This window comes from Phyllostomus hastatus, unplaced genomic scaffold, assembly GCF_019186645.2.
Source record: "Phyllostomus hastatus isolate PE091 unplaced genomic scaffold, TTU_PhHast_1.1 phas_contig_150, whole genome shotgun sequence".
In the NCBI taxonomy this organism is placed as follows: Eukaryota; Metazoa; Chordata; class Mammalia; order Chiroptera; family Phyllostomidae; genus Phyllostomus; species Phyllostomus hastatus.
The window spans coordinates 13026133-13161615 of NW_025333611.1; the positions used below are offsets into that span (position 1 = coordinate 13026133).

The 135483-nt window shown below is 50.0% G+C and overlaps 2 protein-coding genes across 3 annotated transcripts; one reads left to right on the forward strand and one right to left on the reverse strand.

The window, feature by feature from the left end:
* The first annotated feature begins 17653 nt into the window (after positions 1 to 17653).
* On the forward strand, positions 17654 to 66422 carry CCNJL (cyclin J like). Of its 2 annotated transcripts, none has more exons than XM_045830254.1 (6): positions 17654 to 17900; positions 18281 to 18395; positions 43401 to 43614; positions 60931 to 61233; positions 62782 to 62941; positions 64362 to 66422. In XM_045830254.1, the coding sequence occupies exons 2-6, from the start codon at positions 18333 to 18335 to the stop codon at positions 64783 to 64785; spliced, it is 1164 nt and encodes a 387-aa protein (XP_045686210.1). In that variant the 5' UTR covers positions 17654 to 17900; positions 18281 to 18332; the 3' UTR covers positions 64786 to 66422. The 2 variants fall into 2 exon arrangements, with proteins under 2 accessions (XP_045686210.1, XP_045686209.1); XM_045830253.1 differs by lacking the exon at positions 17654 to 17900 and adding an exon at positions 18096 to 18176.
* A 6637-nt stretch (positions 66423 to 73059) lies between these two features.
* On the reverse strand, positions 73060 to 104161 carry FABP6 (fatty acid binding protein 6). The gene is made up of 5 exons (XM_045828694.1): positions 104043 to 104161; positions 76591 to 76678; positions 75059 to 75234; positions 74472 to 74561; positions 73060 to 73191 (listed from the first exon to the last, which is right to left on the reverse strand). The coding sequence occupies exons 1-5, from the start codon at positions 104079 to 104081 to the stop codon at positions 73138 to 73140; spliced, it is 447 nt and encodes a 148-aa protein (XP_045684650.1). The 5' UTR covers positions 104082 to 104161; the 3' UTR covers positions 73060 to 73137.
* Positions 104162 to 135483: the final 31322 nt, after the last annotated feature.

A 135483-nucleotide genomic window follows, 5' to 3' on the forward strand; every position in this document is an offset into this window, starting at 1 on the left:
GGAAGAGCCACCTTCTACGAGTCACGGAGAGAAAGGGAAATGGGAGTCCCGAGGGTGCCTGTCCCCCCCTGCAGGGTGGTCCTGGGGCCAGAGACGCCGACGGCTTTGAGATGCTGTAGAGGAAAGAACTTGAATAAGGCTGGACTTCATCAAGTGGCCCATTTAGGCCAGTTTATTTGCTCAGTAAATATGTGTTACACCTCCGCTATGTGCCAAGCACTGAGTCAGGCCTTGGGGATCCTGGCATGAGCAAAACCCAGGTCTGGTTTCCGTCCTCCTGGAGCTTAGAGTACAGCACAGGCGGCAGACGGACACTGGAAAAATGACCACATGAATGTCTGTGAAATGTCAGCTGTGAAATGGTGCCATGAGAATGGCAAGGTGAGAATTTGTCCTAGTACGAGCGTCACAGAGAACTCTACGGGTGGAGTGACAGCAAAGCTGAGAAATGCAGAGTGTGAGCCCAGGAAGCAGGTCCAGGGGTGGGACAAAGCATGGCGGGGGGGGTGATCAAAGTAGTCCCATCCCACAGGTCATGGGTGGGGGGAGGTGCAGGAGAAGATCAGGGGGCCGAGCCCAGACCTAGGAGGCTGCTAGGTCAAACTAAAGACTTCTGTCTTGACCCTGAGAATAACAGAAAACCACAGAGTCATTTTAATCGGGCAGGTGACATAAGCAGCTGGGAATCGAGGAAATCCCTACAGCTGTAAGGACATCTCAACAGCGTCACTGAAAGAATAGCTTCCTAACATGATACTTGACATTGAGAAAGTAATGGCAATGAACATTTACTGGCCTCTTGCTAGGTATGAAGCTTTGTGCCATTGACTTTTCATGGCTTAATACCCTTGGGCATGAGAACACCATCTCAGGGAGGTGCAGGGCAATGATGTCCTTCTCACAGGTGAGGGAATAGGGTGCAGAGAGCCCTGTGAGGTCAGCTGGCGGAGCTGCAGAGCAGGAGCCCAGACCCTGGTCTGTCTGGCTCCGGAGACTCCATCAGGACCACAGCACCAGAAGCTGCAAGGGACCACAGCCCTTGTCCTCCACCCTCCTGGTGCTGTGCGGGCCAAAAAGGTCGGCACCCTTCCTTCCACCTCCTGAGTTCTCCTAGCTAGGCTAGTAACCAAATTAACAGAGACAGAATATCAGGAGAAAATCAGATGTTTACAAACGTGCACATGGGCAATCGCATAAGCATAAAAATCCCAAAGGCGATGAGGCAGCATTGGGTGTAGAGAACATTAAGGACAGGTGAAAAGCAGAGGAATGGGGGAGGTCTTAGATTTCAGAAGTAGGGACGGGAGACTTACAGGTAGTAAAGGAAGAACGGAATGTACATCGTAACAGAGAAACAATAGGACACAGCAGGTATCTCGCCAGCAATCTTGGAGTCTTCCTGATTAACGCTAGGGTAAAGATTCCTAGAGTGATTAAGCAGGTTTTTCTGTCTGAATCTCTTGGGCAGGAAAGTGGGGAGGATCAAAGTTTCTTTCTGACTCTGGTTCCTTAATAAACAGCTTAAAATCAACATCCTAAAAAGGCAGCTTCAGGGTGGCAAAGCTTTGGTTCCCTTCAGCGCCTTGGAATCACCTGGGTGGGGGTTTAAATTATAATCCCCCCACTACCCCCCAAAAAAATTCTGGCCTGCAGCCTGGGAAACCACCAGGAAGGGCTGCTGTAGCAGAGAGCCATCTTGCTGGCTGGACTCGGTGACCCAGAGTTCCCTTCCTGCTTGCACAGCCTGTGATTGCATGATTCGCCAGTTCTGCTTCCAGAAGCCTTTCCCCCAAGGCCACTGGGTTTCTGGAACTGACAGATGGAGGCTGAAGGACCTGGGAAGCACTGCACTGCTCCGATGGCTGGGCAGGGAGAGCCAGGGCTGCATTTCGAAGCCCTCCAGCCACCTTTTTGTCGGCTCAGAGCCAGCCTGCAGACAAGTTCAGAGGAGGAAGAGAACAGTCCACCGATCCTGGTGGGCACTGCGAGAGCCGGGTGCTGCTGGCTGCTGGCACCGTTACCAGGGACTGATCCTCTCCTTTGAGAGCATCTGGAGCCTCAAAACCCTCCAACTGGCCCCACCTGTGACTCCCTCAAGTCACAACTGCTGATCTGACCCTCTCTAAGCCCAGTGTCCCACAATCACAGGAAACTGGAAAGAGATGGGGCAGCGAGAGTGGAGAACAATACCTCATGTCTGCAGGCTGCTTTCTGCCTGTTCCAGAATCCCTGGAGCTATTATCTCACTTACAGACTCTGAATCTGATAGCTTCACGATGACCTCATGTGCCCTTCTCATGATATAAAATAAGAGACTTGGGGGTGGGGGGTTGTCAGAGATTGTACAGTCTCTGAGATGAGATTGTATGATACCCAGTCCTGCAGCTTGTGGGTGACAAGGCCTAGACTCCGACTCCAGCCGGTTTCAAGGCCCCTTTGTTCTCAGGATAACTCTGCAAGACACGGGGGAGCAGCACCGTCAGTCCGCTTTACAGGTGAGGAAACAGAGGTGCAGAGATGAACCAATCTGCCCAAGGTCGACTGGGCCGCACGGGCTAGCAGAAACCAGACACCCGCACCATTGGCCGTTCCTCCCATTACTTCTGAGAGGGCCAGGGAGAAAGCAGCTGGGGAGCAAACAATGCCAGTTAACATGAGTTTTAAGTGGAAAAGCTGCATTTAGGACTGTGAGTTCTCGATTCCTCAGAACTAGAGTTCGCCGGACAAGCCCAATCCCAGCCCATTGCAACCCAACTTTTTTCCTTGACCTTACGTCTCAGCCTCCTCATTCATTAAACGAGGACAGGAATACTCCTCACTTACAGTCTAACAGAGAGAGAAGCAACAACCCAGATAAGTTGGTAAAATAGTATGTTGGACAGTCCTAACTACTATGGAGAGGAAACAAATTAGGGGAGAGAATAGGGCACAACTTCAGCGAGATGTTACTACAAAGGTGACATTTGAGTGAAGACCTTTTAGAAGGTGAGATGAGACTACCTCGGAGTGTTGTGTGGGTGGGAGGGGGAGCATTTCGGGGGGGGGGGGGAAACAGCAAATGCAAAGGCCCGAGACAGCAGTTTACATGGTGTAGGGCCGGGAAGCCACAGTAGCTAAAATCAGAGAAGTAACTGGGCATTATGGACCGTGTATGGCAGCTCGGACCATTGGCCTGACCTTGGCTTTTACCTAGAGATGGGGAGTCCCCCACCCCGGATTATGAACGGAAGTTTTACATGAATGGGCATCATGTAAACAAGAAATAAGCGAAGACTCCAGGACCCCCTGCAGAGGTGCTGGTGGGTGGCCAAAGCTGCCCCAGTTCTAAGAATGTGTCCTAGCGATTAACACAATAAAGGGAGTGGGGTAGAAAACAGCCCCAGAGAAATGCACCACCTTGAACCTGGGTATAACAAATCATAGGTGAGAAATAACCCCACAGAGCAGGCTAAGGATGTTTCCCCTCTTTATTTTTTTATTTTTGATTTTCTTCTACTGTGCTCTGCTGGGCTTTAGCTCTGATGAGCTGACACGAATATCTTCGCAGCACACGAGACCAGGAGATACAGCCCCCCCCTCCCCCATCCCCCCTCAGCCCAGGCCCAGACATTCTCCTAAGTGCTTTGTACACATCACCTCATTTCCACTCATTTAATCCTCACACAACCTTAGGAGCTGGGTCCTGTCTGCTTCATGAAATTTTAAATTTTACAAAGAAACCCCTCCCATTTTAAACTTTTTCTAAAGACAAGCACTACCTCTTCGAACGGGTTCATCGTAAGACGCTTCCTCAACACCATAAATGTTCCAAAGCTCGTGATAGAGTGAAAGAAATTCGGGGTTACCACTCCCACTGTACAGTAAGGAAACCGAGGCTGCTGCAGTTAGAATAAAATCAGAGACTGGCACCCCCAGCCACGTATTGCAGCCATGGCTCCCAGCAGTAACTGACAGCCCCATCGAGGTAGGTGCTTCTCTCAGAAATGTCGCCTCATTTCCCGGACCACGGTGTTGACACAGAAGGTTTGTCTTAATCTGAAATTAGCAGGACCTTGGCACCCGGAGCCTCCCCGCCAACACCACCCATCTGTTGACTTTCTCCTCCGTGGCCCAGCTTCTGAATGCTGCTGATCCCTTTTATTCTTTAAAATATATGTGAGTTTGGCAATCTACTCATGAACATTTCTATTTTCTGAACGTGGAAATAAAATATTTTTCTTAGCCAAATCTTGCATCATATTGATGCCTAAAGGAAAGTGGCCATGGCCTTGGGTACCCAGAACACATTAATACAGTTGGACCACTTGGATATGTGTTTCCAATTAGTCAACCACAGCCTGCCATTTGGCAGATATGGGTAACAGATGAAAAGGCCCTTTCTGTGTCAGCGTTAATGTGTCACAGAAAGCAAGCCAGTGACAATTTGTCGCATGAGAGAAAACCACCATATCGCTGGGCTGAAATATTTGGAGAGGTAAGAAAATCTTTGTGTATTCAAATCAGAGGATTTTTAAAATAATGCTGTTCATTATAAATCCTTACTGTTGAGAGGCAGTTAAGATTTCACTCTGGGGGATGGTGAACTTGGAAATATACTTTTTTATTTATTCACACAGATTCCTATGTATCTGTTAGTACTATCTTTGTCTTGGATTTTATTGCTATCTCTTCAAAGCCGTCTTTCTCACCCAGCTTAGATTTCATGGTCCAATATTATGATCGCAGCCTAATAAAAACAACCTTCGGGCCCTGGCTGGCATAGCTCAGTGGATTGAGCGCGGGCTGCGAACCAAAGTGTTGCAGGTTCGATTCCCAGGCAGGGTACATGCCTGGGTTGCAGGCCATGACCCCCAGCAACCACACATTGATGTTTCTCTCTCTCTCTCTGTCTCCCTCCCTTCCCTCTCTAAAAATAAATAAATAAAAACTTTTAAAAATTCAAGAACAGAAGAAAATTTAATTTAAAAAAGAAAAGAAAAGAAAAGAAAAGAAAACAGCCTTCATTATGTCCTTACTCTTCTCTTTCCATCACCCTTCCCCAGCAAAACCGTACTCTGGCCAAAGCCAACCCTCTCCCTTCTGCACTCACTCACTCCCCACTGAAGGTTAAGAGAACGCACAGGTGTGCCGATCAGTCTCGTCCATGTCTACAGATGTCAAATGGCACAAACTGCAGTCTGGGAACCCCACCAGTTCCCTTCCCGAACTCCCAGCATTCTCAGTGAGAAGTCCCTGAGGTGCTGCACGGAGGGGCAGAGTAGCAGGAGATGACATCAGAGAGGCTGAGATGCTCCTATCCCTTGAAGGGCCTTATAAGGACTTGGCCTTTACGTTTGGTGAGATGGGGCACCATTGGAGGGTTTTGAGCAGAGCAAGGACAAAGTTTGACTTAGATTTTAACAGCATCACTCCAGCTACTGTATTTTATCCCTACGGACATCTCTCTGTTTTTAAAGATTTTATTTATTTATTTTTAAGGAGGGAAGGGAGGGAGAAAGAGAGAGAGAAACATCAATGTGCGGTTGCTGGGGGTCATGGCCTGCAACCCAGGCATGTACCCTGACTGGGAATCAAACCTGTGACACTTTGGTTTGCAGCCTGCACTCAATCCACTGCGCTACACCAGCCAGGGCTGCAACTGTTTTTTTTTAATAGTTTTATTTTATTTTATTTTATTTTATTTCTTTTTAGAGAGAGGGGAAGGGAGGGAGAAAGAGAGAGAGAGAATCATCATTATGCAGTAGCCTCTCGTGCACCTGCTACTGGGGACCTGACCCACAACCCAGGCATATGCCCTGACTGGGAATCGAACCACCGACCCTTTTGTTTGCAGGCCAGCACTCAATCCACTGAGCCACACCAGCCAGGGCTCCAGCTACTGTTTTGACAATAGACAGTAAGGAGCAAGGACAAAATCATGAAGACAGGAGATGATTACAATAATCCAAGCAAGAGATGCTGCTGGCTTGGACCCAGGTGGTTGCAGGGAAGGAGGTTACAAGTGATCTGATTTTGACTGACTTTGAAGGTAGAGTCCACAGGGTTTGCTGATGATTTGGATGTGGGGTGTGCTCAAACGTGAAGTGTCAATAAGGACACCAGGCTTTTGGCCTGAGCAACTGTGTGGCTCGAACTGCCCTTTACTGAGATGGGAAAGACTCTGGTGGGTGGGAGTGGGAGGTGAGTCAATGAAGAGTTTGTTGTCGGACACGTTGAGTTGGAGATGTCCATCAGATATCTCTGCAAGTTTCCCAGGGTTGCTGTAACAAATTATCACAAGCTTGGTGGCTTAAAACAACAGGAACGGATTTTCTCACAGTTCTGAAGCCAGAAATCTGAACTCTGCATGTCAGCAGGGCCATGCCCCTTCTGAAGGCTCAAGGGAAGAATCTGTTCTTTGCTTCTTTCAGCTTTTGCTGGGTGACAGCATCCTTGACTTGTGGCCACGGGGCTCCATTTTCTGCATTCTTGTTCACATTGCCTGTCTTTCACAGAGAGGGAGGAGAGAATCAAGGGACAGGTGCCGGAAGCCTAGCGTCTCAGTCCATCTGGGCTTCTGTAACAAAGTACCATATACCGGATGTCTCGTAAACAACAGAAATGTATTGCTGAAGTTCTGAAGTTCTGGAGCTGGGAACTCCAAGGTCAAGGTGCCAGCTGATTCAGTGTCTGGTGACAACCCACTTCCTCATTCTTACACAGCCATCTTCTTGCTGTGTCCTCACATGGCGAAAGGGACAAGTGGGCTCTCTGCGGGGGGGCCTCTTTTACAAGGGCAGTGACCCCGAATGCATGCGGGCTTCACCTTCATGACCTAATCACCTCCCAAAGGCCCCACCTCCTAATACCATCACCCTGGAGATTAAATTTCAATGTATGGATTTGGGAGGGGGCTCAACATTCAGGCTATGGTACATGGAGAAGGATGAGGATATTGGGGCCTTTATTTTTGATTGGCCTGGGGTCCAGAGGGGAAAATGGCAAAGTTCAGGAGATGGGGTCAGACAGGGGAGGATGGTGGGCGCAAAGGTTCAAGTCTTGGGAGCGAGGGGAGGCCGGGGAGACCTGAGCTGCAGGGTGCAGGTACCTGACTGTGGTCTCAAGGCGGATCACGACGGTGAGGCTGTGAGTGTTGGGGAAACTGAGGGAAGAGGTCTTGCCCACAGCATTTTCTTCCTGCATCTGATCCCTCAGCAGGTCAATGGTTTCTAGGATATGCGTTATCTAGTGGCTAGAGCCTAGACTGTGGAGTCAGATGATCTTGGTTCAAATCTCCACTCTTGGTCACCTTAGGCAAATTACTCAATCTTTCTCTGTCTCCACTTCCCCATCGGTGAAATGGGGCCAAGACTAGTACCCACCTTCAAGGGATTTTGTGACCCCTAGGTGAGTTAGTTTATGGAGGATGCTAGAAGCGTGCCTGGCATGTAGTAGGCCCTCTGTGTGTTTCCCAGTCTTTATAAAAACATACCCCAAATCTTCTACTCCTCTCTACCTCCATGATTCCCACACTAGTCCAAGCCAGCGTTGTCACCCACCATCACTGCTGGGTGCTTTGTTTCCACGCCCGACTTTAGCCCACTCTCACACTGCAGCCAGAGTGATTTTGAAACTGCATATCAATGAACGTTACTGCTTTGCTTAAAATCTTCCTGTGAGCTCTTATCCGTGGCATTTAGAATAAAATACCAAGTCATTATTCCTGGATTACGGCGTCTCTCACCATCTGGCCTTCCTCTCCACCTCATTTCCTCATCCACTAAATTCCCAGTTCACTCACCTTTCGCTTCTTTAACATGCCAGGCACACCCTGCTTTGGGCCTTTGCACCAGCTGTCCCCTCTATCTCAGATTATTCTTTCCCCTGATCTGTGTGTGGCCAGATTCTTCTTGTCCCGGAGGTCTCGGCTGAGGCCTTCCACGGTCCCCTTGTCACGCGACCTCCGCTTACTCACTCTGATCGTGCCGATTTTAATTCTCTGCCTGGTACTCACTACCCTTTTGCATTTTCTTGGTTTTGGTTGTTTACGTCTATTCCACTTTGGATTTCCCCAAAAAGAGAGGCTAAGACAAGGATGTGGATGCTGATGGCCTGTTTGGAAGACGTTGCCAGAGGTGGGGGTGAGGATGCAGAGCAGGTGAGACAAGGGTGGGTTCAAAGTCAATGAAAGGGTGTGAGTGTGGGAGAGAAACAAACCTTCCTCTACGCTTGAGGTTCTTTTGGCTGGTCTAATAATCAGATAGACAGGAGACAGATTAGCAAGAGAAAATAACCAAATTTAATATAGACATACGTTTGAGGACCCTGCATACATGAGGGAGTCAGAGACCCCCCCATGCACAAGAGATTCAGAGACAGAAAGAGAACAAGGGTGCATAAGACATTCTGAGCCAGGGAGCAGGTAAGGTGCCTGGGGGGCCTTTGCAGAATGATAAGGGCAGATACTTAGTAAACAAAATTTCCCTGCCATACAGTTGGGTCAAAGAGAGATTATGGTAGGTGATGTCTTATTATGGGCAAGGGCCCTTTTTCAAGCTCTCCTAGGGGGCTAAAGGGAAGTTTCCCCTGAGCTCAGGCTAAAATCCCCTTCAGCTCAAAACAATCAGCATGTCACAGAGGCACATCTTGAAGTGACTTGTTCTGAACCCCCACACAATCAGCCTCTGGAGGGGAGGGTCTTCATCCCACGGGGACCTCTGGGAAGCACACTGAATGCCTCCCAGAGTTTTCCTGCTGAAAGACAGGGCGGCTGAAGCCTTCATCCCACCGCCCACCGCATGAGCAGAGGGCTGCTCCTGGGGCATTCATTCCCTGACTTCCGGATTGTGCTTGTCCGAGGGCCACGCTGGTTCCAGCTGCAAGGCTGCCCTGCAGGAGGCTCTGGCAGCCAGAGGCAGTCAGCACTGCCCAGCACAGCCCTGGCTGAACACAGAGGTGGGCTGCACCCAGGGCCACCCTGGTGGCGTCTGCTGACCCATTTCCCCCTCTAGAGTGTAAGCTCTTGGTGTGTGGAGACTGCCACTTCTGTTCACTCTGTCCCGAGAGCCCAGAGCAGAGCCTGGCAGAATATCGGTAACCCTTTCATCAGTCTGGGGTAGGTGCTGAAGTTATCTTCATTTTTTAGATGAGAAAGTTAAGACTCAGTCTCCCTTACCTGACACCCAGCTCACTGGTGATACAGCCAGAATGTCAGCCCAGGCGATTAGACTCTAGACCCAAGTTTTGAACTCAAAGAACTCACTCTACCAGTAGCTGTAGTTCCTGGGGAGTATTATTAGACTTGATCACTTAATTTAGTATGGGCTGTATAATGTTTTTAGGTACTTTTTTGAGACTGCCTTATTTACCTGGCAAAATGGCTATTACGTTGTATTGGAGTGTCATGCAGAGGATTCATAGGAACAAAAAATGCAAATGGATCAAAGGCCTTGGAGGGTAAGATAAACACTTGCATCTGGCCAGGCTCGGTCTAAGATTCCTGGAGGAAAATGGAGAGCACGTGCTCCACCAAAAGAGCGTTCCTATGAGACAGTGTGCTATAGAACCTTAACCTGCATACTTCATTAACCAATGTCACCCCAGTGGATTCAATAAATAAAAAATAAAATAAAGAGGACCTCTGTGGTGGCCCACTGTGTGGTGGACCCCTTACCGCAGGAGTCAGAAAACCTTTTTGTGTAGAGGGCCCAATTGTGCCTGGGCTTTGCGAGCCATCTAATCTCTGTGGCAGCTGCTGTGGCATGAAAGTAGTCACAGAGAACAGGTAGATACATGGGCATGGCTGTGTTCCAATAAAACTTTATTTATAGAAACAGGTGACAGGCCAGATTTGGCCCAAGGGCTATAGTCTGCCTTATAGGAAGGCACTATTCCAGATCTTCTGATGCTTCAAGAGAGGATGGAAATCAGGATTTTCTATGAAAATTCCCAATTCTGAAAATATACAGGCTGCCAGTTTGCACTCAGTAATTTAGCAACTTGCCTTACTGCCTCGGAGGTTCGTGTACTGCGGCTCAGGAAATAAGACATCGGCAACCAGAATGCACGTGGCATGTGGCAAGTACTGTAGCTCAAGGGATAAAATTTTCTCTGGACTGGGCAGTAGTTGCTGAAAGCTTTATGGCGATGGTGAGATCAGCTGGGGTTTAAAGTTAGGTAATATTTTTCCATGTAAAATGCACAGTGTGGGAGCATTCCCAGCAAAGGCAACGCTATGAGCACGAATATTTGGGGAACCACAAATACTCATTTTGAAAGGGGGCAGAAGGTAATGGGCTAGAAAGCAGGGAGGGGGGTGAAGGGTGGCTGAGAGGGAGTGGGGTCTGGTGTGCAGACCTGGGGCAGTGCTCCCCCTGCCCCTTGGGAAGGCTGGTGTTAGTGATGCCTACTACAGCTGGAGCCTGGAGGGACAAAAACGGGAGACCAGCATAGACACCAGGAGCCTCAGCTGTCCATCCTCCCTGGATCCCAACTGTATGCCCAGCCAAGGATACCACCACGCTAATAACACATGGGTGCCTGGTGGAGTAGGGGGGGTGGGTTTGTTCAGGCTCTTAACATTTTAATCCTGCTTTAATAGCATTACAAGGAAAGTGATACTTTTGCAATAAGAACATATTATAATAGTCGGTTGCCCAGCACTCTCCCCCACAGCCCAGCCTCAGTCTCCCTGGGTGAATGGCTGCTGCCTTCATCCTCTGCTGTTCAACCTTGGGTCTTTGCACACCTGGAAGCTTTGGAAGCCCTTCAGAGAAGGTGGTCTGAGAGAAACAGTGCCCTGTGGCTGACGGCCAGGACCTCCTCAGCTGGTGGGCAAGGGTCCGACAGGCGGTCCCTGGCAGGTTTATCTGGTGGCTCTTTACTGTCCAATCTCAGTTTCCTTCCTGTTCATTGTCAGAGGAGGGGAGCAGGCGCAGGGGCTTTGAAGTTAATGGCTGCTTTTATTTCCTCCTCCTGGAGTCTGGGCAGCTCTTAGGGTCCTGCTCCATTGTTCCTCACAGAGTCCTGGTCAGGCTGGGAGGCTCCTTATCGCACACCTACTCCAGAGTTCCTGAGCTAGGGCCGATGCTGGCGTGGCCGGAGGCATTCAAAGAAACACAAAGAGGGCAACACACTGTTTTAAAAATCGGGAGATAGCTCGATTTCTTTCTCTTTTTTTTTAAAGATTTTATTTATTTATTTTCAGAGAGGGAAGGGAGGGGGAGAGAGAGAGAGAGAGAGAAACATCAATGTGCGGTTGCTGGGGGTTATGGCCTGCAACCCAGGAATGTACCCTGGCTGGGAATCGAACCTGGGACACTTTGGTTCCCAGCCCATGCTCAATCCACTGAGCTACGCCAGCCAGGGCGAAAGATTTTCTTATTTGTTTAAAAATTCTAGCAATGTGGCAATAATGGGCCCAACTTCTGAACCATCAGAGGGCCGCGGAAGTGGCTCCTCACTTTAGATGCACCCTGAGCCCTCTGCCTGACCACAGTCCCCACCCCTCCCTGCTGTCCCTGGCGCCGTGGCTGGCGTGCCCATTGACCAGCAAATGCGTGCTTGTGTGTGCGTATGCATTCAGTTCACACCATAACCCTGGGAATGCTGCATACAACTTACATCACATCTGTAACAACCCTGTTTCCAAACAAGGTCCCATTCTGACACACTAGGTGTTAGGCTCTTGGTGTATTTTGTTGGAGGGACACAATTCAACACATGACAGGATTCTAAGAAATATTCAGTGGAGAGCATTTCTGAGCACAGGCCTCACACACCACGAACTAGCCCCTCGTGGAGGGAGACTTACTTTTTACTTATTCCTTTTGTACCATTTTTATCTTATGCCTTTCTTTTGTGGCTTTTTAATTTTATGCCTTTCTTTTTTTTAATACACACGCACACAAAGCAATATGGGCCAACTTTATAAATGTCCTAGGTTTTGAGTTCTATTTGTAAAGTGCTGCCTTTTTATTCTTCCTGGCTGGTCCTCAGACCTAATCAGTGGAGTTCTATCTCAAGAATTTCTGGTCCAGGATCATAAAGGATTAGGCTAATGTTCTCTTGGCTATCTAGAAACAGTTTAAAGGGACTGGCTCAATTTTTGGTTAAAGACCAGAGTGGTAAACAAGGCTTATTTCTCAAAGTTTATGGCCCAGATGTCTTCCTTCTGTCCCTATAAACAGAGCCAGCCTTCGTGTTTTTGGGTCCTAATGGAGCAATGCAAACCATTAAGATACCGAGAGAGGACTACTCAAAGCCCATACCTCGACTTCCCCTGAAAAGCCAAGTGCTTGAAGAATTTACACCATTGACCTCCCTGTCCCCCAGGATATTTACAGCAGTGCGGCTATGGCAGCAAACGCCCAGCAGAGGAAAACTGGTGACACCCACCATCACCGAGCTGTACCGTGTGACTGTGGCTAACTGTGCAGCTCTGTGGGCACTGCTGTGAAACAACCCCGGGGAAAACCAAGGGCCGGAAGGATACGTGATGTATGCTATCATTCGCGCAAAAGGAGAAAAGGCACGGATATCTTTGTTGGTAGATGCATAGGTCACTTCTGGAAAGAAACACAAGGTGCTGTTTGTCCTTGGAGAGGAGAACGAGGCCTGGGACCCGGGGCGAGGACACGTATGTCTCTGTCGTGTGAGAGCTTGTACTGTAGGAACACAGAAAGAACAGGGAAAGTTGCCGTGAGCAGTTGGTAAAGTAGAGGGATTTGTCCCCCGGGGACAATTGGAAGGGTCATTTTGTGCCTGGGGAAGCTGTAGATGGGGAGGCTGGTCTTGCTCTAAATATCTTTTGGTTCCCAACATGTGAGAGTCAAAGGATTGGGAGATGACTGGCTCAGAGTAAGCACTAGATAAAGGTTTGTTTTGGGAAGACGGAAGGAAGGAAGGGAGGAAGGAAGGAAGGAAGGAAGGAAGGGAGGGAGGGAGGGAGGGAGGGAGGAAGGAAGGAAGGAAGGAAGGAGAAAAGGAAGGAGAGAAGGAACAAAGGAAGGGAGGGAGACTTCTGGGCCTGGCCGGGGATGGTGTGAATGGGAGAAGTCAAGTCCAGTCTCACTGTCCCCTGCTGTCCACCTGAGGAAGCCTCTTCTGCTAAGGGCACCGCCGCCATTTCTACCTGCGCACGGTGACTCACCACCCAAAACATCAGTGCGATGGTTTGAGGTTCACAGAGGCTATTTTTTCATTAAAATGATTGAGGCAACGTCGGTCAATGATATTATATACATTTCAGGTGTAAAACTCCCTAATACAATATCTGTACACACTATTGTGTGCTTACTACGGAAAGTCTAGTCTCCTTCTGCCACCCTTGACTCTGTGCTCCCCCGCCCTCTCTGTGCAATGTATTTTTATGCCTCAGAGATACTGAGAAAATCAGAGGTTCCTGAAAGTGATACACAGAGGCCTGCAGAGTACGAATGATGTTTAGAATCCTTTTAAAACAGTCCCTGGGAGAAAAGTCCCGTTTCTGCCTCCCTCTCTCCCTACCAGACTCCGGATAACCGAGAACTGAAGTTTAGGAAGAGAGGACTCCAAATTCGGGAATAATAAAGGCCTTCCTTTCAGCGTGCCCAGCGTAGAAAGGCTATTGAAAAAGAAGTAAGGCAGCTATGGAAAAAACAAAACAAAACAACACTGCGCGTTACGCGATTCCGTGGGAGGCCACACTAGCTAAGTATTTCATGTGATTATTTAAAAATCACATTCATCCTTTTTTTTACATTCATCCTTTTTTCTGATTATGAAAGTAATACACGTTTCTTGTAGAAAAATTAAAAAAATACTGGGACATGCCAGAATAAAAAGTAAAATAAAATTTCCCACAACCCTGCTACTCTGATCACACAGTTAATGATTGCATGGATATTCTTCAGTTTCTCTTGCATGTGTCTGAGCACGGTATGGTGGGGTCATACTCAAACCTTTTCACCTGATATATTGTGAACGTTTCCTGAGTCTTTATTCATTCTCTTAAAAGATGTTTTAAGAGCTAAATCATTATTTACCTAATTCCTGTTCTAATAATTTATTATAATAAAAAAGTACTGTGACAGACCCCCTGTAAATACATCTCTGTACTCATCTTCTTATTTTTTTTAAACTTCCAGACATGAACAGTTGAAGCAAATGGCACATTTTTTAAACTTTTTGAGTTATATTGTTTTTCAGAAGGATGCTATTAATTTATATTCCAAGCAACACTGGCTACTAGTCAACCCTGCATATTATGATTTTAGAAATTCTTCATAGAGATATACCCCAGTCTTTCTGAACAAAATTTATCCATTTCGGCATTTGGGGTGTTAGTGTTTTAAGCATTGATTTATAAGATTTCTATAGTGAGATCAACCTTTGTCACATTTATTAAAAACATCTTTCCCTGGTTGGCGTAGCTCAGTGGATTGAGCGCGGGCTGCGAACCAAAGTGTCACAGGTTCGATTCCTAGTCAGGGTACATGCCTGGGTTGCAGGCCATGACCTCCAGCAACCACACATTGATGTTTCTCTCTCTCTCTCTCTTTCTCCCTCCCTTCCCTCTCTAAAAATAAATAAATAAAATCTTTAAAAAATCTTCAAGTTGTTTGCCCATTTGATGATACTTGATAAGCCTTGCATATGATATATATCCTGTCTGTGATTTCTTTCTGTGCCTTAATATCTGGGCCTTCTCCTCTGAAATAACTCACCCATATTTTCCTTTAATTGTCTTGTGATGTTTTCATTGTGCAGTTCTTTGGGTTTGATAAAGTTAATTCATATACAGTAGTGAGCCCTTACCCACAGGAGATACACTCCAGGACCCCCACCGGATGCCAGAAACTGCAGATATTAAGTCCTGAACCCTATACAGACTACATTTTTTTCTTATCCATACATACCTATGACAAAGTTCGATTTATAAATTGGGCACAGGAAAAGATGAACAATACTAACTAATAATAGAGTAATATTAATAATATACTGTAATAGCAGTGATGTGAATGTGGCCTCTCTCTCAAAGCATCGTAGTGTACCGGACATACAGGGTGGCTTCCCTGGACAAAGGGATGAGTCCTGGGCAGGACAGAGTGGGATGGCGTGAAGTTCCATCCCGTTGCTCGGAACAGTGAGCAATTTAAAACTTATGAATCGCTTATTTCTGGAATTTTCCTGTAGAATTTGGCTTGTGGGAAACGGCAATGGTGGGAAAAGGGGGGACTACTGTACTGGGACCCACAAAATGAAGGCAGCCCCAGGGGCCCCAACCCCAGGGGCCACAAGTCAAAGCCTAAGTCAGCCTGAACTTCCTGGAAACACCTGTCAAGGAAATCGAACAGACACCAATCACAGTCTTCCAACTCAGCCTTCACTAGCTTACCTTACCCGAGAAAACAGCCTTGTAAGGAAACCCCACCCTCCTAGACAACCATGCCCCTGTTTCCGTGTTGTCTCCATAAAAGTGGCTCTCGCCCCAGATCTCGCGGGGAACACACTCTACTTATTGTTTGTGAGGTGCGGCACTCCCCCAACCCGTGGATGGCTTTCTCTGGAATAAAGGACATTAAAATCGGTACTAATTTCTTTCAGTTTCATCATTTGACAACTTCATATATTGATTTTGGTGGTGGTTTAAATAAATTCTTAGTTGTATGTTTCCCCCCAACTTAATTTCCCCAGCCTAACTTATTCAGGAATTTATCCTTTTCCCCACCAGAGTGAAATGTCCCATTTATTCTATGTTTAATTTTTTGAAGATTTTATTTATTTATTTTTATAGACAGAAGGGAGTAAGAAAGACAGGAAGAGAAATATCAATGTGTCGTTGCCTCTCACGTGTCCCCCTGCCTCCCCCAGGGACCTGGCTCACAACCCAGGCATGTGCCCTGACTGGGGATGGAACCGGCAACCTTTTGGTTCACAGCCTACATTCAGTCCTCTGAGCTATACCAGCCAGGGTCTATGTTTAATTGTAAAGTATGTTGCCTATGTTTCTAAGCTTTCAATTATTCCATTGGTGCTTATTCATCTATTCTTGTATCAACACCACACTGTTTCAATAATAGCTTTGGAATATGTTTTAGGATTTGGTAATATAGATCTATCCCCCCATTTTAAAATATATTAGTTTTGAGCCCTGGCTGGTGTAGAGCAGTGGATTGAGTGCAGGCTGCGAACCAAAGTGTCGTAGGTTCCATTCCCAGTCAGGGCACATGCCTGGGTTGCAGGCCATGACCCCTAGCAACCGCACATTGATGTTTCTCTCTCTTTTTCCCTCCCTTCCCTCCCTAAAAATAAATAAATAAAATCTTTTAAAAAAAAGAAAGCTAAATGAACCATGGTTCATCAATGCAACAAATGCCATGTATTCATTTAAAGCAATGAATTTTAAAAAATACATTAGTTTTTTTCCATAGGTGTTCTTCTCTTTGAGTGTTAGAAAGTTATGTCATTCCTTCCCCATCCACCCATGGCCATTAGAATTTTACTAAAAGAGTTAATGTGGGTGAAGTTGATATTTTCACCTCCTATTTCTTCAAGCCTTTCTCGTTTCAACCATTAAGAGTTTGCACTTTAGAGTAGGTTTATTCCTAGGTATTTGACACTTTTACAAGAGTTTGTAATTTTTCTTTCTTTACATTCAAACGGCTCTGTAAGCTCCAATTGAAGCTTATCAAAGCTGACTTTAAAATTTTTTCCAGGTGAGCATTTGCGTGCAGGAAACCAGTCAGAAACTAAAGGCTCTTTAGTAACAGCTATTTATTGCGTTCGTTTTACACTCAGCATGGCCATTATCCCTTGATACGAATTGTTTTATTTAGTGATTGTATCTCCAACAGGTTGGTGCAATTTTTATTCCCATTTTACCCATGAGGGTTCCCAGGCTTCGAGAGCATGAGGAACTAGGCAAAAATCACCCAGTTGGTAGGTGGATTTGAACAGGTCTGTTGGTCTGGAAGTCTGAATCTCCAAACAATCAGCCAAGAGGACAGCCAGTGCTGTGCTATCAGATATGGGGATTCAAAGGAGCGCCTTTTCGAAATCAGCTAAATTAAAAAGACAATGCCTTCCGCCCACCAGACCCTCCAAAATGCTTGTTTTTCCTTCAATGTACGGGAAGACCTGCACTTTGCAGTAGCACAATAAATACCACTTGATTTACTGAGCCTCTTTTAGAACTAGAGCCTCGTGGATAATCGAGAACGATCTTTCTGTAGCTTTCGTGGGAAATGTCCATTTGGAAATATACTTCCCCATCGCAGGACAGGTTCCAAAAAGAAAGAAAGAAGGTAGGGAAGGAAAGAGAAAGAAAGCAAGGAAGGGAGGAAGGAAAAAGGAAAGAAATGTAAAAAAAGGAAAGAAAAGAACAGGTGGAACCGGCGTTAAGGTTTGCTAGGGCAGCGCACGCAGGAGACAGAACTTTGGGGGGCACCCTGCCTGCGCCTTTCACGCGTGGTGCGCGCAGGTGGCGGCTCGGTCTCAGAGCTCCCCTGCTCCCCGTGTAGGCCCGCGGGGTGCCCAGAAGGCCACCAGGAGTCTCCACCAAGGTGAGAGGAAGCTTTCCACCCAGGCGGGGGAGGAGGGCGGGCAGGAAACGGAGCCAGAGCTGGCGAAAGAAAGACTCCAATTCCCAGCCCCCCGCCCCGCGGGGTGCGGGGGCTGGCAGCGCATGCGCGAGGCCCGGCCCCCAATTCCCCTAGCGAGAGGGGGAGGCCCCCGGCGGCCCGGAGGCAGCGAGCCGTGGCGGCACCCGAGCGCATTCTGGGGCGCGGCGGCGCGGGGGCGAGCCCGGCTGCGGAGGCTGCCGTCGAGAGCGTGGAGCGCGGGGCGCGAGGGCTCGGCAGCGTGCGTGCACCCGAGGGTCCGCCGCTTCGGGCCTGGGAGAGGCTAGGTGCCCGCAGCCCCCCACGCCCGGAGAGGAATGAGTGAGTTTCGCCCCGGCTCGAGGGCAGGATGTGGGAGCAGGACAAAGGCTGGGCGGCGGGGGAGGAGTTGGGACGGCGAGCTGGTGGCCTTTGCCGGAGCCCCAGCCTCGGGCGAGCTAAAGAAGTCGGCAACTTTCTCTGCAACTTTTGCAAAAGGGAAGATAAAAATTCTGCAAGTTGTTGCACAGCTCCAGGTCTTCCCCCAGGTCTCACGAACACAGGGGAGGGGACACCGCCACCTTCTTGGGACGGGAGGCGACCGCCAGCTCTGCTGAGGTGGGCAGGAGGGTCTCCCTGCCCGGGACGAGCGAGGATAGAGATGCTGGGGGGTCGGAGCGGGGAGCGCGCTGCGGCCGCTGAGGTAGCCCGTGTCCACGCAGGGTGCGCCCTGAGAGCCCGGTAGCCTCGGATCGCGGCGCTGCAGACGCGGTGATGGATGAGCCGTGGTGGGAAGGGCGCGTCGCCTCGGACGTCCACTGCACCCTGCGCGAGAAGGTCAGTTCCTCCCCTCCCTTGTCGCTGTCTGGACTGGGTATTTAAAGTCCCTTTCGCTCTCACTCTCTTTGCTTGGGTCGCCCCGCGGGAGACCTGGGAACTGCCGGTGCCTTTCTTTGCTCCAGTCCTGAGCCTTCTCCCGGAGGATCCGGAGGAGAAATGAGATTGGAGAGTGTAAGTTGGTTTTTCTGATTAGGCGCCCGGAGCACCCGGCCAGCCAAACCGAGACAGCCACTGTGCTCTTGAAGGTGGTATTTTCCATAGTATTGCCACCCGAGATTACTTAAAAAGGTGAATGAATGGGCTTAAAAATAATGTGCAATTTAAGAACATATGTATCTAACATAAGTTTTGCACGGGATAAAGGATGCTGATTTTCCATTTACTGTCACGACGTAGCAGTTCCTTTTAAAAGAAAGTTAAGTAAAAGTAGTGATTCAAAATAAACACTATTAGGTGAAGGATAGTGTAATGTATCATAGTTATACTCCCTCCCTCTCCCCCCAATATCTCCAGGATGGGACCGAATACAATGTAAGAGATGCTAATCTCAGTGAGAGGCTGTAAGTCTAGGAGGATGTGAGGAGAAAAACAAACACTCCCCTGCCAGTCCGCCTCTGGTGGCAGAAGGTGGGGGCAGCTGAAATGTGATGCCTGTGCTCCCCTCACCTCCAAGGCAGGAGTGTTCCTGGGCACTGGCAAGGTGGGAAAGTGCAGGTGGGCTGGAGGCACGGCCTGTGGGTGTTGTGTGTCTTGAGTCCTGCCCCTAGGATGAGACTGGGACGGTGGGGTGGTTTGGGGAACAGGTGTGAAATAGAGTGAATTGGTTTCCTGGGGCTGCCCTGACAAAGTACCACAGATGAGAGAGCCGAACACGACAGAGGCTGGAAGTCCAAGGGCCAGGACGTTCTAACCCTCAGCATTTCTTGGCTTCATAGACGCCAAGTGTCTACGTTCCTTCGTTCCGCTGCAGTGTCTGACTCTGTTGCCACGTGACATTCTGTCTGTATCTCTTTTTTCTCTCCTGTAAAAGTGCCAGTCATTGGAACAGGGTCTACTTCAATCCAGCATGACCTGGTCTTAATTTAACTATTATCGTACTTCTGAGAAGACTATTAGCAAATAAGGCCACATTCTGAGGTTCCAGGTAGACATGAATTTGGGGGACACTGTTCAGCCCTGTACAGGAAGGGAGAAGTCTCTTCAGTGGGTTCCCTGGGTCCCCATACAGACACGGACACCCGGTGTCCATGGAATTCTGCTTCAAAAGTCACCAGCTATTCAGGGTTTCTTCCTCACCTGGGAGAAGCTGTCTTTCTGCCAACTTATTTTTTCCTTTTTTCTGTACCTACTGGTCCATTTCTGTCCTGTGTTGCTTGCCGGGGCTGGGACTTCCTCTGCTTCCCTTGGTCTTGTCCCTGGAGCAGAATGGTCAAGGTGCAGTATATTCTGGGCATCTGGAGAAGAAATCCTGTCTTGGTGGTTTAATTAAAAAGCAGCCCTGGCTGGCGTGGCTCAGTGGATTGAGTACTGGCCTGCGAACTGAAAGGTCGCTGGTTTGATTCCCAGTCAGGGCACATGCCTGGGATGGAGGCCAGGTTCCCAGGTGGAGGTGTGCCAGAGGCAACTGATTGATGTATCTCTCCCACGTCTATGTTTCTCTCCTCTCTTTCTCCCTCCCTTCTCCTCTCTCAATAAATAAGTAAAATCTTAAAGAGAAAAAAAAGCAGGGGCCATGGGATAGTGGACCAGGCAGGCTTGATTCTCTGCTGGAGGTGGTGGCTAACTGAGTCAGCGAGCGCCGTCACGGAAGTTGGGCTGCCTTGCTTATCATGGGCTCAGGTGGTTGGCAGTTCTGCTGGTAGCTTGAGAGGAATGACTTTGACCTCATTTGCCCCTTTCCAGCAGGAAAGATTTCTAAGAACCATTTAAACTCAACCAGCTCAGTTACCTGAGAATCCCGCCTTTCGTAATGTGTGTTCTAATCTCTCTCTTACCCACTCAAAGGAACAGGGCCGGCAGGTCCCATTAATTGTGCCTCACCCATGCCATAGTGCCAGATTAGTTCACTACATTGAGGAAGGACAGGTTTGTCCAGGCTTTACAGATTAGAAATAGAAAACTCACTCAGGGGGTGATGGTCAAGGTCACCCGTGATTTGAAGCTGGTCTGATTGGGTAAATCCTGGGTTCCTTTGGTTAGAATGTCTTGCCTTCCCAGCATATTGACTTTTTCCTCATTTGCTTCTGCTCCCTGTTCAAAGAAGATGCTTCTCGAGAAAATTTGGCTTAGTGGAGAGAAAAGTGAAGATGAAGAGGAACCCTGTATCCACACTAGCCTCACCTTCCTCAAGGAATGAGGGCTGGCCCTTTATTTTTCCCAGAGTGGTTTTTTGCATTAAACATCTAAGAATTTTTTGGACTGTAAGACGCACCTAGGTTTTAGAGGAGGAAAATAGGTAAAAAAAATTTTTGAAGCAAAAAATGTGGTAAAATATTTAATAACATAGATAACATAGGCCACTCCCCCCCAACAGTGAGCTAGGTAAGCCACATTCGGTCTGTAAGACGCAACCCCCTTTCCTCCCAAATTTGGGGGGTGTGTCTTAGAGTCCTGTTGGAACTATTGTAACCTATTGGAACATGCGGTACTCCAGTAGGGCATTTCTAACAACTGTGCAAGCGTCTGCCACACAGTAGACACTCCCTGTTTGTTGAATGCTGCCAGTGGAGTACAACACATGTTACTTTATTTGCTGCTGAATTGTCGCCACACAACCACACGCAGCTGTCCTCACTTGACTGATATAGGACGCAAGGCTGGGACCACAGAGCTCGTGGGGACCCCGCTTTGTCGGATGTGCCATTCCTGTGGAACATTATACCGCAGTGTGTAAAACGTGACACCGTGGAAAGGAGCCTTGGGGTTGGATGTGCACTAGTAAAACTCTGGGCTGCTCGTTTCACTTCTCCAAACCTCTTCAAGCCTGGCCGCCATCATCCATTCGTCCACAATAGCCAGCACTTAGATTGTGTCACTTCCCTGCTTTTAGGGCCTTCCAGCGGGACCTGGCTGTGCTTGCAATAAAATTCCCCGTCCTCACCACCACCTGTAGTACCTGACGCAGCTGGGCCCTGGTCTGCTCTCCCACCTTGTCTCCTAGCCCCTGGCACACTGACCCCCTTTCTCTTCCTTGAGTAAGTCGAGCTCCTTCGTGTCTCAGGGCCTTTGCATTGGCTGTTCCCTATATTTGGAGTCTGCTTTTCTCTGCTACTGTTCCCTTGCGTCAGTCTACCACGTCATCCTGTTTAGCTTTCTTTATAACCTTTACCAGCATCTGGAATTATTTTCTTTTTTAAAAGATTTTATTTATTTATTTTTAGAGAGGGAAGGGAGGGAGAAAGAGAGAGAGAAACATCAATGTGCGGTTGCTGGGGGCTGTGGCCTGCAACCCAGGCATGTGCCCTGACTGGGAATCGAACCTGCGATGCTTTGGTTTGAAGCCCGAGCTCAATCCACTGAGCTACGCCAGCCAGGGCTGGAATTATTTTCTGTTTTACTGTCTTTCCCCCCTGAATACAGGCTCCCCAGGAATAGGCCTGTGTGTGCCTTGTTCGGTGCCAGGCCTCGGTGCCTAGAACAGGGCCCCCCGATCTGTGTGGCACAATGAGAAGAATGACCCTTTTCCAGTTGCCTCGTCGGTGAGTTGGAGAAAATGTTTTGTAGGCTGTGAGGAGTGGGTGGAAGAACCTGACAGCCGTGTGAGGGAGACACATGGCAGGGACAGGGCAGGCGTCGTGCCTTCCCACGGACGATGGGCGTCTGAGGCCCACAGCCCTTTCGCGCTGTGTGGTCAGGGTAAGGCTTGGCGGTTGTGACCACCCTCCGGGGACGTCCACCGTCCTGCCAGGCAGTCCTCAGGAGAAAGACATTGTGATTCCATTGGACCAACAACAGGAGGAGGGCCACCTTCCATTGTCCCTCAAGCCTCTCTCCCCTCCACCGTGGTTCCTAGTCCCAACCTCAGGTTTATTTCTCTCACGGCCCTTGTCACCCCGTGTAGTAATTTGTCCTCCTCACTTGACTGTGAGTTCCTTGCAAGCATGAGGAATGTCTGGTGCCACAGCATTCCCAGACCAGTGTCTGGTGCGGAGGGGGCCGAGGGGTGTCCACCGCCTCAGCTGCCCGGGCACAGCATTGGGAGAGCACAGAAGGGAAGGGCGGACTCAGGGGGACTCTCCTGGGGCACGTTGAATGGATTTGCAGGAGCGCTTCCCGGGGATCCTGATCGGGGCTTTGGCACGTGCCAGGAGATGCTCCTGGCCTGGCTGTGCGGTCTGTGCGAATGGCCCTGCTGCCAGGTCCAGGACCACGTAGAGGCTGCCTCCCAGCTTCCTATAGACTTGCATCTTCTCCTCTCAGATAATTCCGGGGTGACAGGGAGGAGAGGAATGGGGGAGGGGTTAGAAGTAGAATTCCCCACAAGAGCAGTTTATTGGCATGGACCAAAGTGCAGCGTGAGGATCTTAGAACAAGCACTACTGGTTGAACCTAGGTCAGCACCCCCATACTTTTGCCAAGAGGTTCCATCCTCCCCAAATTGTTATCCCCTAACGAACAACAGAATGGGTAGAACTTGGTTTGGTCTCCTTTTGATTTGCATCTATCTGACACACAATTTTCACTCTGAGTAGTAAGAAGCAGTCATGTTAGTAAGCAAAGGAAAGGTTCAAGGACCCTTATGCCATGATTTAAGGCTTCTTGGGCATACGGAGGACTTTCTGAATATGGGGATTTGGGAATACTTGGGGGGGAATCCCACCCTCCCAAAGCCGTGTGACAGGCCCTACTGGGCACAACCTGGTAGGTTTATCTTCTAGGGCCACAGGCTCCTCCTACTCCTTGCGGTGTTTGCCGTTTCCTGGGACTGGAGTCACGGGAGACCTTGGGGGTCTTCTCACCCTTTCCCAGACTTGAGACCTACAGAGCCAAACACGGTTTTCCCACTCCCGAAGTGTGCTTCATTGCACGCTTAGAGGACTTGGGCGTGTGAGACCATGCTTCTTGAACCAGCGGATACGGGACATGTTTTCCTGATTTGTGACTGCATTTATACAAAGATTTTCCAAAATGACACTTTCTGATGATGATGCGAGTGGCTACTGTTGATGGAGCGTTTACTGTGTTCCAGGCAGTGTGCCGAGCACGGGGATGTCGGCCCCACTGCTGGAACGGACTCCGTTTTCTCGGCAGGAAACTTCAAGACTCAGAGGGTGTGAGTTCGAGCGAAAGTTTATTTAAAGGAACATCCATTTTCACAGAGAGTAGAAGGACGAGGCAGGAAACAGCTGAGGCTCTGCCACTGGTTGCACTGGGGGGTCCGGATTGTAGTTTGTGTTTCACACAACAGCTCCGCTAGAGCCGGTTCTTCCGAAACCACGCTGGGAAGCCGCCAGCCACCAGCTCTGGCCTTGGTCTGGACGTTGGGAAGGTCTGATCGCAGGGCGTCCCTGGCCCGCATGGGTCCTGGCGCCTCACCTGTCTGCGCTGCATCTCACCTTGCCGTGATTGGGCCTGTGCTGTTGCCTGTCCCTGTGGTGGCTGGGGGTGGGAGGGGCTGGTCTAACTTGCCAGAGTAAGAGGGACATCCATGCGCCCCTCTCTCCTGCCTGAGTGCCTGGCTGCTGGAATCTCATTCCAGCTCCATCCCTTGCCCCTGAGTTCAAACCACGTCATATTCCAGTGACTTCTACAGCTTGCACATCCTTTCACTTCTCCCAGTGTTAACATTTCTTCTTCTCACTCCTCCCCTGAAATTCCCTGAATTTCCTCATGGCAAAGGCTGAATATCTGTCTCTTTATAGAAAGTGGTGACCCAGGTCTATGTCCAATGATTTAGCTAGGTCACCCGTCACTGATTTTCTCTTTCTTCCCCTTTTTGGATTTTTAAAAAAGATTTTATTTATTAATTTTTAGAGAGGGAAAGGAGGAAGAGAGAGAGGGAGAAACATCAATGTGTGGTTGCTGAGGGTCATTGCCTGCAACCCAGGCATGTGCCCTGACTGGGAATCGAACCTGCGATGCTTTGGTTTGAAGCCCGAGCTCAATCCACTGAGCTACGCCAGCCAGGGCTCTCTTTTTGGATTTCTACACCCCCCCCCCACCCCGCCCTGGGGCCAGTTCTTCCCAAACCATGAGACTCACCCAGCTCTTCCCATAAGAAAGTATTCTAGACACTGGCAGTGGCACGGGCCTGCCCAGCTTAGTTCCAGGAATGTACTCACATGCTGGCTTTCACAAGCCCTTACCTACTGGCAAGGCTGCCTTATGTTTGGGACCCTAAGGAAGTGGCCCTCGGGGTCCCTTCCTGGAGGTGAGGGTGAGGCTGTCAGTATAAGTAGGAGTTTCTTGCTGCCCAGCCTGCAGCGATGATCGGGGCTGCCTGCCGAGGTGGACACGAACGGAGGACGGAAGGAAGGTTGGTGAAAATGGGGTCAGGGGACTGGAGAGATGCCATTCAAGGTGATGTCCGGCTTGGAGACTCCCCAACTCCAGGGCCTTACCTGTATTCTACAGGAAGCCGAGGACAAAACTTGGTGTCAGATCTTGGCGTCTCTCTTGAGTCCTTCATGTCTTAGGTACCAAAACGCTCAGTGTGTCTGCAACACTCAGCCGAGACTTTGTCTCAGTGCATCTTCTCTATAGCAGCAGCAAAGTATATCGGAGCCTTCCTCTCGTCTGTAAGCCTGGACAGACAGTGACGCCTGCCCCACCTGCCTCCCAGGTGTCCCAGGAGACAGTGAGTGTGGGAGCACTCGCCAGCTTCTGGGGCCTGTGGGTTGTGAGTGGGGGAGGGGCTCAGTGGGCCCCTCTGGTTGGCCCGGGAAGCCTGTGCTCTTTGAGTGAGGGCACGACATTACAGTCTGTGAGCTGGCCCTGTGCCCTTGCCCTTGACTTGCTCTTTGTCTTCCTAAACCACACAGCCCCTTGCGTAAGGGAACCGCAGCCAACCATTCTCTAGTGTGTCTGAGCACCTGGCAGAAGGGGGTGACACTGTGATTCTGCACTTTTCTCTTTGTTTCCCGTTTTGAGTTATTACACATACACGAAGTATATTTTCTTGCTTGCTTGTTTAAGAAACTGCAGCCGTGAATATCAGCACAGAGAGGAGAGTTAAATCCTCCCCTCCCCCCACCCCAGGCCCACCACTTGGAAGTTGGCATCTTGGTTGGCATTTTGGCATGTGTGTGATTACAACACATTTTTATTTGGACTCTTTAAAGTAAAACCTGAAAGTATCTTGCTAGGAACACTTTGTTTATTTAACAGTATACCACGCACACATTCTCGTATCTTTCTTCTCCACCCAGTTCCTGATGATCAGACAGGAGCACAAAATTAGAAACTATTGATTGTGTTTATTTAGAACACGTAGTTCAAGAACGTGGTAAAAGAAACATAACCAAGTTCTGTGAAGGGTCTTCCTTGCCCCCCTCCCAGTCCCACTGCCCTGGTTTCCCTCCCTGAAAGGTCCCCCCGGTCCCAGTTTCCTGTGAGTCCTTCAGAGATATTCTGTGTACAAACACGCACAGGTGTGTGTGTTCTGCCACCGGTGGTGATGTAATTTACGCTCTTAAAAGTCCCTTTTACCGTTGGACTTTTTAAATGTTTACATTATAATAATTTAAGTATGTTCTATGAAACCACCAAATAGCAGCTCCATGACCAGAGGGATTAAAAAAAAAAAACCTTTTCTGCTCATTGTAACAAGAAAGGCATACAGTAGATACTCAATACATTTGTATTTAAGGAATGACCGGAATATTTCTTCTTCCTCATTTCCTATCCAAACACATATATTTTATTTCACAAAAGTGCCATCTCAGTATATTATAGTTCTCTAACTTAATTTTTTCCTTCACTGTATGTACTAAGTAACTTCCTATGTCATTAACTATTTTGCTGCGTTATCATGCATAGTGTTTAAGTGTGTGGATATGCTGTGATCGGATTAACTCGTCTCCTAGTTGGATGTTATTACAAATCGGAGTATAATTTAGACACTACAATGTACAGATCGTCAGTGTGCATCAGTTCAGAGTTTATAGTGAGTTTTGACAAATGTGCACGCTCACGCAACTGCTCTCATAACCAAGATAGAGTCTTGCCCCCAGCCTGCGGGATTCCCAGGTGCTCCTTCTCCATCTGCCACTCACCCCGCCCTGCGCCCGGCCCCAGGCCATCACGATCTTCTTTGTGTCTCTGTAGACCAGGTTCGCCTTTATTCTAGAGTTTCATATAAATGGAGTTACACGTGTGTACTCTTTTCTGTCTGCTTTTTTTTTTTTTTACTTAATGTGATGTGTTTGAGATTCATCCACGTTGTTGTATATGTTAGGAGTTTATTCCCTTTTATTGCTGAGTAGTATTCCATAGTGTGATCAGAATGCGGTGTGTCCCTTCATTCCCCTCTCTGCGGTGTGTGGGGTCGTCTGTAGCGTGCCCCTGGGTTCTGCATGGCGCTGTGGAGGTGATCCTGGGCTTCTGTCTGTGCGTGTGGCTCAGTCCCTAAACTGAAGCCGCCAGTCACAGGGCATGGTTTTCAGGACTTTGTGTGTCGCCAGTTAATACAGTCTCAGAAGGCTGCACCCGTTTGCACATCTGCCAGGGCTGTGGGAGAACGCCTGCTTCCCAGCAGAGTTGCTGACCCTGGATACTACCCTTTAATAAAAAGTCAGTGCCCTTTGGGTAGGTCAAAATGAAGTCTCCCGGCTCCAGAAGGAGCAGAACCCAGAGTGAGACAAGCACGGGAGGCTGGAGGGAAGGGGTAGGGAACTCGGAACACTTCCCAGGACCCAGAGAGTCCCATCTGTAGCAGGAACCAGCCTGAGACCCGTATTGGCCAGGTGAGGGCTGTTGAGGTGACCTTCCTCACCCCCGGCCAGAAAACCCCCTCTCAGCCCCGTCATGCAGTATGTGCTGCCCTCTACACCCATGTGGCAGTTGGGTCCCTTGCAGGTCCCTGGAGCAGATGGTGTCAGAGCCTAAGCCTTCTTTGCGACGTGGACACCCACACTGGGACCACCAGCGACTTAGTCTGGAAACGGTCATGCAGTGATTTGGGTGGGTGGATTGGGAGAGACAGGAGAGGGTGGGCTTATCAGCACAGGAGCATCAGAAATTGGAGAGACTCAGTGAGTGGAAGGAAAACTTGGAAAGAACTGAAATGCCATCGGAAGGATATTGATTCCGCTGTGGTGCATCCATTCACTGGCATATGGCGGATAGTTTTGGACTGAATGACAAATAATTTTTCTGATCATTGCAAAAAATCCAAGCAATTCAGAGCACTTCTGACTCTTCGGCGTGAGCCACGGTTTTTTCTTAACCTTTTCCTTTAGCAAATGTAAAAGGTACACAAAAATGGAGAGAATAGTAGAATGGATCCCTGTGTCCCCCCGTGTCTCCCCTCCCCTCAGCCCCTGCTGCTGTTGTCCCCAGAGAGCAAAACACTTCACCAGGAACATCTGACAGATAAAGGCTCTTGTAACAACTCTGCCATTATTACACCTACCTAGTTTATTAGCAAAACTAACGGCCATTCGTTAACGCCTCATACCGCCCAGTTCACATTTAGTTCTCCCCAGCTGTCTCAAAAATGGCTTTGTAGCTGGCTTGTTCAAGTCATGGTCCAGATGAGGTCCATGAATTCCATTTTTTAAAACATATTCTTAAGTCTTTTATATTCTAATGGTCTCCCTGCCTCCCATCTCTGTGAGAAACAAAAACAAAAACTTTTTCATGCCATCGATTTTTGGAAAAACCAGGTCATTTGTCCTGATGAAGGTCCCCTATCCTTGATTTGGCCTATTAATCTCCTCACGGCATTGTTTAAGGGGAGCTCACTAGTTACGAATGGTTCATACACTTCCGTGCTCTTGCGGGATTTGATTCTGCTTGTTCTCTCGCCGTCAGCCTGAACCTCACTTCCTCAGGTGCCTTCCCGGAGTCCCAGACAAGGTCAGGGCTGGGTCCCTTGTTATATCTTCTCAGACCACCCTGGGTTATTCCTTTGCAGCCAGCACAGCTTGAAATTATGCGCTTATAAATGCGATTATTTCGTTTGGATCCAGCTTCCCAGGCCCGTGAAGGGCAAGCAGGCGCTGTGTCTCCCCAGGTCTAAGCAGCTGCTGCAGACGACCCCCCCCCTCCCCCCGCCATCACTCTGAGAACATCACGGACACCTTATCTGAGGTCTGTGCCCTACAGCCCACACATCCCCTTCCTGGGCTTCACTGTTGAAATAGTCTTGCGTGCAGGGTGGGTGGCTTGGCTGCCAATAACACCATCCTTCTGCTAGAGAAATGGCCTCCAAGGGCTCAAGGACTTGGCCAGGGTCCCCCTCTTGGGTGGGAGAGCTGGAGCCTTAAAACTTGGCAAGGCGCTGTCTAGAGTCTGACTTTCGACAAGCAAGGGAGTTGCAACTGGCCGGCCTTCCCATCAGTGATGGCGTAACACGAACTTCTGCTTCAGAGGGGTTGACACAGAGCAGCTCCTCGGGAGGTGGGGAGGCCTGCGGGGGCGGGGGCGGGGGCGGGAGCGGGGGAGTACTGTCAAGCTGTGGACTCTGAGTTGCAGTCTCTCGCTGGCCTCTCCTTTTGTGTTCACTTTCTGTTTTGAAGTAGTTTCACTAGACTTACGGAAGAGTTGCCAGCACAGTTCCCAGCTGTGAACATTTGAACACATCGGCCTTACCCTTCTCTTTCTCTGTCTTTACGTGGGTTTCCCTTGGAACCGAGTTGCAGATGCAGCCCCTCGTCCCTTAGTACTTCAGGGTTCCTTTTGCATGGCCACTCTCATGGTGGGCCATGAAGTGGTTTCTGGGGGAATTTGGGGCAAACCCCTACTGACATGTCCCCAGGTGTCAGGAGGCCTTTCTGGGGCAGGAAGGAGGAAGCCCAGCGGGTGTGAGGAGCCTCTGCTGGCCGCGAGTCTGGGGAAGGCAGAGTTCTGGCTCACGTCCTTGGCCCTTCTCTGCAGCTTCGTTGGCAGGAAGCCTCGCTATCCAGCAGTTATTCACCGAGCCCCAAGCACGTGGGAGGCTCTGCCAGCCAGGCCCCGGGGGCCTCGGTGTTAGAAAGGACTGTCCACATTAATGGGTGCTTGCTTGGCATACATTCCCTTCCATTAATGAAGTCCTCAGACAGTCCACCCTAGTGGGCACTGTAACTATCGCCATGTTACAGGTGGGACACACTCAGGTTGGGAGAGTTAAATGATGTACTAGCCTCATAGGCTAGTAAATGATCATAACTGATCATAAGTGACTGGGCAGGTCACGGGGGGTCATCACACCCCATTGTTTCCATGTGTCTAGGTTAGCACACCTCAAGAGAGCATATAATCTTAACTGTCTTGTAACCCAATCCCCACTTTGCTTTCTCCCACCTCTGTGTAATCTTCTTTAGACACCCTCCTCAATTTCAAATGCGTGAAAGAAGTTGAAAAACTGTTCATCTCTGGGGCATTTGAGATCTTGCTCCCCATATATGTCATCAATTCGGCACAAACGAACGCTTCTTAAAATTCAAATAAATAAACAATGCACACGAAACCATACAGCTAACCGACGGCAAGGTCAGGATTCGAACTCTGCTCTTAACCAGCCTACCAACAGTGACATCTGGTTCCCCGGGGAAGTATGAAAAGCTTCAAAGAGGAGGTGCTGTGTGAGCTGGGTTCGAAGGATAAGCAAAAGTGTGCTGGGCAGAGAGAGGTGTGGAGGAAGTTCATCTACCAGGGCTCAGGGCAGCTTCTGAAGGTCACACATCAGTGACCTTCAGGTGGTACTCTGGTGAGTAGCCAAGAGATGGAGATGGACCAGGAGCGTTGGCTCTGGGGATACTGATCTCCCTAGGTGTCTGCTCTTGTCCTCAGAGCACAGGGAAGGGTGTGAGTAGGAATGCTGGATCACTGGAAGGTGACCTTGGCCTTGGAGACTGGGTGCTGGCAGTGACTCCAAGAGATGACATCTGAACCAGGGCAGGAAGTAGGGACACTTAAGAGTTTTAGGAACTAGGGTGAAAAGGCCCAGCTAACAAAAGGAGTGAAAGATTTCGGGTCTCTTACTTGCTGGAATAAAGTAAATTTCTGTTGCTAGGCGTGATGGGCCTTTGTCACACTGCACGTTGTCCTTAGAAAGCTTTTTCTGGCCATTGCTGGTTTCTGTGTAACCTTTAAAGATTCCCACTAAACTAGGGGAGTTGATGTTTACTGGGCATCTACAATATGCCAGACACCATAATGCTTGATGTACATAGTCAAAGCAACTTTTGATTATTAAAGTTGCTTTAAAAAAAGGAAGTGTCCCGACCAAAGCACCAGTGGTCCTTGAACACCAGCGCACATTCACTCTTGCATTCGATATCTGATTTTTAGCAGCCGACCACCTGCCAAGCACTGCCAGCACCGGGGATGTGGTGTGCTGTGCTGCATAATGACAATTTGGTCAACGATGGACCATATAAATAACCATGCACCCGTAAAACTATACAGGAGCTGAATTTCCTGTAAGAAATGGAAGGATATGTTGTCGAGGAAGATTTTTTCCTTCTCTGATGGAAGCAGTATCTTGGGGTTTGGCAGGAGACCCCCTCCCACTCACAGCACCTCAGTTTTGAGTGTGCCGACTCCGTCCAAACCAGCCGGCCACTGGCCTTTCTAACGTGGAGGAGCCATCCCCCCAGCGCTGTGTATTCAGAGGGCGCTGCAGCCCTCCCAGACCTAGGCTGGTGATCTTCAGAGCACGCTGCTGTAAATTCTTTGCGGAGGTCCTGAGGTCCTGTACGAGGACACAGGTCCACAGGAGCCTCCTTAGCAAGGGTTCAGGGCCGCAGCCACTCTGGCCAAAGCTTTCTGCGGCAGTGTGGAGCCAGCCGGTTCCTGGACTTCGGGAATGTTGTCGGTTGTAATGGTGTAAAGCATAGATGAGTTTTGTTTCTTCTATCAGTTCAATGCCAGAGAGAACCCTTTGTGCCAGACAGGGTCAGTGGAACCAAAAACAGATTTCCGAAGACAAAATATTGAGTTCTCCGTTCTCCTCCCTCCACGTTAAACACCCTCTCTTTCATGAATACACCACCGGGTTCCTTTACCTGACCACAGCGCCAGCCTGCGGCAGCCAGACTCTGCGTCGCCGTGACAGCTCCCGGTGCTCCTTTAGCTCTCCATCTTGATTCTTCCTCCCAGTGGTCCTCCGACCCCCTTTCGCTCCCTCCTGACGGGGAACCGGTGTGATCTGTGCCTTGTCCAGCCAGCTTCTCCTCAAGTTCCCATGAATTTCCGATTGGTCCAGCCCATATCACACTGTTCGTGGGGCAGCATGGACAGCTTCCCTGTTCTGCTTCTGACCCTGTGGGAAGCAGCAGGGGAGGGCCTGTGGGGCAGGTTCACAAAGTCTGCAGTGGTGTCCGGCAGTGCCCTAGGCCACACACTCACCACACACTCACCCGCCACACCCGGAGCAACCTCCAGTCCTGCAGGCGCCGTTCATGGCAAGCGCCAGTTTTTAGGGTTCATGCTGCCTTTTTTCCAGACCTTTTCTCTGCTTAGGTATCTTTAGGTCCACAAATACGTAGCATTGTGTTACAGGTGCCTGCAGTATTCAGTGCAGTAATGTGCTGCACAGACTCGTAGCCTAGGACCGATGGGCTGTACCTGTGGTCCAGGTACACACCTGTAGTGGGCTCTGCTGTCCAGGTTTGTGCAGGTGCGCCCCGCGGTGTGCACACAATGACAGAATAGCCCAACGACGCGTTTCCAGAACGTATTTTCTCATCGTTAAGCGATGCGTAACTGGAAGTGATGACAAAACAGCTCTCGGCCTTCATGGAGCTCACAGGCAAGCCTCAGGCTTGTGAGGCACCGACAGGGGCCCAGCTCCCTGCCCAGAGGTCTGATGCCGTAAAGCAGGAAATAGGGAGTGTCGTAGATTCCTCAGGTTGCCTCACTTTGGGTTGCTTAAAATAACCAAAGTTGATTCTTTCCCAGTTCTGGAGGCTAGAAGTTCAAAGTCAGGGCCATGCTCCCTTCAGAAGAGGCTCTGGGGAGGGTCCTTCTTTGCCTCTTGTAGCATCCAGTGGTTGCTGGCAACCTTGGCGTTCCTCGGCTTGTAGCTGCACCACTCCATCCCCTGCCTCCTTTTCCATGTGGCCTTGTCCCTGTGTCCGTCTTTGCCTTGTCTTTCCTCTCTATGTCTGTGTCTCTGTTTTCTCTTTTTACAGGGACACCAGTCATTGGGCGAGGGCCCATTCTGATCCATCAGGTTCTTATTTAAACCTGATTGTATATGTAAAGTTTCTATTTCCAAATGAGGCGACATTCTGAGATTCTGGTAGACATAAGGATTTTTTGTTTTGGGGTTTTTTTTTTTAAGGGGGGGATTGTCCAATTCAGTACAGGAGGAAGCTTCCATTTTTCAATAAATGCCCTGCAAATTCCAGTGCCAGTGGTCAGCCAACCACGGACGCAGGAACAACCCTGGACCACGCAGATCAGCAGGGGAACGGAGTCCCAGCTGAAGTGATGAGTGGGTAGGGGTGGAGGTTACTGTACTGACCTGTTCGGGGCTGCATGTTAGCAGCAAGGTGAATCCATCCGAAGGAATCTGGAAATTGGAGGTGGGAGTCGGAAGTGTGGAATAAAAAGAGCTCCTGAGGCCACAGGAGGACCCGGGAGGAAAGGCCTAGGGAAAAGGTAACAACCCCTGCCCTCAGTAACAGAGGGAAACTGAGGGGCACACCCACCCAAGAAGGCGTGTGGGGGCGGGGGGGGGCGGTCTCATTAGGAAGTTGGTGAAAGTGAAGGACTTGGGTGGGTGGGGTTATAAAAGGGCTACGAGTGTTGTCCCTGGGGGCGTCCCTGGGGGCGTTGGGGGGCTCAGTGGTGTGGGTGGGAGGGGGACCACCCAGAAGGAGGCAGACATGCCTTTGGCCACAGTTGGATGCCTGGCAGTGGCTCTGGAACTGGAAAGGAGGAGGTGTGTCTGGAGCCCCTCTGCCATTGGTCGAGTTTGGGGGAGCTGGGAAGAGTTGTGGTTGGTGGATGAGGGTGGCCTTTCTCTCCACTAAAAGGAAGCTGCAGGCTGGACAGCAGCAGGAGGGGTGTCACTGGCATTTCAGGTTCCTGCGCCACAGGCCCTCCTTTGGAGAGTGTTGAAATAGGGTTCCACAGACATGTTGGTTCTTCACTGAAAATGCCTCCTTGGGTTTATGAAGCAGTGGGACACAGAGGGGAAGCAGGGTGATCCTCCGGCCTCGCAGGGCCTCCCAGGGCCTCCCAGGGCGGTGATATGGTGATGTGTACTCTCTGTACTTCCGTAGCCTCTGAAGAACCTACTTCCCCTCCCCTTTCTTTTTCCCTTTCAATTTGCAAGTCTTTGCTTCCTGTTACCAGTTACCTAGTTGGCTTGGGGTTTCTTCACCTCTTGCTACTACTCTTTGTTCTCAGGCAGACTCAACCCCTGGAGCTGTTTCCCAAGCAGCTGGCCCAGTGCCTGGAGACCCAGGCTCCCTCCAGAGGTGGTAGCAGTGGGCAGCAGTGAGGATGAACGTGGCGCTGGCCCTGGTGGACGAACACAGGAGACAAGGGTGATTTTCTTCTAGTGGCCACTGTGCGAGAGCAGCTCAGCTCTGTGTTGTGCCCTGGGCTGTTTAGGAAGCAGTTGTCATGCTCCGAGCAGTGTCACAGCCCAGACCTGGCTAGCTCCTCCAATGTCTAAGTCCAGGATTCACCACCACCTGCAACATGACCTTGGTCATTGTGTTTCTTTGCCTTGGGTGCTAATGCTGCTGCTGCCTGGGCCCACCTCTGGAGGGTGGGTGTCGGGATGGAGATCCTCTATCAAGTCACAACTGTCAGGGATGATGGTCCCGTGAGAGGGAGGAGTAGGTGGGGGTGTGTGTGCAGAGAACCAAGACTGGAAGGGCATAGCCTGACACATGTTCATACTCGAAGTTAACTCCTGCTAATGGGATGGCTGGAGATTTTTATGTTCTTTGTACTCATCTGTGTTTTCTGAAATTTCTATAGTGATCAGATATTTTATAATGGGTTCAACATAATGTTGTTTGGGAAGGAAAACACAAACCTAGACTGTCATGCGGAGGCCCCAAAATACAGTGTTAAGAGCACGGAGTCAAACCCAGATTCAGACCCGTCATCTATTAACTGGGTGCCCTTGAGCCGGTTCCTTAGTTACCCTCGCTGAGCCGGCCCTGTCTGGGATACCAGGGTGCTGATCATCCCCATCCTGTGGGTCTGGTGGGGGGTGAGAAGAGAAAATACATGGAGCACAGTGTCTGGCAAATTATTGTATATTTATATACACACACACATTTATGTGCACAAATTATACATATGTAGTACATATGCATAAAATAGAAGGTTGTGCAAACCTTTTCATCATAATGAGCATTCCAGATACTCACAAAGACCAGAGTGGAGGTACAGGAAGCTTAGGGAGCTGAATTCGAGGGGAAAGAAAAAGCTCTGTATTTGCCTTGGGGCGGCACGTGCCTCAGTCTACCCAGCAGCAACAGAGGGTGACCCAGGAGGAAGCAGGCCAGTGTGTGCAGAGGACTGGGCGCTTCAGGAACTACCAGTTGCCCTGGCTGGTGTGGCTCGGTGGATTGAGCACAGGCTGCAAACCAAAAGGTTCTTGTGGACATCCCAACATTCTTTCCAGCGCAGTTCTGCAGGTGCAAGCTGTGGTTTTTAATCTCAGCGAGCTTTTCAGTAAATCTCTGTTTTAGGATAATCAAGCTATTAGGCATCGAGCCAGGGATTTTTGCCAGGGTTTCGCCGCACAGATGCGCCGGGGCCCCGTTCTCTCCAGCACGCCAGTGCGCAGCCGCCAGCACCCTGAAGCGCCATTTCCCAGAACAGGCTCTCTGGGGTGCCGTTACTCTGTCCTCCCCAAAGCAGGCGGGTGGGGTGGTGGTCATCCTCTGTGGATGAATAAACTTAACCTAGAGTTTCCCAAAACAATGTAAGTGGTTCCCAGACAAATGTTTCAGGGCCTCTTAATGGACTAATACAGGATTTCATTTAGTCAGGAGCCACATAGTATGCAGTGTTTCCCAAACTGGTGGCCCACGGAACCCTCTTGTTTAGGAAGTGTATCTTGGGACTGGGGTATCATAAAACACACATTGGGAAACATTGCTTTTTTAAATGACTGAGTGTAAGATACATAATTGATCATTCTTTTTTTTAAGATTTTATTTATTTCTAGAGAGAGGGGAAGGGAAGGAGAAAGAGAGGGAGAGAAACATCAATGTGTGGTTGCTTCTCACATTCCCTCTTCTGGGGACCTGGCCAGCAACCCAGGCATGTGTCCTGACTGGGAATCGAACGGGCAACCCTCTGGTTTGCAGCCTGTGCTCAATCCACCGAGCCACACCAGCCAGGGCAATTGATAATTCTTGAAGCGCCCAGTCCTCTGCACACACTGGCCTGCTTCCTCCGGGGTCACCCTCTGTTGCTGTTGGGTAGACTGAGGCACATGCCGCCCCAAGGGCAAGGGCAGAGCTTTCGCTTTCCCCTGGAATTCAACATCCCAGGCTTCCTGTACCTCCCCTCTGGTCTTCGTGAGAATGCAGAATTGCTCCTTATGATTCATAGTTTCATTCTACCCAAGATTTAGGAACAAATCATTTTTTTCTTAATTTTTGAAGTATTCACCATTCCCCACATTGGGAGGTTCTGGTAATTACTGAGCATGGTTTGTGCCAGGTGTTGGGGTCACAGAGCTGGACGAGATGAGCCCCGTCTCTCCCCTTGTGATGGTTATGGTCCAGGGGTGAAGAACAGTAAAGTGGACGGGTGGGTGGATGGAAGTCCCAGATGCCCGGCGGGTATCTGACAGGGGCATGAGCAGGAGACTTTTCAGACGTGACTTTTAAGCTGAGATCTGAAGGAAGAGAGGGTTCATCGTGAGGCAGTTAGAAAGTAACAGTGCAGGACACCAATGGTTAAAATGAAGCCTTCCCTTCCTCCCCTCTTCTGAGAAACCGGAGGTGACTGACTGGCTGAACTTGTACAGTGCACATGACCTTCAGACTCCTCTGAGGTTAGCCTCAAAAAGCCGGCATAGCCTGTGTGTGAACAGCACACGCTGAATTTTCCCCTCTAGGTCCTTCAACAGCGACAGCGGGGGTCCCTGCCCAGCAGTGCTGGCTGTGCCCCTGGGGTCTTTTGAACTGCTCTTGGGCTGGGCTGGCCCAGACTTCCACGCACATCTGAGCCCGGCACAGGTGTGGAGTGTTTGCCTCTTCTGCCAAGGTCAGTGGGGTGGGGGGTGGGGGGCATTGATCTCTGGAAGCCTGTCCGGGCAGCCCCACCTGCTCTGTCTGCAGCTTGGTTTGGGGTTTCACGTGCGTGGTGATTCACTTGTCCTTGGCCTGTCAGGGAATGCTGTTCCTCTCAATCATCCCCTTTCTACCCCGGGACTCCCAAGAAGAGATCTTGGGCAGCAAGAAGGGTGGTTGGTTTCTAAAGGACTGTAGCCTGTCGTGTCTCCCACCACCTTCCTTGCCCCCCCGCCCCAATGGCTCCTCTGGTCTCAGGGGTGCCAGGGTTTCCCTTTCAGGGGCGCAGCTTCCCCCCACCCTGTTGGTTACCCCAGGGAAGGATGCAGGGCCAGTGAGGGGTGCCTGGGGGGAGAGGGCAGATCAGGCCACAGGCAGAGGGAGCATCCCCCGGCTGGTGCTGACTTGGGCCACACCCACAACTATCACGCAAAAAGCACTCCATTCAGCAGATACTCAGTAGCCCCAACTGTGAGCCCAGTGCTGGGGTACAGCCAGAACTGGGAGAGTTGAGAAGTGGCCCCCTTTCTCACGGAGGTCCCATTCTGGGGGAGCTGTGGGAGGACTCAGTTTTCCCCAACACACCAGTTTAATAAATAAGCAGACACTTCCATCAACAGTAACTCTGGCTGTGGGACCACGTGGGGTGCTGATGAGCGGTCTGAACGGAGACCCGAAAGCAGAGAGAGGGCCCAGGTGTCCAAATTGGGTTCACGGCACAGCCTGACGGCGAGACGCCAGGCAGCCGTGGACAACACCGTTCCCAGTGCGTCTGAAGGGGACGTGGGACACCCTGGGAGACTGTGATCCTGTCCTGTAAACATTTGTGTGGAGAAACACCTGAGGAATCCACGTAAAACCTAGTGGTTACATCCCTCTCTGTGAGGGATTGTAAGTGATACTTGTTACTTGTTACTACTTTTGAACATTTGCCGGCAAACACATACTTTATAATTCGTAACCAGAAAAAGACCCCTTCTGGGCCGGCCCTCGGTGGGGCCCCGCATCCCGGGTGGATGACGTCGGACAGTTAGCGCAGTGCTGGCACGGGGATGTTGTTCTGCAAGGGTTGGTTCTGTCAAGGTGATAAAGGGAGTCTCAGGGGTACATTTTGAACTGGGCCTTAATCCAGTGAGTATCTAGTCCCACTCTCTCCATTTTTTTCTTTCAAACTGGAAACAGTAGCTAAAACACCAAAGTGGCATACAGTGGATGTTTTTTTAAAATCCAGTGTGGAAAAGCATGAGAATAGAAAACCCGCATGAGGTCCCAGCCCTCAGAGATAGCCAGCGAACACTCCAGTGTGTATCTCCTAGTTCTTTCTAGCTACTGTTTTTAAAAATAAAATTAAAAACGACTGAGATAACAAAAGCAGGTTTTTATAAAATGGATTTTTTTTTTTTGCCTGGGAACTCCGTCAAGGTCACCTGTCCCCGTGCGACACCTGGTCATCTGCTCGTGTGTAGAGAGAGATACCTGTGTGACTCAGGTGATGAAAAGCCAGCTGCCTGGGAGGGAGAGTCCAGGAAGCCTCCACCCCTCTTCGTCTGTGCCCTCCCGGCAGCCTCTCTGCTGGCCACCCTGAAGCTGTCCCCGGCCCTGCGCAGAGGAAGGTCACCCTGCCTGGCCAGGTGCCTGGCCCCCTTTCCACCCCCTGGCTGCTGCCGCTGCGCCTGCCGCTGCGCCTGCCAAGTGCCTGCCTAATCCACGAGAGAGCTTTGCAGGCCAGTCTTTTGTTTCCAGAACCCAGGCTGCTTGGCAGAAGGGGCAGCTTCACGCGCCCGGCTGCCGTGGCCTTCAAGCTGACTCAGGTCAAGAGTGCTTTGGGGGCAATGCGGGTCCTCCGAGCAAAGCCCTTGTGATGAATGCCTTTCCCCCTAATTGGGTTAGGGAAGTAATCAGCTGGATTCTCAAGCTGAACAGGGCCGGCGTCCCACATTGTTGTCCATGTGCCAAAGAATCGCCCTTCTCTGCGTGCTGGCGGCGGGGGGAAGCTGAGGCTCCGGCTCCGAATTCCATTTGGCTGGAGGCTCTGTGGAGGGGACGGGCGGGGCTCCTTTCCTGCAGAGGCCCCCAGGCCCGGCCTTACACCCTCACTGAGGTGGAAAGGTTCGTTCTGCCGGACAAAGCAGGTTCCTCGGAGACCACCAGGACAGAAGCTAGAGGCTCAGGTCATCGGAGGTTTGATGGCTCCGCTTGAGGGAGAGGCCACTAATGCTTGCTGAGTGCTGCCAGGTACTTGATAGATGTATGGCAGCGTGACCCCCACTTTCCAGATGAGGGCACTGGGGTTCAGCAGTCACATGCCCAGGGTTAGTAAATAAATGGTGGACTGGAGAGTCCACCGCAGAACTGTCTGACTCGACGAACTCTGCCACACGGCTCCCCCATGTGCGGGGGGAGGAGTGTATTTGGTACAGGGAGGGATGTCCCGTATTCGTTCTTTTAGTAGACTTAGGTTTTTAAGCAGTCTTAGGTTCACAGCAGTACTGAGCAGAAGGTGCAGAGGTTTTCCATATGCCCTGCCCCACACCTGCAAAGCCTCCCCCTTACCAGCCTCCCCCACCAGAGTGGCACCTTTGTTACAGCCGGTGAGGCTACCCACACACATCACTGACCCTCAGAATCCATTGTTCACCATAGGGTGTGCGCCTGGCGGTGTACATTCCGTGGGTCTGGACAGACGTGTAATGACGTGTGTCCACTGTGACGGTGTCGTGCACAGAGGTTTCACTCCCTGAAAACCCTCCCTGCCCTGCCCATTCCTTCCTCCTGCTCCCCCAACCCTGCCAGCCACTGATCTTCTCACTGTCTCCATGGTTTTGCCTTCCCTAGAATGTCCTATAATTGGGATTGTGTAGTGTGTAAGCTCTTCTTATGCCTTTTTTTTTTTTGGCTTTTTTCCCACTTAGTCATATGCATTTAAGTTTCCTTTATGTCTTTCTATGGCTGTCATTTTCCCGTCGTGCTAGTATTGTTTGAGCACCTGCCTCTCTGTGCCAGGCACATCCTGGGCACTGGGCGATGGTGTAGGCCGCGTGGGCACAGCCCCTGCTTTCCGGAGCTAGTTTAGCAGAGAGAGATGCACACATAAGTACATATCTGACCACGGGGATCGACATGCTAAAAGAGAGAACAAGCGGCCCTGAGTTGGAATGGGGAGGGGTCAAGAAAGCCTCTCTAAGGAAAGACGTTTAAACTGGTTCCCGAGGGACGAGCCGAAACAGGGATTGACAGCGTCAGCAGCAGCTGTGTGACTCTCAGAATCTTGCTTCCCCTGGAGACGAGCCTCTTCCAGGAAGCCCTTCCTGCTAACTCCTTCTCGACATGCATTGGTGCCCGTACCAGAGGTCCATAACTTTTTCTTTTATGCCCCAGTCACTTCCTGCTCAAACCTGCTCAAACCAGTGGACCCATTCCCCAGGGACGCGAACAGAGGGAAGATCTGCAGTGTGTTGCTTTGAGCTTCGTGCTCCCTGTTGGCACAAAGGAAAGCCCAGAGGGAGTTAGGCTTGGCCGAGTTGAGCAGGGAGGGAAGTCAGGATGTTGCTTATCTGGCTTGTGTTTTGGGGCTTTGAACTGCCTTGATGAGGCCTGTGCTGCCCGAGCCAAAGTTCACTTGGCTGATTTCCAGTGGCTGCTCCTTCAGAAAACCCAGGGATCTGTGTGCTTGCTTCTTGTCCAGAGCCCAAAAGCCCTAGGGCGTAGAGGAAGTTCACAAGTAGCTTTTATGCTCATGGGGGCTGCTGGAGGGTGGGGAGGTGGACTGCTGTTGGGGGGAGCTGCAGCCTCCCATCAGCTGCTGCTACCAGCTCTCTGGCCATAACCTGGGAGGAGGCTGGCCAGGAGATCATAATGCCTGGCCACTCTGCCCCTGTGGGTGCCCTGCTCTAAAGCCTGCAGAGGCTCCCTATTGCCCTCAGGACAGGCCAGATATCTTAGCAGGGCACACCCTGCCCACCCTCCCAGCCTGCTTTGTCCAGGCCCACCCCTCCGTCTGCTCGTTCCAAGCACTTTAGATTCCCAGATGGGACACCTGTGTGGCTTGGCAGGTGTGGTTTTTCCTGCTGAACGTTCTGTCTGTCCTGCAGCTTTAAGTCCTGGACATCCTTCCAAAACTTGCCTGCATTGATCTCTTCCCCTTGAAGTCCCCACGGACCTGCCCCTCTCTGCACAATGCCATGCCTTCCCCCTCATCGGCCCCAGGACGCTGTGTTCTCACCAAGGCCCTCCAGTCCTTCTCTCCCCCCTTCCTCTCCCCCTCCCGCCTTCCATTTCTTCATGAATTAGTATTCTGGCAGCTGACCGTGTTTTAGTCACACGGGGTTGGTGGGAACACACGGATGAGACCCTGCCCCCCAAGAGTTTGGAAGTCCCATGGTTGCCGGATAAATTCATCAAATAATGAAGATAAGGATGAAAAATACACAAAGAATTCACTTCACAGAATGGGAGAAATGTTTGGAAATCATACGTCAAGAAGTCCTATCGGGGTAAAAGCTCTTCTCCACAATTGCAGAATAAATAAAAGGTTGTGGGGGGGAAGGGCACACTGAATGACTTCCAGCCTCAGATCTGTTGCAGGTGAAGTAGCTCCAGTGGGGTGGTATAGGACTGTTTCAAACGCAGGTTCTTCCTGTGCAAACAAATGTTAAGAGAGGAACTAATTCATTCAGGCTTGGAGCACTTTCCGTGGCAAAAATAGCAAAGCCCTGGGGCTCCTGAGAGCTGTGTCCTGGTGCAGGCTCTCGGGGGGGGGGAACCAGCCAGAAGAGGAGATTCCAGCATAAAATCCTTTCACGGTAAGGTCTCCCTTTCAGCTTCCGTGACTCATGCACGGTCTCATGCACATGGAATCGTGCAGTATGTGGCCTTTCATAACTGGCTTTTTTCCCCCACTTAGCATCATGTTTTCAAGGTTCACCCATATTGTAACATGTATCAGTACTGGCCTCATTTTTATGGCCTAATAACCTTCCATTGTATGGATATGCTATATTTTGTTTATATTTTGTTTTATTTATGCCTCATTGGATGGGCATTTGGGTTGCTTCCATTTTGGTGTTACTCTGGAAATGCTGCTGTGAGCATTTGTCGTTGCCATGGTTTTGTGTGGGCAAATGTTTTCCTCTCTCTTGGGTGTACACCAAGGACTGGAACTTCTGGGGCTGGGGTAAGTCTGCGTTTCACATTCTGACAAACTTTCCCACAGCGGCTGCCCCGAGTTGCTTTCCCTCCACCAGAATGAGGGGTTGTCACACCCTCACTGAGAGTTTCTGGTTTTGTTTTCCTGACAGCCATCCTAGAGGGTGTGAGGTGGTGTCTCGCTGTGGTTTTGATGTGCATTTTCCTAATGATGGAGCATCTCTTCATGTGCTTGTTGGCCATTTCTGTGTATTTGGGGGAATATGTTTTCAGTCCTTTGCCCACTTTTAAGTTAGATTGTTTATCTTTTTATTACTGAATTGTAAGAGTTCTTTATATATTCTGACTAGTCTCTTTTTACTGGTATATGACTTCCAAACATTCTCTCCCATTCTGTCTTTTCACCTTCTCGATGGTGTCTTTGAAGCATGAAAGACTTTCATTTTGAAGTCCAACTTAGCTGTTTTTTGCCTTTTGTTGCTTCTGCTTTTGATGTCATAGCGAAGAAGTCATTGTCTAACGTCATAAAGTTTTGCTTCTGTTTTCTTCTAAAGGTTTATAGTGTTAATCTTATATTCAGTTCTGCGTCTGTCTTATTCCACATTGCATTCCCAGTGCCTAGCATAGTGGCCTGTGTACAGAGGGTACTTGAAACTTACTTAGTGGAATGAATGAATTCCTACCTCTTGAATGAATGAATAAGTGAACGATGAATGAACAGTTATCTTTTAGTCCCAAAGCTGCTGCTCATGCCCCGATAAAACTGCCAGCTTCTCCTTTCCTATTTTTATTCACTTTTGCATCTCTTTGCTTTCTCTATTAGACAAAATGTTGCTAAGATATTTTCTAAATAAATTGTGCCTGGTCTACTTTGGTTAAACTGTAAATATGATAGCTATATAAGAAAATTTCCTCTACCATAAAAATCTTGGTTGGTTTGATATTTTGTTGGTGTGTCTTGTGTTAGACAAATAAATTCCAATAACCTGGCAGTGTATAAATTACAAAGTAAAAGTCCCCTCCTGGGGGAGGGGCATGTGAGTGTTTGGGAGCTCTTTGTACTAACAACTTTTTTACACTGAACTTTTTGTACGTTGTCTCTCACAGTCCCAGCCGCACAGGGAGTTAAGCCATGGACTCTGAGAGGATACTGTGTGCTAGGTGCTTTATATTCATTTTTCATTTTATCCTCAGCTGCTGAGGAGGAAATGGGTGAAGGCGGGTGACCAGGGGCACAGCTTGGTTGAGCAGCAGAACCCGAATTTGGATGTGGGTCCCCTGCGTTCTGCTGTGGCCTGCGGGTCTCCAGTGGCCAGCCTCTCCCTGGGAGTGGAGCCGATTGTCTCCTTCACCTGGCCCTGTCACTGTGAAGGTCTCTGACACTTTCCGAGCCTGTGCTGGGTGAGGGTGGATGGGACAGCGCCCGGGAGCATCCGAGGCCCTCGAGAGGCAGCCCTGACCTGTCCCGCCCCTTCTGCCCTGCCTGTTCCAGGAACTGAAGCTGCCCACCTTCCGGGCCCACTCACCGCTCCTGAAGAGCCGCCGGTTCCTTGTGGACATCTTGACCCTGCTGAGCAGCCACTGCCAGCTGTGCCCCGCGGCCCGGCACCTGGCCGTCTACCTGCTGGACCACTTCCTGGATCGCTACAACATCACCAGCTCCAAGCAGCTGTACGCCGCGGCGGTCTCCTGCCTCCTGCTCGCAAGTACGTGGACCTCGCGCCCCCCCCCACCCTGGGCTGCCTCCTCCTCAGTGAGCCTGGGTGCTCCCAGATCTTGGTGCATCTCTTCTGTGGTTGGTGCACATCTTCTGGGTTCATGCTCAGCTGAGTGGGAACTAATATTATTAATAATAACCATTAACATTTTCGTTAGCATCTGTAACATACCAGGCTAAGCGAGAAGGGTTTTAGCCTCTTGATCATAAGGAGTCCACACAGTGACCTTGGAGACAGGCACTTTTAGTATCCCATTTTACCAAAGCACAGAGAGGTTAAGAAACTTGCCTTGGGTCACCCAGCTCTATATAGCGAACAAGATTTGAGCCCAAAAACGCCATGTCAGAACCTTTGCCGTCAGCCGTGTGTCACCTGCTTCCTGGTGTGGGAGAGGGGAACCTTAGCAACCCCTGTTTCTAGAGGTATTCAGAAATGTGACCACTTGGTTGGGGCCCAAGCTGGACCTATTATGTAGTTGGCAGATAGTCGGCAGACCTGGGTGTAGCTGTCCAGGGATTTGCATCTTCAAAGAGGCATCCCTAGAAACACAGTAGAACTTTGACCATCTGTCCGCCTTGGTAGGGATTACTGTAGGACCATGCTGCTGCTTGGGTCATCTGCTTGAAACACAAGCCTGCCATGCCACTGTGCCAGTGAGAACCGCCCCCTGGTCGACCGCCATCCTTAGGATAAAGGCCTGAAGTCAAGGTCCTGCCTCCCTGACCTCAGGCCTGTCTCCTCTTCACTCCCTGGGTTCCAGTCAAGTGCAACGTCCTCCCCCGTACCCCCTCCCCCACAGAACTTTGCACATGCTGTTCCCTCTGCCTGAGGAGCTTCCTCTCCCCCCTCTGGTTAATGTCAGCTCACACTGGCACCCTTGAGAAAGCCTTTCCCCCCGCCCTGGGCAGGTGAGGTCTCATGGCACCATGTTTGTTCGTTTGCTTATTATCTTCACCCAAGGACATGCTCATTGATTTTTAGAGAGAGGAGAGGGGAGGGAGAAAGAGAGGGAGAGAAACATCAATGTGTGAGAGAGACATTGATTGGCTGCCTCTCGTATATACCCTGACCAGGGACTGAACCTGCAACCTAAGTATGTGCCCTGACTGGGAATGGAACCCGCGACCTTTCGATTTACAGGAGGACACTCAAACCAACTAAGCCACTCTGGCCAGGGTGGCATTGTGTACCTTTAATCAACACCCACTTCCCCACTAACCAGTCAAGTTTCAGGGAGGAGGAGGAGGCTGGCACACAGTAAGACCTCACGATAATAATATTTACGGGATAAATGAAATGGATGGAGCGAGGGTTTCTTCAGACCTGAATGTCCGCACTGCCCCAGGTCGCCCTGAATGCAGAGGAGCGGATGCCCCGAGCTGGCCCAGCCATCGCGACATTTCCTCGACATCTAGTATTTTCTTCTTAAAATTCAATCAGATCTTGCAGTCTCCACCACAGTGTGTGACTGTCCCGTTTCATTGTGTGGGCGTGCTCCCCCACCCTTGAGTCCCGCCGATCTCCCGAGGAGATGGTGCCCGCCCCCGCTGTGACTGTGTGCGCTGCGGGCACACGGCCCCAGGCTGCCACGGGCACGATCGCCCAGTCCCAGGAGCTTCAGGCTTTTGAAAACTCTGTGTTGTTTTCCACCCTGGCACCTTCCACCTGCTGTTATTTATAATCCCTTTGGCTGCTTGGGCTTCACGGCCTCCCGGGTTGTGATTTTCTCCACCTTGAGCCAGCTGCATCTCCCGTGTGACACAGAGGAGCCAGCCTGGCCGCGTCCACCCTGGTTGCTACTTCAAAGGCCCAAAGCAACGTGCAGCTCTCTTTGGTCTCGGGAAGAGATGAGGGGCTTGCGAGAGCCATCCCCGTCAGGGAGGGCAGAACGGGCGTCGCATTTCAGGCGGCCCAGGAGGAGCCTGCGCCGTGGCCTTTGGCCCGCTGCTGTCTGTGATCTGCGGGCTGCATCGAGGCCCGCTGGGGGCAGGGGACTTAGATTTCTCCCCCAGCGTCTGTCTGGGGAACCGGGATGTGAGGCGCACACTGGAGACTCCTTTGTGCGGCTGGGGCCAGGGCGGAGGGAGGGGGCCCTGCAGACAGAGAGGCAGACGCCCCCACCCACATGTCTGAGGGCAGCAGCCAGCCGCGGGCGGCAGGACGGGAGTTTTCAGGACACCTGCCATATGCTCGGAGGCCCGAGGAAAGAAAAGTTTCCATGACAGCCTGAAATCCTATTCATCCGTCCCTCCCCTCTCCCCAGGCAGACTGTCCGCTGCAAGGGGGGTCACCTTGCCTCAGGACTTTGAAGTTCTGCTAATTCTATACCAGATAATTCCCAGACAGATAAGAAGAGCCACAGTTCTTCTTGCCCCACCTGTCAGTGCTTAGGCTTTGAGAGCTGCTTGTAGATAAGGGCCTGGGCACAGACGGAGCCTTTCTGCCCGTATACAGGCTCTTGTGCCCCCAGGAAAACGAGTCGGCCCAGGACCCGTGTGGATGGAGGTGGGAACAGAACAGCTTGTAGGTCTTTCCGAGGTGGACCAGTGGCAAAGCCGCCCCGTTGTCTCCCTGTGACCGAGTTTGGGTTTCCTGCTTAACACAAGACGGACTAAAAATAGTCTAGCTATAAATACGCCGTAAATGGAGGAGGCCCCCTCTGTTTTCATCTTCCATGTAGCACCCCAACCCCAACTGTCCTTCTGTTATTGTTTCATTAAAAGAGTAACTGGAAAACACGGAAACCCCACAACTTTCAGGGGAGTTGGCTTTTAGGAGAGTAGACTGGGACAGTGGGACATGAATATCCGTCTTTCTGGCCACACAGCAGCTGTGCCTCTTCCTGGTCCTTTCCCGCCTGTGCAGCCCTGGGCTGGTCACTTCACACGCACATCACGTGGAATCTCCACCAGCATCCTCTGTGGCCATGCTGCTGTCTGCTCGTTCTGCAGGTTCAGAGAGGTCAAATAACTGGCCTAAGGTCACACAGCTCAGAGTTTTATTCATATTCCTTTTAATTAAGGTGAAATTCATACCACAACATGAAATTCACCATTTTAACCATTTTCCAGCGTACAGTTCGGTGGTTTCTTTAGTACAAGTGCACTGCTGGCAGCCGCCACCTCTGTCTGGCCACAGCACATGGTCATCACCCCAAGAGAAGCCCTCGTACTCATTAAGCAGTCACTTCTCACTCCTCCCCACCCCCAGCCCCTGGCAAACACTGACCCGTTTTCTGTCCATACAGATTTGCCTGTTCTGGGTATTTCCTATAAAAGGAATTATATAACATGTGGCCTTTTGTGTCTGGCTCCTTTCACGTGACGTTTTCAAGGTTGTCCTCACTGCAGCATGTACCAGTGCTTCCCTCCTTGTGATGGCCGAGCACTATTCCGTTTTATGGATGTACTGCCTCTGTTCCTTTGTCTGTTGATAGACACTGGAGTCATTTTCACCCCTGGCTGTGGACATTTAGGAGCCGGTTTTGTCTGAACACCTGTTTTCACTTTTTGGAGGTATAGACCTAATCGGAAGTGCTGGTCAAATGATCATTCTGTAGCGTAAACTTGGAGTTTTGCTTTGCCTGCTTGTTGCTGTTTGGAGATCACTGGGTGGTTGAGTCCTTAGCCCAGGGCACAGAGCAGCAAGAGAATGGAGAGAGGGTTGGAGAAAGCCAGAGGGCAAAAGTCATGACCAGTGGCCTTTTGTGCTGGGGTAGCATGGCCTTAAAAGGAAGACTGCCTTGCCTGTGGCGGCACAGCCCAGTTAGAGCATCATCTGGATACCCTAAGGCTGTGGGTTCAATCCCTGGTCAGGGCACATACAACCGTCAACCAGTGAATGCAGAAATAAGTGGGACGACAAACTGATGTTTTCCCTCTCTCTCTAAAATCAGTAAACAGATCCTCGGATGAGGGTTAACAAATTTTTTTTAAGTATGAGATACATTTTTGTTGTAAAAATTCCAGAAGATAAAGTGCAAAAAATTAGTTCTCTCCCGAAACCAGAGTCCCATCCCCACAGTTTGCAGTGTATTCTTCCACACCTAGGCTTACCTGTATGTTTTCATAATTAGGGAAAGCTCTTTTTATTTACGAGGTGGGACAGGCGGACGAATCATAGGAACTGGCCCGTGAACAGGAGTGCCAGATTCTCTTCCTTCCTCCCTTTCCCTTCTTTTTCTCTCTGTTGGCTGGCCCACCCCAGGCTGCACAGGTGCCTTCTGGGAGCAGCAGGTTCTCGTGTCTTCTCCCAAACTGATCCGGTGCATGTTCTAGAAATGTGCTGAGCATATACAAACACACAGTCGATCCTCGTGATTCGAAGATTCCCCACCTGTGAATTCGCCTGCTCACTGAAATTTATTTTTAAGCCCCACATCAGTACTCAGAGAACTTCTGCGGCCATTCACGGACTCGTGCAGAGCCCCAACAGAATGTGAGTTCTGCCTGCGTGTGCCCAGCTGAGACGGAGCGGGGCAGCGCCCCGCCTTCTCCTCTCAGCTGTCTTACTTAAAACAAGTCCTTTTCTCGGTGTTCAGTGCCACATTGTCTCACTTGTCTGCTCATGGGTGACTTTGCTGTTTAAAAGCTGTCCCGTGGTCCTAAGTGTAGGACGGCTGTGATGTGCCTTTTGGGGGGAAAGATGTATGTTAGACAAGCTTCATTCGGGCAGGAGTTACAGGGCTCTTGGTTATGAGTTCCGTGATAATGAATCAACAAAACATCACACGGAAGTACACAAAACAAGGTTATGCGCTGATCGGTTGTGATCAGAGGCTCACAGGAACCCAGCCCTGTGTCTCCCGCAGGAGTGTGGTTCAGTGTTCACGAGCTCAGTGTTGTAATGACTTTGCTGGAATTATTGCAAATAACCAGAGTTGAATATACATTCCACAACTGGGCTCCTACCTAAGGTGCTTGCTTTGTAGTATATCAGGGAAGATCTTTCCCATCAGGCTGTGTGCAGTTACCTTCCTCTCATGGACAGCAGTGTTCCGTGATATAAACACTGACCTCTCTGTCGATGGTTAGTTAGACTGACGTTGGTGGGTTGTTGGTTTTTGTTTTGTTTTTTTTTTCCACTAATATACACAATATGAAAACTGTCCTTTTCCCTGTATCTTTGTATACTGAAGTAAGTATCTGAGAGATACATTCCCAGAGGTGGAGTTGTTTGGGTCAAAGGGTGTGTGCATTTGAAGTTTGAATAGCAAGTGCTAAATTACCTTGCAGAGGTTTCAGTAAAACCAACACTGTTGAGATCCCTTTTTTTCTTAAATTGAAAGTAATTTGTGGGAGTCTTTGGAACCCTGCCTTCCACCTAAACAACAAACTATCAGGACAGGAGTGATGTCCCTTCTCCATCCTGGCCCCTCGCCAGTGTCCACTGGTGGCTTTTCTTCTGTGCTCTCTTCGGGGAGTGCATTTGCACTCTGCCTTTCTGCCGGCTCCTGTCCAGGTGTCCAGGTGAGGAATGAGTTCCCAGACCAGTTGCTTTGAAGGCTCCTAGAGCCAGAAATCATTAGCCACATCTCGTAGCACAGGTACCAGTGAAAGCCCTTGCCCACTGGGTGCTCGTGTGCTGGGCCTTGGAGATTCTAGGAGAGGCCTGTCTTTCTCCCGGTGAACCACCTGCACGTCCCAGCACTCACCCCTGCATCCTTCCTTTCTCCTCCTCCCTGGTTTGATCCTTTGGCAACTGTTGCTTCTGAGAAGCAGCTTCCCTGACAGCAGGGCAGTGGGTCAGGATGGGGCCACCCACTGGAGATTTTGGAAACCTGAAAGCGGTCTTCTTCCCTCTTGTTGGAAAGTATGGCGCTAATACCTTCCATCCCCGGGGAGGTGGAGCCCACCCGTTCTCCACGCTGGGGATGCTTGAGATGCCTCTGGATACTAAGGGTAGGCAGTACCTGCAAAGGGGGGCGATTTTTCCAGGCGGTCTTTTTCAGGGGTGTATTTCGGACAGAGCGTGAGGTTTACTTACAGGAGTAAACCCGAATCTGCAAGGAAACATCGCTGCCGCCACCGCCACACAGGCAATCATTTAACAGCTCTTTGCGTCTCATGCAGCAGTGCCCGGGAGGAATGTGGCATTTCTTCCCAGCCACGGTTTCACGTTTCCAAAGTCAGGATGGGGCTCATGGTGGAAATGTGCCGTGAAGTGACCATCGTCGATTGTGTCCTCGGAAAGCTGCTGCAACAGGATGAGGGCACCTTCTCGTTGGTGGCAGCACCCTGGGGGCCACCCCAGCACAGGGTGGACTGGAAATGGGGATCCGTCCCATTAGGGCCACACTGCAAATGCAGGCCCGGGGCTGCAGGGTCACAGCACAGGGGGGAGGACAGGGTGATGCTCCAATTCCCATCACTGGCTCTGCAGACTGGCAGGTTAGTGCTGTCTCACAGGGAGGGTTTCCAGCCCCGTCAGACAGCTGGCTGGGTAGGAACCTCAGAAATGGTACAGTTTGTCTTAGCGAGTCTGCTGCACAGGCCTGTTTGTGCAGGAACTGGGACTCTAGGCTCTGAGGGTAGGTTTTTGTTTGCTTGTTGTGGAGGGTTGAGTTCATTGAACATGCAGTGCTCAAGAGTCCTTGACTCCACACAGGTGTAAATCATTCAGAAACATCCTCTGTGCCCAAAATTTGACCTCTGCTATATGCCGGGCGCTATGTTCAGCCCTGGGGAGATGGTGGTGAGTGAGGAAGGAATGCGTACAGTCTCTGTCGTTGAAGATGATTCGTTTTGCACACATGTACCTACTGTGTGCTGAGCCTGGAGACGGGAGCACAACACAGACCAAGTCCCCGTCCTAGAGAAGCAGCCTTCAGTCCAGGCTCTGCCAGCAGGCCCTGGGTGCGTGCCAAGAATAAGCTAATTGCCCTTCTGAGAAAAACCCGAGTGCCCTTCCTGCTGGGAGAACAGCCTGGCCCACAGGGTGAGCGGGAAAACGCCCGGGACGGTGACGTCAGGCACCCCGGCTGCTCTTCGTGCTGTTTGCCGTGCGGCTGCTGGAGCCAGGCGTTTGTTTTTGCTGCTTTTTATTTGCCATAACCGTGAACCCTACCTGCAGTGTGAGTACTTGTGTCTGGTACTACCGTCTCCCCTGTTCACGGCCAGGATTGCAGTATGCCATGCCCCTCTCCTGCTATTGTTGATGTGGAGCAGGCACTGGAGTCCTTTGTTCCTTAGGTCCCTTGGCCCTGGGATTGTAGCTCGTCCTTGCCTCGCCCCGGAGGCTCCACGCGGTGGAGAGTTCACTGCCGGGATCACAACAGCCTGCCCTTCTCTGCGCTCCCACCACCCAGTCGGCACTGGTACCGGCGAGGCCGCTTCGGCGGGTTTTAAACCCAATTTCAGACCCGAAGGAAATACGCCAGCCTGTCACACCCCGGCCGGTGCGAGGAGAGGTTGTTTTTGTGGTGGTTGTGTTTGCCTGAATTTCTGAGACTGCCTTCAGGGAGCATGCCTCTCTCGCTGCTTCCGAAGTCTTCGTTTTAATTATAAGTGTTTCGGCGTCTAGACAGGAAGTCTCCTCTTTGTCACTGACAGGTTGGGTTTCTGGAACGTTTCTAGGAAAGTCTGATACCTCCTGACCTGGGGGCACCTGGAAGGCGGATTTATGGCGGGCTGGTCTTGGACTAGGGCAGACCCGTGTTCTGGAACCATTTTTGGCATTTATTCAGCCAGTTCCGGCTTCAGGGGTGCCATCCGTGGTGTCTTGTCTTCTGAGAAGTTTAAACTGTTTTTCCTCAGCAGGAGAGTAGTATTTGTTTCTTGTAGAAAGTTAGAATGTAGGAAAAAATATAAAGAATAAAAGTTAGTTGCAAACTCAGTACATTTTTGTTTTAGATATACTCAGAATTTGAGGGTGGAGGACAGATTCTGGCCTCAGTGATCATGGAATGCCTAATATTTAATCGGTGGTCTGAGTTCTTTGCATGGGTTTACTCTTGTACTCCTCAGAACAATTCTGTGGGTGGCATTGGCTTAAAAGTTAGGTTAGTTTTTTTCCGTACGATGGCTCTAATAGTGCCTGGTTGTCCTTATCTTCATTTCATTCAAAACACTTTCGTTAGATTGTCTTGCGACAGCTGTCATATAAGTGTGCATTTTAAAAAAACTTATGAAAATTGGTGAGTTTCTGTGCAGCCGTTTAATATCGAAGATGGAAGAAAATACACATTTTTGACGTATTATGCTTTACTGTTTCAAGAAAGGTAAAAACAACTGAAATGCAAAAAAAAAAAAAGCGATTTGTGCAGTGTGTGGAGAAGGTGCTGTGACTGACCAAACATGTCAAAAGTGGCTTGGGAAGTTTCTTGGTACTAGTGACATTTTGGCCAAATACTTCTTTGCTGTGGCCTGTCTTATGCACTGGAAGATGTTTAGCAGCACCCCTGGCCTCTACCCACTAGAAGCCAATAGTGGGAGATAGCCGACATACTCAAAATGTCCAAGTCAATCAAGTTATTGGTGAAAATAGAAGATGTGTCTTTTATTTTATGGGGAAAAACGTAATGGAGTTTTGGCCAACCCGATAGTAGGCAGCAGTGTTTTCCCCAGTTGACAGGGGAGGAAACTGAGGCCCAGTAAGCTAAGTAACAGGCCCCAGGGTACATGGCTAGGATGGGGACCCAGCTAGCTGTCCCTGAGTCTTTGTTCTCAGCTACTAAGAAGTCAGTGGCCTTTGTCCTGTAGATTTCACTTCCTCTTGTTGCTGCAACAGGAAGCCTTGGCCAGCGATGGAGAGTTGGCTGGGAGACCCCAGTTCTGCCTTCTGAGCCCCGTTATCTGACCTGGGTGAGAACTTCAGCCCTCAGGAGCGGGTCTGGTGTCTGGAAGCAGCTCCCCTTCTGACCTGGACAGAAGGGGCCACAATGGCCTCTCCTCGCCCTTCTTGTTGCTCTGAGCAGGGGTTGGAATAAAGGACCCAGGGCCCCCGATGCCCACGCCTTTGGCACTGCCCTCGAGTTCTGCCCTTCCTAAAACCTCGGCCTCACGAGGCCTGGTCCAGAGCAGCCACTGCCGAGCTGGGTGTGAACATTCTTCTCGGCAGTGACTTTTGTTGCAGGAGACAACTCCGCTTCTCTGCACAAATCCCTTGCTCGACCCGTGCTCCAAATGCCAGCTATTTATATGACAAGTGGCGCCTGCCCCATGGCCCCTGCTTTGAGACAGTCAGTGAGATTATGCGGGTCCCTTGAGGAGAGGAGCGCAGAGGAGGAGCCAGAGATTTGCGGAGGCCACCACGTGAAGTCACCGCACCAGTTCCTGCATCCTGAGACAGGGAAGTCCTCGCAGGCAGAAGGGAAGCCAGTGTGTGGCCCAGCTGGCTGGGTGCCACCTCTGACCTGGGAGGCGTTTTCACAGTTTCCTCTTAAAAGAAAAAAAATGGCCCAGTCTCATCTGTAGCCTCTGTTTCCAAAGTTGGACTCAGGAATTGACTCAGCCTGTCAGAAATGTGCATTCATTCATTCTTTCAGTATCTGTCCAGGGCTATTCTGTCCCCGAGACCAGAGATGCCGCCTTGCTTTAAAGAGGAAAGAGCCAGGTCCAGGAAGGGCGCTTGTTGTTTCCTGAGGAGGGCAGTGAGTGAGCTCAGCCTGGGAAGGCATCAGCCCAGCCCAGTGGGCCCCTGAAGCCAGGCATGGCTGACATTGGAGCCTGTTTTTCCAGGACATTCCATACCCTCCGGTTCCCTGAGGTAGGTGTTCAAGGGCAGAGTGGCTGGGTCTCTCCCGGCTCCCCACCCCCTCCCGCCCTCATAGCTCCCTCTCTTCCCTGAAAACGGCCATAAAAACACTGTCGTAGGGCTGGAGGTTTTGCTTCCCCTGGCTCTGGCTTTTGCTTGGTCTCTTCCCTGCATGAAATCCTATCCAGAAACGCATCTGTCCTTGAACCCGTGACGGGGATTGCTCAACTGGTCCTGAATCATGCAGAGGGGTGCAAAGTGGAGTGAGCTCCAGTGTTTGCTGAGCACCGAGCACGCTTCTCCGCACGCCGAGTCCTCTGCTGTCCTCACCGGGTTTTGTCTCCTCTGTCATTCACATTGCACAGGCCCTAGACTGGCCCCAGGCCACACGGCCGGTGAGTGGTCGAGCCTCCCAGAACCCAGGAGGGCCGCCCTCCGTGTGCTCTACCCCTTCGATGCCGCATCAGGAAGGGAAATGGCCTTTGGGGGGCGCTGGCCTCGGAGTCCTTTCCTGCCTTCTCTGTCAGATTGCTCAAAATCTGTCTCCTGGTTCCTTGGAAGGGCCGTTCTCTGCTGGACGTATGAGCAGTGCACCTTTGGGGAATAAGCAGGAAGCACCCTTCTGGCTTCTGATAACTATAAGAAGCCAAAGAGTTCTTTTGTTTTGTTTTGTTTTTTTAACGAAAAGCTGGTTGGGCAGAATTGGGCTGGTCCTTCACTGTAGAAAGCACACCCGTAGAGACTCTCTCTTCGACGTCATTTCTATCATTGGAAGGGAAAACTCAGCCCTGCTGATCACACAGCTCCTTCGAGGACAGGCTCTGGGACTGAATGACTGCACAGCGTGAGCAGAGGGGAGGGTGAAGACGAGTGTGTGTGGAGAAGGGGGCAGTTAGATGGGGGAGGGGCTGCAACTGGCCAGACCCCCTCATCCAGGGGAATTCCACACCCAGATAGAAACACCCATTATGGAGAGGCTGGGGTTTCAGGGACCCTCGTGACTATATTGGAGATTTACTACTTGCGCTTTAGAAAGCCCTGGACTTGTGGGGCCATGTATCTGTCTAACTGTTACCATTATGCCAGATGCTGTGCCAGGTGACGGAGATCTGTGTTGCTCTTCAAGACAGATGGGGTCCCATGCTCATGGAGCACACAGCCAGACTCTGCATCTTACTTTGTCCCCCACCAGCTAGCTGGATGATGGAGGCAGCTCCACCCTTCTGAGCTTCTGACTAATGTGGAAAACACTCCCTGCTTCCTGCCTTCTGGTTGTTTTCAGAATGAACACAGTAGCTTGTGTGGGACACAACAAGCAAGTCCTCAGAGGCTTGCCCTCCCTGGGGGCAGCCTGGGGTTTCGAGAGCCTGCAGGGCTGCGGGGGAGTGCGGGGGAGCCCGGCTGCAGCTGCCCAGCCCTCTGGAGCTGACGTGCTGATGGTGCTGATGTTCGAGTTCTCTGCCTCTTGCTAATTAGCTGTGTGACCTTGGGAAGTCCCACCCCAGTGGGGAGGGTCCATCTGGGAAAGGCTTTGGACCCACTCTCTTCTTTACCTCCTTCTCTGGGAGCCTTGGAACCACCAGCAGGAGGGTGGAGTTCAAGGTCACAGTCTAGGGGAAGGAGGCTGGAACCACTGTAGCCTCTACTCTGGGTGTCCAGCACAGCCTGGTCAGCAGCAGCCTTGCCTGTTTTTAAAGGCATCGCACTTTCTTTTAGGAAAGAGAAATAGCCATATGTTGCTTTAAAAGCTAGTTCTGCCCTGGCTGGGTAGTTCAGTTGATGAGAGCATTGTCCTGATATGCCAAGTTTACGGGTTTGATCCCTGGTCAGGGCACATGCAAGAATCAACCAATGAATGCAGGAATAAGTGGAACAACAAATTGGTGTCTCTCTCTCTCTCCGTTGCTCCTTCTCTCTCCTTGCCTACTCCTCACTTCCCCTCTCTTTTCTGAACTCAATAAATAAAAAATAATAAAATGCCATGTAAATGCGGATGATTGTTAGAGCAGGGTGGTAATGTACCCATGGGCATTCATGATAATATTTTCTCTATATTTTTGGTATATTTAAAATTTTCCAACATAAAGCCTGTTTTTGTTTGTCTCATTTAAGCAATTAAGAGTATCGTTTTTCTCGGCCCTAATTCAGACAAGTCAGGAAATCCTGTTTGGTCTGAATGAGGCTTGATCGCCAAGACGGTAGGGGGAAGAAGCAAGGCCGGTGCTCAGAGCAGCCGATTCGGAGAGACAGAAAAATAGAATGGTGGTTGCCCGGTGTCGGGGGGCGGGGGCGGGAGTGATTGTCTCATGGGTCTACAGTTTCAGTTTGGCCAGATGACGGGAGTTCTGGAGATTAGTTACACAACGGTGTGAATGTGCTTAATGTCCCCGAACTATACAGTTAAGGTGGTCAAGAGCGAGTCTAGGCATTCCCCTCCTGGGCCTGCTGGGTGGGCGATGTCTTACCACTGTGGTCGAGTGTGTGGTTAAGAGTTTAGGCCCCAACATTTTAGGCTCTTTTCTTGAATATAATGAAATCCTTGGGTGTATTTCAGGTAAATGGGGTGCTGTTAACAACAGCCAAAAAAATCTATGGAGACACACTCATTGAGGGAAACCTTTTTTTTTTTTTAGATTTTATTTTATTTTATTTTTTAGAGAGGGAAAGGAGGGAGAGAGAGAGAAACATTAATGTGCAGTCGCTGGGGGTCATGGCCTGCAACCCAGACATGTACCCTGACTGGGAATCAAACCTGTGACACTTTGGTTCGCAGCCCGCGCTCAATCCACTGAGCTACGCCAGCCAGGGCTGAGGGAAACCTTTAAAATGTAAGCTTAAGGAAGTGCTCATTAGTGCTGTCAGTTATGGTTTTGTTACTTTGAACTATCTTAACATTTTAAAATTTCTGGTTGCATTATTATTTCTTTATTTTTTTATTTTTTTAGGAGTATCGTAGAACTCTGAGCCCAGGTACGGGAAAAAAAGAGAGTTTACTTTTGTTATTTATTGAACATGGGTAAAAAATGGAAATTGTTTTAAAAAATGCCTGATAGCAGTAAACAAAATTGCTATATATTTTTTAATGTACCGTATTTTGTCAGAATTTGAAGGTACTGAAAAAACTATCCTGAAATGCAAGGGGGGAAAAAAATTTTAGTCCACTCATTGTGTGACCTGCCTAGAATCGCCCAGGCTTCCCGGGGGCGGGGCTGGTGGCCGTCAGCCACGTGAGCCGAGCCGAGGGTCTGAAAAGGCGTCAGTTGCAGGTTTCACCCTCGCTACCTGCCGCCAACACTAAGGGCTCCCGCGGGTGTGCGTGGCCTCCCAGACCCAGGGTGAGTGCTCCGATAGGGTGAGGATTGTTTTTCATCTTTAGGGTATGTGGACAAGGCACCTGTTGTTCAAACTGGGGCCAAAGTGATCATCCGAAAAGAAAAATAGAGATGGAATGACGGGATCAATGTAGTAATTTACTCAGGAGAGTGTGGATCATCTGTGAATGTCAAACTATTGAGAAACAGGATACTCACCGAGTCCCAAGGTGACTCCTCACAGACTGCTTATTAATTTCACAGGAAAACAGCCCCTTTAAAAGGGAGAGATCTGGTGGCACTACCTTAACCCGTCCATCACACACAGCATGGCTGCTGCTGGGACAAACTGGCGTTACACAATTCCTGATGTGATTCAGTAAGAAACACAAAACAACATCTCTGTTGTTTCCTGGCCCAAACTGTTTGATGATGAGGAAGCCATCAGACTGCCCAGAATAGGAGGCCAGCCTTCCAGTCTCTCTCTCTCTCTTTCTTAACAAGGCAACTGCCCTAGATTCATCCAAAGAGTCAGTGTCATGAAAAACAAAGAAACAAAGGGACTAAAGAGACATAACCAATACCATATGTGAGTCTTGTTGGATCCTGTATCTTAAGAAGAAAAGAGGTTATAAAAGACATTTTTGGGACCCTTGCAGAAAGTCAAATATGGATTGAGTATCAGAAAATGTTCTTGCATTAATGCTGACGTGCTTAGGATTGCTAGCGGCATTGTGATTATGTAGGAAAGTGGCCCCCCGGGATAGATGCTGACGTACCTGTGTAGGGGGCACGTCCCATCCGCAACTTCACTAGAAATGATTGAGCAAAGCCAACATTTACATACACGCTTGTGTGCACACCCCAAACGTGGGTGAAGAAGCAATTAGTGAATCTGGGTGAAGGGTCATCTCGATTCATTCATCTTTTCTGTGGATTTGAAAATTTTCCAGATACATCGAACAAGTTGAAGAGAGTCTGTGGCTCTTGTCTGGCTTGGAAAGGCTTGGACTTCTGCCCCCTGCGCCTCCCGGGCGGCTCCCCAGGGGGACCCTCCTGCTGGGGGGCCCGCCTGAAGACTCCCAGGCATCTGTTGTCTGCGACGTTTGTCTTGTCGATAAGAAGCAGGCAGCTGAGTGGCGGCGCTTGGTGGTGGCAGTGCTGGGGACAAAGGACTGGCCCCCCCTCACGGTCGTGGGAGGAGGGGAGGAAGTGTCTGCCAGGCACGTGCAACACCAGGAAACTCGTAAAATCTTTTCTGGCTGTGAAATGTTTTGTGCTGGGGAATCGCCGCTAAGCTGGGAGCTAAGCTGGGAGTGGCTGGCCAACAGTTAAGAGCAAAGGCTGTGGGGCGCTCCTAAGGGTGGAGCTGAGTGTTCAGAGCCTTTTCTCTGAGTCTCTTGGGGATCTGAACAGAACCTGCCTGGGAGGATCCAGTGCGTGTCCAGCACAAAGCCCAGTGCCCAGCCAGCACAAGACTCCACGCAGCCCTGCGTGCTGCATACACGAGCCCTTTCCATTCTGCGTGGCCATTTCTTCTTGCCCTGGGGCATCACCTTCCTAGGTGGGGTATGAGAGGCCCGTGGAGGTCAGTGCTGTTAGGTTCAGAGCCCAACACATTGAGGCATCACCCCCTCTGCCTGGCTGTGCCCTGTAGCTTAGTGGGTCCCTGAGAAGCCGCAGGTGAATTCAGACTCAGTCACCATGGCTGCTTCCACATCAGGGTAATCCTCTTGGGCCTGGTGGTTGGGGGGAAGGAGAGCTCTGAAAGATTTGTAAAGCACCAAGGGCAGGAAGGGAACTAATCTGATTGAGCACATCTGCCTGTCAGAGTGGGTTGCTGGCTGCCAGCAAAGCTGTGAAAGGACCTCACTGCCCGCCCCCCCCCCCCCCAGCACGATGCACGTTTCTGCCGGGACTGTGACCTTCACTGAGCCACCATCTGCTCCTGGGAAGAGCGCATATCTATCAAGGACCTGTGAATAGTGTCAGCCGGCCCGGTTCAGCCCAAGGTTCAAGGAAACCTTTGCAAAAAAAAAAACGTGTTTCTTTCTTTTAAAATTGCACAACAAATACATGATCAAGAGAAGAAAGTTAGGGCACATAGATAATCTGAGATCAGCAGAGGACAATTCAAATGGCCTGAAATTTCACTGTCCAGAGAGAATGATTCCTTCTCTCAATGAACATTCATTGGGCACCTGCTGTGTACCAGGGACTATGCTGGGACACAGGCACAGCCGCGAATGGGTGGGACATGGTTCCTGTGCTCATGGGGTTTAGACCTGTTAATGACCTGCTAGCCGGAAATATTGACACTCCATATTAAACAAGCAGTCTCACTGCGAGAAGCGCCTGGATGACGTCCAGTGGCCTCTGAGCTGAGTTCTGCAGGACACATGGAAGGTGGGTGAGGGGACCGACACTCCCAGCTAGAGAGGGTACGAGTTCCACGTGGCTGGGTCCTACACTTGGGGTATGAGGCCAGGCCTGGTCAGCCAGGCCCCAGCCCAGGACTTCAGCTGTACAAGAGGCTCTTCCCCTTGGGCAGCATTGACCTTGCCTTTCCCCACCTGCGTCGCCCCCGAGTGTGACGAAGGGGGAAGGTGTGTGTTTTGGAGGTGGTGATGGATGGGGCTCCAAAAGGGGTTGGGGCCGGGGGCCTGCTCTGCTCAGGAACAGATTGACCACTGTCTCCGCTCCTCGCTGCGCCATCCATTCCCACGTGCTCAGCCCCTCCCTGTCGAGAGGTTCACGTCCTGCCACCTCCTTTGTCCTGCCACCTCCTTCCACTTAGTGGGAGTAGTCAGGCTCTCGGAGAAGATGAACGAAGATGAACCACGGGCTTCCCAGAGCGCGTTTCCTTTCTCACTGACACCTTCTGAGCCTTCCTGAGGACTCTGCTGCGTCTGCTAGAGGGCAGCCTGTGCTGGTTCCCTCCTCCTCTCTCCTGCAAAGCCCGAGAGCCCGGGGAGAACTGGGCCGGAAGCGCTGGCGGTTGCGCACAGGTATGCGGGCGCTTTGTTGGCCGTTCCCTGCGCTGGCACAGACGCGTGCTCTGAGCACAGCTGCCTCTGCTGGCGCTCGCACCACAGCTGCTCTGCACCCAGTGAGGTTGGGCTTGGAGGCCACAGGTGACCAGAGCGAGGCCAGGACTCAGGGTCGGCCGGCTGAGGTGGGGGTCGGGCAGTGCGTGGGGACTGTGGTCAGGGAAGGCTTCCAAGGCGCAGTGACTCTGAAGGGAGAGAACGAGGTGAGGATAGGCCAGTGAAGAGGGGATGGGTGGGGAAGGGCGCCCCAGACAGAGGGGCTGCGTAGAGGAGGCCAGGAGAGCACGATGCCTCCTGAACTGTGGTGGGGGGGCCCCAGCCAGGTGTGCGTGGTTTCCCCCACGGTGAGGGGGGTTACAGCTGCAGAGCCTCCCATAGGGATGGCTGCCACTTCCCACCCGCAGCCCCAGCACCTGCACCCTCAGTGACCCTGACACCCGCCGCTGCTGCTGGCTGCTTCTCTGTGCCGAGGACGTTGTCGGGTGCTAGTCCGTCAGAGCCATGGTTCCCTTGACCAAGGCTCATGTTCGATCTTGTTTCTCATAGGGACAGGCGCCGTTAGTTGTCCATGGTGGTGACACGCTTGATAAAGTACGCTTCTGGGCTTTCTCCCCTTTCCTGTCTTCTCTCACCTCCCAGTCTTTCCGAGGCTCACCTCCCAAGCACTCTGTTTCTGAGAGGACCCAGGTTAAAAACCCACCAACGGAGCTTAAACTCAGTACTGAGGTAGTGGGAAGCTATTGAAGGGCTTTTCCACATCTGGGGGGGGACAGGGTCAGATTTGCAGCATCATTCTGACTACGGCCTGACCCTCTGAGTCGCCCTGGGATTGCATTAGTCACGACCAAGCAGGAGAACCATCCCCCACACCCCCCAAGCCCTCACTGTGGGCGCTGGCGACTCTCGAGTACTTTCTGTGTCCCACATGCTGGGCTGAACATTGGGTATGCGCTTTGTCATTGCATCTGGCAAGACCCTCGTGAGGTCCAGGTTCCGTTTTACAGATGAGAGAACTGAGGCACAGAGAGGGCGAGATACCTGTGTGTGATCACACAGCCGGAAGCCAGGGCTTGGGGGCTCGAGCTCAGGTTTGACAGATCCAGTGTACGTGTTCGTCCTCCCTCGGCGGTGGGGCCTCCGGGCCTCCCGGCCTCCCTGCCAGCACCAGCCAGGCATGTTCAGATGGCCCTTTACTAAATTCCCGGGTGCGGGCTAGTGCTGACTCCCAGTAACCTCTGTCTCTCCCACAGGTAAATTCGAGGATAGGGAAGACCACGTACCCAAGCTGGAGCAGATAAACAGTACGAGGATCCTGAGCAGCCAGAACTTCACCCTCACCAAGAAGGAGCTCCTGAGCACGGAGCTGCTGCTCCTAGAGGCCTTCAGCTGGAACCTCTGCCTGCCCACGCCCGCCCACTTCCTGGACTACTACCTCTTGGCCTCTGTCAGCCAGAAGGACCAGCACTGCCACAGCTGGCCCACCACCTGCCCCCGCAAGACCAAAGAGTGCCTCAAGGAGTACGCCCACTACTTCCTGGAGGTCACCCTGCAAGGTGGGGCCCAGTGTCGGAACCTGCCACCGCTTCCCCACCTAGCCAGGGGCCGGGATCGTATGGCACCAAGGGGCATGCATGTCCATCCCGGGAGTCCTCATGGACTGGAGCCCATGCACCCACATCACTCCCACTTTGCAACAGATAAGCCAGGAATCACCCAGTGTGTTACCAATCATGTGCAAAAGAGAACCAGCAGCTTATGACAGGCCACTGGTATCCTTCAAACTTAGTGATCACCTGGTAAATTTTTTATGGTAACCCGCAACACTGCAGATCTAAATAGGACAGATTTGTAGATAGGTCAGTCTGGAAGAGCTGTCACCATACAGGTGGGTGGGGGAGGTGGTTATGTTTGCATCCGCTTCAGCAATGAAGTTGCCCTGTTTGGGGACTTGCATGTGAATCTCACTCTTCCCAGTATCTTAAAATCTAGGTGGTAGGTAAAGTACTGGGTCAGAGGCACAGTAGAGTTGACCAACCACCCAGTAACCCACCACAAACCGAATTGGTCACGTGTTAACTGTGTCAACAGTTATGCTATCAAGTATGAAGTGGGTGCTTACTGTGTACCTGGCACTTTCTTTTAGTGCTTTGCCTCCATTATGTCATTTGAACCTTCTAGCGACTCCACCTAAAAGTCGTTTCTGCTATTCCCATTTTACAAGTCAGTTTCCTTAATTGGTGCTCAAGAGGCAGAGTAACATACCCCGAGCCATTGCTAAAATTTGAACCTGTGCAGTCTGGGCCTGAGGCTGTGCCTGTCACCTTAATACCACCCTGACTGATTTCTTGCTTTAACAGGCAAGAGTCGAAGTCATCGAAAATCATAAACAATTTAAGACAGCCTGGCAGGGTACTGATAACCAGGTGTCCTTCAGGAAAATTGCTCATCAGTAGTGCCAGCTTTGCCAAGTTGTGAGGTAGCTTAGTGTGGGACATTAGGGTTTCTCAGATAATTTCACAGTGTGTACATATTTCAAAGGCTCACACAGTACATCTTATTTACTCGGACAGTTTTTTATTTGTCAATCATACTTAAGTAAAGCAGGGGGCAGATTCCTCAGGAAATGGAAGTCGAGTGCCAGTTCTAGTTACAGATACCCAAATGCTGTAGTCACTCATTTTCACATTCATGGATTCAGCAGGTTTGCCCTGAGTGCCTGCTGTGATCCAGGCTTTGTTACTGTTGATAAGTAGCCTCTGAAATGGCATGTCATTCTCACCTGACAACCAAAGCGAGGACAGGTGTTCTGTGGTCCCGTCGCAGCCCGTCGGCAAGCCCGCTGTGGACCGTATTGTGAAAGTCGCCGTCCTGGGCTAACATCAGAAGCCCCGGACTGAGAGCCACGGTGTTTCAGATGCAAGAACTCCACCTGTTGCCGTTTGCACTCTTTCATGGCGTGCGTGGCCCGGTGGGGGTGGCACAGCGCTTCAGTGAACAGCTTTGCATCTCATCATTTGTCTACCAGTTCTAGGGGGCACCAGGCAGGCAGGGCACTGGGAGGCAAAGCGTAACGAGGCTGACTCCCTCTGATTCTCTTTCAGATCATATTTTCTACAAATTCCAGCCTTCCGTGGTCGCTGCGGCCTGCGTGGGGGCTTCTAGAATTTGCCTTCAGCTTTCTCCCTACTGGACCAGAGACCTGCAGAGGATCTCAAACTACTCCCTGGAACATCTCAGCACGTGCATCGAGATCCTGCTGGTGTAAGTCCCTCTCCAGTTCGGGCCCAATGCAGGCGATTTCCTGAAGTCTGAGACTTATTTATGGTGGGTCCCCCCCGCCCCCCGCACTGGCTAGAGTCTCGCATCTCGTGGGTCATGGGGACTCCTGATGGCACTGGGGTGTGGGGAGTTGGTGCTTCCTGTCTGGGGCGGCTTTGGGTTTACAGATTTAGGGTCAGGGAGTGAGGCGGAGCGAGGTTGTGTGCACCACCTTCTGCATGTCTGGCTCTTTGATCTGAGTCCCAGTGTGTCAGTCAGTTCATGGAGGATCGCACTGAGGGACTCTCATTACAAGCTGTTTTTTCAGGTGTGGCCACAAAGCTGACCTCTTAGCCAGCTAAGCCCAGAGTAGCTTCACTTAAGAGACCACAGCTTCCTTGGGGATCTTGGGGAGGAAATGTTCAGTGTATCAGAGAAGATGCTTCAAGGCTTCGTAGACCCAGCACCATGAAACTGATGTCAGAGGTGAAGGAGCTCAGTGGTGACCTGAGGGAGGAGCACAGATAAGACAGAAAGATCCTGCCTGGCCGCACCCAGTCCCTCTTCCACCTGACAGGTGGCAGCATATCCCAGATGCTTGGCCCCACTGAACATGGGCCCAGGTCCCTGAAGAGCCACCTCTTGGCCTCCAGGTATAGCTGCCCTTGTCTCATTTCCCTGAAGTCTCAGTCTTGCTCCCTGGGCCTTGTCTTCAAACCTGTGCCTTTGAGAAGCTACCCAAAACCAGAGAATGAGGCCTGGTCGGACTGCTGACGGGGGACCCCGGGTTCTCAGCCACGAGCCCTGCCTCTTCATGGCTGCCACTCTGGGACAGCCCCCTTCCCAGGCCTGCTGCGGCTCCATGGACCCTTGTCTTACATTCCCCTTCACAGATGGAGAAACTGAGGCCCCGTGGGCACCTTGCTTGGGATCCTCTAGCTCAGGAGTGACCCAGCTGGGACAGAGCCGCTGGAAGTGCCTTGAAGGTGGAGGTGGGGCTTATCTGAGCGCCAGGAGCTCTGCCCTCTGGGCAGGCGCTCTGCCAGGTGTGGGACGCAGCAGTGCCCAGGAGCAGACAGGGTCCTCCTGGTCGGAGCTTTCACTCAGCACGGCGCAGGGCCCGGCAGTAACCCGGAAGCTATCACCTAGGGTCTTGACCGTGAGGGGGGCGGGCAGAGTGACTGCAGGACAGCGAGGCTAGTCTTGAGGGGTCAGAGGAGGTCTTTACAGGACTTGGACCCAAGCGGAGATCCCAGGCCTGAGGCTCGTGGGACAGTAACTGAGGCCGGGTGGGAGGCAGTGAGCACAGGCTGGGCACGGTCCGGCGGTGACAGCGCACAGACCCCACTTAGCAGGGCAGGTGGAGGCGCTCTCAGGTGTCAGCCTTTCGCCTCTGAGTCTCACCCAGGTCCTTCCCTTTCAGAGCGTATGACAACGTCCTCAAGGATGCCGTCACAGTCAAGAGCCAGGCCTTGGCGATGGTGCCCAGCACGTCCCCAGCCCCCACCCAAATGCTGTTCCAGCCACCCGCCTACCCCACCCTCAGCCAGCCGACGCCGGTGGCCCTGGGGCAGTTCCAGACCCCTGTGCAGGACCTGTGTCTGGCCTATCGGGACTCACTGCAGGCCCACTGTTCGGGGAGCCTGCTCTCAGGAGGCACGGGCTCCTCTGTCCACACCCCGTACCCCTCCCTCCAGCCCCTGGACGTGTGCCCCATGCCCCTCCCTGCATCCCTCAGCATGCAGATGGCCATTGCGGCCGAGCCCCGGCACTGCCTCGCCACCACCTACAGAAGCAGCTACTTCAGCGGGAGTCACGCGTTCCCTGCGGGCTGTTTTGACAGATAGGGCCCTGTTGGGCCTCCCGGGGAGGCCTCGGGGACCCAGGCAGAGGAAGAGGATGCTGACGAGGGGGGCTCAGCGGAACAAGGCCACTGGGGGGCCATCCCTGCAGAGCCTCGTTGCCCTGGATTGGAAAGGGTCTGTGCTCTTTTTAAGTAAAACGGACCCGGAGCAGAACAGTCAATGAGATACCTCACCCAAGAGCATTCCTCTGGAAAACGTCTTCCACACGTGCCTGCAGTACAGGGGGATGCTCGGTGGCCATCCCCTGGGGCGGGGGCCCGGAGAATCGAGAAACACCTGGTGAGAGGCCAGGAGACTGGGAGCTGGATGCAGACACCAGTCTACAGACACACATCCGGTGTTCAGCATCAAAGACTCCTGTATTTGCCGACGGCAGCTACACCACTGAAGAAGAAGGGGCAGTCTGACGTGTTCTCAGGACCCCGATGGATCGGTGGGGGCCCGTGCAGGGGCCCGTGGGTGGGTGGGGCCTGCGCGTCTGCCTTCTGAGGCCCGGTGGGTAGCTGTGTTGCCTTTACTGTCGAACCGTCCCCCCCTTTTAGACTTTTCACATGCTGCTGCTTCCCGAAGTGACCTAGCTCTCTGTTCAGTAGGAAGTCTTGTTTACATACTGTATCAGGGATTTTGTGATACTTGAAAATTCCTTTGGAGAAAAACAATGTTGGTTGTCACACTGCCTGTCTCATGCGCGGGCTGTAGGTTTCTGTCTCGGCTTGTGACTGACCAGTGGGTGACGGCTCCCTTTTCAAAAGCATACGTACGGTTGGGGAGAACCACTTTCCAGTCTCTGGGTTCCAGAAGATTCCACATTTTGGATGCCGTGTTCACCTGTAGAACCAGAGGTAAAAGGTGGCTGAAGGGTAGACAGAGGTTCTACCTCCTCTGCCTGCTTCTAGTGCTTGAGTTTAAAGCTAGGCTCGGCCTTGAGTTTGGCTGAGAGCAAAGGGTAATCATGTGGAATGTGTGTCTGAGGCCAGTTGCATTTGGGGAGGGGGGTGTACGGTGTATATGCCACCACCAGCGACAGGCAAGCGATCATTCGGATCAAAAGCCAGTATTTGGGTTTCTGCCACGAGGGGGCTCTCAGGACCACTCGGGGGCCATGTGCAATATGTTCTCTGGACTCACGGCCTGTGCTCAGTGTGGTGGTGTTGGTTTTTTTTTGTTTTTTGTTTTTTGTTTTTTTCGGTTGGATCGGGGACACATTGTTCACCCAACAGAACTGAGAGGTGCGAAGAACCACAAAAGCATTTTTCCGTATGTTTATTTCTTAAGAAGAACCCACGTGGGTTTTGCCGACTCCCTTGCCAGTCCGGGGGACCGGCAAGTGGCTGCCAGCGCGCGGCGGCGTGCTGCTGAGTCGGCCCGCAGGTGACGTTCCCAGCAGGAGAAAGCCCCCGCATGGGAGCAGGAGGAGAAGAGACTGGGCGTGGGTGTGGCGCTGCCACTGGGTCACACTCACATAGGAAACCGCACGTTTGTTTGTTTTTCTCTTTTTCCTTTGCCAGCCTCCTATTTATGTACAACCGGTTTGGATTTCAAGTGATGGTGTCTGTCTGTTCTGCGGCTGGGGGCTTGTGAGGGGCCCCCAGTAAAAGGCGCCCTGCAATAAACACGTCACCGGCTCTAGGTCTCCGAGTTCTCTTCCTCGTCGTCTTCTCTCAGCCAGCCACACCCCAGTCCCTTCCACATCGGCCCAAGGGTCTCACTCCTGCCGAGAGTTTGGGGGGAGTGGGTGACAGAAGAACTGGCTCCTGTGAGGCTGGGTGTCCCTGGGGACACGGGCAGCCGGGCTGACTGAGGCTGGGCATCCCAGCTCTCCCACTAGCTCGGTCAGTGTTCTGCAGAGAAACAGAATCTATTATATATTTAGCGAGAGAGATTCAGTTCCAGGAATTGGCTCAGCCTTGCAGATGCCTGGATTAGAATCAGAGTCAAGGCTTCCTCATGTCCTCCGGTTCAAAGTCCATCCCTCCACCACCTGTTCCCACGTCTGAATTCTCCTTTGTTTCAGTGATTCCCAGCAGGGCTCACTCGTGCTCCCCAGGACACGTGTCAGTGTCTGGAGACATTTTTGGTTGTCACAGTAGACGGGGGGGGGGGGGGGGCCGGCGTTCAGCACGTGGAGGCCAGGGACGCTGCTCGGCCTCTTCCAATGCACAGAACAGCGTCCACGATGAAGAATTATCTGGCCCGAATGATAATAGTGCCAAGGCTGAGAGACATCAACTCACATGTTACCTCCCAAAGTGGGCTCTCGTAACACCCCCTAATTATTCTGCCATCACCCCCTTTTGTTTTCCTCACAACGGTTAAAAGCTTCGGAAATGCTCTTGTTAGTTGGTTTACTCGGTTTGATGTTGGGTCCTAAGCTGTCCACCCCCAGCAGAACACCTAGAATATCACTGCCTGGTGGGGGTAGCACCAGTCCTAGCAGCTGGCGTTGCTGAGCATCATTCACTGTGTATAAAGCACCACGCTAAGGACTCTGCTGGCATTTCCCATCATCACCTCGTAACCCGACAAGGCTGGAACTTTCTCAGCTGTATTTTATAGGTCAGGAAGCGGGGCACGCAGCGGTTACTCACCCGAGGAAGCAGTGGGGAAGGAAGGAGCCATAATTCAATCCCCGGCAGTCGGGAGCTGCCCTGCCAGCCGGCGGTGCCTGCGGGGTTTGGAATGAGTGGACGGCTCCTAGCTGTCCTGCCGGGTTACTCACCCGGCGGGAAGACCGGACAGAACAATGGACATGGGTTCATAAAAGAGTGGCCTGGCATCCGTGCTTCTGGGTTCCAGAGCGGCAGGCGCTCTCACACACAGCGCACTCACCAGCAGACAGAACTACAGAAACACGGCTTCTTGCACGTCTGCCATGTGAGGGACAAGGTGCTCTGTGGCTCTGTCTGCCCCCGCTGCGTAGGCTCTGGACAGGGAGGGGTTCCCCAGCCCCACCCGTGAAGGCAGAGCTCTGGGCCAGGCCTGGGCTCCTCCCCTGGAGCATTCCCTGGAGGGACCCCACCTCTGGGCCATCCCTGGCACCAAGTGCCTAGGAAAGAATCTTAACCAGTCCTTATTACCACATTCTCTGTTCTGCAAGAAAGACCTTGTGACTTGAATTTCAGCAGAAAGGCCATAGCATTGGACAGGCATCTCAAGTCCAAGGACCCAAGAGGTGCAGGCAGGTCATGACAGTGTATCCATCTGTCAGTGGGACTGCTGGAGCCAGTGTCCGTCTGAGGAGATGGCTTCTGCTCAGCTCCAGCCAGTAACACCGTTCAGGGATGTGAGCTCTTTGTTGCCAAACCTTCCAATTTCCAGAAAAACTGGAAAGCTACACTTTTCTAGGAAATCTACTAATTTTTCATTTAATTAGAAAAATGTTTTAACATGTTAACAGAAAAACAATGAATACCATTGTAGGTTAGAGTGGCCCTTGGGCTGGTAGCTTCCAACTTCTAGTGCTACATAGACATGAGCGTTGGGCCTGAGAAGTGGAAGCTCTGAGTTTGTCTGACCTGAGCTAGGTGACCTTGGGAAATTCCAGCTCTCTGCTCTGAACCTCCGTCTCCCTGTTGGTAACTCAGGACAGTGATCAGTGTTCACTTTGGGTTTATGGCAAACAATCGTGGAGTATACGGCATCATTATTCAACAGTGGGTTCCAGGAGGAAAGTTGTAAATAAATGGGCTCCTCCCTTTGGAGGCTCGGGTGAGCCTCTGAGCCTCACCTCCCTCCACCCCAGCTCTGGTTTAAAGGAGAAAGAACTAAAGTGGTCAGGAGTCTTCTGCTGGGCCAGCTCTGACCAGTGCTCAGGGGCCTGCCAGAGACACACTACAGGCAGGATGTAGAGGGAGCCAAGCCTACTACTCCATAGCTGTGTGGACCTGGGCAGGTCATTTCCCTTCTATGTCTCAGCTTTTCCATCTGCAAATGGAAGGATTGGGAGTGGAACTGTCTCTGTCATGCCTGGCTGGGGAGCCCTTCACAATGACAGCTCCCTGGTCTTGGCACCTAAAGAGCTTTGTCCAGCAGGTCTGGGCTAGGGCTGGGACTGTCCTTTTAACAGGACCCCCAGGCGATGCCCATGCGCTGCCAGGCTGGGGTAGCTCTCCCTGCCCTGAAAGCTCTGACCCTGTGTGTGCCCATTCTCACAGAAAGCCAACCAAGAAGGGCCCTTAATTGCTGTTCGCTGAGCATATACTATGTTCCAGATTGTGTATTTGACACGTTCCTTGTGCTCTCTTGTGACACGTTCCTATGTGCGCCTCACAACACCCCCACGAGCTAGAGTCATCACCATTTTCTAGATGAGGATACTGAGGTTCAGGAGGCTCGTGTCACCAAGGGGAAGTGGCAGGAGAGGGTTTCACACTCGCATGTGCCTGACTTGAGGAGCCACATGGCCTCCAATGCCTTGTCACCCTAAATGACACATACACACTGGTACCAAGGTCCAATCACTCAGGACTTTACTGTCTGAACCCCTTATCCTGCCCTCCCCAACACACAGTCACACCTTGGTGACCGCGGGTGGCAGGCGGGTGGTGGAGTGCCACCTGGTGGTGGTTTGTAAAGCTCCCATTTCTCTAGACCAGTTTGTCAGGAGGGATGTGCTTTCCCTGGCAGAGGGGAAGAGCGGCCTCTCGAGGGTCAGGGTGAAGGTCACGAAGAGCCTGGGTAAAGGGCACCTGCACTGAGTGGGGAGTGACTACAGCATCTTGCAAGTCACAGCAGAAGGATGCAGCTCCTCTAACTTTCGAAGCCACCAACTCGGACTTTTACCCTCTGTGCTCGGAACTCCTCTGTGACCCAAGGGCAGGTCTGCTTAGTCCGTTTTACACGCAGGGGACGAGATAGGACTCTGAGCGACCCGCAGCTTGCCCTCGTGCCTCAAAAGTTCACGGAAGAGGCCTTCCTCAGCCTTTCACCACACTGGCTTGAGAATCAACAATGGCGGTGATCGTGGAGGTGATGGTGGTCGTGTGGCAGCCGCTGCTATTGAGTGTGTGTGTAGCATGCCAACTCTGTTAGGTAAGTACAGTGACTGTCCCCACTTACAGGTGGGGAAACTGAGGCTCAAAGTAATGGATGAACGTACCCGAAGGTGACTCAGCTTCTGGGTGGTGGAACAGGGATTCAAACCGTAGCAATGTGACTCCAGAGTTGATGCTCTTTCCCACTGTCCCTTCTACTGGCTGAGGGAACCTTTCTGCCAAGATGTGAGCAAAATAGACACTTGACTCTAGTTCATCTTATCCCATTCACCCTCGTGAGCTGGACGAGAAACTAGCCTCCGTCAGCCAGGGATGCCCACTGCACGTTACTCTCAGAGACTCATCTCTGCTGTGTAACCTTAGATGAATGTCTTTCTCTCTCTCAGCCTCGGTTGCCATATCTGTGAAATACAGACATTAAACGAGGTGAGCTCTGAGGTCCTCCATGAGTCTCTGAATCCGTACCAATGCCAACTTAAGAACGCCTTCCCAGCCAATAATTTGAATTTGTTCTTTTTAACAATTTATTTTTTAAATGATTTTATTTATTTTAGAGAGATGGGAAGGATGGGAGAGAGAGAGAGTAACATCAGTGTGTGAGAGGTGCATTGATCTGTTTCCTTTCACACACCTCCAACAGAGGACCTGGCCCGCAGCCCAGGCATGTGCCCTGACTGGGAATCGAACTGGCGACCTTTCAGTTCACAGGCCAGCACTCAATCCACTGAGCCACACCAACTGCAGCTGAATTTGTTCTTGAATCAGTTTCCAAACTAAAAATAATGTCTCTGTCTCTCTCGTCTCTGTCTCTCTCAATTTTTAGCCCAATTATGGTTAACTCGCTGTTATTTAGAGACTTATTATCCAAGCTCATTATGAATAATTATTCAGTCTGGAGGGGAAACAGCATCACTGCTAGTTTAATTTAATGCTTACCTAGTTCACTTAATTAGCAATAAGTCTTGGCAAAATGATAGAATTCATGGGGTTCTGGCTTTGTGTGCCGCAGTTGGTGGAGGAGGTAGAGGCTCCCGCTGTTCTTGGAAAGATAAACAAGTTTCAGGGCAGACTGTGGGAGGAGGCAAGGAGTGAACCGCTGCTAGTGGTCTAGCGCTGCCCTCTGTCCGGGGGAGGCTAGCCCCCAGAGAGTGAAAGGCTGTAGATTACACAGGCTGCAAGGACCTTAGGTCAAGTAGCACCTACTAAGCACCTGCTGTGTGCACAGATCCTTGTTACTTATGCCCTGTATGCATGGGACATGTTTATTCACGGCGAGTTAGATCATTCAACTCTTAGAGTTACTCCAATAGTTCCTTATCCGCAGTTCCACTTTCTGCAGTTTTGGTTACCCCATGGTCAACCACGGTCCAAAAATAGTGAATGGAAAATTTCAGCAGTAGACCACTCATGTTTCAAATTGCGGGCCATTCTGAGTTGCGGGATGAAATCTCGCGAGGCCCGCTGGCTCCCGCCCGGGACGCGGCCAGCGCCAGGGCGCCACAGACGTTACGCAGCCATCGGTCGCCACCTTGGTTATCAGATCGTCTGTCTTGGTATCGCAGCGCTCACGTTAAGTGAGCTTTATTTCACATCATGACGACCTGGAAGCGCAGGAGTAGTGACGCTGGCAATTTGGATACGCCACTGAGAAGCCGTCCCGTGCTTGTTCCGTATTGTCAGGCGGTCTGTTGTAGCCTAGGCTTTGTCACCACCTGCGTCATTCACCTGATCTCATCACGTCGGTGTTACGTCATCTCCTATCAACGCAAAAAGGGTGAGTACAGTCCACTGTGAGATGGTTTGAGAGAGGAAGAGACCATGTTCGCATACCTTATTTCAGTATATTGTTATAATTATTCTGTTTTATTAATAATCTCTTACTGTGCTTCATTTGTAAATTAAACGTTATCATTCGTGTGTGTGTGTGTGTGTGTGTGTGTGTGCAGGAAAAAACAGTACATATAGGGCTCGGCACTGTCTGCAGTTCAGGAGTCCCTGGGAGGGGGTCCCAGAACATATTCCCTGCGGATCCCGGGTCGACGACTGTGTTCTTTCTCTTTCTCAGTGGTCTGGCAGTGATTGCCTCTGTAGAGTCAAGGAGGAAATTTCCCATTTGATGCTACTGTCACTTTCTGTCTCTCAGCCTTTTTGCAAAGGGAGGTCTCAAGCTCAGGGCCTTGGGCAGGAACAGAATCAAGCTTGAAGTCCACATCGTCCAGTTCCAGCTTTGTGAATAGTTTTGTTTATGGCACATAGCGTTGGCTTCTAGTGTTTACAAGCCAGGTAAAGCCTTCCTTGTAGTGAAGATAAGTGAATTCTCATACAGAACAACATCCGGTGAAACCCAGATGTGGCCACTCCCCCAGGGGGTGGGAGAGGAGAAAAAGCCCGCTCAGTGCCCTGGGTTAGGGATTATCTGGCCAGGGGCCAGCCCAGCATTCCTACACCCAAACCCCGGGCAGGTGCAGTAACCAGGCAGGGGCGTCTGCTAAATCCAAGTGCTGCCTCAGAAGCCTTCCCGACTCAGGGCTCCAGGCACCCACCAGGGGGTCTGGTGACCTTCTGACCCCCTTTCCCAGCCCCCCACAGCCTCTCTCATTTCTCTGGGCCTCCCCTGCCCAAGCTACTAGTTCAAACCATAACACCCCCGTCTCCCCTCCTGTCACTCTCATTGTCCCTTTGCTACCTTATAGATTATCATTTTTCCTCAGTCCCTCATTGATCCCCCGGCACCCTTTGGTACCAGTAGGTAAACTGAGGCCCAAAGGAACGACACCACAGGAAATGACCGGCAGAGCCAGCGACATGCTAGGCCACCTACCCAGCTAAGTCCTGGGTGTCCACCCAGTGTCTGCACAGCCTTGGAGCCCAGTTGCAGGGGTCGTTTCCTGGACCGGTCATTCCTGCTCACCACCCCCACATGTCAACTCTGCTATGCTTGTCCTGTGGCCCATCTCAGAGTCACTGTCTCCCCTCCCAGGTGACACTGGTCTCTTTAAAGTATTATGTCTGCCCACACAGTGGTGGGTGGCAGAGCGGGGTCCACAGAAGTGTGCCCACAGTGCTTCTTGAGCCACTGCCTTTGCCTTTTTGCAGGGGGCTCAAGACATTGAGTCCACATTCAAGGCTCCCTCTGCCATGACATCGACCCGACAGGGATCCCAGGACCAGGGTTTGGCCTATATAGCCATCCGCAACGGTTTCCCACCCTCCCCCAGCCAGAGCCTGCCCCCACGTCACCAGAAAACAAAGACAAAGATGTTCTGGAGTGAGCAGAGGGCCCATTCTTGGACCAGCTTTATTGGTGGCTTTGTAGCCCCCTTGGAGCCCGCCTGGTTGCTCAGGCCAGCCTCTTATATACGCGCTCATAGGTCACGCCGCCGATGGTGGAGATCTGAAAGAAGCAGGCAGAACAGAGTGGGTCAGTGCTGGGACCCCAAGGGGACCACGGGACACAGCTGTCAGAACACCGGCCTCCAATCTCAGCCCTGAGTAGAAATGAATCTGTTGCACGACTTCTCTGGGCCTCAGTGTCCCAATTTCCTACACGAATCACTGTGCAGACTCAGTGTAGCATAAGTGCTAAGCAGATAGATGACTCTTTATATACGAACTTCCCCCCGTCTGTTCGTTTCAGTTCCCCAGGCGAGGCCCGTCCCTTACATTCTCCCACTGAATCCTCCCATCAATGCTGTGAGGTTGTCCCCATTGTACAGGTGAGAAAACTGAAGTTCAGAGATGTCAAGTAACCCATCTGAGGTCAGAAGGCCACACTCAACCTCTGTCCCATTTGGTATTTGTGGGGCAGCGGTGCCCGGTGATGGCAGATGTGGCCCCTGCCCTCAGGAAGCATAAGGTTTTATGGGAGAGGCCGACAAGAGGAAACCGTTCGGTGAAGGGCCCTGTGTGCGGGGCCCTGAGCTCAAGGCCACCGAGACGTGCTGTCACAGTGTGTGCACGTGTCGTCAGTCCGTCCTCCTGTCCAGCAGAGGCAAGCAGCAAGCTCTTCCTTTTAACTTCACCTCCATGTCTTTGCCCTGGGGGAACATCTGGAGCCCCGGGTTTGGAAGTGGGGCAGCAGAAGTGGAAGAGCCCCCCAGGAGACCACCCCTAACCTTGTTTACAGAGCATCGAGTATGTGAGGGGTCAATCCACAGGTGTGTGTGTGTTGGCTCTGCCAGGAGTTTTAAAAACATTTCATTAGTTGCCAACATTAACAATCTGGAGATTTCACCGAGGAAGTGCAAATTCCCAGCCTCTCTGGAAAAATCAGAAGATCTAGCAGGAAGGGCCTGAAGTCTCATCACGGAGCAGGGTGTCGGCCGCCCCTGCAGGGGTCTCTTGGATGGCCCCTTCACTGACACTTGGGCTTCCAGACTTGGGCCTCGGGGGTCACTTGAGTGTGGGTGCCAGAGTCACAAATCCCATCTCTGTCATAAAAGCTGTGTGCCCTCTAGCTGACCACTTAGCACCCCCGCATGCCTCAATCTCTTCATCTGTAAAGTGGAGACATAAATCCCTCCTTACAGGGTTATTGTGAATTTCAACGAGAGCACAGGGCCTGACACACAGGAGGTTCTGATAAAGCCAGCTGCCCAGAGGCCTGCCTCTCAGAGGCCACGGCTGGGGGCAGAAGAACACTTCGGTCCTGCCAGGACCCAGCAGGACACTCACCTCCACCAGCTTGCCGCCCACGATCTCCGAAGTCTGGTGGTAGTTGGGGAAATCCACCACCAGCTTGCCGCCCTCCATCCGCACCGTGGCCTGGAAGAGAAGCAGAACCCTGAGTCTAAGTCGGCAGAGGCCACCCAATGCAGGCCAGCCCCTCGGGGGTGCAGGGCCTGCCTGCAGCCCCAGCCGTCTTCTCCGGGGATTCATTTGCCCTGTAGGTATACGATTAGATGAACCAAAGACACAGGTCACCTGCACGACTTGCTTAGCCTTGCTATGCCTCCCTTGCGTGCCACTAAAATGGGGGTTGTAACTATACCTGCCTCATGGCGTTACTGTGAGGATTGAGTGATTGAATACGACACATGTCAAGTGCGTAGAGCAGTGCCAGGCACGTGGCGAGCCTCCTTGTTAACTGCAGGGTTAGTCGTGACCATCATTGCTGGGAGGAGGATGATGCTGTCCAAGGGTGTTGATTGCAGCATTGTTTGTAATTGTAAACAGCCTACATATCCGACCTAGGTTATCCACTGGTGAGTATCTATCAATGAGGGAATGTTAAATAAATAGCATTTCCAGTGGCCACTCACCTTGAACTTCTTGCCCCCCATGGTCTCCATGTCACACTCCTTGCCAATGGTGAACTTGTTGGTCATGGAGTGGCCGCTGGGGTAGTGCTGGGACCAGGTGAAGTCCTGCCCATCCTGCTGGACCTCTGTGACGATCTTGAAGTTACGGCCTTTTTCAATTGCATCGCTGGGGAGCCCTGGCGCAGGGGACATGCAGATAGGCTGTGTAAGAGCCACTTACACCTGTGGCTTTGGGAAAGAGCTCACCTCCTCTAGGGCAGGCTACCCTGACAGTTAAAAGCACACATTTCAGCTCTACTGTGAGCCACGCAGCTTGGGCAAATACCTCTCCAAGCCTCAGTGTTTCCATCCACAAAATGGGGTAAGAAGGCCCATTTCACAGGGTGGCTGTAAAGCATGAAGTGTCTTGTAAAGCTCCTGCTGTGTAGTTGACAATAAATAATAGCTGTTCTTCGGATAGTAATACAACACATAGAAACTTGCCAAGTTTGCAAAGCTCTGGTATGAAGGGGACCATCAAGACTGTCTTCTGTGGCTCTTATTTCACAGGTTAGGAAATGAAGACCCACAGCAGGAAAGGGGGCTCCCAGTAGCTCAGTGGAAATTCTGGGCAGCACCAACCAGGTCTAGAGCTGACACTGGCTTATTCCTAATTCCATACCAGAGTGTTGCAGGGGAGGCCAAGTCACCATTCCTTCACGGCCTCTCCTGACAATTGACTCAGAAAGGCTTTTGCCTCCCCAAGGCCCAGGGCTCATGAGCATGGCTCTTGGGGCCTCTCTGCCTCCAGGATGAGGGCACTGGTCCCGGGGGCTGTCAGACTCCCGACAACTGCACTGCCTCAGACGTGGGTGGAACACCAGGGTTTCTGCAGGATTGTCAAGTCCACTGTCTTGTTGGTTCCCCATAACCAGTGTTGCAAACCTCTCAGGTATGGCGCCTTTGATCTCTCCACCCACAGAGCCGAACACAGTAAGAGGCCTTTGTTTATTGAATAACTGAATGAGTGCATAGCTTGTCAGACCTAGTCTCTATGCCAACTTCTCAGTCACCTCTTACAAGGCAGTTTGTGGTGACACTGCTCATCATCTCATCATAAGGTTGTGTGGGTTCTAATATCCCTTTCCAGGGACTTACATTGCAACCCTGAGCAAGGCTAGGTGCCCCCTCAGTAACAGTGGGTTGGCCCTTGCATGTAGTAGGTGTTCAGTAAATGTTTGAATGAACAAACCAGTCAAGTCTCTACCACTTTCTCTAGCTATGTGACCTTGAACTAGTAACTCAGCTTCTCTGGGCCCCAAGTTTCTGCTGAGTAAATTGGGTATACTTATCTTCCCTGAGTGTTTTAAAGTCAGAGGCTTTATGCTCGTATTAGCCCAAGAGCCTGGGACAGAGAAGTACCCATCAGCTGAGGAAGTGAATGAACGAATAAATGAAGTCCTGTCCCACTTTTCCCCAGGAATTTGGGTTCCCAGACCAGTGCTGGTTTTTACAGACCAGCCCAGAGAAGGTATTCTTAGGACCCCACTCACCGAGGCGCTTCATGAACTCGTCATAATTCTTCTCACTCTCGATCTCGTACTTGCCGTTGAAGGCCATGCTGCCGGGAGGCCTGGAGACCTGGAGGCCAGGGAGCACGGGGATGAGGAAGAAGGTTCATGGTGCTGAAGGGTCTGCTGCCCCAGCTTATAAACCCTCCCAGATGCTGAGGCTCAGCCCCCTAAGTCACCCCACTTCTCCTCCTGCCCCTGAAAAGGAAGTGCTTGATGTTTTATGATGTGGGAAGGGCCTGGAGGTGCAGAGCCCCGAGGTTATTCACCCCGGGGAAATGCTGGCTGCAGGCCCACTGCCTTCCCAGCAGGGCCAGGGCCAGCACTGCACAGGGCTTGAGGTGTCTTCCATCCTGTCCACCCCTCCCCCCATGCATCCGTATCTCCCCTTCATCCAGGCTCACCACCTCTCGTTCACTCCCGTAGCCATCGACCAAAGCACATGGAGCACCTCGTGCGTGGGGCGCAGAGGAAACACTGAATGAGACACACATCCTTTCCAAGACTAGCTTCCAGGCTAGTCCAGAGACAAGACACACAACTGCAAAAACTCTCGTGCAAGCAGGGCATGTGATGTGTCCCGAGAGAAATGCAGATGTGTGGCCTGGGGCATGAGAAGAGGGAGCAACCAAGTCCAGGTGGCTGGTGTATCATTGTGCAGAAGGCATTTGATACAGGTCTCGAAGGAACAATGGGATTTGGCTGTTAGGACAAGCAGTCAGATTGGAGAAGGCTAAGAACTAGGGAAACAACATACTAGGAGAAGGGAACAGTGTGATGAAGGAGGAAAGGGCCAGGATGAAAGGAAACAATGAGTTTGGCTGCAGCAAAGAACACTTGAAGAATAGATACAAGAATGTTGCAGAGAATGCAAGCAGCGTAAAGCAGCAGCCCATGGACCCCAGGAGCCAGCCTGGAGGAGGAGGTACCAGGGTACGTAAAGACTCACTCTGTGACAGGCATGGGCTAGGAGTCTGATGAACTTTGCTTGAGCTTCACCTCTGGGAGGGCTAGGAATCTAGACCCCTGACTTCCGGTTCCTGTTCTGTCATCCGGCAACTCCATCTCCTCCATGATAACTCCTGCCCTGGTTGCACTGTGGGGCTATTTTCTGGACCCAGTGCACTGACAACGCAAAGCATGAAGCTCTCTGCAAAGGCTCTCATCCTTCTTATTATTAATGAAGAAAATTTTGCAAGTCTCTGTTTCCAGAGTCAGTTCCCCATGAATCCTCATCATTTCGATCCAAAGCAGAACTCACCGCAGTTGCTAACTCCCAGCGCTGGGACTCTGGAGTTTCTAAACTGATAAAACCAGCTTTACCACATTTTACCAGTCTTCAATCTCCAATCTTGGAATTTCTTTTTTTTTTTTTAAGATTTTATTTATTTATTTTTAGAGAAGGAAGGGAGGGAGAAAGAGAGAGAGAAAAAACATCAATGTGTGGTTGCTGGGGCCCGTGGCCTGCAACCCAGGTATGTGCCCTGACTGGGAATCGAACCTGTGACACTTCGGTTCGCAGCCGGCACTCAATCCACTGAGCTACGCCAGCCAGGGCTCAATCTTGGAATTTCTTAACCCAGCCAGGATTTTTATTGAAAAAGAAAAAAAAACATAAACACATACATTAAACCACCCTCCAACACACACACACACACACAAACATCATCATCATCGTGGATTTTCTCATGCTAAATTGTATATGTGAAAATTTCATAACTCAGAGCAACTGGCAGTCCTGGCTGAGTCAGCCTTTGGTAACAGTTTGGTGTCTATCCGTCTAGACTTTTGAATGAATACATGTACTTTCTTATGTAAATGAGGTTATATTGTCCTATAACTTCTTTTTATGTAATGATATAGCTCATGTCTGTATCGTTACATAAAAGTATATATCATACCCTTCTTAATAGCTCCAGAGTATTTTATTGTATATATGTTTCAGAACTTACATAGCCATTTCTGGATGTTTAGGTTGTTTCCAATCTTTTCCTGTTATAAATAACTCTGAGATAAGCATATTCATTCACACCTCTTGGTGTACATGGCAGATTATATACTAAGACTGTTTGCTGAGGATGAATTCCTAGACATGAAGTTCCTGGAACAAAGGGTTTTTATAAAATATTTATGTCTATTACTCTACCGCCTTTCTGAAGGCTATTAACAGTTTACGTTCCCTCATAGAGCACACGAGTATTTCCTCTCGTTGACAATAACGATGCAATAACAATGACAGTAATTGCTAACATTTATTGTTTAGTATGTGTTGGGCACAACGCTGAGTGTTTTACATGGATTATTTCATTTAATCTCCAAAATGACTCTATGAAGTAGGTACAATTATTGACCCCATTTTGCCAAGGAGGAAACCAAGGTTCAGAGAAGTTCAGGAACTTGCCCAAAGTCACAGAGCCCTGTGTGTATTCATATTTACTACCAAAACAACTTCCAACATTATTTAAGCACATTTCCAAAAATTATCCATAATCCCATTACCCTAACACTGTAGCTTTTTATTTTTTCTATTCTCGTCCTCCCTCTTTCACTCTTTTCTTTCACTCTCATCCTTGCTTTCTTTCTCACTGGCTCTAATTAGAAAAGATACATAATAGGTATAATCACCATGCAAGTACAATATTCATCCTGTTTTTCATTGCCCAGCATTCGTTTGTAAACACAGTCCCAGGTTTCTGAAAAGCTGCCACGTTGATTGTTAGCAATGGCTACACAATGTTTGCTGTTGGACTTGTAGGGGGATCCCAGCTTACCCCCACAAATGCCAGGCCGCAGTGAGCTTTTTCATATGCAGGGAAATTTTTTAAAAGCATTTCATTGAGCTAAAGCCCCAGGTTGGGATTACAAAGTTATGCGATCGGGCACATCACAGAGTCTAACATGTTTTGCCATGTTGGGACTAAATCGGTTTATACCCAGCTGGCCTGGGTGCTAAATTTCTTGGGACGCAGTGTTTTAAACATCTTTAGTACTTTCCCCAAACATTCCACCCAGCAACATCGCAGATGGTGCCATCCTGAGAATTGATATCTTTTAAAAAAAAAAACAACCTTTATGGAGGAAAGGGTTTATATTTTCTGATTATAAAAGTAATAGATGTTCATAGTAGGAAATCTGGGAGAAAGCAAAACACAAACTCAAGGATACCTGTACTCCCACCGCAGGGTCTTGTTTTCCACTTGTGAAATTAGTGCACACTCCAGGTCTAAAAAGGGCAAAAGCTCAAAGGAGCGTGAAGGGAAGGTGAGGGCCCCACATCCCGCTCCCTCTCACTTTCCCGAGCCCTCAGCCGTGCCGTTGAGTATCGAGCCTTTCAGACATTTCCCGCAGGCACACAAGCATATTATGCTCATGCTTTTTCTTTTTTTTTTCCTGTTCTTTTTAAAAAGTTTTATTTATTTATTTATTTTTAGAGAGGGTAAAGGAGGGAGAACCAGAGGGAGAGAAACCTCAACGTGTGGTTGCCTCTTGTGCGCCCCCAACTGGGGACCCGGCCTGCAACCCAGGCATGTGCCCTGACAGGGAATCAAACCGGCGACTCTTTGGTTTGCAGGCCAGCACTCAATCCACTGAGCCACACCAGCCAGGGCTTTTCTGTTCTTTTTAACAAAATTGAAACCCAAAGATACTATTTTGTCTTGACTCCCTGCCCCCAATTAGCAGTATATTTTAAACATTATGGACCTTATTTCTTCGTGGAAACTGAAAACTGTTCCATTCATTATTAAAAGGGACTTTCCAAATGGAGAAATCCACTAATAGAATACAGTATGTTACCCCAGTCTAGGCAGGGGAAACAATAGAGCATTTGCCACTTTCCTGTAAACTTGGATGAAAATAATTGAACAGAGGTAGCTGGCTATAAGTTAGACATAAGGTGGCAAAGGGCAAATAAGCTAAAGAGGTTTAGGGGGTGCAGTGCAATCTCCTGAAATCCGTGGGGTTCTCTAGTCTGGGAGGAAATGTGTACTAGGGAGAATCCTACCTTCGTGCTCCGGCCTATCTGGAAGGACTGCTCACTTTTCACCTGTCTTTCTCAATTGTAATTGTCCTTACAAATGTACCCCCTCCAGGCAGCCTTCCTTGACTACTCTAACCTATAGATTGTTCCTAACAGGAATCCCCCTAGTGTGTACATTCTCCTTGTCATGGCCTAGGGGCACACCTGGGCTTTAAGTCTTATGTGTGAGTCTTCATGTGTGAGCTCTGAGACTTCAGACACACAACCTTCCTTTATTCAACAAGTATTAGCTGAGCACCTACTGTGCACGAGACAGATACCAAGTGTCTGTTCTCAAGTCTTGTGGGAGACCCAGCCTAGTAAGCAGGCAAAGACCATGTGGTGTGATAAATGAGATAAAGGCCGTAATGATGCAGGGAGAGATACCACCCTGACCACCGCCTCCAGGGGTCAGGGAAGGCTGATCCGACAGGATAGACAAATAAGCCAAAGCTTTAATTCATTTACTGTTAAGTGGGGATAAAAATAACTGTCGTCCAGAGTTCCCATGAGATTAAACGAGGATTAAATGAGAGTATATAAATAAGGTGCTTAGCCTTGGATCTAGTATTTCAAAGATGCTCCCTGAATGTTACTGTTATTCTTACTCACTGGCAGTCTGTCCAGCCTATCTACCTGTTGTTTTGAATTACTGTTCATCGTGGCATTAACTTAACTCCTCACAAAGAGTGTCTTTTATCTCCCAATTACATTGTAATCCCTTCTAAGAGAGGCTGCGTTTCATACTTCATTAGGAGATGTGCCCGGCAGGCACTGGGGTACTATTGATTTTGTTTTATTTGTTCAGATCCATCTGGAGTAGTAGACTATGAGGCTGCGTTCTCCAAAGTGTGGTCTTCATCATACACCGAGGAAGGTGCAAGAGGGGAGGGTTTGTGAAAGATGGAAATCCCTGGGCCCTGATCCAGAAACTCTAATTAGGGGGGTCTGGGTGGGGCCCTGGAATCTGCATTTGACAGGTTCCCCAGTGGTTGTGATGCACAGTCACCCTAAGAAGCTCCAGGCCAGGGGATTTAGCAAGAGCTGGCCAGGTGAACCAGATGGCTTCTCCAGGCCCCCATTTAACACCCTTGCTTTTGCTCGACCAGGACTGTTTTCTCCTTAGTAGCTACTCATCCAAGGTCAGAGTCAACGGCAGAGGGGAGTGGTGGGGGCGTGGAAAGGACAACATTGGCGCCAGAACACCTGAGTCAGCTCCACTCCCTTCATTAGAGTCTGTGTGTGCGTCTGACCCCCAGCCCTCCTCCCACCCACACCCAGTCTCTCCCTCTTCAGCTGGGGTTCACCTATTAACACAGGCACGCATTGAGACCCTTTCATGAGGAGTAAATGAGCTCACGGTGAGGTTTTATGGGGCCATTGAACCAACAGAGCAACTGTACCCCAATGGAAATAAAGAAGGGCCCCGAGGCGAGTCCCTCTGGACCGCCCACTACCGATCTGGGCTCTGACTCCTGCTTCAACTCAGCCACCATCATTCTGAGAGTAACTGGTGAAGGGGGTGGGAAAGGCAGGTATCCGAGTCCCTGACTGGAGGAGAGGCCCTAGGCCTCCTACCAGCCTGCTAACCTGGGCAGCTTCCGGGGCCCTTCACGGGTCCCTGAGGGACTGGTGTTATAGATTCCTCGGTCAAGCCCCCTTCCTCTTTCTCTCCTTAACCAAGAATCTGAAAGACTAATTGGGTTGATCCTAGAATGTCAAGGCTAAGTGGGGCCTCTGAAGGTGGTTCCGTCATGATTCTTCTCACTCTATCAGAGGCTCAGAAATTCAGTCTTCTCTTGGAAAGCCCAGTCAGCATTTTGCTTATCAACAATTAGAAATAATTAAAAATTAAACGACATAGAGACTATGGGGCCAGGCTGCCTGGATTTGAATCCTGGCTCTGCTACTTGCTGGTCGTATGTGCTTGGTCATGTTATTTATCTTCCTGTGTCTTGGTTTTCTCATCTGCACAAAGGGGAAAATCATTGCGCCTGCCTTAAAGGGTTGTTATGAATAACAAATGAGTTAACTTTTATAAAGCCCTTTTTTTCAGAGCTTAGTACAGAATATGCAGGAGTGTGTTAAGTGTCCAAGGTCACAAACTTGTTGATGAAGCTTGGGTTTGAATTCAGTTTTCCCTGCCCTGAAGCGGTACTTGCTACCACTATAACGAAGACAGAATGCTAGTCCTTGCCTCTAATACCAGAGTTACAAGCCATACATTCCTTCATTCCTTCACTCAGTATGTATTCACTGGGCGCCGGGCTAGGTGTCAGGGAATGGAGGTACACAGTGGAAGACAGTCCCCAGCCGCTACTGGATGAAGGTCCAGCCTCACAGTTCATCCCCTGCTCTTTCTCCCAGCTCATCCCCTCCTCTTAGCTTCACTTCCTTTCCTGTCCAGCCCATGGGTACGTCACTTCCTCTGCCGGGACCGTCAATGTTCTTTGGCCACCTCGGCTTCCCAGGTTCCATCTTTGGGCAATAAAATTTTTAAAATCTCCATCCTCAGGACTGCTGACTACAGCCACAAGAGAAGGCACAAAGCCTGGGGTGGGGGTGGGGCTACACCACTACAGATTCATGGTCCTCCCTTTGCCAGGCTTTAAACAGCTCTGCTTGCAGTCCTTCCCCTCATCATTGGGTGGCACCCAGCTCCATTCCCCACAGCAACTAGTCTTATCGACTCCCTACATCACTCCCACCACCAAGTGCCCATCCCAGGCCCCAGCCATCTCTTTAATGGCCATAGAGTAATCCCCTGAATAGACGTATTGCAACTATTAATATTTAACCAGTTCCCTAGGTTGGACAGTTAGTTTAGGCAGGAAAAATGGCACACACGAGTGAAAAATGCCACAGCATGGAGAAAACAAACAGAAGCATTACTCAAAACCACTACTAACACGGATGGTATTATTTGAGACAAGTGGTATGGGGCTGAAGTTTCATGGCTGTTCATGAGTCATAAGCCAGTGGAGGATGGCGACCTTCAGTACTCCATCCTTGCAGCCCTCCACTCAAGACTCAGACTCCCAGCTAGGCCAGTTACTGGAGAGGTCACTTAACCTCTGCCCTCGGGGTCCCTTGCTGGCAGAATGGAGCTAACAATCACACCCTTCTCCTACGGACATGCGAGGATTAGGTGACTTTTATGAGAAGATACTTAGATATAAAGTAAAGCACAGGAAATATAGTCAATAATATTTTAATGGCTATGGCTAGTGCCAGGTGGGCACTAGAAATATCAGGGAAAGTACTTTGTAAAGCATGTGATTATCCAACCACTCTGCTGTACACCTGAAAGTAACACAAAATAATATTTAATGTAAACTGTAATTGAAAATAATTTCAATTAAAGCAAAAAAAAGAATAATGCTACAAAGAGAACTCAGGTATCAGATACCGTGTTGAACAAGATAAGCTGTAAATATACATTGAATATCATATTTGTATACTTATTTTAATTATGTTAGAATAAACATGTTATCTAATGTAAAAAAAAAGGTACTGGGAGGGGGGTGCCTAGCACCTAGCACATATTTAATCAATGTTAGTTAATTAAAAAGTACCAGGAGAGAAAGTCCAATCGGCCTAGCTAGGGACGTGTATCAGTTCCTGGGGTGGGGGAGGGTCTTGACACACAGTCCCAGGAAGACCCCTGTGTGGTAGAGGAAGGAGTAGCTCTTTAAGAACTGTGGAAGGAACAGGAAAGTGTTTACCGAGGAAGGAGAAATTGGTGCCAGGCAGGCAAGAAAGAACTGTAATCTTTCTGTATGATTTCTCGGCTCCCCAGCACTGGGAAAGAAGGTTGCCCGCCCCTCGTCTGTCTGCCCGTCTAATCCTGGCTGGGGCCACGACCTGGAGGAAGCGTGGGAGGTGGCTCCAACAACGTTCAAGCAACCACGCCAGCAAACTTAGAATCAGAGCAGCCCCTGATCCCCGAAAAATACTGCTTCGGGCCAAAGTCAGATGCCAGAAGGTCTCCCTCTAGTCGCTCGTGCGATTATTCATCCCCCCTTCTCCTGCCGCTGGCTACCTGTGATTAATTCCTGCAGCAGCCACAGGGATCACTCCTAATGAATTTCTAATGAACTCATTTGGCATTAATGTGGTATGTAATTCTGCAGGACACTCAGTATAATTTAGTCTTATTAAGTCTCTAGTTATTGGGAACTGCTATTGCTCTAAGCTCATAAGCAGAAGCAAAGTAATTATCCAGAGCAGGCAGTTAAATTATGGAAAGCGTCAGACGTTCAGAGAAGGAATTGGCTGATCTTATTTTTTCTCCTTGGGATGTGTGGAGGAGAACCAGCTTCTCGGGTCTTTGAGCTGAGGCGCGCATGCCCTCCCTGACTTTATGTCCTGGAATGTCAGAGCTGTGCAGGCTGCAGCCCACGGGGTGGGGTTTTAAAGGCCCCTTCAAAGATGGCCCTGCCCGCAAATGGTCTACACTTGCCTACTGCTGGGGTCTGAATTTCCACCACAGCAAGGTATTCTTTTGCCTTGCAGACACTGTGGCAGGTTGAAAGGCGATCTCTGCCACACCTCAGAGTTCACAAAACAGTCACAGATAGGTTATCTCATCTGATCATTAGAGCGTCCCAATGATTGTCATTGTATATCTTGATAAGGAGACTGAGGTTCACAGAGGTGAAGTGACTTGCTCAAGGTCAGCTGGGTGCCACAACTGGGAACAACCCTTATCTCCCAACCTCTTGGTGAGTTCTCTCCCACTCACCTCTCCTTTAAGCCTGGTATGCTTTTAATACACACGTGACCCACACTTCCACCTGGACCAGACCTTCGCTGAGGTTGGAGCCATTTCTGTGGTCCTCTTTGACTGTTTGACTGGCCTGGGTTCAGAGGATGGGCCACACGGCTCCCTTGGTAAGGGCAGGGCAGGTCCCCTGAAGACACCTGGAAGATTCTATGACGTACGGGTTGATTTCATGTCTCCTTTTCCTACACCTCCATGAAATGTTTTCCTAATCACCACCATCTTACAACCAACTTCATACTTTTGGCTGAAATATACAGGATCCAGCACAAATGATGCCCCTTTTTTTGTTACGAAATCATAAGCATATAATTCTGTAACAACAATATCACACTCAAGCACACTGTATGACACTTTAGGTGAAATGTTCAAAGTAAAACTATAAATTGTTGCACCCATAGTATTACCCTACCAACCACACTCAAGCAGGCCTTTTTTCTGCCGGCCCCTGTAGATTAAACTATTTTTTAGTTTGCAATTATTTTGTCCTGGTGATAAAAGTAACGTGTACTTTTTGCATACAATTCAGAAAAAGACAGAAAAGTCTAAAGTACATAAAAATGATGTATAATCGGCGTGTCTCACAGTTGGTGCACACACCCTTCCAGACCTCGCTGTATGCGCAGGTAAATGTACACACGAACACGTTGTTCAAAATGGGGCATGCCATGTGTGCTGTTTTGGAAAATGCTTTTTATTGAACTTAGAAACATGAAATTGCTGAAAGGTGCATATACATCGTCAAAGGATAAATAAAAGCTAATTGAACAAGGATATCCTTGATAAGACCTGTACACCCCAATGTTCATAGCAGCACAATTTCCAACAGCCAAGTGCCAGAAGCAACCTAAGTGCCCATCAGTAAATGAGCGGATCACAAAACTATGGTACATTTACACAATGGAATTCTACGCAGCAGAGAGAAAGAAGGAGCTCCTGCCCTTTGCGACAGCATGGATGGAACTGGAAAGCATTATGCTGAGTGAAATAAGCTAGGCGGTGAGAGACAAATACCATATGATCTCACCTTTAACTTGAACATAATCAACAAAAGAAAAAAGCAAACAAAACATAACCAGAGTCATTGAAATTAAGAACAATCTAACAATATCCAGAGGGGAGGTGGGAGGGGTCTGTGGGAAGAAGGGTTTTCAGGAACTACTATAAAGGACACGTGGACAAAACCAAGGGGGAGGGTGGAGGCAAGGGAGGGAGGTGGGTTCGGAGAGGGTAGGGAGAAAATACAGACAACTATAATTGAACAATAAAATAATTTAAATTAATAAAATAAGTAAAGTAAAAAAATCCTTGATAACTCCTCAGGGTCATTCAAAGGTACAAAAGGGTCATTTAGCAAATAAAGCCCAAATATCCTCATATAAAAGCCCGAAAGGAAATTTGCTTATTGCTACCTTATCTCCCTTATCTCCTTATCTCTAATTGATCAATTTGGTTTAGGAGTTTGTACTGAGAAGACTGGTGGAAGGAAGATAAAGGCCTAAGTGCAGAGCCACATGGCACCGAGGGTCAGAGGAGTGGACAGGGCGACGGGAGTCTAGAGGTAAGCCGAGGGGCCCGGGGGCCTTGGCCCCTCCCCAGCCTCACCTTCTGTCTCACGTGCATGCCCTGCGGCAAACTCATTATCATTGAATCCCTCACACTCACTATACTATTCCACACCTCCTTGCCAGTACACGGGCTTTTCTCTCTACCTAGATGCCCAGTGGCAAAAATGGTGAAAATTCACTTTCATGTAATGTCTAATTCAACCATTTGCCTATATAGAAAACAAAAAGAGCTTCTTTGATGGGCAAAGTAGGTTTTGTGTCAATATGGAAAGAGGAGAAGGATTTGTTTCCTTTCCAGGGTGGAAACAAACTTATCACAGCCTGGAGTTGACCTGTTGCCTCCTGGGCCCCCTGGGTCTGCAAGGTCCTCTTTCCTAGCTCTGCAGGTCGTGCTGTCAGTCCCACGGAGGAGCCGTTCCTCCTCTGCCAGGGGCTCCTCACCCGACTCGCAGCCTAGCGGCCCACCCCTCAGAGCTGCGGGGGTGTGTGGTGTGGCTGCTCAGATGTGGGCAGGAATGGGTGAATTCATTGTTGATAGTGATGTGACCAGTATAGGTATCTCTGTGCCTCTTGTACAAAAATAAAAAAGCACACCTTGCCCAGGTACTTCATGTCTGTGGTGGTGTACACAGAAATTGCATGTGTGTGTGAAAAGTATGTATCTGTGTCCCTGTATCTGCATGTGTAGGAGGGTCTTGTACATGTGTGCTCACATGGTTGGGAAAGTTGATGGAGCTGACCTACCCCTGCCCTGGCCTTCTTGGGTAGACCTACTAAGAGGGCGAACCCTGGCCAAGGTAACAATCTAATCGCTACTGGGGCCTTGTTCTTGACAGGGAGACCTTGCGTCGCAAGCCAGGCAGGAGACTCAGCCCTTATCATAACCCCGCTAACAACATTGCTGGCAGTGGAGGAGGAGACCCTCCACATTTTCTTTTTATTCCACACCCCACCCCAGAGCCTAGAGCCCCTCCCTCCACCATCCCTACCCTAGCCCCACCCATTGCTGTGTTGCTGTGTAACTTCTTCAGGGCACTTTTGTCATTGTAATTACATTGTTGGGTAGTGGTGTGTTCACAGTATCTGTCCCCCTCCTCACCACCCCACCCCCACCAGACAACAGAAAGTAGAATCTCTGCCTGCATCCCTGCTTCTGTCCCAGAGCACGGGTGGTGGACAAATACGTGACCATGAATCAGTGAGTAAGGAATGAGTGCATTGGGCTGGTACAGGAAAGGCAGCTCCCAGAAGAAAGGGAGGAAGAAGAAAAGTAGGTGGAGGAAGAAGAGAAGGTGGAGGAAGAGGAGGAAGAGGGTGGGGAGGAAGAGGAGAAGGGAAGGGGGAAGAAAGAAGAGGAGAATGGAGAGGGGAGAAGGAATCCCAGCTGGGTTCTCTCAAACCCAAATGTGTTATGTCATATGATTTACATTGTATTTTATTTATTATATTATTTTGACCATCATTTCCTTTTCATTAAAGAGAATTTTTAAATTAAATTTTTTAAAAAAGATTTTAATTATTTATTTTTAGAGAAAGGGAGGAAGAAAGAAAGAAAGAAAGTAACATCAATATGTGGTTACCTCTTATGCGCCACCCTCTCCCTACTGGAGACCTGGCCCGCAACCCAGGCATGTGCCCTGACTGGCCCGCACTCAATCAACTGAGCCACACCAGCCAGGACTAATTTAAAAAATTAGTTTTTAAAAATTAAAAATTAATTTTTAAAACAGGTGATACATTCATAAGTTTCAATATTCAAGGGTAACAGAAGGGGCTAGAAAGAAAATCTCCCCTCACAGCCCAGGCTCCTCCTACCCTGATCCCCTGCCCCAGACAACAACAGGGTCAGTTTCTGATGTGTCCTTTAAAGCTACATGGTGCATGTGTGCACAGATATGTATAATCTATGTGTGTGTATATGTGCCCTTTATCACCTTTTGATCTCCTATTTAAGAGAGCTGGGAGAATGTTCCATATTGATACCAAAAAGGTCCTTGTTCTTTTTTGCAATTGCCTAGTATCTCATCCTACAAGCCTGCCACCATGTATTTGACCACTCACTTGCTAAAGGAGTGTTTAGGCTACTTCCAGACTTTTGCTGTAAGAAACAAAGCTGAAGTGGAAAATACTGTGTGTTCTTTTATTTCGAATCTGCAGGGGTAAGTCCTCTGAAGCAGAGTGGCTGGGTCAGAACCTGTCCCGGATGCTGACAGATCACCCTCCATGAGGGTCCATACTCCCCCAGCATGTGCGAGACCACCTGCCCTTCCCGGACCCTGGGCTGGGTGTGAAGAAAGGTCAGTTGTGGCCAGGCAGGAGGAAGGGTGGAGAAGCCCAAGTCGGGAAAACACAGGCAAGGCACCCAGGGACAGCCCTATGACACCACCCGGTAACACAGACTTCTCCCCAAAATAAAGACTCAGCCAGAGGTGGCATTCCGCTCCAGGCAGCCTGGGCCCGCCAGTGCAGGAGGAGCCGGGCCTGAGAGTTAGCAGATGGGGATTCTGTGCCCAGGTCTGCCCCCTCAGCTTGACAGTGGCCTTGGGCTGGCCACTTTTGGAAAGATGAAAGGGCCCAGGGCTAAGCCCTTGCATGTGTTACCAATCCCACAACCCTAAGAAGGTGGTGCTTCTTCTGTAGCCTGAGCTCAGAAGGCTTAGGGAACTGACCCAAAGTCGGCCAGCTCTTAGAGGACAGAGTCAGGGTTCGAACTCAGGCTTAGCACCGTGTTTCAGCTTACCCCTCAGTAAGGTAAGGCAGGGAGACTGCCTAAGCCCTTTCCATCTCATAAAGTCACATGGCCTGTGAGTGTGTAGTGAGGGGCTCGGTCACTGAGTGCGGGGCTCTGCAACAGAGCCTGGCTGCAGGTGGGGGGTGGGGTGGGGTGAGGAAGTAGAGCCCCCTCCGTGGAGAAGACCACAGCAAGCTCCACTTCTTAGGGAGAGGCCTGAATCCTCAGCCATTCTTCCTCTTCTTCCAGGCAGTTTTGGGGTTTTCAGCCTGGGCTGCAAGCTCCCAGGTGGGCATCTCTGCCATTGTTGGGGCATCGGTCTTCCTGCCAGTGACTGACACTGGGGCTCACCCCAGGGTGGGGCCAAAAACAAGTGTGCCGATGGAGATGAGAAGGAGGGGCTTAGGTGACGAGCAGGGAGAAGCTGGGCAGGATGGGGAGGGGGAGACAAGAAAGACAGAGCCATACCCCAGTAGGTAGGACAGCCAGCCACGCCCAGCCCAGCCCAGCCCAGTCCGCCTGTGATTTCTAGTCAGGATGCATGACCTGGAGCGCCCTCTGGTGACGCATTCTGCTGTCCTCTTTCCCCCCACTATCATCTCTAGGGCCTGCCACTACTCCCCAGAGTATCCTTCCTGGGAGGGGAGCCAGCTTAATAATAATAACAATGAGGCACTCACAAAGAGTCACACAGAGACTGTTGAAAGGAGGAGAGGGCTCCTGAAACCATGATCTGTCTATCATTAGAGTCACAGGAAAGGTGTAAGAAATCCCAAAACTGTCCTCCTCAATGTGACCTGGGACATCCTACTGTGTGCCAGACACAGGGGTGCTGGGGATGTGGAAATTAACGACAAATGAGCTCCCTGACTTCTAGGAACTGAGACTCCAGGCGAGGAGAGACAGACAATAAAGAAACAAGGCAATTCGTGTAGCCAAAACTGCTGCCAGGGTCACACAGCAGGATGCTGTATCAGTGACTGAGAAGTAATTTTCAGACTGGATGGGCAGAGAAGTCCTGTCTGATACAGGAACGTCTGTGTAGATTACAGAGGAACTTCAGGTAGGAGTTGGAGGCGGGCAACCACATATGCTTGAAGTTCGTGCCCAGCGTTTGGATTTAATTCCGAGGGCCGGGGAACCTTTGGAGGACTTTGAGCATGAAGATGGCATGATGTGATTTGCATTTTTAATGTCATGTCTCTGGTCTGTAGAGAATAAAGGGCCGGAAGGGCGAGGGTGGAAGCTGGGAGGCTTCCAGGAGTCCAGACACAAAGGGAGGGTGACCGAACAAGGTGGGGAGAAGGAGTCAGGTTCTGGTGCACCTTCCAGGCATGGTGGACGGGACCTGGGGTGCAGTATGCGGGAGGGGACAGAGAGAGCAAGACCAGGCTGGGTGCCTTTCCCTCCCCCTCCACTCCCCTTTCAGCCTGGGGGTGTAGCCCACTGATCCCTTAGCCGCTCAGCAAAGACCCTAGACTCCACCGCCAGAGGCCCCAGGGATGAGTCTAGAGTGTGTTCATACACTAGGGACCCGGGAGCCTCAGGTTCTTTCAGCCTTGCTTTGTTCTCTTCTCTTCCCATCCATCTGCAATCTCTCTCTTCCCCTACCCGCTTCAGTCCCTGCCCTCCTCCCTCCCGCTCCCATTCTCTCTCATTCTACTGCTCTCCCTTCCCTCTAGAGGCACTGACCTGGAGTTTTCCAAGGCAGGGAGGCAGCCTCTGCCGCCTTCCACAGTTTGTTTGCTGTAGGAGCCAAGATGTCCCCCCACCCGCAGACCTGTGGTTCTCAACCAGATGTGATTTTTGTCTCTTTGGGGCATGTGGCAATATCTGGAGACCTTTTTGGTTGTCCTAAATTGGGAGGGAGTGTGACTGGCATATAGTGGATGGAGGCCAGGGAGGCTGCTAAACACCCCAGGGGACACAGGGAAGCCCATGGCAAAGAATGATCTTGCCCAAACGTCAAGAGTGCTGTGGTTGAGACCCTGCCCAGGCTCTGCCCTCGGAGCTGGAAAAGGCAGTCAGTCAGTCCTCTTCCTTGTGGTCCCACTGGCATCACTGCCAGTTATCATGCAGTCGTTAGGGGGCTACCCTGTGCCTGCATCGTCTCCTTCAGTCTTCTCATTGGCCCAAGGTCACAAGGAATCCCACTTGAGCCGTGGAGCTGGGATTCACACTCAGTATCTGCGCCTTCCCCACCTCCTTTCTACTGAAGGGATTTCACAGGGCGTGACTCTGTGATGAGCAATGGGGCATTTTGTTTCAAATGAAGTCTTACTGGGAAGTCCGCTTTGTAAGAGATGAGGCAGGACTTCTAAGGTTGAAGCAGGGCAGAGAAGTATCCAAAACACCCCCACCCCACCCCACTGTCCCGCTGGAGTCCCCAAGGGTGTCTCTCCACCCTGGCAGGGCCACCGAGGATGGCTACACAGGTTGTGCCCTGCAAAACTACAGGGGACACCATTCCCGTGAGGCAGAGTACCTGCAGGGCAGGGTGACAAAGGTCTTCATCTGGAGCAGAAACTTGCATTGCTTATCAGACAAGTTCCCTTGATTAATGAGTGAAGAGCAGGGAAGGGCGTGTGGGAGTGGCTGTGAGTTCCTTCCCTGTCCCAAAATACGGGAAATAGGAGATTGGATTTGACTGGAGATATCTTACTCCTCCTCACTCTCTGCAACTCAGTAATGACTCAGAAATGGAGCTGTCAACCCTGAATTGAAAATAAGACTTGACTTCTTTTGACCCCTGGTGGGATGTTCAGTTGGTTGGATCATCATCCCAATGTGCCAAGGTTGCAGGTTCGATCCCTGGTCAGGGCATATGCAAGAGTTGACCAATGAATGCATGGATGACCAGAACATGGATGAGACAACAAATTGATAGTTCTCCCTCTCTTTCTCTCCCTTCCTCTCTCTTCAAAATCAGTAAAAAAATGACAAGCAACAAAATATTGAAAGAAAGAAAGATAGACAAGACTTGAATATCCTATACCCCAGCTCCCCATAAGAGTATCTGGGAATTAGGGACCCAGCTACACCTGTTTCCCAGCACCCTATTGGGGTTCCCTTTTGGATCCTCCTGCCCTTCACCTTAATCTAATTACCTGGACTCATATGTTTGGGCAGAGAAAGACTATATAGTTTGTCTTTTTACTGTCTTTACGACACTCTAGGGGAAGGTTTGGAGCTAGAACTGGCAGAATGAACCACACTGGAGATGTCCCTTCTCCACGTCACCCTGGAGCAAGACCCTTTCCCCTCCAAACCCCAGAGCCTGAGCTGCCCCTGCCCCCACCTTTCCACAAGCCCTGCGGCATCTCCAGAGTTCGGCCAGGAGGACCTGCAGGCAGAGACCGGGAATGTGGGACAGAGGCACTGTCTTTCCCCTCTGCCGGGGGTTCCCCAGCTGCCCTGGAACCTGGGAATCTTCCAGTCTGGAAGGAATCATCCTGGCCCACGTACCCTCTGCCTTCGCCCCAGCATTGCCTCTGCCTCAACCCAGGAACAGAGCGAGGATGCTAATGCCAGAGCTGATGCTCTCCCTTCCAGCAGGAGCAGTCTCCGAGGCTCCAGAGGCCCGGAAACTCAGGGTGCACGCCTCCCGTGGGGCTTGTGCAACAAAGAGAGGGCAGCCCAGGGGAGTGGTACCGGGAGGAGAAGAGAGAAGACGAATCAATGTATACAATTTGGGTCCTCCTGAAATGTGTACCATCCTAGACCTATTTAAGAAAACGAAAGAATGGGCTGTGACTACATAGAGGGAATCTTGTCCTGGCCTCAGAAAGATGAAATTCTGCCTTCCCAGGAAAGTCCCTGTCCATGTGTTTGTTTAGTTGGAAAACAAATATTTCTTGAGCTCCTACTTTATGCCGAGCACTGGTCCAGGTCCTTGCTTCCCTGGAACCAATAGCCCTAGGGAGTGGGGTGAGGGGTGGAGGCACAGACAGGGAACAGGCCGGCAGTGCCAGGTGGTGAGTGCTGGGACCGGTCAGGGCATATGCGGGAGGCAAAGGATCAATGTTTCTCTCTCACACCGGTGTTTCTCACTCTCCCCCTCCCTCTCCCTACAACAGTAAAAGTAAAGATACCATCCAGGTGGGCCCTGAGGGATGAGAGGAGGGTTCCTGGAGGCAGTGATGTGGAAACTGGGGTCTGCAGGATGAGTCACAGTCAGGGAGGGCTGGGGTGCAGTGGAGGACAGTAGTGCAGGCACGGGGAGTCCCGGGTGAGAGGCCCAGCCCTGGGACACAGAGAGGACCGAGATTTCTTACAGGGTTCAGGAGCCCTGTGGCATTTTCTCCAGCTACTTTTGAGCCCAGGCAGCTTTCGGCAGAACCCGGGCGGGTCTACCTAGTCTGGCCCTCCAGTGTGCACACACGTCTCTGCCTGTGGGGCCAGTGAGTCGCGCAGCCCAAGACTCGGCTTGTCTCTGTGGCTGCCCCGCTGGCCAGCACAGGGCCAGGCACATGGTGGGGCTCCATGTCTGCCGGATGGTTTTGTTGCAAGTTCCTGATCACCCACAGAGTGGACGGAGATCCAGACACAATGAGTCGTTAGCTTGTCAGATATGTGTCGAGCATGTACTGTGTGTTAGATGTGGCTGAGCACAGGGGATTTAGGAGAGAGCAAGCAAACAAGGTTGCCGCTGGAATAGAGCTGACACTCCACTGTGGGAGACCCAGGGTGGGCAGAGTATCAGATAGGATGACAGCTGGAAAGAGAGGGAGGGCAGAGGTAGGGGCGGCCGGCCGGGGAAGCCTGCTGGGGCCATGTGTCACTCGGGCCATCTCCCGTGAAGACCTGCAGGAAGTGCAGAAAGTCAGGCGAGGGCAGGAGACATGGCGCCCTGGAGAGACGGAGGAACAGAAAGCCACAGGGGCTGGCATGCAGGGCATGAGGGCGTGAGGGCGCGAGGGGGGACGGAGGAGAGCAGTGGGCTGGATGGCACAGAACCCTGCGGCAAGGAAGGGTTTGGGATTTATTCCAAGTTAACTAGGAAGTCTTACAAGGTTCTAAGCTGGAATGTGGCAGGATCTGATCTGCCTTTTAAAAACTCGCAGTAGCCCCTAACAACGCTGTGGCTCTCCTCCCCACCTCCACCCAGATGGTGGATTCTGGATGTATTTTCAAGGATGAATCAAAACAACTTGCCGGTATCCTGGTCATGGGTTAAAGGTAAGGAGGAGTCCTAGAGGGTTCCGAGGCTTGGGGCCTGTGCAGCCATTTCTCTGACGAAATACAAAAGTCAGCATGGTTGAGGGATGAGTCAGGCAACAGAGGAACTACCATACGAATGACACTATGCTTCGTGTTGCAGCTGGTATGCATTCCCAGCAGAAGTGTGTGTGCACGCGCGTACGTCCATCCAGGGTCGGGGTAAGGATCGAAAATGGCACCATTTCCTCTTCCACTCAGTCCTTTCCAGGTAACATACTTCTGCCTTACCCTCCTACCCAGCCCTGAGTATTGAAGAGGGAGCAAAAAATGTCCTCTGGTTTTTAAATCAACTCTTTTTTCAAATAACTTATGTCAGTTGCAGCCAAAGAACTGCCCATTCATATAGTCATTCAACTCACCTTTTTTAACCATCCCCAAGTGCCTGGTATCATGGTAAGTGCTTTCTGCATTAATTATATATTGTATATCCACTGAATCTTTACAAGAACTCTGTGCAGTGATGTTATTATCCATTTTCCAAAGGAGACAACTGAGGCACAGGGTAAAAAGTTCTGTAGTCTGTTCTCTGTAGAATCTTAAGGCCAGTGAGACCCAAAATCCAGGCCAGTAAGTCCAGACACACTCTGGACAGAACCCCTTACACTCAGCAGCTCAAGGGCACTTGCCCCTCTGCCCCAGAATTCTCTTCCCTGGCTCCTCATCCCCCCCAACCCCCACCTCACCATTTGCCGGTCATTCCTGCTCCTCACTCCCAGATCTAATCAATCACCAAAGCCCTCCTTATCTCTGGAAACTCCACCAAGCTGCCTCCAGGCATTCGCCCCCACCCCACCACCTCCTTCCTGCAGACGTCGAGCTTTCTAGATGCAAATCTTCCCCGCTGCGTTCCCCTTTGTCTTGCATCAGGGGTGAAGTCCATATTCCCTCCACTTCTTTTTTTGTTTGTTTTAATTGATTTTTAGAAAGAGAGAGAGGAAAGGAGAAAAAGAGAAACATCAATTTGTTGTTCCACTTATTGATGATTTCATTGGTTGATTCTTGCCTGTGCCCTGGCCGGAGATCTAACCAGCAACCTTGGCCTATCAGGCCAACGGCCTAACCAACTGAGCTATCCAGCCAGACCTCCAACCACTTCTTCTTTTTTTTTTTTTAAGATTTTATTTATTTTGAGAGAGAGAGAGGAAGTGAGGGAGAAAGAGAAGGAGAGAAACATCAGTGTGTGGTTCCCTCTTGCATGCCCCACACTGGGGACCTGGCCCATAACCCAGGCACGTGCCCCAACTGGGAATCGAACCAGTGACCCTTTGGTTCGCAGGCCAGCGCCCAATCCACCGAGCCACACCAGCCAGGGCTCCAACCACTTCTTGAATCTCCAATTCTGCCTCCGTTTATCTCCATTTGTTGCTAGTGTTGGGGTTCAGAGCCATTCACCTCAAGATGTGTTTCTGTGGTATGTGGATTGTTTTGAGCTAAGGGCAATTTTAGCTGCAAGCTCAAGGGAAACTTCTGCCCCTCCCTTTAACTACCTGGAAGAACTTGAATTAGGGGTCTTGCCCATAATAAGAAATTATGAGAGATAACACGTTTGATCCACCTACATGGCAGGGCAAACTTGTATTAACTAACCCTCTGCTTTTCTTATCATTCTGCAAAGACCCTTTGAAGACCCCAAGGCAGCTTACCCCCCCCCCCCACCTTCTGTCTCTGAACCTTTCCTGCGGGTGAGGTCTCTGACTCCCTCATGTATGTGGGGTTTCTATTCACATGCATGTATTAAATATAATTATTTTCTCTTGCTAATCTGTCTCATGTCTATTTGATTATTTGACCAGCCAAAAGAACCTTGAGGGTAGAGGAAAGTTCACTCCTGCAAACTATTGGAATTCTTCTACGTCCGGGCCTCTGCAAGGGCTGGTTCTTTGCCTGAACAATGGCTTCATCAGCCTATAAGACTCAGCTTGGCCCTCTCTGTCCCCTAGAACTAGGTCATGCCATGGCACCCAGTGCTCACCCCTCCCCCGGTGGAGTTGCCTGTCTCTCTGTCCTGTCCCTCAAGGAGAACAGAAGCTGCAGGGCGCCGGGATTTTACGGTCTCATAAGCAAGGGCCGGGCAGACCCAGCAGGCACTCGGTATTGTGCTTGTGGAAGGAGTGGATGCATCGATGGGCAAGAAGAAGGATCGGCTTGGATGCCAGCATGGAGGTAGCCGGGTTACACGGTGGTCATAGCATGGGGGTCATGTCGCTCAGAGAGGATGGGCTGAGAGCCTGATCTTTGGAGAGAGATAAACAAGGGTTTGCCTCTTATTTCTGATGACATTTGTACGTGTGACATGAGATGGGTTTCGTGGCCTTGCTGGACCTTGGGTTGTCCATCTCCGAACAGCATGGTTATATCGTCTTCAAGTGGCTAAAATGAAAAGCGTGGCCTATGTGAAGGGCTCTGTAGGATGTGCTTGCCAAATAGTGGTTCTGCCTGTTTTTGCTGCTCCGCAGGATGGCAGAATGACAAAGATGAGGATTTGGGGGTCAGGCCGCCTGGGTCCAAATCTCGGCTCTTCTATGGATTCTCTGTGTGATTTTGGGCAAATTACTCGACCACTCTGAACCTCAGTTTTGCTGGGTAAATTGGGGTTATAGTACCTCCTTCCCAGGGCTGCCTTGAGGATAAAGTACGATAATGTACATAAAACAGTTAGCAATGCCCTGATAATGGCTGGCTGTGTTTCTGGCCATAGTTCCTGTAACACGCTTGAGTCTTGTTAAGAGAACCCAGGGTACTTTGTGAGGGACTCAGAGACAGATTCCTTTTCTCTGCTGGTCACTTGTCACATCTGTATCAAGGGTCAGCTCAAGGGGCTCCACTGAGCTCTGAGTCACCCTGATTCTGAATCCTGCCTGGTCTGTGTCATCCCTGACCCACCTGACCCCTTCTCTAAGGAAGCCCACTTTCCAAGGCAAGAGGAGAGACTCGTTTTCTGGCTCCCCAGCTCTGCTCCCTCGGGCCCCATCCAAACTGTCTGGCTTTGAGACTCATCCCTTTCAGGGTCCCTGTGCTTCCTGCTTGCAGTGGGTGCTAATGGGTTAATCAGAGACACTAATGGAACTGACAGGAACTCGGTCTTAGCTCCCTAATGGGTTGCCCATCTGCCCCACCTGTAACTCAATGCCTTCACCCAGTAAAAGGCACCTGGGGATTTCCTGTCGGCTCCCATCTGCTGGTTACCGACATCTTCAAAGGCAGAAGGCTGGAGCGGGAAGGAGGTGGACTGACAGAAGTGGGGACAGGGTAGGAGAGGTGCTGAACCAGCAGTCAGGACGTCTGGGCTCTCGCCCCAGCTCTGCCACTGGCTTGCTGTGTGAGCTTGCACAAATCCACGCCCTCTCCGGATCTCAGTGTCCTCGTTGGTCACGTGAGGCTGGTTGCTCTGTCAAAGGTCCCGCTGGGGCTGACATTCTGGAATGATCAAATCCTGTCCCTTATGTAACTCTAAGGTGAATGTCCTTCCAATGCCCTTCAATGTCCCAAAACTATTGAGCACCTGATGTGCCAGTCTATGCCAGGTACCATGGGCAGGCGGGGGGCGTGTGTGTGAATGAGGCTCGGTTCCTACCCCAGGAGTCCCCAGGCTCTGGGCCACCCCACTAGCGTTTTTCTAGCCACGACATGGAGGAGAGCAAGACCCCCACATGCTGACTGAGGACCTCCTGTGTGCCAGGCTGAGGGCACCGAGAAAACACGGAGAGCTACAGACTGTTCAGGCCTTACGGTGTTCTGACTCCACCATGTTCTCTCGCCCCCCGGCCTCTGGACACGCCATTCTCTGAGCCAGGAATCGTCTTACCCCCTCTGCTCTTACCTGGGCTGCCTCAGTCTATTTTTCAGGCCTCGACTTCACTCCTGTATTTACACTTTCATTCAATCCACATTGGTAGAACAGTTACTGTGGGCCAAGCTGTGCCAAGTGTTTGGGATCCGGGAGTGAATAAGATACACGCTCTCTCGCTCTCTGTCCCCTGGGAGTTTACAGATTCTAAGGGAGGAGACAGTCAAGTAAACAATGTCACTAATAATAATGATGATAATAATAATAACTTGAGATGAATGTGGGAAGGACAGAAACAGGGCTGAGACAGGGACATCCTGGAAGAGGCAACAGCATGTGCATAGCTCAGCGGCAGGAAAGGAAAGGGCTCGTTAGAAGAGTGGGCAGGCCAGTGTGGCCGAAGCACAGGGTAGGGGGCTGGAGGATGGGACTGGAGCAGATCAGCTTAGTGGTCCCTCCTCGGGAAGCCAGGGTCCCCTCCCCCACGTTTGGGGAGGTGCTCCTCCTTTCCTTCCCTACGTTGGCACCTGTCACACTGGATTGTCACTGTCCATTTCTCTGATTCCCCAACTAGACCACGAGTTCCTAAGGACAGAGAGCATCTCTTCCACGTGTTGTGCCCTTTATTCTTGACTCACTGCATCAAGCAGAACACGCATCCTCCGTAAGAGCTGCCAAACGCTGCCTCTCCAGCCGGCCCCAGCTCAGGAAGCATCAGCAGCACGCATCCAGCAACTCAGACGAAAAACCCAGTGGACACCTGGGTTTTGATTTCCCTCCTCCCGAGTTCCTAGGAAAAGACCTGTCCCCTTCGCCTCTCAAACCATCCCGCACCTGCCAGGGCCACCTCCCTGGGTGCCACTCAGCTGCTTCCTCTTCTGCTCCCTCACAGCACTGCTCCCCGGCCTCAGATGTTGGTAACTAATTTTTTTCTAAACTGTGCAGATGGAAAAAAAACAAAAGAAAAACAAAAGCACAGTCACTTCCCACTGTGCTTAAAATAAAATCTTTATCTCTCCTGCAAGTCCTTGGTAATCTGGCCTTATCTAGGTGTCCAAGTTCATCTCAGACACTTTGCTCATCCCTCTGCTCTTCTAGCTACATTGGTCTCTCCCTCTCTCTATCTCCCTCTTCCTTTTTTGATTCTTACGTATTCCAAGGCTTATCCCTGCCTTAGGATGATCCCTCTGCCTAGAGTGCTGTTTCCCCAGGTTTCGCCTGACTGTGTCCTCCTCATCCAAACTCACTCCCGTGTCCTTGTCCTTGGAGGGAACTTGCGTGCCCACCCCCCTTTCCCATCGTTAATTGCCATTGCTCCCCATCTTATGCTCTGTTAACGCCACCTGGTATTTCCTTGTTTGTTCGTTCAGTGATTTGCTTACTGCCAGCTTTCCCACTCTGGAAGGTGAGTTGCTTGGGAGCAGGGACCTCACCTGCCTCACTCATAGCTGTAGCCCTGGACCCTGGCACATCCCAGGCCCTCAGTTATTTGTTGCTGAATGAAAAAAATGTATTGATCTCTTTTATATGCCAGGCACCCGGGGATTTCCTGTCGGCTCCCATCTGCTGGTTACCGACATCTTCAAAGGCAGAAGGCTGGAGCGGGAAGGAGGTGGACTGACAGAAGTGGGGACAGGGTGGGAGAGGCGCCGAACCAGCAGTCAGGATGTCTGGGCTCTCGCCCCAGCTCTGCCACTGGCTTGCTGTGTGAGCTTGCACAATCCATGCCCTTCCCTGGGCCTCGGTTTCCTCATTTGTAACCTGTATTATCTAAATAGTAGTTACATGTATTATCTGGCTGAATCTCACAGTGGCAACCCTGAGAGAGAAGCTGCAGCTTAGCGGGGTGGCATACCCTGCACAAGGTCACCCTGCTGGGGAGCCATGGAAGCCTGCATTCAAATCAGCCTGCCATCCCAACACCACACTAGCAGTTACAACAGAGTGCGGATCCCCACAGCGAGCCCTCATTTTGCATGAATGAATGAATGAATGAGTGAGTGAATGGGCACATTATAAACACCTGGACTGAGGGGCTTGGCAGAATGACAGACATTCCCAGCTTTAAAAAGTTCCCCTTCATCTCCTTGCGTGTCTCTTGCGACATGCAAAAAGAAAGGAGCATTCTCATTGACTGAGGGGCTATTGTGTGCCAGGTACTATACCAACAGCCCATGTGGTTATTTGCTCTGCCCCGAACACTACCACATCAGCCCGGGTGGGCAGTGGGGACACCCCAGGGACCCTTCTGCCAGCTGTGGCTCTCCCCCAGGGGGGTGCTGCTATCTTGTGAGAGTGTGTCTCTGGCTGGCTGCCCACCCCCTCGCCAGCCAGAGCTTCTTAGCTCATCAATCACACCACTGCACTCTGCCAGGCTGTGTCCCAGAGGAAGACAAGTCAGCTGAAGATGGAATGGACCCAGGCTCGGGGGGAATTGAAGACCCTGCGGGTGGAGGGAAGGCCCAGAAAGACAGCTGTGGACTGGATCGATGCCCCTCCACCAAGGAGGGCCGATCGGAGGAGGAGGCAGGGGCAGGGTTCTCACTGGAGAAGCAATGGGGCCAGGAGGAGAGGGGGAGATGATGGCTGGCACGGGCGGGGGCATTTTCCACTGCAACAGAAACCCAGTCTCCCCTGGTGCCCTGGCTGCTCCGGCTGCTCCGGGGAGCAGCCTGACAGCTCTGGGAAAGCCCGCAGCTTCTGGCAGCTGATTCATCACAAGCTCAGCTGCCCTCCAGCCATGCTCAGTTCCCCGTGGCCTTGCTTCCCAGCACCCCTGCCTCCCCACCACTGCGGGTGGGCGGGGCGGGGAGCAGGAAAGGCTGGTGTATCTCTGCCTTCACACTCCCTCTCCTTTCTCAGATCTGAGCCTCTTGGGATTGGAATGTGAGCTGTCTCCCCAGAGAGGTTCTGCTGGAAGTCAAGATGTCTGCGCCAAAGCCTCTGTAGAGATCTTCTAGTCCTGAGAGGCAAATTGGCCGCTTTTGTTTTGCTTTTCAGTCTGGGGCGGGGAAAAAAAGATCACTTCTCAGCCTTTTGGCTAAGATGAAGTATAGGAAAAAAAGAAAAGAATTGGTTGCCAACATTAGAACAGGAACAGTTTGCAGATAAAAGTCTGATTTCTGCTTCCCCTAAAAAGTGCAGAGATCGGGCAATTCTGAGCTGGCTGGTCCAGAGTGTAGCTGAGGCTGCTCCCACGGCCCGCCACACCTGCTGCAGCCTCTGTGTCGCAGCCCTGGCCCCTGTGGGCCACCTTAACCCTCACCCAAGGACTTTTTTTTTCACTGCTTTTAAAGAGAGAGGAAGGAAGAGAGAGAAACGTTGTTGTGAGAGTCATTGATTGGTTGCCTTCTGTGTGCCCTCGGCCCAGAGGCCGTGCACACCCGGACTGGGGATCAAACCTGCAGCCCAGGCGTGTGCCCTGACTGGGAACTGAACTCACAGCCTTTCAGTTCTGGGACGATGCTCCAACCAACTGAGCCACAATGACCAGGGCAGCCCTCTGGGCTTTGAGTTTTCTGCCCTCATTTGTTCCAAAACCCTCACTGGGGAAACTGAGGCCCACAGTGGGCAAGGACCGAGAGTGGGGCCCAGCAGTGGCAGCCTGGGACTGAGAGGCACCCTGGTTTCATACCCCAGAGCTGCCTCTTGAAGAGCTGTGTGATGCGGAGTGAGGAACCCGAGAAGCCCTCAGAGCTTCAGTTTCTCATGTGTGAAATGGACTTGATGGCCGCATGCCTTGTGAGGAATCTGCATGTTTAACATTTAGCACCATCAAGAAAAAGCACTCTGAAATTTGGATAGGTAATACACATGATATTATATATTTTCCACTTAATATTCACACACACACACACACACACACACACACACACACACACCCCTTTCCCAAACTTAATGGCTTCCACTGTCTTATAACCTCTCGCAGATTTGTGTGCTGACTTTGTTTATACAGGTGGTTCTCACCTGGGGCACCTGGTGGTGTTGTGGTCAGATGACAGCTGAAGGTATAGTCGTTTGCCTGCCCAGCGGGGCCTGGGGTCCCAGGATGGCTCACTCACAAGGCTAGCACCTGACGCTAGCTGTCAGCTGGAGCTCAGATGGGACCGAGGACGACAGTGCCCACACGGGGTTACTCGCTGAGGCTTGGGCTTCTCCCAGCCACCAGGTCTGAGAGAGAGCGAGGGTCTCAGAGCAAGCAAACCAAAAAACAAGGTGTAGCTGTATGACTTAAAAAAAATTATTGATTTGAGAGAGAGAGAAAAACATTGGTTTGTTGTTCCACTTAGTTATACATTAATTGGTTGATTTTTGTATGTGCCCTATCGGGGATCGAACCCATAACCTTGGCATATCAGGATGACGTTTTAACCAACTGAGCTACCCAGCCAGGGCCTGTATAACCTTTTATGACTTAGCCGTATAGGCCACATAGTATCACTTACACGATTTTTTACTGATCTAAGCAAATGCAGACCTGCTCAGATCAAACAGGAGGCAGAGATCCCACCTCTCAAAGAATGTGGGGCCATGTTTTAAAACTGAAACATAAGTCTCCCTTCCACCCCATTCCCCTAGGGCTGAATTATCCTCCTGGCAGCAACCACTACTAACCAATTTCCTGTGTTTGGTCCCAGGGGTGAGGTTTTACGTACACAGATATCCCTGTCTTCACAGTTCTCCCCACACTGCTCCCCATCGGAACAAAATGGATTCTGACAGCCTCGTGGACGAGCCATTTGCCACTGAACTCGTGTTCTTTGCTCTCTGAAATGAAATGCAGGAACCAAAGATTCCAGTTACGTTGCCTCCCTGGCTTTCTGAACCCTCGCTATCAGAACTAAGAAATCAGATAGATCTGGATCGCAAGAGATGCTTGTTGTGTAAGTGTACATAAAACACCCCTTCCACCCAACAATGCGAGCATCCTGGACACAATGTTCTGTCCCTTGCATTTTTCACTTAATTCGTCTCGAAGATCAGCCTGTTTCAGCACATACAGATGGGTATCATTCCTTGTAAGAGCACAGAGCATTCCTTTGTTTAAATACATCATAATTTGCTTTGTCAAACCACCTCCTATTGCCCACTTGTTTTTCCCCCGTCTCCTGCTAATTGCAATGCATACTGCAGTGCATAGCCTTGCCCAGAAATCTTTGTGCCCTTGTGTAAGACTGACTATCTGTGTGATAAATTCCTAGAGGCAGAATCCTAGCTCCAAGGGAAGGGTTCCCAAGACCACCTCTACTAGGCTCTGGCAAAACAGGCTCACACTGCACATCTTCTCTTGCATTCAGCCCGGATCTAGCCCTTTCTCAAGCTCTCACCTTTGGGGTCTTGCCTGCTTCCAGAGCAGCAGATGGCATCTTCTTCCCAGTTACGCACCAAGGTCACAGAGGGGCTCGCAGGGGAGAGGAGATTGAGGGGACTCGCAGGGACAGAGACGATAACCTTTGCAAAAGGAGGATGTGGGGAGCTGGGAGGCACCTCACCCCACTTGCTTGCCTCCTAATTTGTAGCAGCAGTTGCATTTGTTTCTCTCAGACCCCAGAGCAGTTGCCGGGAAGCTTCAGGCTGCTCCCACTCGCTTTCAAGAGAAAAACAGAGCTTGCTTCTGGTGGCAGATCTGCACCAAGCTGTGCAGAGCTGTCTGCAGAAGCTTCCAGATGGGCAGAGGCCAAGAGCAGGAGGCATCAGCAAGAGCCCCAGTTGCCCTTCCCTGCTTTTTAGGTATCGGGCTGCCCGTAACTGCTGGCTTCTACTCCTGTGCTGGACACAATATTGAACCAGGCAGGAGTCGGGGACCTAAATTCTGGCCCCTGCAGCGTGTGTCTTCCATTTCCATTCAGAGCACACTCGCCCCCGTGTGCCCTGCATGCTCATGAGGAGGCTGTATAGCACAGTGGGTGTGCGGGGCATTTACATTTTTGCCCTTAGATCTGTTCCCTGCCCGTCCCCTGTTGGGCTCAGCATCTAGGGGGCTGAACTACATTTTCCAGATGCCCCTGCCCACTGGCTTCCTATTAAGTTTGGCCAAATGGGAAGTACTGGCAGATTAGGGAACAGGCTGGGAGAAGACAGGATGTAGCCCCCACCTCCACTCCCCAATGCACTCACGCACATGCACCAACACTTCTGTCGTCTGTGACTCCAGTGACTCCAGAGGATGACTCTTCTTCCAGGGTCCTAGCTCCCACGAGGTAGCTATGGCTCCTGTGCTGCAGCGTCACTGACCCCTCCCTTTGTCCCTTCAGCCCTGGGGAAATAGTGATTTTCTAGTTGTTAATCTCTAGTTTGCCCCCCACTCCCTTCCCTGGTTTTCATCTCTTCTAGCCCCTCTCTAGCTAGACGCCCATCTTAAATGCCTTCTCTTGAACTGTCTGGTGTAGGCTTTGTGCTCCGGCCTGGACCACACTGATGTGGGTGAGAATGTGGACTGAGGTCAGACGGCCTGGATGCAAATCCCAGCACTACCACTTGCTATTGTGAGACCCCGGGCAAGTTACTAACCTCTGTGAGCCTCATTTCCTTCATCTGTAAAGTAGGAATAATAGCACCTACCTCCTTGGCTTATTAGGAAGATTAATTGGACTAATAGTTTATAAATGCTTAGAACAATGCCTGGAACATATTAAACACAATATTAATACTAGGTTTATTTTTTTCCTATTTAGTTTTTGCAACTTCTATAAGAAACAGAGGTTGTTATTATCCTGGCTTTACAGATGAGGAAACAGAAGCCCAGAGAGATAAAGTGACCGAAGTCACTCAGCTTTAGCAGTGAGATTCAGACTCGGTCAGTGGACTCCTGTTTATGCCCACTCTACCCTGCAGACAATCAAGTCACAGTCAGGGGGCAGGCTGGGGGCCTCCGTGGGGCTGCTGCAGCTTCCACGCCGGCTGGTGGGCACTGAGTGGTTTAGCCTGCCTGTCACCATCTCCCTTACTCCCACCCAGCCCATCCTTGCAAATAGGAAGCTAAGGCAGCCAGTAGACTGGTCCCCAATTTAGAAGGAAAGGGGAGAGAGTGTTTTCTGGGAGGGAAAAAGATGGTGGGGAAAAAGCATAAGATCATTTTCTCCCTCTTTATTGGAGTCATTATTCGTGAGCTCTTCCTATGGTGACAGATACTATGCTCAGGACTTTACAGGCCGAGTGACTTGTAGCTGCCTGTAAAAAAAAAAATCCAACTAATTGGCTTAGGGAAAAAATGCCAATGAATTGGCTCATGGAACTGGGAAGTCCAGGAGTGGAGCTGGCTTCAAGAGATGCATGGTGATACCATCACCAGCACCACCATCATCATCATCTTGGTTCTATTTCCTTGTAAGAAATGACTTAATCCACAATTAGATGGGCTTTCTCCAAACTCACATTTTTAGCTCAGTAACTTCAGGGAGGAAAGATCTTTCCCAAGGCAGATTCTTTTTTTTTTTCAATATATCTTATTGATTATGCTACTAGTTGTCCCATTTCCCCCCTTCATCCCCCAAGGCAGACTCTAGTTGGCCTGCAGGAGTCTTGAGCTCATCCTAGAGACCAATCGCTGTTGCCAGGAAGGGGACATCATGACTGTCTGGGCGTGGCCAGTGTCCCTTCCCTGTGGCCAGGAAGAGGCCCAGGCTCTGTGACTGAAAGTCTCAACAGAGCACGTAGAATGGTGCGGATCCCAAAGACAGGAATGCTCTGCAGACAATACAGAAGAGAAAGTAGAGGAATGAAATGACTCTCGCCATGTATGCATGACTCTATTTAATCTGTGCTACTATCGGCTCCGTTTTGCAGAGGAGGAGACAGACAGAGAGGTTGAATAAGAAGGCAACACTTCACGGCCCAGCAAGGATTAGGACCCAGGATTGTCGGACTCCAAAAGTACCTACTTTTACCCATGGCCGTGCCTGTCCTCGCAGACCCTGTAGAGACACAGACAGGACACAGACAGGGAAGGGGGACTCCGGGAGGACTCAGGAGTGGGAGAAAAGATGGGAGACTTTGCACTGGGCCCTGGTTTCACTGCCCTGCAGTCATTTCCAGTCGGAAGGTCCAAGGTTTCTGTGTGGGTGAGGAGCTCACCAATGTATTGTGCTCAAGGGCTCTGTCTTACCCCCTGACTCCAGACCCCAGCTGGGGATCCTCCAGCTTGTTTTCTCCTCTTGGAGTGTGAGTAGGGCTTTTCCCTGGCCTCCGGTTCAGGGCTGAGCCGTGTTGCTTGCTATCTGGGTTTTTGTACACACAGGAAGCGGTCCTCCTCAAAGCCAGCTTGCCAAACAGTGGCCCAGCCTCCCTGTTCCCTGACAGGAGTCCCTGTACCTCTCCTCAGCCAGCTCCTCTGACAGGCCACAGACTCTCCCGTCACCTGGAGTTTGTGTCTCATGCTGTTCCTTTAGCCTGCCTGGAAGGCATTTCCTCTGCTCTCTACCTGGCTGGCTTCCTGTGGAATCCAGCTCAGAGGTCACTGTCCTTCAGGACGCTCCGGGGACATCCCTCTGCCCTCCCCTGCTCCAGAGAACCCCCTTTCTGTGCTTACTGCTAGCAGATCACGAGTCCCATTCTTCTTACTGGCCTCTTTTCCTCACCAGACCCTAAGAACTTCCTTCGGAACACAGCTGGTGCTCCAAAACTGCGGCATTCCCACTTGCAGGCTGGGCACTGCCCAGGGCTGCCCAGGGGGGTGCTGGGGGTGCAGGCGGGGCAGGAACACAGCCCGGGTCTCGAGGCTGCACGGGCAGACTCCTGTGATTTCAGAGGCTCTTCTACCCCCAGTAAAGAGTAAAGTGGAATTTAGCTGCTAGGTAAATTATACAGCCAGTCATAGACTTGTGTGGAATATCGGAGTCATGGAAGCTGATGGCAGGGGCGATTTTTCCCTTATAAAATGGATGTCGGGAGGAAAAGCTCTTCCTCTGTTCTGTTGGGTTCCATTAATTGGGGGCCTGTGGATTAAACTAACAACAGGCAGATTAACCAGTAAAAAAAAAAAAAAAGAGAGACAGATTTAATTACATACATACAGGATTTTTCAGAAAAATGTGACTCAATAAGGTGGTTAGAACTGGGGGTTTATATACCATATTAAAAGGGGGATGGGAGGAGGGAGAAGGGCGTTTACAGGAAGACAAGTGACTTTTATGAAAGATAATTGGGCCCTTAGGAGGGGAGGTGGGGCATACCGTGGTTTTCGACAAGGTCTGGTCACAGATGGCGATGCCCGTCCGCCTTCCCCGGCTGCTCCCCCTTTATGACAGTGGAGTTCTTTTGGGGGGAGCGGGTCTGTGCTTCTAGGCAGACAAGAGGTATTAGGAATTCAAATGCCTTCTGTTCCAATTAATTTTTATGCCAATGTGGCATATTCTGGACCCCTTCACCAAAAAGTCCAAGGATTTAATACTTCATCAGTTAAAGCTGGACCCAGGGGCTCAAACCATTTTGTCAAGTCTCAGGTCCCTCCGTCTCCCTCATGCACACCAGTGACTGGGTCATTCTGTTCCTCTCTCCCTCCCTCTCTTTCTACTCCTCCCTCTCCCTGTCCATGCTGTCTTCTTCTGCAATGGCTTCATTCCGAAGCAGGCTCCTCCCACGGCATGGCCAGATGGTCTCCAGCCCCTCCAGATGTGCGCGAAGGCAATAGTTGACAACTTTTCTTTTCCCCGGAGTTTCAAGATTCCTTGGGTTGGGTCTCATTGGACCCGGCAGGGGAAGAAACAGGCTGATCAGCCAGGCCAGGCCTGGCACACCTGCCCACCCTGGAGTCTCGAGGGTAGAAGGGCCAGGTCAGCCTCAACCCCACCCAAACTGCATGGACTGAGGGTGGAGGATGGATAACTAGGGCGCTGCTAACAGGAGGAACAGAGTGGATTCCAAGCAAGGAAAACCACCGATGTCCTCTATACAGAGAAAGGTCTCCAGTGTGAGGAAAGCTGGATCACAGAGCTGTGGGATCACAGAGCTGTGGGATCACAGGCTCAGGAGGTTGGAACAGAAAGACTCCTTAAAAGTGGGCTCATGTAGCCCTTTCTGTGACGGCTGCTCGCCTGTTGCCCTGGGGAGCCCCATCCTGTCCCTGACTGATGCCTGAGTCCTGGGCAGCCCGAGGGATGTGTGGAAGGGTCCCCCTGGTGTTCCTGCTCTCTCCTCACTTCTCTTCTGCTGGAACATTCTGGGTCACAGCTGCCCACAGGGGCCTTGTTTATGCTCCTTCCCAGTGAGCTCTGGGATCTGGCCATCTGCCAGGCTGGCGGTCAGCCACATCAGCCATGGGCTATACAGTCCCTCTTTGACACAGAGGCCCAGTTGGAAGCACATCCGGGGCTCCTGGGGAGCTAGAAGCAAGCCAGAGTGCAGAGGCAGCCTAGCCTAAGCCTGGGCTCAGAACCTTCCTCCTGCCTAGGATTCGGAGTGTCCCTCCCCTCCCATCCCTCCCTCCATCAGCCCTGGGAGCCAGGAGGGCCCCTTTTCTCCAACCACAAACCAGAGCATGCTGTTCAGACCTGCTAAGACACTCCTGAGGCCTGGGGCCATTATGTTTCTCCCGAGTGCAAGCTGGAAGCTAGAGGAAAGGTTGTTAACCTAAGCAAAGCCTAACAGCATGGAAAGGCCCAGGCCTTCCTCCCTGTCTCCCACCACCCCCTGCAGAACCAGCAGAGGCTCAGAGGCTCAGCAGACTAAGCCAGGACTCAGAGAGGTTTCCCTGTAGTTCCTTCCTTCCTGCCTTCCTGCCTTCCTTCCTGTCCTCCTTCCCTTTTCACTTCTTCCATGGAGTGTTCCAGCGGAAAGGGAGCTTTCAAAACACCCAACTCCAGAGACTGCAGACTGGCGGCTTACAGTTCAGAACATGTTGTATTTGGCCCTCCCACGGTTTAAGAAAAATTTGAGCCAACATTTTAAAAATTGAGAGATTTCACATAAAAACTCATGTGTTCAATTTCTTTAAAAAGCTCACAAGATCTGTTAACATGGCCTGCATGTCCACATGGCACCAGTTGCAACGCTGAGTGTCAGCCACCCAGCCACCCGGGGAGACAGAGAGCAGGCATCCTGCAGCTGGCTGCTCCCATGGACAGGGAGTGGACAGGGCCACAGGACCCCTCGGTTTCCTCCATCAAGGCCAGGTGCCTTTATCCTTCACCCTTGGCATTTTTGTGTTTATTACTTTGGATAGCTTGCCTCTATGGCGCCTTCAGAAATTGGAAATGAGAGACTGAGAGGGTGGCAGGTTTTAAGGAAATCAGAAGAGAACCTGCCTGTTTGCAGAATGATTGGTCCTTGATGTTCCTCTCATTAGGTTGGCCCCAGTGAGCATGTGGGTTTGCAACCCCAATCTAGTCACCCCTCCCCACTAATTTTACAGAAGGACAGTCTGGGCCCAGGAAGGAACAGTCCAGTCTGCACCTGTGCCTCGTGGATGGGGAGGGTGCTTTGGGCTCTCTCCAGCAACACCTGCCCTCGGCAGGGACCAGGACATCCTTTCTGAAGCAGCATAAATAAGTGGGACAACGAATCCACGTCTCTCTCTCTCTCTCTGTCTCTCTCTGTCTCCCCCTTCCTCCCTCTCGCAAATCAATAAACTTAAAAAGAAAAGAAAACAAGCCTGTGCTGAGGAGGCAGCAGCAGGATGAGAGGTCAGGCCCCTGCCTTTCAGAAGCCTTCCAGGAAGGAAGGAGGGAGGGTTGGGATTGCATGGGATGGGATGGGGTGGGGTGGACCGAGGGCCATCATCTGAAGAGCTGTCTGGGAGTTGAGAGCCGACTTGTTCCCTGAGGCTCCGGGCTCTGTGCAGTGACCTCCGAGAGGCAGATGTCTCCCTGGGGGGAAGAAGTTTCTACTGAGTCTTGCTGTTTGAAGAATGAGCTGCCTGGGGAGACAGGAAGCTCCCACTTTTAAAGATGGTTGAGCAAGGCTGCAGGCCCCGCTGCTGGAGACGTTGTGGGAAGATAAGAGGTGGAGAGTCTGGGTTGAGATGACCTTTTGGAGGTTCTCTGGTAAATATCAGAGGCTTTTGGAACTCCCTAAAATTACAGTGACATGTCTGAGAGAGGATTTATGGCTTCTTTCAGATTAAAAAAGGAGCACCTGAGCCGATAGAGAGATGCCAGCATGAAGCAAGTGGAAAGTGGTAGGCAGCCACGAGGCAGGACAGCGCAGAGTGAGGATCACAGGACTACCTGTGGCCCGGGTTCGAGGCCTTGCCCCATTTATCAGCTGTGCCCTTCCAGCGACCGCCTACACAGACTCTCTCTGCTCGGTGTCTGCAGACGTTAGACAAGAATAACAATGGCACCTACTTCGTGGTCTTCTTTCTAAAGGTTAAGTGAACTTATAACAATAGTAATTGGCTATCATTATTGCTCATAGTTCTTTCAACTCTGAGAGGCTTGTGTGAGCCTACGGAGAACAGATTCACACATTTTGATGTGTGCATGGCTGGCAAGGCTTAGTATACAGTCTTGCATTTTTGCAGGGGGTGAGGCTGTGATTCAGAGGCAGGAAGCTTTAATACAGGAATTTCATTCTGTGGTGGGACGAGGAGGGGGGAAGCTGCATAGAATGGCTCTGCTTAGAACTGACTGACTTACTTTCTCTCGGTCTCTCTCTTTCCTCTTAGAGCTTTCTTTTCTTTTTTATTTTATTTATTTATTTTTAGAGAAGGAAGGGAGGGAGAAAGAGAGAGAGAGAAACATCAATGTGCGGTTGCTGGGGGTTGTGGCCTGCAACACGCGTATGTGGCCTGACTGGGAATCGAACCTGCGACACTTTGGTTCGCAGCCCGCGCTCAATCCACTGAGCTATGCCAGGGCAGAGCTTTCTTAACATGGCCTTGAACTAAACTCATGGCCTTAGTTTCTATCTCTATAAAGTGGGAGTCTGGACAATTCCTACCTATTTCCTAGGGTTGCTTTGGAGATCAAATGACATAATTCATTTAAATCATTCAACCAGTGTCTTGCACATATAAACTATGCTCACCACCATCATTCTGGGTTAAGGGGCTCTTTCCGAAGACCCTAAAGTCACAAAGTAGCCGTCTACCATACTGCACATAAGCCTCATTGGTGACCCTTGTATGTTCCTGAGGCTTATTTTTTACACATTCAGGCTCCCCTCTTAGACCCCAAGGCCCTTGAAGACAAGAAATAGCAGCCACAACAGATAGCAGAACCAAGAGCATGAACCAAGAGCAATGAGCTCTGGCCTACGCTCTGACACCAGCTGGCCGTCATGGCTCTACTCTGGATCTCAATATTTCATTTGGATGAAAGTGTAGCTAAGAATTATTCAGCCACTCCCCTGTGCTGAGCACTGTTAAAAATGCTTAAAGAAGGCAATGTAGGTGATATAAATGATCTCTATTTAATATTTCATGAAGCAAGCAGTCATCATTTTCAAGCATCCAGAGAACTGTAAAATGGGGCAGAAGGAGCCCTGGCTGAGTAGCTCAGGTGGTTAGAGCATCGTCCCAATACAACAAGGTTGTGGGTTCAATCCCCAGTCAGGGCACATACAAAAATCAACCAATGAGCCCTGGCCACATGGGTCCATTGGTCAGAGCATTGTCTGCCCCCTGTACACCAGAAGGTTGTGGGTTTGATTCCCAGTCAGGGCACATACCTAGGTTGCAGGTTCAATCCCTGGTCGAGAGGCAACTGATCGATATTTCTCTCTCCCTCTTTCTCCATCCCTCCCTCCCTTCCTCTCTCTCTAAAATCAATAAACACATCCTTGGGTGAGGGTTTAAAAAAAAGAAGCAACCAATGAATGCATCAATAAGTGGAACAAACAATTGATCTCTCTCTCTCTCTTTCAAATCAATAAAAAAAATTTTAATGGGGTGAAAGGAAGGAAGCTGTCATAGAATAAAGACTAAGGAACAAGGAAGAGAGAGATAGAGAATGAATAAGGAACGAGGAAATAAGCACAGAGCCCAGAGGTAGGTTGGTGTTTGGGAACTGGCTGACTGGAGATACTACATTTCTGGTTAGGCAAGGCATTTTCAGATAGAAAGTTATCTAAGTTTTGCTGACTTGCCCCTCCCCCCACTGCATGAGTGGCTCCATCTTGAGCCTAGCAATGTATTTCAACAGTGCACTATGCTGACCTTTATGTGATTGTTCTCATTTAACCATGGGATAACTTCATAAAGTACCTTGTATTATCATCATCCCATTTTACAGATGAAGAAACTGAGGCTCAGAGAGGCAAGAAACCTGACTCCAGATCACACAGGCAGTAGGGATGAAGGCAGTTTTGGACCCAGAGCCCACTAAGCTGCCCTGGTTCAACACAATAATTTCTAAGAACTCAAAATCCTAGAAAAGCCAATGCAGTTCTGAGTAGTTTAACTCCCCTCTCCCACTCTGTGTCTCTGTCTTACTCACCTCACACCCACCCACCTTCTTCCTACCTCCACCCTCAGCTCCCCAGTACTTCTCCTGAGCCACCTGGCACTGGGTTCCACCAGAGGAGGTACTGGTACAGAAAGCTTCCATTTCAGTTACTCTCCTAGGCCCTGCAGAGGTGAGGTCCACACAGCTAAATATATCTCTCCTAGGCTGACGGCTACTCAACAGTTACTGAAATAATTTCCCTAAAGTGGCCATTTGTTGTGTGGCATTTGAACAAACAAGCTTGATCTAAGCCCAGAATGATGCCAGAGTGCCATTCATTCTACAGACGTTTATTAAATATCAGTGACGTGCAGCCCTAGCTGCTGGGCCAGAGCAGGTCAGAGTTACTCTCTAGCAGAGGAAGGGGGATGAATGAAACCCACAAGTACACACATAAACTTTCTCCGGTAAGGATAAAGACAGCGCCAGGCGAGGGGTGGAGCGTGAAGAGATGGGGCTGGTGTAGAGAGTGCTCTCAGATGGCCAGCTGTCAGCCGGTTTCTTTTTTCTATTTATTGATTTTAGAGAGGAGAGAGAGGGAGGGAAGGAGGGAGGAAGAGAGAGAGAGAAACGTGGGTTTGTTGTTCCACTTCTCTATGCATTCATTGGTTGCTTCTTGTATGTGCCCAGACTGGGGATTGAACTTGCAACCTTGGTGTATCAGGATGATGCTCTAACCAACAGAACTACCTGGCCAGAGCCTGTCAGCCGGTTTCAACTCCATTGTGGCCTTTATTCTCAGAAGGTCTCCAAGAGGAAGGTATTATTATCCTTATTTTACCGAGGGGGGATGAGGCTTCCAGAAGTTAAATAACTTGCCTGAGTTGCAAAGCTTTGAAGTGGCCGGATGAGATTTGAACCATAGCCTTTGCATGCCAAGTCTGCTTCCTTCCCTGGCATTTCATTGGAGTGGGTTAGACTGAGATGACTCCTAAAGGTCTTTCCTCTAAAATCATATCTATACAAAGGGAGTACAAAGGCGATCTCGTGGCAACTGATGCCTCTAAGAACAGGTGCTCCGGCTATTTTCTCTCTAGACAAACGCTGGGAGAGCCAAGCTCACTTATTCTCTGCCTGTCCCCTGGGGTTTCAGAGAAAGCCTATCAGTGGTTTCACAGCTGCTAGAACAGGTCCGCAGTCAACACACCAAATGCAAATGTCTCAGGCCTAGCGATTGTGAGAACAAAGGACGAGACCTCAGACAGTCACAACGGAGGAGGAGGGCTCACCCACGTGGACCCCACCCAGCTGCAGCTTGGTTTAAGGAGGCTAAGCTTGTGTGGAGCCAGCGACCAGAGATTTGCAGCCAGGTGGTTTCAGGCTCACAGGCGCTGCAGTTTCGGCCTCCCCAAGCTCCCGCCCCCAGAGCTGCAGCCAAGTCTCAACCATTGTAGCCTCAGCTGTGAAACAGCCCCCGACTCAGACCACAGGCAGCAGCCGCCTGGTGCATGCTTCTGCACCTCTAGCTCCGGGTTCCTTTCTGTCTTAGAGTGCTGCTAGGAAGAGAGGGATAACACTGAGCATTTGGCTCTAGGCTAAGAGGCCTTAAACAGTGATCTCATTTAATCTTGTGTGCTGTTCGTGTGGTAAAATATACACAACATAAAACCATTTTAATTATTTCTAAGTATTCAGTTCCATGGCATTAGATGCATTTACATTGTTCTGCAACGAGCCCCTGGCAACCACCATTCTACTTTCCATCTCTATGAATTTGCTGTTCTGGGCATCTCATAGGAGTAGAACCACACAACATTTGTCATTTTGTGTCTGGCTTATTTCACTTAGCATGGTGTTTTCAAGGTTTTTCCATATTGTAGCAGGTCTGAAAATGTGCTTCCTTGTTGAGGTTGAATAATATTCTGTTACATGTATACTTCACATTTTGTTGGGCTTTCATTCTGTTACCGGAAAGGGGACGGACTGGCCCTGGGCAGGGCTGCCGAGGGCCGGCCGGTAGTGTGTGGGCTCTCGACTTTGTGCAGGGAAGATTTCACAACATGAGTCCAGGTAGTTTTTAGGGGACATTTAGTAAAGCTGGGGACAGTGAAACAAGGAAGGGCCTAGGCTAGAAGAAGTGACAGGAGAGGGACTAGAAGAGGAAAGGGGCCTCAGCTGGGCTGCTTCGGGGACAGGGTCAGGGGTGAGCCGGGGAAGAGCTGCTGCTGCCCATTGCTGGCTGGCTGCGAGCCTCCTGGGGTCCCTCAGCAGATGCGTGCCTGTGGGGGAAGAGGAGAAGGAAGGGACCTGGGAGGGCATGCTCCTGAGAGGGAGAGCAGGGGCTGAGGGGTTTAGGGGAGGTCTTGGGGAGGATCTCAATAGAATATTCATTAGTTTTATGCTGATATGCCAAAATGAGGTTTATTCCTTTAACTTCATCTGTCCTTGAGTGTGGCTGGCAAATGCCACTAATTGGATTTCTGTGCTTGTGCTCTCCCCCGCCCCCCCTCGCCCCAGTAGGATGATTTTTAAGCTATTTTCTCTCTGGTTGGGGAGGAGAAGTGCAGTTTACTTTTAAGTGTCCTTGGTTTAGAGAAGATGGGATGTACTAGGTGGCTGCTAACTCTTGTTTACCTGTCTATCTCAGTTTCCCTGTTCCATTCGTCCGGGCTTACGAGCCTGTCTCCTGTCACTGATAGCTTTGGGTTGTTTTCACCTCTTTGCTATGTGTGAATAATGTTGCTACGAACAAGGAGGTTCAAATATCTGCCCAGGTCCCCGCTTTCAATTATTTTGGGTATATATTATTAAAAAACAAGACAGCAGGTTCGAAATGGAGTCACTTACGTTAAGGCCCATCGCACCAAAAGAGGACTTAATCCCAGTTTCAGCTCTCCCGGAAATGAATCTCACGCCAGCCCATCGGCATCCAGCACTAGTGAGGTCACCTGCCTGAGAGACCTCTGCCGTCTGCTAAGGCAAAGTGTCCCCTTGTCCCCGCCCCCAGGCTCAGCCTCACTGCCTTCTTGTTTCCACTCCCTTCGGAGGGTTGAAGTCTTTCATTTTGTGCCACTTCTCAGAGCCCCTTTTTGTCTGCTAGACTGGCTGCCGCCCGATTCATTGAGTAAAGCCAGTAAGATCTTTACAATGTACTGGAACGCATTTTGTTTTTTAACAATACCCAGAAGTGGAATTGCTGGATCCTTCATTTAATTTTATGTGTACTTGCAGAGGGTCATCAGTATCATTTGCATTTTGTAGATGTGGAAAGGAAGGCTCAGAAGAAGTAATTTGCCCAAGACCGGGAAGTGGGTCCAAAGGTATGTGGTCCCTAGCTTTCCGGAGTTTACAGTCAGGGGAGCAGAACAGTATTGAGCAGCTAATTACACAAAAGTCACTCAGTCACAGTTGTGACAAGTGCTGTGTCTTCTACTACAGCTGGTCGCTGAGACCCACGGCTGCACCGGAGCTCTCAGCCACGCCTTCTCGGCTGCGTCTCCAAGGCCACCCTGTCAACAGCCTGGCAAGGCTCCCCCAGTTCCTGCGCCCTCCAGTCCTTTTCTCACCCAGTGACCGGGGGCCTTTCCCACGTTCAGATTTAATCCTGACACTGAATTCATTAAGATTCTCCATTGTCTTCCCAAGGTCCTCTAAACTGGCCTACAACTTCCTGTGTGTTCCTGTTCCTCTTCCCCGTGCGTGCCCGCGGGACTGAAGACTGGGACCCGCCCCTCTCCAGCGCCCAGGGCTTCTCCGCCTTGACTCTACTGACATTTTGGGAAGGATCATTCCTCCTTGTGAGAATTGTCCCGTGTGTTCCTTATAGGATGTCGACAGCATCCTTGAGCTCTCCCCACTAGAAGCCAGTGGCATTCCATTCCCCTCGTTTTGACAACCAACAATGTCTGCAGATGTTGCCAAAGGTCTCCCAGGGGGCAGAGTCACCCTGTGCCTACTCCCTTCTTTGTCCTTTGTGGTTGCAGGAGTATTTAGCCACCTGGCGAAATTATACACATTCTTCAGGTCCCTCCTCAGTGCTTCCATCGAAGCTGTACCTTGTGTTCCTCCCACTGAACTGGGAACAGCCTGAGGGCAAGGACCATGTCTGATTCATCTTGCTATCCCCAGCACCCGGCTCAGTGCCTGGCTCTAGACTGAACTTAATAAAGGTTTGTTGGGTTAATGAGTAAGTGAAGTATGATGTATCTCTCTCTCCTTACAAATACTGACATTTGAGAAGAATCCACCTCTGGGTCCCTAGTTGCCCAGTAGCGGTTGTACTTTGTAGGTATTTCTGTTAACATCCCCATTTACATATCCCGTATCACTGCTCCCCATCACCACCCATCGACAGATGGGTTGCTAAGGGAAGCACAGGTGTTCAGGCGATGCCCTAAATTTTGAAGTTTAGGATAAAGGCGCAGCATGGGGTAGTGGGTCCAGGCCAGAGCTGTCCAGTAGAACTTTCCACAGTGATGAAGCTGTTCTAAAAAACTTGTGCCATTCATCTATGGTACCCCTAGCCACATGTGGCTTTTGAGCACTTCAGATGTGGCAAGTGCAAATGAGGAACTAAGATCTTTGTTTTATTTAACTTTGATTAAATCTAAATCTGTACAAGTGTAGAGCATCAGTTTTAGAGCCAAGGGGTTAGGATTCTTGTCCTGCCTCTGACTTTAACTCATCCGTGTGGCTTTGGGCAAGTGTCTTTCCTTCTCTGGGTTCAGTCTCTGACTCTGTGAAATGAGTCATTAAGCTTAGCCTAGAGATGACAAATATGTTTCCTCTAGCCTGCCAGCCCTCAAAGATTGCTGATGGCTGCCTGGAGCACAGTCTGGGGGAGAATTCTGAAGCCCCTTCTTGGTTGGGAGGAGGAAAGCAATGTCTATGTGAACACTTGTGGTGGGTCCTGCTGGGTGCTGTAGGCTTAGGGCTCCGGGACTGAGTTGTGCATTTCCCCAGCTGCTAGGTGCTGCAGGGGCGAACTCAGCCAGGCCTCTCTCTGAGCCTTGCCCTTGGCGGAAGAGTGCTACCCCACTGGGCAGTGGAGGGGCCCACCACAGGAGACAACTTTGCACAAGTCATTCCAGCTCCTGAGCTCCCAGTAGGGGCCTTTGGTGCACATACATCGTAATTCAGTTTTCCCCTGCCGCATCCTGATTCCCTCCCTTCCTTCCCATAGCTGTTGGTCCTGAAAGTATTTCCAGTATATTTCCTGCATACAGATCTCTCAGAGCCCACTTCCCAGAGAACCTAGGTCTCCAACAGCACAGTGATGGGAGCATGGTGTCTGTGAAGGGGTTGGTGATAATTGGGCCATGAATTTGTCATCTCTGGTCTAGAGAAATTGTAAAGCAACTTTCCCCATACTGGCCCCTGCTACCTATACTGAGAGCATAAAACACAGCCCAGCTACAGCCCTGCTTCTAGGACACTACATTCCCATCTGTACCCAGCATCTGGTGCTGCTGTCATTAACCAGAGGCCAAACGAGAAAGCGGGTAAGAGGTGGGAGAAGCCCACAGTTCACCAATCTCTAATGATTCTCTTGAGTTTCTGCCTTGTCCAAAGGGCTGCCAGGTTGTTTGGCAGGAGGGCAGGCCCCAGGGAGCTTCGGAAGGGTGGAGAACAATCTGACAGTGGCAGAAGGGACAGTCTGTGGAGGAGGGGAGGCAGCACAAGTCAGAAGCCCCTTGTCAGGGCTAGTCTGTGTGTAGGACGGAGAGGGTAGCATGAGCAGGGTGGAAGGCAAGTCTCTTGGTGTGCACATTTGCTTGGTGTGTCCATGTCCCATGTGCAAGTAAAAGTACCTTATAAGCATTGCCTCATTTAATTTGTACAACCCCTTATGTGTCAGGAACTCTGGTCCTGTTTTCAAAGGGAACTAACTCACCGAACATTGCAAAAGTACTAAGTAGAATGGCTGGGATTCAAACCCAGGACTTTTTGATTATAATACCTTCTCTACCACATCATGCAGGCCTCCTGTTGTGATTGCAAACCTAGAGGCTAAAACGCATCAGAAGATCAGAGCTGGAGGGGCCCTTGGAAATGACCCAGTTCAGGCACAAGGCTACTAACCGCTAAGCTATGTGCCAACTCTGATCCATTGGCAGTACCTGATTAGAACACTGTGTGCAGAAGGATTCCGAGGCTGATCCTCAAGAGTTCCGGGATCAGGTAGTGGCAGCTGCCATGACAGGAGTACGTGTGGCAGAATGTAGGTCTGGTCTGAGTCATCCCAGAACTGGTCTAACCTCCTTGCTTCACAAACAGGGAAACTAAGGCCCAAAAACGTGATGAGACTTAAGTAAAATGCAGATTTGGCTGGTGGCAGAACCAGGGCCAGAGTTTGGGCAATAGACTCTTCCCATTGTCTCCAGAGGTCAGTCTGCCTTTTGTGCCTCCGCCTCAGATGCCGGGAGCGGGGCTGCTTGCTGTAGTTATCTCAGAAACTCCCACTCCGAGTGGCACACATGTTGGTGGTGCACCCTCAGGAGTCAGGGGTCTCTGAGCCATCGAGTGCTGCCCGATCACTGGACTGAGATTGGAAAGCCACGGGCTTGTAAAGAAGCTCAAAGAACTGTTCTGCACCATCCAAGCCCAGACCCCAGGGCCCACTGGAATTGTTGGGCCGAGGCCACGGCCTGGCCAACTCACAGCTTCATCCTCTGGGGCTTCGTTTCTCATTTGTCAACCAGGTTTATGTAAGATACGGGGAAATTCCCGGGGGCTTGAACAAAACCAATGTGTTTAGTCTGTGGCACTGACTTTGAGAAAATGTTTGTTTTATATCCTGGTTTTCTCGGTAACTGCTGAAAGATTTTTACTTTACCGTCCCAAGGGGAAGCAGTTTTTGCTACCTCCTCCCTCCCACAAAGAAAGGGAAAGATGCCCTAGAGACTTTTCACAAATCAGATGGGCGCTGACTTGAGCAAGGAAACAGATTAGTCACTCAGAAAAAGCGTTGGTTGAAGCTGAGTTTGCAATGAAATGAGTTCCTATCAAAGTGCCTGCAGAAGCTCAAAGGATGTTTGCATAAATGAATGCATGAATGAATGACTGAATAACTCAGCTGAAGGCCACCTCCTCAAACAAGCTTTGCTTGGCAACCCTATTTAAAGTAGCTAACTTCCCCCTTCAACCCAGTCACTTTCTATCTTAAAATATCCATTTAAGGCCTGGCCAGATGGCACAGTTGGTTGGAACATCATCCCATACGCCAAAATGTCATGGGTTTGATTCCCAGTCAGGGCACACACCTAGGTTGCTGGTTTGATCCCTGGTCAGGGTAAGTACAGGAGGCAACCAGTTGATGTTTTTGTCACATGGATGTTTCTCTCTCTCTCTGGCTTCCTCTCTCTCTAAAATCAATAAACATATCCTTGGGTGAGGATTAAAAAACAAAACACCAGTTCAATTTGTTTACAGCATGTACCACTATCTGAAATGATCTCTCTAAAACCTGTTTTTTTTTCTGCCTGCCTTCATTAGAAGGTTAGTCTCGTGAGGGCAGGGCCCTTGTCTGGCTTGTAAACCACTATTCTCAGGGGCCAGAATGGTGCCTGGCCCGTGGGAGGATTCAATAATTACTCGTTAAATGATTGACAGAGCCCCTGAGAAGCCATACAGACCTTATTATTATTTTTTATAATAGTTTTATTGAGATATAATTCAAATACCAGTCGTTCATTTACAGTATATGGCTCAGAGTTTTTTAGTGTATTCACAGACCTGAGTAACCATCACCAAAATCAATTTTAGAATATTTTCATTATCCCAAAAAGAAATCTCTGCCCATTCGCAGTCACTGACCATTTCTTCCCCCCCCGCCCCGCCCCCACCCCCTGTCCTAGGCAACCACGAATCTACTTCCTGCCTCTATGCATTTGCCTGTCCTGGACGTTTCACAATAACAGAATCATATACTATGTGGTCCTTTGGGGCTGGCTTCCTTCAGTTAGCATAATCCAGGTTATAGTAGGTATCAGTGCTTTATTTCTTTTTATTGCCAAATAATAGTCTATGCTGTAACCTACATGAACCAGGTTGTGGTGGCTTGGGTGGCAGTCGTGGTGGTGGCGGATATGGTGGCAGTGGGGGTGACTATAGCGAATTTGATAATAACAGGAGCTATTTGGGAGGTGGTGGAAACTACAATGATTTTGGCAATTAAAAAAAATTAATCTTCAAATTTTGAATCGGTGCAAGGTGGAAACTTTAGAGGCAGAAGCTCTGCCCTCATTCTCAGGATAATTTTTTTCTATTGATTCTGCCCTTTTCGGCTTCCCCTTGTGTCCACCTGTCCAAGGCCCTGCTTTGGCCACCTCAGGGAATCCAGGGCCAGGCCTCCCAAGTCTGTCTCCTAGCGACGCTGGGGAAACAGAAAGGACTTTGAGGAGGGATGAGCTGGAGAGAGCAGGGGAAGTGCTCGGGGAGGGAGCAGGCCCACGTGAGCAAAGGCTGCAGCTGCCTTTGTATCCCAGCCGGGGGATGGATGTTCCTCAGAAAAAGCTAGAGCCTTATTAGAACCGTCTTTAGAGTCTGATGACAGGAAGAGGGAGACTGACTAGAGAGAGGAAAGGAATGCGTGGAACACCTGCCAGGTGTGATGCTTCGCGGCCGGTTGTTTCACGTGCATTAGGTCATTGAGTCTTCACGGTACTGTTGCCAGCAGGAACAGTTAACCCGCACGGCAGATGGAAGAACTGCGAGCCAGAATGTAACTTCTCGACAGCCTCCTAAACCCATTCCTTCCCAGGATACCTGGCATCTCTCAGGGCCGGTGCTCTGGCCACACTGCCTGGATATATACAGATCAGACTATCCGGTCCGGCACTAGCTGTAGTCTCCAGCAGGCGAATTGTGAGTGGGGGGAGGGAGCGTGTTCCACAGGTTGTTAATTAAACCATCCATCAAGACTTTCAAATTTGGAGTTCCACTGCCTGGGTTTGAATCTGCGCTTTGCCATTGGCTAGCTTGGTATATTGGGGCCTTTTAAGCTTAAGTGCTCACTTGACCATTCTATGCCTCCACTTGCTCATCTGTGAAATGGGGATCAGAGGGTTCTAAGAATTAAGTGAATGAAAATACATAAAGCGCTCAGCACAGTCCCTGACCCGTACATAGTTGGAGGTCTACAAAGATAGGTATTATTTATTGAGTGCCTACTGCGTGCTAGGCCTGGGGCTCAGGTTTGGAGATGAGGGAAACAAGGCCTGGTCTTGGCTCTTTTTGGTCTAGTACCAGGAGAAACAACAAGTAAGTAACCCTACACAGAAACAGAAAAAGCCGTGTGGGGGATACCAGTTCCTGTGACTAGGCAGGACACTGCGACCTGAAGGATGAATGGGGAGACGCTGAAGAGACAGGAAGCAGGGTGCAGGCTCCAGGGGGAGTGAAAGGCGGCCCTCCTGAGCTCGGGAGGCACTAGATCATCTGGGCTTGAGACCGGTTCTCTTAGAATCCTCTGAGCCTGTGTGCTCTCTTCCATTACTTCAAGGGCGAAGTCACATCTTAAAAGTTAATCTCAAAGCCTGTGAGTGGCTCTACCAAACAAACATCCTTCCGGGGTGGTAACAAAATATGATCAGTACTGGGGCCAAGACTAGGGAGTGGTTAAAAAAGTGAGTTTAGGCTTAAGACCAAACTAAGCCCAGGTCTTCAGCTTTTGGTGGAGTTCAGGTCGCCCATGGGGACTTGTCATGATGCCCCGGGGCCACACCCTGGGAAGGCCTGAGGGGGTGACTTGAGGTGGGGTCTGGTAACCTTCATTCTCTCATGTGCAGCGAGGAATGAAAACCACCGAGTTCTCACTTTGAGTCTTGGCTCCACCACCCACCATCCGGGTGAACCTGCGCAAGTTTTTTAACCTCTCTGAGACTCTGTTTCTTCCATAAGAAAAGACTATCTACCCAAAGGGCTATCATGAGGATGAATGATATTAGTACATGAATCCTTGGCATGTAGTAAACCCCCCCAAATATGATAGTTCTTTTTATTAGTACTTTTGGCTACCAATGGAATATTCTTTTGGTAAGGTGGGCAATGAGAGTGATTTATTATGGGAATTCTCCTGATCCATTGCAAGCTGCCAACAGTCCTTACACCGCTGCCAGCCAGATCAGAGATATTGTCAAATTAACTTCCTATCCTTCCCTTCTCAGTTTCTCTTCTCTGAGCTGCTGATTTTAAGTGAACGTAACGGCAGTTCGGCCTTAGGGGAATGTCAGGGCAAGAATGAATTCATTCCTCTTACAAATCTTTATGGAGGCCTACTGACTGCCAGAGACTGTTCTAACTGCAGGGGTGGGGATAGTGGGGGGCAGGGGGAACCACCTGGACAACAATTAAGTACATAAGTAGAGAGGCAAATAAGACCTATCATTTCACACAGTGATCCGTGGGGAAAAGATAATGAAACAGGTGCAGGGGTAGATAGAAGAGGTGGAGGTGCAGAGTCTGGATAAATTGTCATTCTCTCCTCAAATTAGTCACATTGAGCTGCTTTACTCTTATTCCAAAGACGTGGATATTATTCATTATGGGTTTCCTTCTCTTGGAAGAGCTTTCAGAGACAGAGCACATACTTATGAATACTCCTTAGAGTGGCCAATATTTATCCATTAAAGGGAAAAAATATCCTTATGGAAAATTTTTATCATGCAGAAAAATAGAAAGAAGAAAAATTACAGTGGATTTTGTTTCTAACATTCAAACAAGACCATTATTAAGGACTTTCTTATGCATTTAACCATTGTAGTACTTTCTATACTTTTAGACTTATAACATAAATGTTTTTCTTTCTTAAGACTTTATTTATTTATTTCTAGAGAGAGGGGAAGGGAAGGTAGAGGGAGAAGGGAGAGAAACATTGATTGGTTTCCTCTCACACACCCCCAGCTGGGGACCCACGTGCCCAAAACCCAGGCGTGTGCACTGACGGGCAATCAGACTGGTGACCTTTCGGTTTACGAGATGATGCTCAACCTGCTGAGTCACACCAGTCAGGGCATGACATAAACATTTTTCACGTTAATGCAAATCTTTAATGAATCTTTAACAAAAGTTGAACACTTTTTTAAAGTTGCAGAATATACTATTGAGTGAACACGTTATAAATTCATTTACAAATTCTTGTTGGTGAAATGTAGGTTGCTCCTTTTTTTCTCCTCTAATTATGTAGCAATAAACTTCTTTATACATAAAGTTTAGAAAAAACTTACTTCCCTAGAAACAGAATTGAAAAACTAAGGTCCTTGTATGTAACATCAAATTGCTTCCAAAAGGTAAATACCAAACTGCAGAGGCTTGAGTGCCTGAAAGGATGCTCATCTCGTCACCCCTTGACTCTCGTGTGGTGGCATCGCTTTTGCTGGAGAAGGCATGACCTCTCATTTTTTTTTGTTTTTTTTTAAATATTTTATTTATTTATTTATTTTTAGAGAGGGAAGGGAGGGAGAAAGAGAGAGAGAGAGAAACATCAATGTGCCATTGCTGGGGGCCATGGCCTGCAACCCAGGCATGTGCCCTGACTGGGAATCGAACCTGCGACACTTTGGTTCCCAGCCCGCACTCAATCCACTGAGCTATGCCAGCCAGGGCTCATTTTTGTTTTAATTGGAGTTTGGGCTCCCTCACTTATTAGCTATGTTGTGACCTTGAACACACTCATTCACAGTTCTAAGCTTTGGAGCCTGACAGTCCCGGTGTGGGGTCTTAGCTCAGCCGTCACCTGCTGTGTGACGTTGGGTAAGTCACTTCACTCCTCTTGGCCTCAGTGTTCGTACGTGTGCGATGAATGAGACTGACCTTTGAGGTTGCTTGAGGACTAAATGACAGCATGTTTGCAAAGCACCTGGCAAGTAACAGTCATATTCACAAGCCCAATCTGACTAAAAGACGTGATTATCACGGCCTCCCCTTATACTTGTGACTTTAAAATGCCAGCTTCCTTAATGCCTGCAAATCTGGAACTTTGGGATTGGAATTTGGAGTGGGAGAAGGCAAATGCTGAGCCAGTTTCCTCTTAGCTTTACAAGTCAGGCAGACCCGCACAAGGGCTGAGCTCTGAAGCTCAAAGCCGGGAGGTGGACGGACAAGTCAGAAGTCAATTGTAACTCAGGCATGGCATGGAGAGCTGGGTTCTAAATACTGGCAGGTGGTAAAGGGGCTGACTTGGAGAGGTAACCCCCTGGCAGTCCCTGCTCCCCCAGGACCTCAGGTGCTTCCTGGAAGGATGCAGATGAAGGCCTGAGGGAGGAGGAAGCAGGAAGCCCGACCACAGCCTGGCTCTTGCTGGATGTGGGGCACCAGGGCCTTCTTCCTTGGCTCCAGTTAGCAGCCAGAGCTTCCTGACTTTTCCTATTTGAAGGGAAAATGAGAAGAGCTGGCTAGATGGAAATTCCTCTTCGATTTTCCTGCAGGATGAAGGCAAATGTGTTTGATTTCTCTTTAAGTGATCCTGTCACATCAACTGTGATTACCTTTTCCCACATTCAAGTACAGGCTAGGGCAGGAAAGGATATGAATCTATAAAGAGATTCTAAAAAAAAACCCCACAAAAAGTCAAAACTCATCTAATTTTTAGCCAAATGCAAACTGCAGTCACTTCCTGGGACAATTATGGGGAGGCAGATGTGAGGGAGAACAAGCTCTAGAGTTTACCAGCGTGGGGGTCCGGGATGAGCTGCCCCAAGATGTGCTTCAGTGATACACAGATTCCTTTGAGCTAAAGGCAGTTTTTGCTTCAGGCTCAAGAGAAACTTCTACCCCTCCCTTGAATTACCTAGCAGGGGTGTCCAAACTTTTGGTGTCTCTGGGCCACAGTAGAAAAAGAAGAGTTGTCTTGGACCACACATTCAATACACAAACACTAACGAAAACTGATGAGCAAAAAAAAAAAGGTTTTAAGTAAATTTACAATTCTGTGTTGGGCCACACTCACAGCCATCCTGGGCCGCATGCAGCCCATGGTGGGTTGGACACCCCTGATAGAGGAGCTTGAATCAGGAGCCTTACCCACAATAAAAGATTATTCGAGATAACCTTTCTTTAACTGTCTATATTGGAGGGCAAACTTTATTTACTAAACATCTGCTCTTCTTACCATTCTGCCAGGACCCTTTGAAGCCCTCAAGGTATATTACCTCATCCCTGGCTCAGGATGTCTTATAGACATCAATTTCCCTTTCTACCTCTGAACCTTCCCTGCAGGTGGGGTCTCTGACTCTCTCATGTATGTGGCGTTGCCATACATATGTATGTATTGCATTTGGTTATTTTCTCTTGCTAATCTGTCTCATGTCTATTTGGTTATTAGTCAGAAGAACCTTGTGGGTAGAGGAAATTTTGTTCCTTCCCTCACCCAATGTGTGTTCAAATCCTACAGCCCCCATTGAATTAGCCAAGTGGCTCTCAGAGCCTCAGTCTCCTCATCTGTTAAATAGGGGTATAATAGTACCAACCTCATGGGGTTTGCAAAAGTAATAAGCCCATCAAATGCCAGCTTGCCCTGACTGGTGTGGCTCAGTGGTTTGGGTGTCATCTTGCAAGCCAAGGGGTCGCCCGTTGGGTTCCCAGCCAGGGCACATGCCTGGGTTGCGGGCCAGGCCCCAGTTTGGGGCACGAGAGAGGTAACTGATCAATGTTTCTCTCCCACATCTTTCTCTCTTTTTCTCTTGCTTCCCCTCTCTATAAAACATAACGAAATGCCAGCTGCTTTTATGGAGAGACAGCCGAAGGGCACAATGCACTGTTTTACTTAGTTGAAATGCTCAATTTTGTTAGTATTAAAAACAGTCTCTCTTTTATGAAGTGATAGTAATAGTGGTTTCTGGCAACCTCACCTGGCAAAACGAAGGGCTGGCGTTGCTAAGTTTCTCCTCCAGGAGTAAAACGCAGATACCAGTACCTTCCAAACAACACTGTTGTGAGAGTTGAAAGAGAACCCTGGGGAGATGCCCTGCACAGGTCAGCCGAGCAGGAATGCGATTGTTCTGTGCCGGTTCAGTCTTGTATATATGAGGTGAGCCACGCACACCACTGGAAATTTCCTGGTAGCCATATTTAAGACATCGAAGCAAATGGGTAAACATTAATTCTAATAATGTGTTTTATTTAAAGTATTCCAACTTGTAATCAATAAAAATGATCAATGAGATACCTCATAATATTTTCTCGCACTAAGTCTTTAAGACCTGATGTGTACTTTATACTTGCACGAGTCTCGATATGGACCAGGTACATCTCCTGTGTTCAATACCGCGAGAGGCTGGTGGCCACCTAGCTCGGGAGGGTGCAGCAGCAAAGCTACAGAGAGACACCGATTACACTTCCTTTCCCTTGTCTGAATCTTTTAAAAATGCAAAATCAAGCTATGAAATTCACTTTCCTCTCTTCAGCATGTCGTGTCCCCCCCCACTGTCCCCCCCAGGCGCTCAGTTCCTAGGCTGACACAAAGGAAGGCCTTGGGCTCGGGATCAGCCTGGAAGTGGGATGTAGATTTTCTCTTTTTGTGGATAACCAGCAGTCCTAGCAGGAGAATGCCTCCTAATTTTGGAATAATAGAAACCACTTATTAAGGCACAGTGCTCAGTGATTTACATGCATTACTTTACTTAATCTTCGCAATGACCCTATGAAAGAGTACTATTATTATGCTGTTTTTACAAATGGAGACTCAGAGAAGTTAAGTAATTTGTCCAAAGTCACACAGCAGGGAAACAGACCAGACTAGATGTCCTCGAATCTGAAGGCAGTGCCAAAACTAATGAGAGATTATGCCATGCTTTATCATTAGAAAATTGTAGAGTTACATCTCACATTCACCTTTGACTCCCAGGTGATGCATTCAACCACTCTGAAGCTGCAGTTTCTCAATTTAAAAGGGAATAATAGTCACTTTGCAGACTAATTTTGAGAATTAAGTGAGCTAATTTACTTGCAAATCTGTGTCAGAAATGGAAGTGCTTTGTCTCACTACAGGAGCTCCAGTTCTGGCCTTTCACTAGGGGGTCAAGGTCTGATCACCATAAATTTCGGTAACCTTTAGCAACAGTGCCAGGAAATGTGACTTTAGTGCTGAGCACCAAAGGCCAATACAGTAGAAAATCTGGGGTAAGAGCTGTGGGCCCTGCATGCCCCTGTATGTCGCGTGTGTGAGCACTGGGCCAGGAGTGCTCCGGTGTTCCGGTCGGGGCTGCCCTTCAGAAGGGCTGAGCAACCTTGGGCAAGACCCCTCTCCTATGTAAACGGAGGAAACAGAACCAGAGAAATCTGAATTCCTTCCTAGCCCTGACCCTTCCCTCTGCACCGCAGAGGATTCCCACCCCCACCCTCGCCACACACACAAACACGTGTGCACACACCAGGCACAGTTTTAAAGGCCCAGTGTGTCTGTCAGCCACGTGACTGTGAATGCATGTGGTGCTCTGTTCCCCAGTGGGCGGAAAACGCAGAGGTGGCTTTATTATGAATGAACATCGAGCAAAAACCACAGGGGTGAGGCTTCAGAGAGAAGTCACTATGGTGACCAAAGCGGAGAGGCCGAGTGCGGGCTTCAAGAGCCCTCCAAGGTCTCTTGTCTTTCATTCCGGGACTCTGCCGGGCTCCCCCACCGGCGAGCTCCGCTGGGTGAAGTGCCTCAAGGTCAAGGGAACAAAGAGAGAACGACAAGTAAATTGCCTTGTCTATTCCCTTCTTCGTCGCCATCCACAGACCTGGATGCAGTGGGCTGAGTGGATTTGGGTAGAGGCGCCAACTCAAAGAAGGGGGTCGTTTGTAGGGGTTCAGGGGCTGTGGCGCGGGGGCGGGGGTGGGAGGGGCGCTACCTCCAATGCCGCGCCTGCCACCGAGAAAACCAGGACCCCGGCCTCTGCTGCAGGAGAAGAGCTCCTTATGAATCATTTAGAGTCCTTGAAAAACTCTTCTGGGACTGGCTGCTCGCCTTCGCCCAGCAAACACACCACAGCAAAGGAGATGTGACTCAAAGGGGAGCGGAAACAGCTGGCGGGTAGAGCCTCTGGGTTGGAGCATGGGGGCTGTTGTCCTCCTCACCAGATGCCCAGCCACCCCGTCAGTCCTGGGGCTATGCACACCTGCCCGTGTTGGAAATCCTCCGATTACAGACTACGCAGCCCTGCCCAGAGTGGCTCAGGCGGTGGGGCGTGTTCCCCAAGCCAAAAGTCCCCTTTTCCTTTCCCAGTCAGGGCACATGCCTGGGTTGCCGTTGGTCCGGGTAGGGCGTGTAAGAGAGGCAATCAATCTATGATTCTCTCTCTTTCTCTCCCCTCCCCCTCTCTCAAGAATAAATAAATCTTAAAAAAAAAAAAAAGACTACCCAGACCCCATTGTATTCACTTGTCTACGTATTTATGTGATGAAGAATTTAAACAGCCCTGGTAGGGCTGCTCAGTGGGTTACAGCTCCAATCCGAGGGTGGGATCTCAGGTCAGGGCACACACAAGAGGCAATCAAAGAATGCATAAATAAGTGGAACAACAAATCTGTCTTTCTGGCGTATGCGCTCTCAACTCAATTTTTAAAAATTAAAAAAAAAACAACTTACACATTTCTGCTAAGAACTACATGTTCATTGTACAAAAATGAGAAAATTAGGAAAATTGGGACATGTAGATGGGTAAAAGGAAAAGACAACCCACAGTGATCCAAACCCCTGGAAATAACTGTTCACTGGTTGAGTCATTTGCTTATGAATTTTACAAACATTTTTGAAGGCCTCCTGTGGGCCAGGCACTGTGCTCCCCGCGAGAGGGGCGATGATGAACAGGACTGGACAAGGGGCTTCTTTCTTTGTACAGCTGTACACACATTCCTTGCTTTAAAACATCTCTGCTGTTTTTAAAGCAGACAAATATAAATAAAATATATAGAAAGTAGGAATTTCATTAAAAAAAAAGAGCCAGGGCAACTTACAAGTGAATATTCAGGTCATTTTTGTATTTGCATGTGTAGCAACTATGCAGTCAGAAAAGTAACTGGGGGTAAAGCACTGAAATGTCTACTTGGAAGTGAACAGCCATGAAGTCAGAGCTGAGACCAGTGCCCGACCTCAGCTTGTGGCTCAGAATTTACCCTGGATGAACCAGATCACCTCCCTGCTCCCACTCAGGCCTCCAGACCTCCGGGCGGGATAAGAATAGTTACTTCTGCACAGTCATGATCCAAGTTAAGGTAACTTCCACAGCAACTGTCCGAGGTAGAGATGGTTATTATCATTCCCATGTTACAGACAAGGAAACCAAAACAGAGAGGAACTGTGATGACTCAGAAACAACTCTGACAATATGATGTTGGGTGTGTGGCTTTTCAAGGATGGCTCTCAGATCGCATGTATCTCATTAGCTGAGGTTTCCACCCATTCTTCAGAAGGCTGCACTTAAGGCTCTCAGAGCAAATGATAGCCTTCCCAGTGAAATCACAGGAGCTCTTTGTAATCAGTGAGCAAATAGGTTTTACTCTCTGACCTATACTTGGTTGCTGTGTGATCTTGGGCAACTTGCTTAACATCTCTGTGCCTCAGTTTCCTAAATCTGTACTGGTGATAATTATGGGATGTACCTCATAGGGATATAGTAAGCTTTAGTTTGTGTAATACCTGATATGAAGTAAACACTTGATTAATATTGGGTATTATTACTGGGCCCAGCACAATGCTAAGGAAGCTATAAAATAAAGTCCTTATGTGGGGTCTAATAATTTAATAGCTATCACAGTAAATGATGGAAGAACCCAACTGAGAATGTCAAGTAAATAAACATTCTTAGAATTTGTGTGAGGGGGTAAGTTCAATCAGGGGGTTCAGAATCTAAGGTCAGGTTCAATCTGGGGTTGAATCAGTGACGACTCTCCTTATACGGATTGTCCTCAATATTGGGATTTACCTTTGAAATATGATCGCCTTTTCCACATGCCTGGCTGAAGTGAGGATCTGTCACTAGGGGGCAGGTGGCATGAGATATCAGGCATTTAGCAGTCTGTGGATGAGTATGTGGGGGGTGGGGGGAAATTTCTGAACTGTATATTTTTTAATTCTTTAACTTGTGTGATGATCCCCATCTCTTGGCACTCTGTGCCCTTGTATAATGTGCTCCCCTTGTATTTGGGCTGGACCTCGTGACTTGTTTCTGAACAGAACAGTGCAAGTGAGGGGATACCGCTTCTGAGGTTAGACTATGAAAGACGGTGTCTTCCCTCTTTCTTGTACTGTTTCTCTCTGGCTCTTCTCCCATGCTGGGTCTGCTGAAGCAAGCTGCAGCCAGTGAACTGTCCTATGGAGAGGCACATGTGACAAGGAGCTGAAGGCAGCCTCTGGCCAATAGCCACCAAGGAATGGAATCCTGACGACAATCATGTGACTGAGCTTGGAAATGGGCCCTTTTCTAGTTGAGCTTTCAGTGAGACTGCAGCCCCTGCTGGCATCTTGATTCTGGCCTTGAAAGAGAAAGATCCTCTTTCTCTCTCTTTCTAAAAATCAAAACAAAACAAAAAACCCTCATAACCTCACAAGGTTATAATTAGAGATATTTATCCTTCTCTGTAAAGAACAGCCCAATATCTAGGCTTTTGCTTAGCCTTTTTTTTTTTTAAGATTTTATTTATTTATTTATTTATTTATTTATTTATTTTTAGAGAGGGAAGGGAGGGAGAAAGAGAGAGAGAGAGAGAGAAGCATCAATGTGCGGTTGCTGGGGGTCATGGCCTGCAACCCAGGCATGTGCCCTGACTGGGAATGGAACCTGTGACACTTTGGTTCGCAGCTCCCGCTCAATCCACTGAGCTATGCCAGCCAGGGCTGCTTAGCCTTTTTTTTAAAAAAAAAGCTTTATTGGAGAGAGAGAGAAAACAAGCAAGGAAGAGAAAGAGAAACATCAACTTGTTGTTCCACTTAGTTTTGCGTTTATTGGTTGATTCTCTTATGTGTCCTGACTGGGGATTGAACCTGCACCCTTTCTGTATGTGGACAACTATCTAACCAATTGAGCTACCCAGCCAGCCTACTTAGTCTTTCACAAATTTGGTTATTGGGAGTCAGAGCCCTACAGTATCAATCCCAGATACAATGGATGATGAGACTGAATTTGTATATCTGATTACTAACAATTATTGTTACGCTTATGATGATTTAGGGTCTATGTTAAGTACTTTATGTATATTACATAATTTAAAAACACAGACCAACCTGATAGGAAGTTAGTTATTATTAAGATCTTTTATAAATGAGGAAACTGAGTTTAAGCAACTTGCCTAAGATCCTGTCAGAGGTCAACTGGGAGTCACATGCAGGATCATTCATTTCCATTGTCTGAGTTTTTAGCCACCGAACTATAGCATCGCCCGCAGAGCTTGAGATCAAAGTCTGCTTGCGATGGTGAGGATGTGCTTGAGTGGTCAGCTGGATTCCTTATCCCTGCCATTCATCCATCCAGCCATCCATCCACCCACCCACCCTCCCATCCCTCCCTCCAATGAGCTGTTCAATCAGCCATGGAATCTGCTATGGTCTGAATGTTTGTGTCCCTCCAAAATTATGTGGAATATATGTGGAAATCCTAACCCCTAAATTGACAGTATTAGGAGGAGGGGCCTTTGGATGGTGATTAGGTCATGGGGGCAGGGCCCTCATGAGTGAAGTTAATGCCCTTCCAGAAGAGACCCAAGAAAGCTAGCCTCCTTGCCTGTCTCTGCCATGTGAGTACACAAAAAGAAGTCTGCAGCCTGGAAATGGGCCTCCATCTGACCATGCTGATGCTCTGGTCTTGCACTTCCAGCCTCCAGAACGGTAAGAAATAAATTTTTGCCCTGGTTGATGTGTGTTTCAGTGGACTGAGCACTGGCCTGTGAACTGAAAGTTTGCCAGTTCAGTTTCCAGTTAGGGTACATGTCTGGGTTGCGGGCCGGGTCCCTGGTTGAGGGCATGTGAGACGTAACCGATCCATATGTCTCTCATACACTGATGTTTCTCTCCGTCTCTTTTTCCCTCCATTCCTATCTCTCTAAAAGTAAATAAATAAAATCTTTTAAATATAAATAAATTTCTGTTTTTTATAAGCCACCACATCTGTGGTATTTTGTACTAGCAGCCAGAACAGACTAAGACACCATCCAACCATCCATCCACTCCTCCATCCATCCATCCATCTAACCATCGAGCCACAAATACCAAAGTTCTTCTCTATGCAGATTCTGGGCCAGGAGGATGCCGAATACAGGAGTGACCAGGATACAACAGCACTAATGGAAGCTGGTTCTCACTAGATTTAGAACTCCCGGGGACAGCATCTCTTGCTTTTGTATCTGTAGTGCATAAAATATGATTTAGTTCCTGTCTTTTTCAGTCTTATCTCACCTACTTATGTTGCTGTTTTTCTTCAGTCACACTGGTCTCCTTTCCATTCCTGGAATGAGACCTCTTTGCCTCAGGACTTTTGTAATTGCTGTTCCTTTTGACCCAAATTGTCATCAAACAATGTCAGCAGCTGGCTCTTTGTTATCTTTTGCATCTTAGCTAAAATGTCGAGTCCTCAGTTAGGTTTGTTCTGACCACATTATCTAAAGTAGACACTCTCCCTCCCCAGCTATTCCCCATCACCCTACCCTGTTTATTTTATTTCTTTAAGGCATTGCTCACAATCTGTAGTCATTGCGTTTCTTTCTTACTTATTTTCTAGCTTCCTAATCAGAAAAATAAACCCTAGAAGGCCAAGTACTAAGACTTTCATGTGTTTTTTTGTATGGCTTCTCCCTCCCTAGCCCAGTAACTGACACATAGTAGGCCTTCAATATTTATTTGTTGGAAAGAAATTTATGACCAGATCTCTCCAGTAATAGGAAGCTCGAAGAGTAGTAGAAAACAGACCTCGAGAGAGAGAGTAGAACACAGGGGACCTTGAAAGACAAGCAGAAGAGGGTACACTTGACGTGAACATCAGGAGCTAGGAGAAGCTCTTGAGTTGCAGAATGAAGAAATGATTTAGGAGGGTGACTCGGTAAGCCACAATTTGCCATAAATCCTTAATTTAAATAATTCACTGGAGTGTCTTGCAATGAATTATAGTGATGAGAGCTAATAAGGTCCTAGGACCTGGACTATTTTTCTCCCTGTAGGAGAGATTATACAATGTGGGAACTCAGTGTGGGTCTAGGAGTCTCATAGAACTGTATGTTGTGTTTAATTAATTGATAATGGTGAACTATATACAAAGTAACCACAGTGAAAACCCTGTAAGGTGGGATCCATGTCTGTTTACTATAGGCTTCAGACTTGCAGGAGATAAATTATTGTTCAATAAATGAGTGAATGAAACAATCATGCACTTAGAAAGACCTGGGTTAGATAGGATTTGGTTCTAGCCATCTGTGTGACCTTTAAAAATATCCTTAACCTGGCGTAGGTCAGTTTCTTTATCTGTGAAAGAGAAAAAAGACTTAACTCACAGGATTTTAAATGAGAGCTTATGGGAAAATCGTTGGCACAGAGTGGACACTCAGTAAATTCATTTCCTTCTGTTATTCTGGAGATGCTGAACCTACCCTGACAGGGATTTCCTACTGGCCTTTTCCCACGTCCTGTGGCTTGAAACAGAGCATATGGTGATATTTAGTTTTTGCTTTTTTCAGTCCTTCCATTGTAAATCTGGAATCGTGACTCTGCAGTTTATAAGCTGAGTAATCTTGGGCACCATCTTTGTGCCTCAGTTTCTTTAAAATGGGCATATAATAATAATGCTTGCCTGATAGGAATATTGTGAAGATGTAAGGATTAAATGAGATGGTATCCTAAGTGTCTGTGCAGTACCTGGTACATAGTAGGCACTCAGATAGTAGGCATTAGCTGTAATTCTTTAGAATCTTATTTTTACTCTCCTCAATACTGGCCACTTTTCTCCACCCCCTCCTGTAGGAATTCTCAGTGACTACAACCTCTTCTGGAGAGGACACTGACTCTAAGGTGCGATTTGAGAGAAATGGGTACAGTCGCTTCTTCCAGACATGCAAACCAAGAGACTTCAAGTAGGAATAGAGAAGTTGGAGCTTCATGACACTGAAGAGAGGCACTCTTTGTATCTGTGGCATATGAGGGGCCAGGAAAGAAAAACCGCTGAAGCAAGAAACCAGGTGCAGCTCCTTTCCAATGATTTTTGAGAGAACAGGCAGAGGTAGCAGGGAAGCCCAGCAGTGCTGCAGGACTGCTGCTTTCTGGAACTTCGATCCCCTTAACCCAGCGATTTTCAATTGGTGTGCTGAAAGAATTTTTAAAACACGCGACACCTGACTGTTTGTTTAGTCAGGGGTACTGATTCTTTTCCCTTAGATTGTCAAATTAAAATAAAATGACAACAGCCAACAACAATAGCCATTTGGTGGGAATGAATAAAAAATTATACCAATTTTTTTTGTTAGAGCTGCAAAATATATCTTTTGGTGT

Coding starts and splice junctions, on each gene's coding strand:
- CCNJL (XM_045830254.1), top strand. CDS start 18,333: ATGGATGAGCCGTGGTGGGAAGGGCGCGTCGCCTCGGACGTCCACTGC. Junction 18,396..43,400: donor ACTGCACCCTGCGCGAGAAG/GTCAGTTCCTCC, acceptor TGCCTGTTCCAG/GAACTGAAGCTGCCCACCTT. Junction 43,615..60,930: donor CTCCTGCCTCCTGCTCGCAA/GTACGTGGACCT, acceptor TCTCTCCCACAG/GTAAATTCGAGGATAGGGAA.
- FABP6 (XM_045828694.1), bottom strand. CDS start 104,081: ATGCCATCTGCTGCTCTGGAAGCAGGCAAGACCCCAAAG. Junction 76,679..104,042: donor AAGCAGGCAAGACCCCAAAG/GTGAGAGCTTGA, acceptor CCTGGCCTCCAG/GTCTCCAGGCCTCCCGGCAG. Junction 73,192..74,471: donor TGGGCGGCAAGCTGGTGGAG/GTGAGTGTCCTG, acceptor TGCTTCTTTCAG/ATCTCCACCATCGGCGGCGT.